The following is a 144,179-nucleotide window of genomic DNA, read 5'->3' on the forward strand; positions in this document are numbered from 1 at the left end:
CCAATAATAAGGTCCAGAGAAAAGATTTCCCATCAGAGGAGTCCCAGACCCTAGGACTCAGACCATGCTCAGTCATGGCTGCAGGGTGCCTGCCCAGGAAGTTTCTCTGTTCAGAGGCCAAAGGCAGGTCCTGAAAGTGCTAACGACTGGAAGCTGTCAGTTAACTGTTCTCCTTGCAGCTGAATGGTAAATTCTTTCCTGAAAGAAGATCTAAGCAGCACGCTGCCATGGCTGTCACAGTTTAAAAAAATATAAGCACCAATATGAAAACTACATGATAAATTACCTAAGATGAACTGCAGCCTATGAATGGAATGTAAAGGGAGATGATCTAACCACAGAAACCCTTGCAGCCCATGTACAACCTTTTAAAACTTCAGATTTATTAATAACATAGTATGGTTTCAATAAAAACCTAAGTAATATTACATTTTAATTTTGTGGAATGTGAATAAAATACCATCCCTGCCTTTCTCTGTCCATTAGATTCTGGCAAACCCTCAACTTTACGTACCCTACTCTTCTGCTAGCCATTGGAGGAATAACTGTAACACAAAATGTAGCTGATCCACGAGTGTTCAGGGGACATACCGAGGACCAGATTTCTCATCAACTTTCACGGCGTCAATGACTATGTATACCCAGATGACTTACCAATCATATCACCAGCCCAGACCTCTACTTGGAGCTTCAAATTCATGTATCAACAGCCTACGTCTCTCGGTTTTCTCAAGGGCACTTCAAGTTCACCTTATGTACAACTGAACTCATACTGTTTTCCTCAATCCTGGTTCTTATCCAGTATCTCTTATAACAATGGACAGCACTACCATTTGACACGGCCCCATCAGAATTAGCCCCTTTCTTTTCCTTAACACCATTTCCAAAGTATCCAATGTACCAACAACTGCTGTTTTTCACCTCCTAAATAGCTCTTTTGTTCGTTTGCTTTTATTTCCATTTCTCTAGGACGTGGGTCAAAAAGGATCTTGCTGTGACTTACGTCATGGAGTGTTCTGCCTATGTTTCTACATAGCTCTTGAATATCTCCATTTCTCTCCATCTCTTCTACCACCAAAGTTATTTCTCCAGTTATATCTACAATAGCCTCCTAGCTGGTCTATCCACTCACACTCTGCCCACCTCCTCTATCTCTTCTCTATATTACAGCTGGATTGATTGTACAAAAATGCAAAGTATGACCACATCACCGTCCTTCGTTCCTAAAATGCTTTTGCCTTTCAAGTCATGCATGGTTTGGTCCTACCCGTTATCTTGGGTCTCACTTTCCCAACACCTCCTCCCTATACTCCATACTCTGGCTGCACTGAACTTTCCGGTAAACTCCTACACTCATCAGCAACTCTTCTCCCCAAAGGACTTAGCAATGCTCTTCTCTCTGCCTCAAATACTCTTTTTTACTCCACTTCATCTTATCAATTTCTACTCATCCTTTTGCTAGCAGAGCAAACTTCCTTAGGAAATCTTTTGTGACCCTGATGACCAGGTCACATCCCCCTGTGATAAGCTTTTATAGCACCAATGACTTTCCCTCATAGTATTTATCACAGTTGCAATTTGACATTTATTTGTATGACAACTCGATGAATGTCTGTCTTTCCTACTAGAATGTAAACTGCATGAAGGCAGAGCCTGTGTTTCGTTTGGTCCACCACAGTGTCCTGACTCAGAACATGACTTGACTCATATTAACATATTGGGTGTACAACAGACAAGCAGCTAGAAGAGTGTTCCATAAGAAATTCTAAAATGCAAATTTGTGAGGCTGCTCCATCTTAGAATGGTTTGCTTAAAAGTTTTGATCCATCCCCTCAACTGGGTATAGTCAGGACATGGGAAGCAAGAGCTCAAATCTTGGACCACTGAACCCAGAGGTCACACACCCCACCTACATGCTATATCTATACTCGGAGGCTCCAGCCTTGATGTTGTTTTCTACTTAATTATTCTGTAAGTACTCTCTTAGCCTCAAATTTAGCCTTAACATTTTTACCTAATGCTCTCTTCTATCATCGGTGTAGACATATAGACGTGAACTTCCCCAAAGAGAAGGTCATCATTTATTGAGTGGCCATGGAAAAAAGAAAAGTCACAAACTTTTAGGGGATATTTGGCATCTAGAGCTGAGTTTTCATGAGTTCCTGAAAGTGCAGACAACCATTGCAACTGGTTTTTTAGGGCAACAGCTTACTGAAAAAAGGTGTTCTAATTTAAGTTCACCATTGGGACCCCAAACTCACCATGTACTCATTTGCCCTCTATGAGGGTGCTTAGTTGGGACAGAAATCCTCAGCATGGGGCAGAATCCCCACATTTTTTTACCCATAAAGTAAGGGCTATTAAGGTAGCAACAACCACTGGGAAAGCTATGTGGATCTTCTTCCCTATCGAAATACTAAGTCAGAGGCAAAATCACTGGTTTATAGGGAATTGCAGAGATTAAGGCAATTATCAAAGATTTGTGAGATGCTGGCCAATGATTCTTATCCCCATTCAATTCCTCCATATGGTCAGTGTGAAAACCGATGCTAACTCCAACTGCATTTTCCAATCCCCACAGTAGTCTCTTTCCTAGAACAGATGAATAAAGTTCCTGACTCCTGATCTGCAGTTCCTGATTTGTGGATCCTGTATTACTTTGTTCCTGCTCATTTGGACTACCAGGAGTAGTTTGATTTCACCTGGCAGGAGCAACAGTTTGTTAACTCTCCACCCTGGGCCACAGTCTAGTTGCCGGGAGTTGTGGCAACATTTCCTTTCTTCTAGCACATGGCCCTGACCCAATACTTTTACAACCTCAAGCTGATCAATCCAGGAGAATAGCGAGTGGCAATACCCTAGATGTCTTGGAAAGGAATATGAGGTAAATCTTTAAAAAACCAAAGATTCCACATCCTCTGTTAAGTCCCAGGAAGGTGTGGCTGGGAGGGGGAGTTTCAATGTCAACGACACGGTAGACTATTTCCCCTAAGTGGAAGACAAGTTGTACACAACACTAACAGGGAACCTTCTTGGATTCTGGAATCAGATCTAGATAGCATTTGTGTATCCTCTGACCAATTAATAGGTAACACAGAAATCTGCCCAGATCAGATTAAGAGAAGGTTTTCTGGTCTGCAACAAAAGCGGCCTGCTAGTTGGCCTGATGACCACATTGATCCAGTAGTGTCCAAGATGCATGAAGCATGTATATACCAACATGGTATAAGGAAACTCTGCTAAGCCTTGAAAGTAGTGTTACCACAGGGAAGCCTGGGGTTTTGGAGCTAATTCATGTCACCATCAGCAGGTAACTATTCTCTTTTTGAGTAACAACTCCTGGCGTGCTTCTAAAACCAAATATCTGATTATAGAGTCAGGTTAAGTATGCAGTCTGGGCTGCCCTTCATGAACTGGGGATCATCAGATCCACAATCCAAAGGGCCACGTGTACCCTAAAACAGCTCCAACGAGTGGTATATAAAAGAACAAGCTTTACAGGCCACAAGGATAAAAGTATTAAGTAAATGGGTAGCTCACTTGGAACACAGAAGCGTAGACATTTTATACATTATAGGAAGTGCTTAATAAAAATCTCATTAAATAAAGAATCAACACGCGAACCTGTTCCTAGCAATGAAAGATTCCTACTACACAGGAGGCAATCAAATACTTTCTGAAGTAAATTTTGCCAGACTTCAGGCTTCATTAATAATATTTATTTTAAAGATCACTTTTCATTGTAACAAATATAAAGTCATCAATGTTTTACAAATTGTCAAAAATGCTTTAAGTACCAAAAAAAATACATTAGTAAAATGAATGTTATTTTGTATTATTTGATATATACTTGATACTGTCAACATGCATACCATATGTCAGAAAAGCTCATGCATTATTGGAAGAGAGCAAAAATAAGATATAAGTGCTATATTGTCTGATTACAAATTCATTGCTTCGGTTAGTTTTCTTTCTTCAGGGATACCATTTACCTGCAATGTGTAAGAATGAATATGGGCATGAGTTAAGCATGGACACTTTTAGATTTGGAGCAAAACGAATTACTGCAAGGCGTAATGTTCTATCTTCTTAACATAATTTAAAATAATTATGTTGCATTATTTCTCTGCATTTGGTTTTCAAAAAAAAGGAAATTCTAAATTAGTCATCTGCTTCTTGGGTCAAAGCTACAATGTTCTGTATTTCTCAAAAGGCACGGCCTGAAAATTCCTCCCACAATAAACAAAAAGAATGAGTCTGACTGCAGGACGTATGACTGTACCTTTTAATCGTGGCTCTTTAGAAAATATCATGTGGTTTGGAAGGGCAGAGAAAATGAGAAAACCTGAAGGGGCATCAAAACTAATGGCTTGGGCCTGGTCCAAACGGTAGTGCTATTGTCAGCTCTTAACTGCTCTATTATCTCAGCTAGTGCTTAAGTCCAGGATTACAACCCCAGCAGCTAGTTCATTTCTTAAACTTCTGATGATCTTTTAAAAGAAAACAACTAACTAAAGAAAACAAACTTCAAAATATACCCTCCCTTGACAAATTCCATACAGCAAGCTGCAAACAAAATGACTTGATATCCATGGGACAAACCCTGTGCTTAAATTACCTTCATAAAGAAAACTGTGACATTAGCATAGTGCTTTGAGGTAGTTGGAAAAAACAAATTATGAAAATCCTGCACTGATGTTGTTGCCTCTTTGCGATACCAGGATAACCAGGATAGAGGGACAGCAAAGCTGTTGTGCACATGAAAATACATACACAGCACTGAATCCATGCATGTGCAGACAGAATGGAATAACTTCTAAATTGAGAAACAAACTTCATGTTTTCATTCACATGAACAGAATGGGAATAAGGAATGTAACTTGCCCATTTAGCTCTTCTCTTCAGGAGGTACGACTATTTGGTGTTACATTTATCAGAGGCAGAAACACAAAAATCTAATATCATAATTATAAAAGATGCCAGGCTGGTCTCTCTCCCTTTAGCACTTAGGTACTTTGGGGACTCATCAAAAACAAGAACAAGAAGAAAACAACCAAGAAGATATGGTGTACTTTAGGCAATAATACAGAAAATTACAGAAAAATATAAGAAAACAAGAAGGCAATAGGCTATAAGTGTTAACTAAAAAGGAGATGAAAGCTTTCCTGACTTAAGCAAAATGCTTGTTCCCCAAAACCTGTCTTAGAAAAATAACTTAGAAAATTATGTTGAACAACCTAAAATCCCCCTAGGGAAATTCTTTGGCTCTTATAACATTTGCTCAGGCATAAATTATCTTTGTATTTGGAAACGGTGCCTATTACTAAAACGTAGCAAGCTAACAAGTCTACTTGCTAAAAATTTATACAACTATTAGGTAAATCTCCCTAACATCATCTACTTAGGTTTCCTTATTTCTCCCAATGGGAGGGGGGGAGAAGTCAAATCTAGATTTTTTAAGTATTCGAAAGAACTATTCACTATTTTTCTAGATATTGTCTTCCTTCACTCCTTGTCTGAAATAATTAAGAATCAGAGGTATGACATCTTAGGAGAGACGGAAGTCTAGGAGGTTAATGAGGAAGAAGTTCTAGCATTTCCATTGAAGAAATATTCTTTTAAAATTATACGTCTTTAAAAAAAAGTCATGAAATTAGTGGTAGTAGGGATTCATTTATTTCTTTGCTCTTTAGACAACACACAATTACAGCAGTTTGTTCCTTCATTAGTCTCCTGAATGCTCACACAGTAGCACCACTGCATTAATATACTGAACAGTCTTGTTGAAACATGTTAGCATTTAATTAAAACAAGCAATCAGAATTGTGGGGGAAATTCTTATAAACGTTATTTCATAATTAAAATCTGATGAACAACTTCATTATACTTGCCTCAAATCTTTGAAAAGTTGTCAAACGAAAATCTCCTTAAATTCCCGAAAGCAGTAATAGAGAAGATAATTTTTTGAATGAAAACAAGCAATAATTTTCTATATGTGCCTAAAGTTTTTATGAGACTTACTTAATAGCTTCCCTACCACAATACCACTATTCATACTCAGAACTCCACATCCAACTTACATTTTTAAAACTTCTCTGGCTTTTCCAAAAGAGCTACAAAGGCATTACTGGTTGCTCAGCAATTAGAACTAGGAATCAACCACTAATTAGAAAACAATCATGAATAAGTTATCTACTTGGTACAGAGATGAATGAAATAATTGGCTGTGGAAATTTTTTAGGGACACTGGAAAGAAATAAACTTAAAGAAAGCAAGTCTTAGGGAAATAGAATAGTCCAGGGAGAATTGCCCGCCATCTTGTTGTCACTGGTCATGTTATAAGAGCTTTTTAAACGGCATTAAAACCAGACCAACCATTTCTCATTTATCCCCCTGAAGCCTCAGTGATTAGTCACAATGGTTTCCTTTTGTAAGAGTCAGTTTCAAGCTGCTCACTTACTGAGACAAATCCTGGAAGCATCCAAGCTAAGAATTTTTCATACCAAGGGGAAGAATAGGGAGCTTCACTGAAGGAAGGGGATTTTATTCAGTCTTCCTTAATTAGACAGGACCTCCATGGATGCTTCTGCTGTAAGATCATTTACCCTGTGTTTATCACTCGTATGCCAATCTACGCAATGATCTAAGCTATTATTCAGAGGTTCTAACTCTGATTAAGGAATGACACAACTGTTTGGCCTCACTTGGTGAAGCTAAAGCTTCATAAATTATCTAGTCGTATAGTTATCTTTTGATCTATCAGCTTCGTTCATAAACATGAACTTATTACTTTTCATACTCACCTGTAGTCTGCTGTTGGGGAATCTGAGTCTGATGTGGCAAGTTCCTAGAAATGATTAACATCTTTTAGTAAAACTGTATTTGTCCACACACATGTTAACAGAGAGCAGACACATTAGCATGAAAAGCTTTATAGCTGGAAAGACCCCAGAAATCATCTAATCCAGCACAAACACAGCCCCCCACCTCTCATAAGTTTATGGATGAGGAAACTGAGGTCTGAGGAAGATGAATAATAACAATATGTGATAATGTTCATGGAGTTTCTACTACATCTTATACTCTACCTCACAACAACATAGGAGGTATTATTTTTCTCAATTTACAGATGAGGAAATAGGCTTGGAAGTCCAAGGCTACGTAGCCAGGAAGTGGTGGATAAAGATGAGAACATAGGACTCCAGGGCTTGTGTCTGTAACCTGTACACTTTCAGATCCAGGTCTAGAACACATATACACACTCACAGAACAACATATATTACCATCTTCATTCACTGTGCCAAACCTGTGCTCCTCCATCCAAATCCCAGGGAATGACACTGGCTATCCACCCAACTGCACCAGTCAAAATATGGAAGTCATCATTGACTCTTCCCTCTCGTTCAGTTTCTACAATGAATCCCTTGGGAACCCTTCATGATTCTCCTCAATCTCCTTTGACTCTGTTTGCGTCTTCCCCATCTCCACTGCTACCTTGGTTGAAGCCATCATCATTTCTCATTTGGATCTCGGCAACTGATCTGAATTATCTCCTCATTCCCATTCTTGCTCCCTTACAATCCACTGTGCACATTGCTGTCAGATGATCTTCTGAGACACAAATCTGATTATGTCATTCAAATGAACACATTTCATTATTTCCTTATACCTACTGCAAATTAAGTTTCAAGTTTCTTAGTGTGATCTGGAATGCCATCAATGTATCTGGTTCCTACGTGGAGCCCTCCCTGAACTTCCTGAAACAGAATCACCGCCACCATGGCCACTATCATCTCTTGCCCCCAGCCAGCTCCCATTTATCCTTCCAAACTCAACCCAAAATTTGTTACAGTGGACTCATATTACTCCTATAATTTAAAAATATCCCACAGGAACGTTAATTAAAATATTTAACTTATTATTTTTAATTTAAAAAGTAACATCTCAAGTACTACCTCATCTATGCCCCCTCACTCTCTAAGCACCCCTTCCCCCAACTAGGTTACCACTGAGCAGGCTTCCATACACAAGCGGTCATTGTATTTCTCCTCACATAATGTTTAACTGCCCCAAAGTGCCTTAACAGTAAGAACGTTCCTATTTTGTTTAGTATCCCTAGCAGTAAGCATGCAATAAATTATGTTTGGATGAATACATGCAAAAATGAAGATACTTACAAAGATTCACATAATACACATGTTTATCAACACTCATATTCACCCATGCATTTTCAGATTTTGATATGAAAATTAGTTTACAAAAATGTACAATTTAGATTCTGTGTGGAAGAAGTTCTAGGAGTCAGCCCCTTGCAACAGAGTAGGGCTTGATCCAAGCCAGGGATTTTCAAGGTTTTTTGTTTCTCTTCAGCAATGGAATTCCTTTTAATTGAAATCCTAAGCAGAACTCTTGATGTACAAAAGAGATAAATGTGAGGTTGCCCGGGTTGAAACAAGGGAGCCAGGAATCCCGCCTGCTTTGTTTCCTTTGCCTCACATGCTGGACCCTAAGGCATTGGTAAGAAACCTCCAAGAAACAAAGTTTGAAAAGCGTTGATCTGAATCATTTCAGCCAGGCAAATATTATGCTCCAAATACAGTGATCTAAACTCGAAAACAGTACATACTAAATACTGTTCAAACTTAAACTAATCCATAGGAATGTTAATGACTTCAAGTGAATTTTTTTAAAGTTTCAGTTCCTTTTAAAATATATGGTTAAGGAAATAAAGTCAATTCTAATTCAATTTGAGGAAGTTACTTAATAATTCATCTCAATAATTACATTCTTTTTTTGCTATTCCCTATCAGCCCTACTTATCCTTGTGTGGTCTCCGAGAGTATTTTCCTTGGTTTGTTTATTCTTTCAGTATTTCACACAATGTATTTATAGTGCTTTTGATCACGAAAGTAAAAAGATTAATTTACAAGCCACAGAAAGGAAATTAAGTTACAGATTTAAAGACGGGTAAACAAACATCTTTACTACCAAAGTCAAAATGCAATTTCATGGACATTTGGGAGGGGGATATGAGTTTTCTTTTAACTTCTCAGGTACAACTACTTTTAGAAATGAATACGGCACACCTTGCGTGCACACGCATGCACACACACACACACACACACACACACACGTCCTCATTTCCTATCATCTCTAGCTCTACCTGGCCTATTAACGGATTAAATCAATACATTTTGACAAAATAAAGATACCAAAGAGGACAAAGAAAGCCTTTCAAAAGCCCTAGATCAGGATAACCAAATTCAAAATCAATCTGTGAATGAAGCAGCTGGCCCCACTCTCTCACTGGCCAACCCACCTGACCCTTCTGCGGAACACAGTTTTAAAACCACGGATCAAAGTCAATCTACACCCTGTCATTTCTTCTCTAGCCTTCGGGGTTTTTTTTTCCTCTTTTGCTACAACTTTCTAAACAGCAATGGCCTTGGTTAGGTTTGAAGAGAAATGGTTAGTTCAGAAAGTGCTACACAAATGAGTAAGAAATCTGGAGGAGAAGTATGAGCAACTGTGTGTATTACACTGGTTTAGGGATTTAAAAGTATCTGCAGTGAGAGTCCCAATTAAGTTTGTTAAGTTTGAACAATGTACATGTGCTCTTCACAACTTCAACTGAAACTCAGATGAGTTACATACAAGGACAGTGTGTGCAACAAGGTGCTCAACAAAAAAATACGTGGAGATTCCACATCCCCAGAGTCTCCAAGGTGCGCACACATGACTGATTTTGCGGTTGACCAAACTTGTGGCTACAAGTAAGCCTGTGAGTGTTAATATACCTATGATGGGCATATTTGAAGTATGTACTCCATTTAAAGATTGAAGGGAGGTAACTCATAAGAGCGCTGCTTCAGGCATATTAGAAAAATGCCCACAACTGACTTTGCTATAGTTGAGCAGAGAATGCAGTAAGAAAATGGAAACGCTTCTATCTTTGGTGAAAGCAGACTGCTAAAGGCAATTAGACAGGAAAAGTCGGGGTTGACTTCAAACAGAAGTCCTATAATCCTTCGAAGAAAGGACCTTTATAAAGTCATCAAACTATTTAGAATAATTAAGCTATTAGTGGACTGGTGGAAAGATTATTTTGCGTAAACTGAATTATGTAGAAAAAAGATTTACAAAAACTGTAATTCTCTAAATTATTAGCATTAATTTTTTTCTATTTTTACTACCATTAACGACAGGCATTTAAATAGAAAATTATGTAAACTGGCTATTGCACAAACTCTATCCTTTAAGAAAGCAAAGGTAATAACTTGCAAATTAATAAATAAGTGATTTGGGGGAGTACACAATTATTTATTATTTGTGCAACCATTTTAAAGTAATTTGACATTCTTCGATATCCTGTAGAGTAATTCTATGAGTAAGGTTGATGATTATCAACTCATTATGTTCCTACTTGCTTGAAGACTCAAAAGCAAAGAAAGGCTGAGGGATTTGTATATAGCCACAGAATCCATGCCAGAGTTGAAAACAAATGACATTAGTTTAGTTACGTGGAACACAAAACACTTCTTTTGAATTAGTATGTATTCATTTAAAAATAAGAAATAGTAATATCTTTTTGGAACTTCTCAATTATCAGCAAAATTGACATTATCCAAACCTTGAATTTTCTACAAAATTTTTTCTACAAAAATGCTGATGTGGACACAGTCTACTTTTACTAAGGAACCAGGCCATTATTTTGCTCAAAGAAGGAAGGAAGGACACAAAGAAGTTGGAAACATCACCACAATTTTAAATTTCAAGATCTAATTTTAATTAAAATCAATGTGGAATATACGTGGAATATAAAGAAGAAAGAAGAAATTCATTTATTTTAGGTTCTTTTCCCTATTTTTATAAAGCTGAAAGCAAGCCTACCACAGCTTTAAACTGAAGAAGTCCAAATCTCTAGAACCAAAGTCCGTCAGAGAGATACTATATCTGTCACTTTTAGCATATACTCGCTGAATTTTTTTAAAAAGTCAATGGCTCTGAAACATCCTTGGCTGCTCGACACTTCTTGTCAACAGGAAATCATTATCTTGATCCCCCGAAACAGTCTCTTCAACTGATATTAACTTTCATTGAAACCTAATTTTTTATTTATGGAATTTTACCATGAAGCTGGTTCTCACTATTACCCAAGGGAAGACAAATGGAAAAATACTTTAGATAAAAGCTAAAATGATTAGTTACTAAATATCTATAATTAGAAGACTTAACTCTACTTTTATACTTGTTAATTTGCAAAAGATTAAACACAACCTACTTCCTGTCTTGAGGGAGACCCAATCACCCTGGATTAAGTGTTATGTTTAGTATAATGAACAAGGAAAATTTTTGTATAGCCAATTAAAATCTTCCTAGAAAATGTTTGGGTACTTGCCCCTATTATTCCTTATATAAATTCCTCATTGACGAGGCCTCCCACTCAGGAAAAATCGATTGATACTGATGTTGGGATTAAAAAAAGAATAATGAAGAGGCAGATCTACCCCCTAAAAGACCACATAATACACTACAAATTAAAGAATAAATTATTTTTTAGAAAATTGAATATTTGGGATCCTCCAGTCAATACTTCACATGAAATCGCAAAATGAGCAGTTTCCAGGTGGTTTTTATCTTTTCAAGGTTTACCGTTTCTCTGTGCCATTCGGATATCATTTTCTAATCAGCACTAATCTCTCACTTCTCCACACCATCCTCCTCGGCAGTTTAAGGAAGTGTGAAAATCTAGAGGCACAAAGCCCAACACTCTGGACTGTCCCCTTTCACATTTTCTTTTGCACAGACCCCTCAGGGGGAATTAGGAGAAACTGTTCCCCCTTTAAAACTTCCCCCCACTCCCTCCACAACAGAAATACTAGAAATAATGAATCCTAAAACGTAGGTTCTTTAAGTATTTAAAGCTGGGATTCCCAATGTTTTTTTCCTGCTCCACCATAATGCATACGTCCACCAGCTTCCAAACTCCCAGAAGTAGGGCCCTGGGATCCGTATTGCAAAAGCCTCACAGGGGAGTGTAACGTGCACCTTGGTTTGGGAATAACCAGGCTAGACTACTATCTCTCAACATTCCTTTTAGGACCTAAAATTCTATGCCTTGGAATTTGACTTTCTTAATTTAAATCATTACAAAAGCTTATCTTTGAAGTACATCAGTCAAATCTGTATTATATTTTTGATGTTACATCTTTGGTCAAAAACGTAACCTCTAATCACAACAATGATTCTTCGGGCAAGGCAAATTTACTTTTAAGAATTACTTTAGAATGTGATTTCTAGCAATGAATTGTAATAAGTCAGGGGACTGCCTATAGAGGCAAAAATTCTTCTTCCTATTAATGGTAACACGTATTCACTGAGCTACAAAGATAACAGATTAAGTACAGATGCAGGCAGCCTGACTATACTGTGGGATGGGGGACACTCTACAGAAGACACGGCTAGTGCTCCTCAAGACTGTCAAGGTCGTGGGAAGCAAGGACGGTCTAAGAAACTGCCTAGAGCAGAAGAGACTAAAGAGTTATGCCAATTATTGTGTCCTAGACAGAATCTTGGAGCAGAAGAAGCACATTGGGGGGAAAACTAGTGAAATCTGAAAAAAAAAAATCTGAAGTCTGGTTGATAGTAAAGCACCAATGTTGGTTTCTTAGTTGTGACAAACTGAGGGACTGTACGATGTTAACGATGGGAGAAATGGGGTGGGGGAATCTCTGGGAACCCTGTATTATCTTTGTAACTTTTCTGTAGCTTGAAAATCATTCCAAAATTAAAAAGTTTATGAGGGCTTCCCTGGTGGCGCAGTGGTTAAGAATCCTCCTGCCAATGCAGGGGACACGGGTTCGAGCCCTGGTCCGGGAAGATCCTACATGCCGCGGAGCAACTAAGCCCGTGCGCCACAACTACTGAGCCTGCGCTCTAGAGCCCACAGCCACAACTACTGAGCCCATGTTCCACAACTACTGAAGCCCACGTGCCTAGAGCCCATGCTCCACAACGAGAAGCCATTGCAATGAGAAGCCCGTGCACCACAACGAAGAGCAGTCCCCGCTTGCTGCAACTAGAGAAAGCCCACACACAGCAACAAAGACCCAACACAGCCAAAATTAAAAATAAATAAATTTATTAAAAAAAGTTTATGAAACAATAAATATGTTAGCAAAGATCAAAATTAATTTGCCTTATATTTTTATATTATGTGATAATTTTAAAAGTCTGTCTATATTGTCTCTCTGATCTGAAAAGTAGAAGGAACACTGTACAAAATGAAATCCCCCCTCTCTAGCAGGTGTCCCGTCTCCTGGGCCTGCTCCAGTTTCCCTTTCCACTATCTGTTCAATCACCTTGCCCATAACCTGAATCAGAAATCCTTCGAGGTCAATGACCACATTATCTATCCCTGACTTGATATCAAGATTGGTAAATAACCTAATCTCAGTTTTGACCTAATTTAGGTCTCTTATCCATATCTCGATTTTATCATCTGCAAATGATTAAACATTTTTTTACTGTCTAATTTAAGGTGCCAGTCTGGAGTCCTATGAAGCATTCTACCAAAAAGAAAAGATTACTGTGTAATTGATAAATAACTGTGGCAGCCTCCCGTTACACAACTGCTACGAGTTCTATAGACCTCGCTGTTACGAGGTTCGCTATACCTCGTGGACTGACTTGTTTAAAAGACCCAAACAAGTTTCTATGCAGCTCTGAAGGAAAGCTTTGAATGTTCTTGAGTCTTACTTAGAAGCCTACATAAACTTTCAGCCCTATTATGCCTGAATATTTCTGCTGTCAAGTCTGAAGAATAAACACAAAATAATGTAGCTAGCCACATTATTTATGAATGATAAATTCAGTACAGTTAGTATGAATATGTGAAGATGCATGCCCTTTTAGAGAGGGTTAATTAATAAATAACAGGCAGCATTATCCAAGGATATACCTGGTTATCAAGTATTGTGATACCTCATCGAATATCTCATTTTAACATTGAGAATTCAGTTCGATCCAAATGACCAAAATATTTATGTATGTGTGTACTTGGGCTAAAATAAACCTTCGAAAACAGGGAAGGAGTAAAAGCTGAATTTGCGTAAAGGACAGTTGTGATGAATCTGAAACAATAAATTCTCTATTATCTGGCATGGTTGGAAAATGAGGTTAATCACATATTCTGGCTTATAGGGAGTTACCATAGAGACCGTGCACATATTATCCATTTCCAAGAATAAAAGAAAGATAATATAAACTCAACACTGAAACTATATTGAATGTAATTTAATTTTCCTCTGATGAGTCAGACACACTTGATGATCTTGCAGTGCCTCAGAATAATCATTGTGAACATCATCAATTATCTATGTACTGGACTTTTTCCATTAGCAGAAATCTGAATAATATAAAGGTTTTCTGGACTTAAAAATACATGTATGGTCAAATTGTTGCAAGTTCAATAAAATAACCTATGGCATTTGCAAACAGAGAGATGTGATCAACATAAGGACAGTCTTGATGGGGTTATGGAAGGACCAGGAAGATGCATTTAGTTATAAACTAGGTAGGAAGTTTTCTTTTGCTTGTATATTAGTAGCAAAATTGCAAAGTCCTAGGAACATAGAATCAAAATAAAATTTAAAGAGTTATCCTTATTTCCAACAAATATGGTCAGAAAGCGTATCTAAAAAGTGACCCAGGCTTTTTTTCCTCCCTTAAATTTTTACTGACTTAAAAACATATTCAAGTTCCCCTATTCATTATAATGAATATTTCTCTCCTCTAAAATTTGATAGCATTGTTATTTTGTCAATAGAAGATTTCCCAAACTGTGTTCTTTAAATAGAGTTACCTCTTCCGATCTTTTCCGTGCTTTTCACAAAGCATATCAACACACTAAAGGCTCTGAGAACTCTTGTAGTTTAAACACAAAAAACAAAATACCCTGTTTCTCAAATGTATTTGACCATTTCATGTTTGAAAATATATATCAACCTTTGAAGAATAAATATCGACATTTCACTAGCATTCTTGGGTAAAGAACATAAGAAATGGAAGCCTTAAAGAATTCTTTAATTATTTTCATTTTGAAAATGAATGATAAGGCTGCTCATAATTTTCATCTAAAAAAAGACAGGAGAGATTGCTAAATTGTGAACTATTACAATATTCTTGAAATTTTCCTAATTTTTCTCATCAGTGTCTAATAATCCTGGTAAAGTAGGTTTCATGATGACCCTCTAACCATCAGAGGACATAGAAATCCATCAGTTCCATTCAGTACAACTCAATTTTGTGAGACTTTAATATCTACATCCCTGATAGAATATTGTTTCCAAAACTCAAAATTTTAAATGTATGCAATTTTCCCTACTGCTAATGGAACTTGAATCAATTACACACAAACACACACACACATACATGCACACAAACACATACCTTGGTCTGTCCAACAGTAAGTACGTGTTGTCAGAGGACTTCAGGGAAATATTCATAATACTTTTAAGAGTCTCATTCTCTACCAAGCTAGCTAGCTGGGCGCGCTTTCACAATATTTTTAGATTGCCAAACTATTTTGGACAAACTTATAGTCTGACTGTCTATAATACTCATATTAATTACTGTTTAATCTTCAAATTACCACATGCTCTTTACACGGTTGCAAAATAAGCATTTGCAATGGAAAAATACACCCAATATGGTTCCCAAATAAATCTTTAATCAGTAAGAGGTTACTTTTATATCATATCCTAACGTTTGTGTGTGTGTGTGTGTGTTGGGGTGAGAGGGCCAGATTCTTTTGTATATCCATTGTATTTACAAAAGTAAACTGAAAAGGAGGATCTCAAAAGCAAACCGTGACTTCCTTGGGGAAACTGAATTTAACGCATTTTAACATATGGTTAAAAAAGAAAAGAACAGCCATGTTCTTAGAAATAAATGACACTTTTACCTACAATTCCCTTATACCAAAACCGAGCTTCTAGACATATAACATGGGTTCTCAAGAGCAACTGGCCAGTCTCCTCAACCAATCTCCTCCACACCTATCCCTTACAAAAGCCTCTTCCCAGGCTTCCTAACCATAGTCCTTCTAGCACTACAGAGAAGGTCTGTACTAATAAATTGTGTTTTGAGCCAAAATTGGAACTACTCATTTTGATATATAAGCAAATGACAAAAAACAAACAAAAAAAACGCTGAAAACCCTGAGGCAAAAAATTTAGATTAAATAGATCTGTGGTAATAACATTAAAAACAATAGGTTAACAGAACCAAACAATTCTAATAGTTCTAAAAAGTAATCCATTTGCTATGCTTTAGGACATGCCTCTCTTTTCACAATTAACTCATCTTTGAGCAAGCATATGTTAGTTTATTAGCAGTGCCAGTTTCTTAAATATTAAGAGGAATGTCATCTTGTTTGGATTAGTGAAGGAAAAAAAGCATTTCCTGAAGGTAATTCTATTTATTTGGGTTAGCACCATGGGGTTGGGATCTACACTATCAGTATTTTGCTATTTTCTCCTCCAGTTATAAACAAATAAATGCAACAACAATGAAGACGTCTGGTCTTGAAAGACATTAAGTAGATATATTCATGCATTAATAATTACGGTTCCAGGGGCTTCCCTGGTGGTACAGTGGTCAAGAATCCGCGTGCCAATGCAGGGGACACGGGTTCGAGCCCTGGTCCGGGAAGATCCCACATGCCGCGGAGCAACTAAGCCCATGCACCACAACTAGTGAGCCTGTGTTCTAGAGCCTGCGAGCCACAACTACTGAGCCCACGTGCCACAACTACTGAAGCCCGCATGCCTAGAGCCCATGCTCCGCAACAAGAGAAGCCACCGCAATAAGCCTGCACACCATAATGAAGAGTAGCCCCAGCTTGCCACAACTAGAGAAATGCCACGCGCAGCAACGAAGACCCAACGCAGCCAAAAATAAATAAATAAAAAAAATTTTTAAATAACAATAATTACGGTTCCAAGTGGATACTTACTGCTGTGTTTGCATCAATGGCATATTAGTGCTCTCATAATTGTCTGCGTGTAGAGGAGGTACGATTTCCCCAGTCACAGGGTGAAACACAGGAAGTGTTGACAGGGGCCATGCTATCTCTCTATTCTTGGACATGTCACGAAGTTCTTTGGTAGATTTCTGAATAGCACTATGATGGACCAGTTGGATGCTAGGTCAAAAAGAAACAAAACCACATATATTTAAAATCACATAGTAGCCCCACAGGTCATCAGTTTGAAAAAGTTACAAAATCATTTTTTCTTTTTAAAATAAGAAGACATCATTTAACTCTGGGCATTCTACAAGTTATTTCAGAAAAAGATACATTTCATATACTTTTAACATAACAAAACTGAAAATTAGAAACTAATTTTTAAATAAATGCATCTCTCATTAAAGTAAGCTATAAAGCACTGCGTTACTATTACAGCCCTAGGTAGCACACTACTATTCTATTTAATTTCTACGATTAAGATAAAACTACCATAGCTTTTATATTGTTGCTTCTGATGGGGCATTTATAAATACTCACAGAAGTTTCATTTTATGGTAGGTTATTACTGTAGATTCAGGAAAACGTGTATGAAAGGTCTTTTCATCTGTTCTCTGGTTTATAGAAATGCAGATTGGGAAATCACATAATATAAATGGCAAGTTAATATGCTGAATCTGAAATATTTTAGTTTTAATTTTTATCTATATAATCTTAGTTTTCACACACTTTTTATTTTTAGTCTCACCCCTCCTAAATATCTCTATTTAGAAAGCAGCTTTCACATTTATGAAATAAACTATGAAAGATGATGAATGGGGAAAAAAAAAGCATGACACACATGTATGGAGCATGAGAAGCAACTGAGAAATGAAAAAGAAAATAACAGGAAGAAGACACTTACTCTGGTGTTTGCATGTTTCTCTTTTCCCTAGAAACAAAACAAAATTTATGAATTAAATAATAGCATTGATATTTGGAACATTAAGACTATATGCTCATGGATCTTGCACGAGGTGGAAATGCTGACACTGTTACTATTAAACGCAACCAGGCAGCATTTGCCACCAGGTTTATGACGTTACTTGGATGAGTACACATACAGAGATGGAATACTGGTGAGAAACGCACAGGAAAAAATGAAAAAAAAAATGGAGATTAAGAATCAAGCTCTTGGAAATAAGTTCCATGACATGATGAAATCAGGCTACATGTAAAAATGGAAGAACTTGTTACTTGCTGCTTTATTAATTTTTTATCCTTTGTTTTGTTACCCTGACTTCCAGATAATCTCGGGAGATTATTTTAATTGACATAGATGTCCAGAAAGTACTACCTATTCATGAAGTGAAGACTCATTACTCAAATTATCATCTTATTTTCATTAATTTACTCCTAAGTTTTTATATATCTATATATATACCTTTAAATATTTAGGTGGTATCGCCCTGTTTGATAGCAGAACAATTTCAAGAAAAATTCTGACCATCATTTCTGATCAAACTGACTGAGACAATTTATTTATTTAAAGTGCAATTACCATGTCAATAGATTCCGCAGTCTCTGCTTACACAGGATGGCTTGTATAACCAAAATATCTAGCCTCAGTTATTCTTGGGACTGTTTTGCCTGCAAGAATTTACATCTAGCCTTAATAATTTTTGAATAAAGTAATTATAACCTCTAATTTAATTTACTAGACTCAAAACTATTTTACTTCATTTTAAAGGAATAAAGTACTGTAGTTTGACTTGAACACAATTTCAATTCATTTATAAAGTGTTTTATGCACTAAATGAAACTTGGCTTTTAATGGAATCTTATATGTTATCTTAGTAGCTCTATAATTTTTTATTAGTGATTTAAAGTACTCACACTCCTTCCCGTCGGCAGCACATGATATAAGCAAGTATTAGAAAAAGGACCAATGCTACTGCCGAGGGCACAGCCAGTGTAATTAGGAAATCCGTGTAATAGTCTCTGCTTTTCAAAGAATCGGAAGGGGGTTTGTATTCTCCACCATCAGGTAAAATCCCTTCTCCACGAATCACTTCGTGATAGGTGGACACTTGCTTTGTTTTATCAACCTGACACAAAAGAAGACAATTACACATCAAATTAATAGTTGCAAACATTATGAGAGTTTAAGATCTAGACATATCAAGACAGTCTTTGACTAATTTCTAAAAAGCAATCTTTTCCAATTACTTTATCACCTTGAACTTGTAATTATTTATGGAAACTAGGAAGAAGTAATGCATAAAAGTAATAAATTAAAGGGTGTATATTGGCCTACTTTCTAGGTCCTTCCCACAACATATATACATACATAAACGTATACAAATATAACAAATACGTGTGCATGTGTAGGTGTGTGTGTGTACAGTTGTTCTTTTTCAGTTTACTTCCTCCAAAGCAGAAGTCCTTCACACCACTCTGTATATTTCTTGTTTCCTAGTGACAAATCTCTAGTGCAGATGTTACAAACTGTGAACTGGCTGACTTCACAGCCAGTTCATACTCACAGTATGTGAGTATGGTTTCTAAGGTTAGTAATAGAGAAAAAAAAAGAGAGAGAGAGACAATTTCTACGTGACTACAACCTTGATCTTTCTGCCATCCAGCTGACAGAAGTAGTTTTTAGGAAAGATAGTTTAAGGAACAGGTAACCCATCCAATGCTACAGTTTCAATAAATTCTATTCCAGGCTCAAAAAATGTACAACAGTTGGACTATATTAATTTACCTCCACAGTAATTGAACTGCTTTCACTATGTTGCATTTAATTATGCTAAGGTTTTTACTGAAGGGCACTACAAAAATAGCCATGTGAAACTTGTTACTACATTTGCTCGCGGCCTGAAAGAATGTTGGGGAGAATTATCTGTGGCATTTCTCAGTTTCCTCTCCCATAAAACTCCACTGGAAGAATTTTGTTAATGATACAGTGCTAGTAAAAACTTTATCTTCTGCCAAGGAATTGATGCTCTGCCTCCTTTAAGAATGAGAACCAAATAACAGATGAATTTCCTCATTTAATCTGGGACATTAGGAGGCTTATTGTCAAACTTGACCTTAGGCTTATGTTTTGGTCAAGTTTAGGTTCTGATTTTCCAGTTCTTTTATATTTTATGTATTATGTTTATTGTCTGACCCTTTAATTTAAACCTCCTGAAATCTTCTGTGGTAAGATGTGACCTATAAATAAATACAAGTAAAAGAAAAAACCGAAAATTCCCAAGCTTTCTCTTATGAAGTCTTACCACAGAAATTTAAATCTTCAAAGAAGTCATTTTTAAACCTTTAGAAATCAGATAATTTTCCTAAACATGAACACTGTACAGCACAAGCACAAATAAAATGGTGTTGTCAGGGCCCGCTGTCTACTGGCTCTGGTGAGAGGCATCTATTTAAGTTATGATTGCAGCCACTCAGTCTTTAGCACCCTTGTATGGTTAGCATGATGACTGAAATATTGAGCTTTGTAAATAATACACATAAACCACAGCATCTGAATAATTTTACTTGATTTGAGAAGACAGGGAAAGAGCATTATTTTCCTAAGACACAGCGACATGGAAAGAGGAGCCTGGGGCCAAGGGCCACAGGTGCTAAGTGCCACAGTGTGAGCAGTATGTTCTCCCACCCTGGATCTGGGAAAAGTGCCTGCCGCTGGTTCTCTAAGACATGAAGTGACAGTTGTGTTTATGTGTTGATATTTGTTCAAATGTCAACTTTAAACTTAGACCTAATTCACTCACCACCAATCATCAAGAGTTGACAGAAGTTAAATCTAAAGGTCGCTAAAGAAGTGAAACAACTTTCCTATCTTCCAGAAAGGAGGATCAAAAAATTTAATATAACTTATATATAAAATATCATATATACCTTTCACATACAGGAAATCTTACCCATATGTTCCTAAGTCTTTGAACATGCTAATAAAAAAGTGATTTAGAAAGAAATATTTAATATTTACAGGGCTGGGGTAAAAGTCTAACTTTCCTCTGCTTTTCCTTTTATTGCTTGGTCTCTCCCTACAATCTGCGTTTCTAGGACATTGAGTCATAGCACAATATTGCTTTATTTCAGATTTGTGATTGTATTCTGGTCTCCCCTTCCCAAGTGGGACAGTGGCAGCATGTCTGAGGCTTCCTGCACATGTCACACTGACTCCAAAATCTATCTGGACTTAGCAGCCACCTGGATGTCCAGCGGGAACACTTGGACCACCTGCCAAGCTAATCTGGCCCCCACAACTAATCAAGAGTAGACTGAGTACAAAAGTGGAGGTACTAGTTCTTAAATGGATGCGCTTTCAACGGACTTGCCAAATCCTTAAAGTCAAGGGAAGTCAACGGCAGTTAACAAAGTAAACCCAGGATTTGTTCCTAAAAGCAGTTCAGGTTTTAGTCAAATGCTATCTCCAGCCACATCACTTCTAATTACATTTGCAAAAACAAAATAAAAACTCACCAACGAAATTTTGCACCAGTCGATATAAAACTGAGTACGAAATTTTTTATCACACGTTATTACAGGCTCCATTTCTTGACTGCATCTCAATTGATTCTGAGGATTTTCAACTTCTCGTAAACAAGAAGAAAATGGAACGTCGGCACCAACCATGACATAAACGCTGCAAAAATGTGAAACACTCAGGTTATCCTTTAAGAAAATTGGAAACACTGAAAAACAATCTACCCTGAAAGCAGGATTTATCCTTTTGAATTGAGGGATTATCTACAATCATCCCTAAGGTAGGGGCCTGGGCTTTAAAAGCAGTGATTCATGTAGGGGCTTCTTTTCATTCTTTCCTTTATTCAACCAACATTTACTGGGTGCTTTGGTGTACGAGACACTCTCTTGATTCCCTGTTAATTTCTAAAAATTTTTTCACCCTATTTAATTCAAAATAATCATGTATCATATTTCAATTACAATATTTGGTAGACTACATTCAAAAATATTCTTAAAGTAAATTGTTTAGAAAATAATATTATCACTAAAATAATTATCAGTAATAAATCTTCATCTGATTTCATTTTTAATAAGATTGTGATATTACATCCTGGAGGTGTGGAGCTGTAGGCAGACTTCTCCATTCTACCTAAGAGTTTTATCCATCAGCTTTCCTACTGCAGAGACCCCTACTGTTAGGTTCCTCATTATAAGGTCCTTCAATCTTTAAGAAGCTAATATAAAAGAACAACTATTGTTTGGTAAATACAAATTAGGCAAACAAAATGTATTTTCTTGATGTGTATCTTGGCAACTAGGGGAAAAGAACTCTATATTTGCCAGTAAGAGTTTCACAATAAAAGTGAAGATAGTGATAATAGCATTTAAATAATCTTGGAGCAGCTTAAGAGGGTAGGAATTTCATAGGTTTTTTCCAAAAGAAAAGGGAAAACCAGGAAATTACTCTAAATAAATATTATTTCTTTTCCTATTGACAATGCTATAACTACTTACAAAATGGAATAAATCCATCAAAATTCCAGCTGTCTTCTTTGCAGAAATTGACAAAATGATCTTAAAACTCATATGGAAATTCAAGGGACCCACCCACACACAAAATTCTTGAAAAAGAAAAACAAAGTTGGAAGACTCACAATTACCAACTTCAAAACTTACTATAAAGCAATAGTAATGAAGATAGTGGTACTATCGTTAAGGCTTGGCATGTAGATCAGTGGAATAGAATTCAGAGTCCAAAAATAAAATCTTTAGTAAATTGATTTTGTCACAGGTGCCAAGACAATTCAATGGGGGAAAGAATAGTCTTTACAACAAATGGTACCAGAACAACTGGATATCCACATGCAAAAAAAAGAAGGTGGACCCCCAACTCACACCATATAAAAATTTACTCAAAAAAAAAAATCAAAGACTAAATGTAAGAGCTAGAACTATTAAACTCTGAGAAGAAAGCAGACACAAATTTTAATGACCTTGAATTAAGCAACAGTTTCTTAGATATGACACCAAAAGTTCCAGCAATAACAGGAAAAAATAGATAAATTGGATTCTATCAAATTTTAAAACTTTGTGCTTCAAAGGACATCATCAAGAAAGTGAAAAGGCAACCCACAGAACAAAAGAAAATCTTTACAAGTCATATGTCTAATAAGGGACTTATACCTATAACATATAAAAGCCTCTAACAATTCCATAACAAAGAGACAAATAATCCAATTTCAGAATGACAAAGGATCTGAACTGATATTTCTCCAAAGAAGGTATACAAATGTCCAATAAGTGCGTGAAAAGATGCTCAACATCATTAGCCATCAGCAAAATAGAAATCAAAACCACAATGAGATACCACTTCACACCCATTAGAATGGCTACAATGAAAAAGACAGACAGTAGGAAGTGCTAGCAAGGATGGGGAGAAACTGGAACTCTCCTACTCTGCTGGTGGGAATGGAAAATGATGCAAGTGCTTGGAAGACAGCCTCACAGTTCAAGAGGTTAAATACAGAGTTACCATATATCTCAGCAATTCCACTCCTAAGTATATACCCTAAGAGAAACTTAAATATATGCCTACCAAAAAGCTTGTACATAAATGTTCACAGCAACATTCTTCTTAATAGTCAAAGAGTGGAAACAATCCAAATGCTCATCAACTAATGAATGGATACAAAGTAAAATATCCATACTTTACCCAGCCATAAAATGGAATGAAGTACTGTACATGAAACAACATGGATGAACCTTGAAAACAATATGCTAAGTGACAGAAGTTGGTCACAAAAGACCACATATTGTACGACTCCATTGATATAAAATGTCCAGAATATGCAAATTTATAGACAGCAAGTAAATAAATTGTGGTTGCCTAGAGCTGGGGATTGTGGTGGTGGTGACTGTTAACAGGTGTGAGAGGGGAGTGTTGGGAGGATAAAAATGCTCTAAAATTGACTGTGGTAATGACTGTACAACTTTGTCAATAAACTAAATCCACTGAGTTATATATACTTTAAATAGGTGAATTGCATAGTATGTAAAGTATATCTCAATAAAAAAGCTGTCTTTTTTTAAAAAAATGAAATAAAAGTATGGCACAAAAATTCAAATGTATGTAAGTATGAAGTCACACCCGTAATTGACAACTGTGCCCCAGAGTACCATTACACAGATTCATTTGGTTGCTCTTTATGTGAATTTTATATTTGGACTTAATTTGAAAGACTTTTTAAAAACTATGGTGTCTTTGGGAGACAAATAGTATATAATGGATTGAAATTTAAAATCAAGTTAAACATTTGTAAGTTCAGAAAAAGTAGATATAAGAAACCACTGGTGGGGCTTCCCTGGTGGCGCAGGAGTTGAAAGTCTGCCTGCTGATGTAGGGGACACAGGTTCGTGCCCTGGTCCGGGAGGATCCCACATGCCGCGGAGCGGCTAGGCCCGTGAGCCATGGCCGCTGAGCCTGCGCATCCGGAGCCTGTGCTCCGCAATGGGAGAGGCCACAACAGTGATAGGCCTGCGTACTGCAAAAAAAAAAAACAAAACAAAAAACCACTGGTAAAGAATTTTGATGATTAGTGAATAGAAACACATTCCATTTACAGGAATATTACTCAGCCATAAAAAAGAACAAAATAGGGCTTCCGTGGTGGCGCAAGTGGTTGAGAGTCCGCCTGCCGATGCAGGGGACAAGGATTCGTGCCCTGGTCCGGGAAGATTCCACATGCCGCGGAGCGGTTAGGCCCGTGAGCCATGGCCACTGAGCCTGCGCGTCCGGAGCCTGTGCTCCGCAACGGGAGAGGCCACAACAGTGAGACGCCTGCGTACCACAAAAGAAAAAAAAAAAAAAAAAAAGAACAAAATAATGCTATTTGCAGCAACATGGATGGACCTAGAGATTGTCATACTGAGTGAAGTAAGTCATACAGAGAAAGACAAATATCATATGCTATCATTTATATGTGGAATCTAAAAAAATGGTACAAATGAATTTATTTACAAAACAGAAAAAGAGTCACAGATGTAGAATACAAGCTTATGATTACCAAGGGGGAAAGGGGATGGGGTGGGGGGAAGGGATAAACTGGGAGATTGGTATTGACATATATACACTAGTATATAAAAAATAGATAACTAATAAGGGCCTACTGTATAGCGCAGGGAACTCTTCTCAATACTCTGTAATGACCTATGTGGGAAACAAATCTAAAAAAGAGTGGATATATGTCAATGTATAACTGATTCACTTTGCTGTACAGCAGAAACTAACACAACACTGTAAATCAACTACACTACAATAAAAATTTAAAAAAAAGAAATATATTCCATTTATAACAATTTGTTAACTTTTAAACTTCATATAAAGCCAATTTCTATCCCCTTATTAACTGCTTAGCAAAGACCATATTTTTCCTTGATAACTGTGAAATATATTTGTAAATACAGAAATAAAATAAATATTTTAAAAACTGTTAGTTCTCTTGCTTTTACATAACATTGATTTGCATTTATAATTAGTAAGATTTTAAATTAATTCACTTCAAGATAACATAAATAGGCATAAGCATACGTTTTGGGCGCTTCGAAATGTTTTATTTTTTTCCTCAAATTATAAAAGCAATATAAAAACATTACATAAAACGTGGGATATAAAAACAATTAACTTCTATTACCAAGATCACGATTTTCATTTTCCAATGTACCTTGCAGAATACTTTTCAAGTGCATATATTTTAGCCTAATTGCAATCAATCTCTAAAATATAATTTTGTATCCTGCTTTTTCACTTAATGCGTCATAAGCATTTACCATATTGTACAGTCTTTGTAATTATATTTTTATAGAAGTATAATTTTTAAGTGTACACGATTTATTCAGTAATTATTTCAGAGTTGGACACGTAAGTTGCTTCTCATTTTTTGATGTTATAAATAATATTGTAAAGACTATCTCTGTGCATATTCTTTAATGTTACTATCTTAAAAGAGATGCCCAGAAGTGGAAACATTTTTATGACAGTTGACACATACTGCCAAACTACTTTCTTCTCTACTTGGATGATCCAGAAGCTTCACAAACTTAATATGTTCCGAACTGAGCTCATCATCACCCCACCCCACCTCCACCTGTTGCTCCTTCCATCATCTTCTCTCTTGGTGATTGGCATGGCCAGATGCTCAAGCACCATCATCTTTGACGCCTGTCCTTTTCCCTACATATTCAATCTATCATCAGTCTCTGACATTTACCCTGAAAGAACTCTCATACACACCTGTCCACTTTGTTCCATCCCACTGCTACCACCCCAGTTCTAGTCACTGTCACTTTCCACAGGGAGTGAAGCCAACAGCCCCTTGATTGTCCTCCTTGAACCCAGTCTCTCTCACTGTTCTCAGGGAGCCTATCTGCAGAATGAATGATACCAGTTTACAAACAGAAGCAACTGTATATTTGAAAGTTGCTAAGACAGTAGTTCTTAAAAGTTCTCATCACAAGAAAAAAAATTGTATCTATGTGAGGTGATGGATGTTAACTAAAGTTATTGTGGGGATCATTTTGCTATATATACTTATATCAAATCTTGATGCTGTACACCTTAAACTTATCCAATGTTATATCGTCAATTATATCACTATAACACTAGAAAAATAAATAAGTTAATAAATAAAATGCAAACACACTACTCAAGAGAAGCAGATACTGGATTTGCCTTGTATGTCAAAAAAACATGTATTTATTGCTTCTTTTATAGAGCCAGTAAGTTTCAACATGTTGGCTTTTTAAAAAAATAATTTTGTACGAGACCATGTATTATAACAATTACAATTCTATGCTATACGTGCTAAAATACATCTTTCCTAATCTGCTGTTTGCCCAGATCTTTGACATGCAGCTTTTTTTGATTTGCAGCTATTTTGATAGGCTAGCCTTTTGATAGGCAGAAATTTAAAATTTTTATGAAGTGAAAGGAGGATGATCTTTACCTTCATGACCATAGCCATATGTTTTCAAACTTTCAAATATATGTAAACAGATGGGATGGGAGCATATTATCAAGTTCAAGGCTCTCAAGCAATGTTAACAAAACATGGTGACTCACAATCTTAGGCACTGGGTACTCTGAATAAAATTTGTTCCTTACGAAGGATTTTTTCTTCCAATTTGAACAACTCAATTTCCCTTGAGGTAAAAAGTATTTACTGAGTCCTTCACACATACAATGTGGAGAACCACCTTACAGGTAAAAAATTTAAGTCAGGGGCTTCCCTGGTGGCGCAGTGGTTATGCATCTGCCTGCCAGTGCAGGGGACACGGGTTTGAGCCCTGGTCCGGGAAGATCCCATCCCACATGCTACGGAGCAACTAAGCCCGTGCGCCACAACTACTGAGCCCGCGCTCCAGAGCCCGCAAGCCACAACTACTGAAGCCTGCGTGCCTAGAGCACGTGCTCCCAAGAGAAGCCACAGCAATGAGAAGCCCACGCACCGCAACGAAGAGGAGCCCCCGCTCGCCGCAACTAGAGAAAGCTGCGCACAGCAAAGAAGACCCAACGCAGCCAAAAGTAAAAATAAATAAAATAAATTTATAAAAAAAAAAATTAAGTCAAAACTCTGGTTTTTGTCAGCAACAGCCAGATAAACAGATCCAGTGATTGTATTTTTTTACCTAATTGTCCAAGTAATGAATGTATTTTATTCCTTATTTTATGTATATAGGAGACAAGGGACAGTTTAGAGAAGAAAGTGTCCACATATGCTATGTTGCCTGGGAACTCTTGAGCTCTTGAAAGAAAATGCATCATGATTCCTGCCTCTCTGCTCCACCTCACTTCTTTGTTCTGTGCATATCAGTCAATCAAAAAATAAGATGAAAAATAAAGAAGAAATAAAACTAAATAAAGAATCTAATTCAGAATAAGAAATAAAACAAAGAACAAGGTCACTTCTGGACTTTAGTTCTACTGCTTGTTACTCATCTTTACTGGAGAAGGGATGAATTATCTTAACAAAAGAGGGAACTGGCACACAAGGCTCAGACCTTTCTGGAGTTTTTTGTGGGAGGATTTTCCTGCTTGCAGAAAGGAGGCATTTAGGTTTGGTCTATTCTTTCAGGCATGTGGTTAGGGCTTAGCAGGCCTACTTGCTAAAATGAGAATTTTAATATAAACCATTTTCTTCAAAGGTCCCTAGTGCTTCAAGATAAAAACCCAAACAATTCTTCCAGGTGTACAAGGCCTTACATGGTCTGGTCTTTGCCTCTTTGGTCATTATCATTTCTGGATCCCTGTCCCCCATTTCCACACAAAGTAGGTTTCCAAATTGACCAGGCTTCCTCCTACCTAATGGATTTTGCCCAAGCTGTTCCTCTGCCTAGACTCTCGCTTTCTCATTTTTTGAGCTGGCTAATTTGTACTCATATTTTAAACTCAGATCAGGTTTCATCTCCTCTATGAACACTTTGACATGGACCAGAAGTGGGAGAGGAGCCGTCTCTGTGAATACCTCAAATGTGATAGGTACAACACTGCTTTCTAATTATCTGATTACTTGCCTGGTCCCTAATAGATGTGAGCATAGACTGCATTCTTTAAAATCACTGTACCCTAGAGACTAATACATTATTCCCCCATAAAAAATACTTAATAAATGCTAAACTATGAAAGAAAAAAAGTGAATCTATGCCTAGAACTTAGAAGAACAGATATTAAAGAAATATAGTTATAGACATATAGTTTAGACATATAGTTGCATTGACTTTTAAAATTTATTTATTTTTATACTTATAAAAATCGACTAATAATGGCTTCCAATTTTTACTTTATTAAGCCTTTTTTAAAAAAATTCCAATCTCATATCACCATCATTCCCTAAAAGAAAGAATAGTTGCATCAAAAACACAGGAGGCACGTTATTTAAGAATTAAAGACTGGGCTTCCCTGGTGGTGCAGTGGTTGAGAGTCCGTCCACCAATGCAGGGGACACGGGTTCGTGCTCCGGTCCGGGAAGACCCCACATGCCGCGGAGCGGCTGGGCCCGTGAGCCATGGCCGCTGAGCCTGCACGTCCGGAGCCTGTGCTCCGCAACAGGAGAGGCCACGACAGCGACAGGCTCGCGTACCGCAAAAAAAAAAAAAAAAAAAAAAATTAAAGACTATCTTGTAAATCACCAAACATGGGGACAGATTCAGCAGAGCACTACAGACTGGCCTAGGACCATGACCTCACATCAGAGCAGTCTTTGGCAGCCTTTGACTTACATTCTCTTCTTCAAGTGTAACTTCTCCCTGAGCCCTTTACAGGGCAAAACACAGACAATTAATTAGAGGGAGTACTTTGTGAGATTGTCTAGAGAATAAACTAGGATCCTCTGTTGTTGATTGAGGATAGATCCACAGGCTTTGGTAACCAAAGGAAACAGTGGTAGGTTTGACAATCTCTTATGAAAAGTGAGTATATTCTTTAATCCTCACACCCCGTCATTCCCTTCCTAACCACCATTTACACCGCATCACTCACCCTGAGTTGGCAGCTCTGCCATGCCCAGAATGAAACATGAACCTGCTCCTCTTTCCACCAGCTTTATCCCAGGCTAAATGCATCCATGAGTCCTTAGCCTCTGGCTCAGTGTCAAGAGCAAAGCAGCCCTGAGACCACACCCAGAGAGAGCACAGTTGCCCTGAGGTTATGGGTCTGGAAAGTGAAAGGGAATCTTTTCAGGAGGTTTAGGGTTCCTTTGCAGGAGCTTACTCATTTTGAAGGAAATCTTTATAACTGTTTTCTGTTAGATTTAGAAGAAGTTTAAAGGCTGTCAGTGAGGTCGGCAGAGATGAAAAAAATGCACATCAAGAAGGATGAGGAGCTGGGATGCTGTAGAGGGGGTTCTTGACGACTGACACTTAAGGGCACTCTGGGCCGTGGAAGGGCTGTTGGTTTACTCTGAGGGTCTACTACTGAGAGCTCCTCTTTGTCTTCTGCTGTTGGTTTGAGTAACATGGAAAAGTTTGCAGTTAGTAAATTGTGGCTGCCTTGCGTAACAGGAAATACTTTCGAGGAGTTTTTTCTTTTTTTAATCAGACTGAGACTTATGCAAAATATTAAGCAGAACACGGTTATTAGGTGTTTAATTAACACTTCTAAATATATTTTTAAATAAAATTTTAGAAAATAAAGGGATGCAATTCCTTTGCATCTCTGATCCCACCTTCAATCTTTTCAATTTTTTTTTTTTTTTTTTTTTTTTCAGTACGCGGGCCTCTCACTGTTGTGGCTTTTCCCGTTGCGGAGCACAGGCTCCGGATGCGCAGGCTCAGCGGCCATGGCTCACGGGCCCAGCCGCTCTGCGGCATGTGGGATCTTCCCGGACCGGGGCACGAACCCGTGTCCCCTGCATCAGCAGGCAGACTCTCAACCACTGCGCCACCAGGGAAGCCCTCAATATTTCATTTTTAAAGAGATTTATAGTCCATGTTATTTTCAAAACAAAGTACAGAGGCAAAAAGTTTTGTAAGTGAATCAAGAATCATGATATACATCATTAAAAAGAAAGGAAAGCACAAGAGATGAGTTAAGCACTGGATTTATTTCTAAATTGAAGGCAACAGCGTAAAAAAAAAAACCCTATTTTTGTTACCTTGACATTATGTAACAACCAAAGAAAATATGCAAAATCATTCCCAGGGACAAATTTTTCTCCTGCAATTATACTCCAGTAGGATCTTATTTCACTGGTGCACATATAGGGACACTGGAGTAACAGAGTTGGCACTGGGTATAATTTATAGAAAATCTATTTTAAAAGACTTATTATATGAATACTCTGTAAAGGTTGCAGCTTAACATTAAATTAAAACTCATGGAAAGCATTTCAAGTTGGGAAAGGATCTGAGACAACAGGGTCCAAATAAATGCCACGGGACTGACAGCACATGCCTCCCGCTAGCAGGTGTTGGGGGGTCAGTCAGCTAATGACTGAATTCTCCAACAAGTACTTGTAGGACAAAAAATTCTGTTCTTAATTTAGAGTCACATGCTCAGGCCCAGCCCTAGACTCAAAGATCCGGAATCTCTAGGGGGAATCAGAGGCCAGGAACCTAGGTATATTCTTCATAAAGCTCTACTGGCAATTGTCAGGCTAGACATAGTTGCGCAGCCCTGTTTTAGGTCAGAGTTTGGTTTAGAGAGCTGTTAGTTCAATTTAGCCTAGTTGTTTCTTAAAGTGCCTCTACGGGTGGGGTCTACACTACTGGTTAGAGAAGCGGTGAGCCCAGAAGAAAGCACAACTATGGAAAACTCTACCAATACCTGGTTTTCATGTTGTTTCCTCCAACATCTTTGGTCATTGTTTTAACAATCACTGTGGAACACATTACCTTAAAAACCTGTTGAAAAGATTCCACATTTGGAGAATGTCTTCAGGGGAGATACCCCTGTTCATCTCCTTCTATGGTCCTCCTTCAATTACTCAATTGGGAAAGAGATCCATGTTGTACCTCTCAAGTAAAATTTTAAGCTCCAGAATTATGTTTTCATAGAGAAAGCCAACCAGCAGATGATAGGCAAGCGATAAAGCAACTATTTTCCTCCAAGCACTTCTATGTGTGCTTGACTGACTTCAAAATCCATTATTGTACCATACAAGGTACAATTTAATTCTGAAATTTGTAACTTGGACTTTGCAGCTCATTGCTTATCCTTTATCCCCCTTCGGACTACTCGCTCATACCTCACCTATGTCTATTTGTGATCTTTTCCCTTATCTCCAACAAAGTTCTCCTTTAAAGTTTCCCTTAAATTTGATTCTTATTAACCCAGATATTCCAGTTAATTCCAGATATCATCTGTATAAATGTTACCAAGAATATGGATAAAGGAGGAGTTGGAAAAGGACATGCTACATAAAATGTGATTTATTCCATATCTCGCATATTTATAGGATTGGTTTTTAAAAAGGCAGATCTGCCTCAACTTACGGAACAGAAATTAAACAGCAAAATTTCATCTGACATTGAGATTCGATCTGTCAATGTACCCAGGCATAAGGAGTGTTTCATAACCTCTACAAGAATGTAAGTCATACTCTGAATCTGTAAGGCTTGAGAATAGACAAGTCCCTTTCAAATGCATTGTCTCGTTTAATCATTACAACAACCCTGAGGGAGAGAGTATAGTCCCCATTGGAGCAGATGAGGAAGTTGAAGCCCAGAGGAGTGCAGCAGTTTGCCCAGTGTCACCCAGCTTGTGAGTGACAAGGCCAGGCTTTAGGAATGGGTTTCAAATCCACCCCAGCCATCAATCACCACCACATGGTGGAAAGAATGTTAAAGGCGAAGAAATAGTTTCCTAGAATAAAGTTACAGCAGTCTGTACATCCTTCTGCAGCTGATAACTGGGGCATCAACTTCCTTTGAAATTCAGGACCCTAAATAAACAGCTTCTCTATGGAAGGTACAAAAGACTTAGTGCTGTAATTTATGATGTGGATCCTGATCTATGATTAGATTTCACAGGACCTGGAACATCAGATATAAAATCTCTTTGTCAATACAGAAAATTGCTAGTTTTTTCATATCTTTACAATAACTATTTCTTATTAAAAAGAAAAATGCAATAGGCCATCTTCCACCTATAATAAGTTTGATAAGATCACCATATTTAAAAATCCATACTTAAGGTAAGTCTGCTTACCCCTCCTTCATGTCATTGATGGGAAGCGGAACCCTGCCGCCCCTGTCTAGAGCTGACGTGATGTTTATGGCGTTCAGACGCTCTGGCTGCCACACATTTTTCACGGCCCCAAGAAAGTCTCCGAGAACCTCGCTGGCCAACATTTCTTCTACGTTCATATTTTTAATGAAGAATTCTGCTTGATACGGTAACGGGAAGTCTAATTTTGGTGAAAAAGGGTATGCATATCTTTAATGAAGTAGTCTTTTGAAAGGGAAACAAAAGAACCATTTGAGATTTGTTGATTTCTGTCACAATCCTGGATTCCGGGAACGATATTATTACTGACTTTAAAGGCTTTCTATATAACAGAGGATATATCTAAAAACACGACGTACATTAGACCCAGAACTTTATCTACAATGCAGTCAAATCTAAGGGACAGCAGGGCAATTCACAATTAGAGAAAAAAAATAAGAAGGACAAGAAAAAAATGTCAAATCTCAAATCTGTCGCTAACTTGCCAGCGACCTGCCGGCCTCCTTGTCCTGTCAATGTACTCAGGTAGAAGGAGCATTTCCAGAACTTAGAAAAGTATTTTGTACTTGTAGTGTTCTCAAGCTGACAGATCTTCAAATACATTGTTTAATTTAATCGTTACAATCCTAGGTAGTGCTATTTCCCATTTGAACAAAGGAGGAGGCTGAATACAGCACCATCCTTTCTAAATAGAGAAGACATGGCAAAATATCTATACTTGCTTGTGGGTTGCTTATATATGATATGGAAAACCATATTTTTAATTTGCAGTGTTATTGATCTTTTTAGAGCATGCTAAAACATCACATTTTACTAAAATAAATATTGACTGTATTTTCAACAAGAACTTTGAAATCATAGCTATTTCATTTTTTGGATCACTCCATAATTAAATATTCTAGAGAAATAATATTTTAAATTTCTCATGAAATTCCATACCTCACATTGTTAGAGATTGAGTTCGCTTTTTCCCTCCCCAATGTCTCATCAGTAATTTCCCTCTAAAGATGCCAAAATGAATATTTTAAACCAACCCAATGTCCCATTCAGACTCTGAATATAAGAAACTTTAAATAAATATAATTTATTTCAGCTTCTCAAATGTTACTCTTCAATTACAAACTATCATTTCCTGTGTTCTGGTTGTTCTGTTAAGACAAAGGATAGCTTTCTTTTTGTTTAGTAATATTTCTGTAAGAATAAAGGCTACTTTTTTTTTAATACTTACTACGAGGCAGGCCAAGCTAAGGGAAAGAGGTGAATTACCGTATTTAACACTCACAAGCAGAAGGTAAGCAGGTACTTGTATTTTTCTCCATAGGTTCAGAAAGGGAAGCTGATCTTGCGATCATTTGAATTTACCTCATATGATTTTCATCTAAGCTAAAAGAGACTGTATATATAAAGTGCTCAATGGAGCTCCCAATATAGAGTAAGAACTGAGAAAATGGTAAACTTTAGCAATTCTTACAATAATATGCACAAGTTAATTACTTGGACTCTGCACTTTACTTAAAAGGAAAAAAAATACGTCTGGACTATACACGGATTTAAAGTCCCCAACAATAATTATATTATGTATATCCTCTGACTTATTTCATTAAAACTCATGTACTATATGTTCTTATTTCTTACACTATTTTTATCTCATGTACTGTTCCATTCTTATTTAATAAACAAAAAACTAAAATTATACGACAAATAACTGAAACCTTGATGACTTCATTTATTATCAAGCCTCTTTAATATTAAAGGACATTCGATGCCAGAGATGAAATCAAGGAGATATTCTGGCTTTCGAGTTTTCAGGAGAGTTTTCTGGAGTGTGGTGTCTCTCCCTAAAGACTAAGTCTTTCAAAGCCCTAATCACAGAAGGCTCTTCACTCATCCCCTACCCTGTAATTTATTCTGCTTATGATTTTGTTAGATTTGTTTGATGTATAGCCCATCTGCAATCTTCTAAAATATGCTATGTTTATTCTCTTTTATGTAGATAAGTTTCCTGTTTTATACTGATACGTTTCCTGTTTTATACAGATAAACAGGAGCTTAATCATGCTACATTTTTCCCCATACTGAGAAACAGTCATGCAGAAAAATGTCATGAAGAACAGTTTCTTGGCAATAAATAATATTTATAAATAATACCAAGGGGTATGCTAGAAGTCTATCATCTATTAATTTCATTCAGTGAAATTTTTCTAAAAAAGCGTGCAAAACTTTTTCCTCATTATCAGTGCTACTCCTTGGAGAACTGTTACTTGGCTTTCCCTAATCCATGTGACCCTCCATGGCTCCTTTCTGAGACTTGCGGCCGCCACGCCCTCCGAGGCTCCAGGCTGTGCAGCTGCCTGCCGTCTACCCGGCCAAGTGCTGCTGCCAGGCCTCCCAGAGATGAGTCACAGTAGCTTTCTAACTTTGGGGAAATCCCGTGCCTGCTATATTTGGATATCACGGAGGCCAAGGGAACAGTAGCCAACAGATTGGTGGCAGGCCTCTGAGGCACTAAACCCAATTTAGAGAATCACTCTATGTACTCTCCTTGAGTTCCATGCTGTACGATTCTACATGACTAATTTCCCATTAGGTCTCCCAGAGCAGGAGACTGCTGGGCAGGGAGTTGCACCGAGCATGGTTATCTGGATATTCAACCCTTGTTACTTCTTTCCTAACCTTATCCGGGAGAAACGGCATGTGTACAGGCCATGCTCAAAGATGTACGTCCTAGTGTCCACATGCATTCCATCGAGACAAGCAAGGAAAAATGCCTGCCGTTTGGTGCACTGATTTTCAGAGTTTGGGCCACTGACCCTTACGTAAAAGGAGGCTTTCAAAACCCACGTACTCGTGCTCCCTCAACCCTGATTTAAATAAGTAGCCCCTAATGCCAACTTTCAATCCTTCAGTCATCTAACAGTCTTACATTAGTATCTGCTTGAACATGGGTCCCCACATGTGTACTATGTATTGAGTACATGTGTGTGGACCCATGTACTCTGTATTGACAGATGCCTGTGTACTCTGTATTGACAGGACTGAGACCAGACTTGAGAAGGAGGAGATTCAAAACTGTAGACCAGGCTATCTTTCAGTTTGTAGGGGCTCCCATACCTGACAAAGGGTTTTGAGTCCCTCTGAGAGCATAATAGTGAGGTTAGTGGTCCAAGCCCACTGCAATGGAAGTATAACTAAACTGCTGGATTCCCAAGGAGAAAGGGAACTTCGCAACCATTCTGCTCATTAAAGGTATTCCAAATTCTACAAGGACAGCTTGGACTGGATGCAAGTATCCAATTACAATTGGAGTCAAGAATAAAAATCTCCTTGATCCAAACATGAATACCTTCCAAAAGCCCTTGGGAAGTAGAAAAGTGGGTAAAGAGTCTTCTGTCCAGGCCAAAGGAACTGGTACTTGGACTTTCTTTTCATATATGAAGGTCATTTTAAATTTTAAACTAGCACATTTGTTGCCTGCAATTATTACAGCTAAAATGCCTGGGAAAAAAACTCATGCTAAGGGTTTCAAAAACTTCCAGCAATCTTCTCCCCAATTATGTACTGCATTATCAATTCTATCGAAATTGCTTTCTTTCATATACTGTAAAGGTAATTTTTAACTCAGCCTTTACTGAATTATTATGAATTCCAAATTAGTAGGCTCTGATAAAATGTGTTGTGTTTGCTTATTTGTTTTCAATCATACTAGTAAATAGAAGTAAGAATTTTCCTATCCAGGATGCACAACTGTTTTACTGTTTTGGGAGGAAAAATGCTATATCAGTTCTTCTCCTGTCACCCTCATAAATGATATCTGGTATAGTATCCCATGATTTATAAACTTTAACCACAAAATGTTTAGTGGTATGTATTTTTCCCATTGAATGCCAAAACAGGATCAGAATATTTGAGAGTGTAATTCTTGGAATCTCTCCTGTGTCCCTAACCTTCTAAATCCTTAGGCATCACTTACAATTCAAGCATGTGTAACAATAAATTGTTGTTGGACTCCAGCAATTACAGATGCATGATTAGCTATTTAGAAAGGAGACTGTGACCCAAATTATGGTTTATTTCTGTCCATCAACAACTCTTTATCATCATATACAACCAAACTACCACCGATGATAGGTTTGAAAGTAAAATAATACCAATCATGCATTCTATGATCAGCCCTATGTCAAGCACATTTTGAGACTTAAATGATGGCATCCTTACCTCAGACTTATGAGAGAAATAGTATTCTTAGTCTCACTTTACAGATGATTTTACCAAGGCCTGGAGAAAATAAGTGGCCTCTACATTTGGTTCCCTACCCTGAGGTTTTCAGCACCAAAACACATCATGATATTTTATAATGAATTAAATATTGCTTAGTTTTCTACATTTTACTATTTCATTAGTTATAGTAGGTATGTGGTCCTTTAAAATCCTTAACTATGTTTTACATACATATAAAATATAAATGAAATACTTCTTGCAAATAAGGAAACAATCAGCAACATATTTTTCCATACCTACCTTCTGCTGACATTATATTAATTATCAAATTATGCCTTGCAGTCTCAAAGGTACGCCTATTGTAGGCAGTTATCTATTAGAAAAAGAAAGTCTCATTAAAGAAGTAAAATGTTATTCGGAAAACGAAATTCATTAAGGACAAAATGAAAACAAATTGTCGTTCTTTCCATTTTCATTATTTGTTTATATACTTACAAAATATTCCTTCTCTGGACAAGAATCCAGAGCTTTTAGCAATATTGTGGGAAAATAGATAATTAGGTATATTTAACATGCTAAAACAAGTTAAAATCAGAAAAACCCTTTTATAGAAGACTGTTAAGTGCCAGTAGCAATGCAGATGCATCATTAGTAAATGGATTAACCATTACGAATTACTTACCAGAGCTGTTCTAAAATTTCAAAAAAGCCAAAACAATATATTGGAGCTTAAAGCTTTAAATGGAGCTTAAGGATCACACCAGAAAGTACACTTTAAAACAAGCACATCTCTGTGTTGTTTGCATTCAGTACTAAACTGCACACCAACCAGTCAAGAAATGTCACGAACCCTTTGGAAATCACATCTCACAATGGGAGTAGAGCAGTAAGGATCACAGTCTAAGAAGATGATGGCAAATGCTCAAAACTACAAATCAATCCCTTCACAGAGTCAAATATTAGTAAATGTTTGCAGAGCCAATGAACTTACATCAAAGTCAATTCAGAAACAGCCACTGCAAACAACAAACAAAGCAAAGGCCAACAACAGGATACGGCTTCAAAAATCAAGGAATAATTAACTTTATAACAGATATTAAATCACTCAGACAGGCCTGCAGTACCTCAAAAAAACCCCAAATGATTGTGTAAAAGTCTTAGCATCCCAGCACTAGCCTTCTGGCAGTAACTGCAGCTGTAGTTGACACTGAGACAAAAAAGACAAAACTGACGCAAACTGAAAAGAAATATCGTGCATATTTAAAAACAAGTATCAAAGATTTTAATAGCACCAGATATGAGCTTTAAATAAAATACATTACACTCATCAGAAATATTATTTGAGAGAACAGTGAAAATCAGAAGTTTGGAATAAAAAATTCCAAACCTTTAACAATATTTCAAAATACTCTGAAACGTGTCTTATTCCACAAAGATAAAAGCACTTATCTCTCCACAATTTGTCAAATTTCTTTTGGATTTAATGATTTCTTTGCTGCTCTCTATTGGGACACATGGTCAATTAGGTTCACACTGAACACTAAAATTAAGACTAGTCATTAAAATTAACGAGGCATTATTGTTCACAAGCAAATGAAGAAATGCAAAAACATTTGGGAATCCTCATGATTTTAAAAGTTTACCCTGCAAAAAATTTAATAATATTCTCAGTGGAAAAAAAATACTAGATACTATTTGTTATAATATCTCAAAGCTAATGCTAGAAAAAAAGATTAAACATTTTCAGATTAATGGCAATATTTTTCTGGCTAGCCTACCCATAATTATCACAAATTTCATTATTGTAAATTTCATAAATTCTAATAAGTGTTTTTAAATCAGAGGCTACACAAGAGAGTGAAGAACCTTTCATGAATCCGGAGGAAGAATTTTATTACCTGAATTTATATTTAATGCTTAATTTTAACAGCTGTAACAGAATGCAATTCTTCTATGACTTCTAATGAGATATTTAAATACTGTAATATTCTCAGTCGAATTCTACTTATCATGATGATGTGAAGCCCTTCATAGCAAAGAGGTATGCGTATTTGTGAACTTTCTGATCCCCTATTTCTAAAATAGTGGCTGATCTATTTTAGATGCTTAATAAGTAGCTACTGAATAAATTAATTAGTGGATGTATATGATTAAATATTAGTTTAAGATACGCAAAATCTTTTGACTATATTATTAATAGAATATTTTTAAACACTGAAAATATGTTATTACATATGGATGTAGAAATGAGTTATTTACAGATAAATCAATACTGTGTTAGATGAAAGATATGCTAAGTTTTCATAATCTTCTTAAAAAATTTATTTATTTATTGGCTGCATTGGGTCTTTGTTGCTGTGCTTAGGCTTTCTCTAGTTGTGGCGAGCGGGGGCTACTCTTCGTTGCGGTGCGTGGGCTTCTCATTGCGGTGGCTTCTGTTGTTGTGGAGCACAGGCTCTAGGTGCACGGGCTTCAGTAGTTGTGGCCGTGGGCTCTAGAGCTCGGGCTCAGTAGTTGTGGTGCACGGGCTTAGTTCCTCCGCGGCATGTGGGATCTTCCTGGACCAGGGCTCGGACCCGTGTCCCCTGCACTGGCAGGCAGATTCTCAACCACTGCGCCATCAGGGAAGCCCTCATCATCTTTTTGGATATTATTTGATACATATTCATAACATTGTATGTTGGTAGTAAGGTGTAATGCACCCCTGTGAATCCTGGTTCAACACGTGTTTCTCTCCTACCCTAGCCTCTTGCCTCTCTCCAACCAGAGTAAACATTTTGGATTTTGTGTTTATCATCCCATCCATTTTAAATATAGTTTTATTATCCATGCATGTATGCTGAAAACATATTGTCCATTTTTCTGGGTTTTGAGCGCCTATAAAAATAGTAAACTGTATGCAGTCTTCTGGGGTTTGTTCGGGTTTTTTTCAACATTACGTTAAAAACATTCATTCATGTTGCCAGGCAAGCTTAAGTTCATTGCTGCTATAAATGTTCACTGTGCGAATACCCCACAATTTATCTATTCTCTTGCTGCTGGACTTCTGGATCTCAACTGGTTTGTGGGTTTCCAGTGTTTTCCTATACACACATTGCTCAGTGATCATGACTGTGCATGCCTTTGGGTGGACATTTGCAAGTGTTTCTTTTTCTTCTTTTTCTTTTTTTTTGGCCATGCTGCGTGGCTTGCAGGATGCTAGTTCCCTGACCAGGGACTGAACCCAGGCCACAGCAGTGAAAGCACCAAGTCTTAACCACTGGACCGTAAGGGAATTCCCTGCAATTGTTTAAGTGCATATCTGGAAGTGGGACTGCTAGATCATAGGGTACAGTGATACTCAGCTACGTGAAATATTCCGTTTTCCAGCCCATATCCACTGCAATGACCTTAACTGAGGATAAAATTCTCACTGAGGTTCTAAATTGAATATTCCTCCTTACTGAGGAGAGTAAGTTTCTTTACTTAAATGGCATTGATGTCTCCTCTTTGGTGAAATGTCTGTTCATGTCTTTTTCTTATTGAAATTGTAGGAGTCCTTTTTTATATTTGACACACTTATCATTAGTCGGCTAGATATATTTAAAATATCATCTTCCAGCTTGTGGGTTGTCTTTTCTTTAATGTTTTCTTTTGATGAACAGAAGTTCACAAGTTTAATATGGTAAAATTTATCAATCTTTTCTCTTAAATAAAAAAATTTAGGTGTTATTTAAGATATCTTTCCCTCCCCCAAACTCAGAAAGATACTCCTCTACACTTTTATATAATAGTTTAAATTTTTGCTAAATCCTTAATCTACCTAGACATGAGTTTTGTATTTCCTGTGAAGTAAGAATCTAATTTTATGTTTGCCATATGCTGAGCACCAGTCAATAAACTGACCTCCTTTTCCCTAATCTGTGATCTCTGGCACCATCTCTTTAGACATAGATCATTGTTCTTTATGTAGATGGATCTGTCTCTGGGCTCCCTATTTTATTCATTGGTTAATTTGTCTATCCCTGTATCAATACAAACTTATGATTGATTACTACATATTTACAATAAATCTTGCTATCTGGAAAGGAAAGAAATCTTTCCCCTTTTTATTCTTCTTTAAGCATGTCTTGATTTTGCTTTATTATCTTCTTTATAAATTTTAGAATTAGTTGCCAACTTCCATGAAATAACCTACTGAGATTTTTTTATTGGAACTGCATTGAATCTATAGATCAATTAGGGGGAAAGTGATGCTTTCATGATTTTCAGTCCTCCTATCCCTGAATGAACTATCTTTTCATTTATATAGGCATTCTTTAATATCAACAAAGTTTTATAATTTTTCCCATACAGAACTTGCATACCTTCTGTTAGATTTATTCCAAGTACATTATAATTTTGTTGCTACTAAAAAAATGGTATCTTTTAAAAACATGTATTTTTCTCAGTACTTGTATTTAATGAATAAATATAACTAAATTTTTAATATTGATCCCATGGCTTACTGCTAGGCTTTCTGAAGATTTTAATAGCCTATAGACTCTTTATATCATTGACTATTCCATTTCTTCCTTTCAAACAGTTATAAATTTCTTTTTCTTTCTTTACTGCACTGGATAGGACTTCTAATATATTCTGTAATAGATGTGATACAGGGGGTCATTCTTGTTTTGTTCCTGAATTTAAATGGCATTCCTCTAGTGTTTTCCCATTAAAAAATGATGTTTGCTATTATTTTTGATAAATAACCTATTAGGTTAAGGAAGTTCACTTATATTCCTAGTTTGCTAAGAGTTATTTTTTTCTTATCAAGAATAGGTGTTGAATTTTATTACATGCTTTCTCTGAATCTTCAAGGTGATTGTGTTTTTCTTTTTTAATCGAGCAAGGTGGTGACTTACATTTATATATTTCTATTATAACTTTACTGAATATTTTAAAAATTATTTTGACAATAACTCCAAATAACTTTCTTTCTTATATCTACATATATTTCTATCTTATATCAACATTGCCTTAAGAAAGCAGATTTATAGATAGAAATCACTGAAATGTCATGTTAATACAAACTTCAGTTCAAATGAAGAAACACCTTCTCTCAGCCAGCATGGAAGTTCATATGCAGAGTTCACGGCTGATTAAAACTTTGGAGAACAACTCAAAGCATGTAATCTCCTGAGAATCTACAGAAATTCTACAAATTTTTGGTGGTAGAAAACATGCCACGCAGGACTTATGCAAACTCCTGGCAATTCCACTAGCAGTTCCTATGCTGGTGCCCTGGTCACTACCAGTAAGCTTTCATGGAATTGAAGAGTTAAATTCCAGTTTAAGATCCTAGAGGCATCTAGGCATAAAACTATAGTAGGCCTCTCCTGCCGTTAATGGCCATTATAATTCTGATTTTGTTAGGTATAGTAAAGAGTGAAACACCTTTAGCTTTTACATCCATTCATTAAAAAAAAATTAATTCCCATTAAAGGTTTGATGTCATCACTGTTTTTGTTTCAATTTCTAATATCTTCCAGGTATGATATTAGGTACTGGTAAAAATCTGATTAATTATAGCACCATCATCACTCCCAAAGTAAAGGTCAAACATATCCGCATGGCTTACAGAGCCCTCAAAGATCTGCTCCTACCAACATGAACACTTCCATTCCCATCATTTGCCCTCTGGAGTGCATCCTGTCCTCTAGCCACACTTGTAGTTCTCTAAGACTATGTGGTTATGTTTATGCCTCCAAGATTTTGATGTGCTGCATCTTCTGCCTAAAATAGCCTTCCTTCTACTTAGTGAATTTCTATTTACCCTCTTATAACTCTGCATCAAACAGCCCCTTCTTATTATAACAGTTATGTCAGTGCTGGCTAAGTTTGGGTTTCCATTCAGTGCTTCAACCCCTGAACTGTAAGACATGGCAGAGCACAGCTACTATTCATCTTTCTACCACCGACACCTATCATAATGTTCAGCACATGGTAGGGGCTCAAAAGACGTCTCCTTAATGACTGAATGAACATGAAATCTGAAATTAAAATTTGGAGAAAATAAGTGTTTTAAGTTTTTGTTCATTTTATTAAATAGAATTCACAGTAATTTATTTCTTTTAAATACCTTTTAATTTTTTTCACTAATTTAGATGACGCTTTTTTACATAAAAGCTGAAACAAAAAACTCTGTAGATGAACAGAAAGGAATGGTACATTTGCAAATGTTATCTAGTGTGTTTTCATGCATAAAATACTGAAAACCACTGCCATGTAATTTTAATCACAACATTTGAAACTCAAATTACAAAAAAATCAAGAATATAATTTTGCTCTTTCTAAGTAAATTACCTCAATGACTGTTGGTTTCCCCACATTTTCAGCCGTTGGAGACCCATATAGGACTCCATCACTATATGGTGTCCTTTGGATATACCGAAGCCATCCAGGCCGGTCTGGGTAACCCATTAAATTTGTGTTAAATGTTATGGGATCATTACTAATCTCGCCTAGGTAAGAAACACAGAAGTAAGATATAAGACAGTTATTTTCACATGTTGCTTTGATTGGTTCAATAAAAATATGTCTGTCTAAAATTTTTTTCTTAACATTTGTAGCAAATTAAATACACACCAAAAAAAATCCATTGGGGAATTCAGATTAGGGCCTCATGTAAGAAAAATATCCTTTTGGTTGTTTAGTTAGTCTAGAAATCTGATTCAACAAAGAAAGCATATTCACACAATTTGGGGGTAAATTTCCTTTTCTTTTTTGGGGGGAGGAGGTCACATAGCAGTGGAAAAGTTCTACCAATGAGACAACTATCTTTCAGGAAAATCCCCTAATCATGTTGATGTATTCATTCTTCTGAGAAACCTTCCTTTCATGAAACTCTGAGCACTATCAAACTCATCTTACGGGATATCTCAAAATTATAAAAGTATCATCAAAACAAAAATAATGTAATTTAAAAACAATGGAGGATGAGTTGAAAAAATCCAAATCCAAGTCCAAAAGAACTGCAATAACATGACATTTATTAATAATAAATAATAATGGTGTCATTTTATTAGCATGTGCCTGGCCTCTACAGGCACTATTTCATCCGATTTTCAAACATACCAATGAAAGTAGTACTCTTATTAGCCCTAATTTTATTGATGTAATACGTAATTTTCCATGTTAATTCTTCATGGTCATATTAAGTGGTGAAACTAGAATTTTTTTTTGTTTGTTTCAGTACGCGGGCCTCTCACTGTTGTGGCCTCTCCCGTTGCGGAGCACAGGCTCCGGACACGCAGGCTCAGCGGCCATGGCTCACGGGCCCAGCCGCTCCGCGGCATGTGGGATCTTCCCGGACCGGGGCACGAACCCGTGTCCCCTGCATCGGCAGGCGGACTCTCAACCACTGCGCCACCAGGGAAGCCCCTGAAACTAGAATTTAATCTTGGCTGACTCCAGAAATATGCTCTTAACTACATTTTCTTCTCCAGTGTTGAAGCTGCTGCTCACAAGGTTTAGCTATATAGTTTTGCAAAAAGAGAATGCCCCTCACGAGAACACACTTTTTAAGTAATTGATGAAAAGACTGCCTTGTTTCTTGAATGCTGGTGAGAACATGCTTAACTATATTTTACGAGTGTTTTCAGGTATGCTATTCATCATATAATCCACAAAAATAATATTTATATTAATTCTAATGCTGGAATATTCAGAAATTCATTTTTATTTGTTACTTAAGTAAAAGTCATAATAACAATGTATTTTCTCTTGCTATTCTTTCTGTATCTTCGTTAATTTGATGGCATTTGTGACAATCCAACATAACATAATTTAAACCGATAGTAAATTAAATAGGACTTCGTAACTGGTATTACTTTGAAGAAAAATTAATCTCCATTATATGATTATGAAGTTATATAAAATTATCTCATATTGTAAAAGTTTTTTTGAGAACTCTTTCTTAATACCGTATTTCAATCTCTTCTACAACATATGTATAGATTTCCAAAAATCAATGTACTCTGTAAGATTCTTAAGTCTTAATGTGTAAAATTGTAATTGTACATCTATAATTATTTCTCTGAGAATACAGGTAGATCATTTGTCAGAAGCACAAAACTCAAGACTAGGAAATCAGAAATACGCTTTCTTTAAATTTCAAAAATGAGTTATTTCCTTCGGTAATTAAATTTCTAATCTTAAAATGGGAAATATTCTATAACAATCAATTTATCACATATCCAGACCATGTCAAGTAATGTCAGTAATATTTGATCATATATCATCTAGATTATGCACATTGAACAAAAAGAAAAATTTAGTAAACTAACCACTTTTTTTCCCGCCAGAACATACCAGGTTTTGGGTAAGGTGGAAATTCCCCCTTAAAATACTCTCTTTCCAAAACATGTACAAAGAGGACACCTGCAGATGGGTAGACATTCCGATCAGAGTGCACCTTGGAGAAAATAGTGTACACTGAAAACAAAGAGGGAAGATAAGAGACAGAAAGACAAATAATGAGCTCTGCTTTTGAAAATTCACTTACACTGTAAAGAAGGGTTTCACTATGTAGAAATTTCTGAGAAAACTGAAGCAACATGCAAGATTGTTAAGAAGTTTGTTTTAAAGGGGAGTGGTTTTAGGACAAAGCATGGAACAACTCTCAACTTGCTGTGTTTATAGACTTTTCAAATATTATGTAAGCAGAATTAGGCATATTTAATATTTTAAATTATTATTAAATAATAAAGACATCCATGAAATCTCTTTTGTAATTTTTATGGAGATTATTACCAACAAAATACATCATGAGAACTGATCAGCTATATAATTGCTACAGTATATTTTTTCTTTTTCCTTTTTTCAAAGCAAAGTATAAAGAGTCATTTTTTTTAAATGGTAACAATCTCCACCATATTAACTGTCTGCCAGACAGAGCATATCGGACTACATAATACCATTGATATATGTAAGATGACTTTCATATATATTGATACTTATAAAAATGCATTGGATACTCTTTCTTTGAGTATTATTCCCCCATCTTTCCTGGAAATGATTTATTCCACTTTACCTGATCTCGACATTTAATAATTCACACATACAATCTAGTCTATTATGCTACCTCCTAAATAAGCAATAACAATTACATCACAAAATTCAGCGCAAATCATTTCTTTAAGTGAAATGGGGCAGATTTCATGATTTACTGGTTACTTAAGATACATGATGTGAGTACATTAAAATGACCAAATTGGTTTGATTAGTTTCAACTTATCGTTTTTTTCCTCTGATATCATCGTCTCCACCAACACAATACTGCCATTACCCTTGTCACCTCTACAATCTCTTTTGATTTTCTATCTTCCTGTTTGGCTACTGGCTGCAATTTTTAAACAGATAAACCCTATCAGGCAAGTTCTTTCTCTTAGTCACTGATGGATTTGTAAATGTAGTAATTAACCTTAAGAACTCAAGGCTGCTCACTCCCGGGCTCACAACTAACTAAAAGCCCTTGGATGGCAAAATCACTGACAGTGAATTTTTCAGCATAAAAATAGGAACTCCCACAAAAATGTTTCTTTATCTGTGAAAACTTGCCCCTACAGTTCTGTGGATGGCTGCCAAAAATGGGGAACTGAACTAAAATATTTGGCTTGTAGCTTCATGTATCCATAGCTTTACTACTAAAAACACAACTTCAAAGCCTGTGGTAACAGAAGGAAGGAAGCGGCAAGTTAGGTTTAAATTAGGTAATAGGGAGGCTCGTTCTTTCCTGACTTGTTTTGTACTAGCACTGGTAAGCATTCCCATGGCATTTAGAATACCCATTCTCTACCCAAGAGCAATTTACTCACCTGTAAAAATGGTCCCGTTCCAAAAAAACAAGAATAAGTGAATCACAGAAAAATAGTAAGGATGAGAATTAGAGATTTTTCACCAGCTGGATTCCATGGCATCCGCTGAATGCTTGGTGCTGTGGAGAATGTGAAGATGAAGGAGACCCAGTCCCTGCCTTTCATGAGCTCACCATCTGGTTTGGGAGACCAACACTCCCCTAACTAGGTATGACCCCAGAGAGACAAACTGCTCTGGCAAGACCTGGAAAGATGGTGAAGAGCAATGGAAGCTGGAAAGACCTGGGAAAGGTTTATATAAGAAGTAGAATTCAATATGGCTTTTAAAGTGCTAGCAAGATTCTGAAACTCAGAGATGGGCAATTTCAGCGTTGAAATGTGCAAGATACAGAAGTGGGATACTGCAGGGCCCTTTCAAGAAATGGAATTAAGCCAGTAACGCTAGATCCTGGTAGGGGGGAGGAAAACTGGGAAGGTGAGTCAAATTATGGAGAGCTGTGAACTCCTGGTGAGAAGTTATTTCATTCTATACAGAAAGGTGTTTAAATTCTAGATCACAATCCTACATCCAAGGCACAGGAATGTTTTGCATAATTCAAAGGAATCTCTCTGGAGCTTATCCAATTTATTCTTTTTAGAGATTAAAAACACCTTGAAGTCCAGCACTGAACTTTATTTACCTTTGTTATTTTCTCGGCACCTAGAAGGTGTCTGGCATATGTGAATAATTTTATAAATGGATGAATACATTCTAATACAAAGCACTGTAGAGGGAAACACAGTTCTTATGTTTATGTTCTAAATATATATAATTCTTAACTTCATTTTCAGTTTTGTAACCTAAATTAATTCTCATATGTGTGTAGCAGTTTATGGGTTACCATCCTCCATTTACATTATAAACTACTAACAGTCTCCCGTAGTTTTTGCTGACATAAGGTGGTAAAAGCTAGCTTATAAATCAAAAAGAAAAGTTGTTCATATTAATAATATTGAAATGGTCCTATTTTCTATATGGCCCATGGCAGGGCCTAAAATAGAACCATAAAAGGGTACTTGTCACTATTTATTACCTCACTTCAAGGACTAGTGTAGAACATCTCACTTTCTGCTTTCATAAAACAAAACAGACGAACAAAAAAAAACAACAAACAACATTTCTACAATCTACAGAGCCAAACCACAATCTACCATGGCCCTCCTGGGTTTTAAGATTACATGCGCATTTCTTTATTCATGTGTAAAACTGCCTTTCTGCAATCTGCTGAACTGCATACTTGCTGGTCAGTTACCTTGGCAACTCTGCAGTAAAGCCCGCTTCACTGTAAGTATAGTATGACATTCACTTTGAGAAAAACATGATACAGATGTATGACACACTCATCATCTAGAAATGGAAAATGACTATGCCACTATGTTTTGTTTGTGAAAATAATACTTCCTTTCTGTAGCATCAGTTTAAATTATGGGCACCCACAGCACATTTTAGAGAAGTGCCCTTTACCTTACCCTTCCCATTTGTTACTTGCAAAAACAAACAGCTCTTCAACAGAGGCTATTTGGGCAGTATTTACACCTAGCTTCCTTTCAAAAGCAACAAAGTGACACACAGAATTCAGACTTATGGGCTCTTGTTCTAAACATGAGCGATATAAATACTGATAGGGTTTGCACTAACACCAAAAAAGTCTGTTACTTAACAGTGAACACATGTTGCACTCACCTATGTCTAGGTAGTACTCACAAACAGCAAGCTTGAGGCATATTGTTTTCCCTAAAAGAAAGTCTTGAAAGTGAAATTGAAACACTTTAAGAATCTCTGAAATACACATCTCTGAAAAAAAATCTCTGAAGAGTCTCTGAAATATACAAGCATACAGTGCCTTGCTAATCAAGCTGAGGTCACAGGGTCTGGCTGCTCTGTGGATTGCATGGCTCTCCAATCGTAGGGCTGCAAATCCATTACCTCTGCAAACACATGCCACTGGATACAAATGAAACTAGAAACCAGTCTGTGGCTAAATCCGTGCAAATCCATCACCATTAATGGGCAAAACAATTAAACCAAAAGTCCAACCCGCGGGGGGTCAAAAACATCATCTTCAAACCGCAAGGGTAGCTAGATTTGCAAAGATTAAAAACTGAAGACGGGTAGTCATAAATAACGGCATTTTTTACAGGAAAAAGTACATATCTGAGTTGAAAAGAGCAAAAGGATATGTGGGCAAGTGGCAGGGTTATATTTCACCCTCCCTAAATGCAGGTCCAATATTCCTTGTTAACATGCTACCAAAATCTTTCTATAAAACTGTTTCCTGTATGTTTTAATCATAAGGCATAGAAACTACAAACCATTTTCGAAAATGTATCTTATGGGACAGCAGAGAGCCAAGAACCAAGTAACAGACGGTGATGGCGGTAGCAATAAAGTGGGACCTCATGCTAGCTAAATAGCATCCTGTCTTCCTTTATTAATAGTCCATTTGGAATTCTCTCCCTATGGGAGCAACACTGAGATGAAAATATGAGGGTGCACATTTGTGTGCTTATTTACAATTACTTAAAAACAAAAGCAAATCTGTATGTGTTTAGTAAACATCAAATTTTGAAAGGGTTTGGTGGTGCATTGCTAACGAATCTAGAGCATAACACTTCACAATTATCACAATGATTTTTTTAATGGCATATGCACGTGCACAGGCACATACAAAGTCCACTCTCTACAAAAGAGTCCGGAGAACCCTTATCAGCCCTTTTTCTGCATCAAGAACAAGGACATGACTATAAACTGGCTGCTGAGTGTGACACCCTACAAGTCTCAGGTAGATTTAAGTCTTAAAGTCTCTCCTCTGAAGTCATAAAGGATTGTCAGTATTCACGTCAAGGTGATCTCTCTCTCATAGATGCTTTATCAACAAATTAATCACTTTAAAAGGTCCACTTACATCATCATTTTCTAATTTTTGCAGTTTGAGAGAATACAGTAAAATCTCAGTTTAGCAGGAACCCCAACGAAGGAAACATTTTAGAGACCTGAGTTTTCTAAAGTACTCAGCGGTCGATCCTTCTTCATTATGGCATAAGATCATCATTTGGCACATCAATTATTGCACTTCCCTCTATAATACAGTCATGCCCTTATGGACTGTTTGGTTGCCTTGTCATTTACCGATCCCAGTAGCACTAGCGGGTCACCGTTTGCTAATGCTTTTTATGGTTGTGTGTTTTATAGATTTTCTGTTTTCTCATCTGTAGACACGTTGTCAGCCGTCACTTCTCATTGCTATCCATATGTTTCCTGTAACAGCTCCTCTATCCCTTCTAATTTGCTGCTATTAATCCGCCGCAGGTTTAGAAACGAGGCTACCAAGTGAGGTGGGACTGCATGTTAAAGTAAGAACCAATTTGTACTGTCTTAACGCACGCAGGGCTCTGCCAGGTGTGAAAAACAGGAGCCTGCGTTTGCTGCATCTATTCTTGCTACCCAGAGACCCTTTTGTGGCGTATTTCCTGATTCTTAGTTGACACAGTATACTTCTGAAAGTCTTACTATAATTGGGAGACAGCCATTACTTGAGGAGGTGGCAACATAAACTCTATGTATTAAATGCATTCAGAAATAAATAAGTGTACCACAGAAAGTCTTAATTCAACCCATATGTTACGTAAACAAACTGCCAAATCAAAAGGAGGGGATTTAATGTGCTGTATAAAATAATTTCTTACATATTTGATGTGTGGGAAATATACTGTATAATTTAAACGAAGAGATCTATTGATTAACTGATCTATTAACCTTAGCAATAGCTAAATCAGCCTAAGAACATAACACACTAAAATAAGTAATTTATTAATAAGAAACTGGAGGGAGGGAGACGCAAGAGGGAAGAGATATGGGAACATATGTATATGTATAACTGATTCACTTTGTTATAGGGCAGAAACTAACACACCATTGTAAAGTAATTATACCCCAATAAAGATGTTAAAAAAAAAAAAAAAAGAAACTGAAGCCCATTTCCAAAAGCATTTCAATTTTGTTAATTTGCCTCTCGTGTTCAGAGAGTTTTAAGACATAAGCTACTCATTGGGAAACATGACAAGGGTGCTTTAACTGAGTGCAAATTAGTTAAATAAGACAGTGCATATTTTCCAACTGTTCATAGTATTGCCTTAATAGTAAGTATTATTTGAAAAAAATTTGGATAAGAATGATGAAGAAGACTTTTAAATATGTTTAAAATACAAAGATAATACTGAATAGCCACTTATCCGGTACAGTTTTTAAAATAAACTTTTGCCTAAGCAACTAGGTATCCCAATTCCTTAAAATCCTATTTACAGAAGAGACACCACGTCTCTGCTAAAGAATTGGAGTATTATTAAAAAGAAAGTTACACAAAAAATACAATTGCTGAAAACTTATTTTACTATATGATCATCTCTGATAATTAGAAACTGTAAGTACGGACAGAAAAAAAATAAGACTTGACTTCTCTTTTATAGTTTTAATAGCTAAAAGCTCTTTATGACACTCAGAGCCCCTGTATACACAGCACTCCAAGAAGCTGCTACCAATTAGTGAGAATTGATTATAAGAGATGAATTCCATTTGATATCTCTGCACCAAGAGAACTCATTTCAGGGTTTTCAGAGCTTGATATATTTATGGTTTCCTTCCTAATTTATTTTTCAATGTGTTATTTCTATAGTCTAATTGAAATTTAATTACTAGACCAGATAATGTCTGTAGAAAAATAGTTTGAAAGGCATCAATATGCAGCCAGGTACACAACCTGTTTTGGTTTTGTTTTTTTCTTTCCTCTTTAAAATTTACCCTGTGTTTTATCAATCCAGCTTTATAAATCTTGGCTTAGAGTCAAAAGCTTTTCTCCGCAGTCTGCCCTTCACCCCTTAAGTTTACTCAACATCAAAGTACTGAAGGCCATTCATTGGGCAGTGGTCAGCTATTGTTTTATTTCAGTCACAGATAGTCCACACCTGGGCTGTAGAGCTCATCATGGGGAAGGCATTAAATTGCCTTTTAAAACTTCACTCCTCTAAGAGATACGACCACTTTTCTCTACATGAGGTAGAAAAGAAACCACTTCTTGGATCTTTTTCTACAAGAAGCAGAAAGGTTACTTTGAGAGATTCCCCTCCCCCCAACCAAAGCCACTTACTAAAACCATTTTTCTACACTAGAGTTAAATATCCTGATTTTTCCATAGAATGATCATGTGTTTGTTTTGTTTTGTTGTTTTTTTCTTAAATGTTGGCTGGAAAGTGGTTGCAAACCATTTTTAATTGGTAATCAATAAACTTGGTCTCATAGAACACTGCAATTGAAAGGGGCTTTAGATGTCATCCTGTCAGGGCATGCCAAATAACTTTCTCTACTAAGAGACAAATCATTGCATTACTTCCTGCTTGGATATGGCCTCAGCATTCTACTCAATCCAGGATTCCTGACAGATAACATCAATCGGAGTTTGCATGCAAAAAATCAAGTTCAGTCCTTCATTTTATAGTTAACAAAACTGAACCCAGAGAGGCTGAATGACAGGTTCAAGCTTACAGGACTAGGAAGAGGAAGAGCCAGGACTTGAACCCAGGGTAGTTACGTATTTTGTTGATTTGCTAACATGAGGTAATACATTTGGTGGCTGTCCATTACATTATTACAACCCACTAAAGTAAACTCATTACTCTCTCTGTAAGATATTTTAATAATGCAGAACTATAATGATAGGATTTAAATTAGAGGAGGAGACCAGGAAGGTAGAAGCTAAAGAATGAGTTCAAGAGAAACTGAGGAAATAAGAGAATGCGATAATCTGAACTGGTTACCTCAAGATGTATTGATCATTTCAATTTTGAGAACTACAGTTATGGCTCAGGTTCCAAGGAGAAAATCAGTTTGAGGTCCAGAGGGAGCATGAAATTTGAAAAAGGAAGAGATGGAGATTCTAGAGAATGCTATGGTAAAGGCCTTGGAATACATTTCACTAAGAAGAGCACCATAGCTGAGCCTGACAGCCGGTTAGAGAGCACCTTTATGCAAAATCAAATAGGAATGGAGGGACATGCTTAAAGAGGACAGAAATTCTAGGGATCAACGTTAAAAAGAAGAAACTGAAGAAAAGGGAAAGACTGCAATTTAGTGCAAAATAGTGTGAAGTCCAGAGGAAGCGTCTTTAGTGATCTCGTGTGAGGCAGCAGGAATCACGGCAGGTCCCAAATCCCTGGGAGATGACAGAAGTAAATTGCAGATGGCAATACTGAGGGCCATCTGGGGCCATAATTGGTAAGATTAGAAAACGGGAAGGGGCTTCCCTGGTGGTGCAGTGGTTAAGAATCTGCCTGCCAATGCAGGGGACACGGGTTCGAGCCCTGGTCCGGGAAGATACCACATGCCAGGGAGCAACTAAGCCCGTGGCCACAACTACTGAGCCTGCGCTCTAGAGCCCGCGAGCCACAACTACTGAGGCCGCGTGCCACAGCTACTGAAGCCCATGCGACAAGAGCCCGGGCTCATCAACACAATGAGAAGCCCTTGCGCTGCAATGAAGAGTAGCCCCGCTCGCCGCAACTAGAGAGAGCCTGTGCGCAGCAACGAAGACCCAACGCAACCAAAAATAAATAAAATAAAATAAAAAGAAAACAGGAATAGTGGATGTGCCGAAGAAGCCGAAGGCCCTCAGCCTGATTAAGGAGCAGCCCAGATAAGGTAGCCGGGGGTGATTCCCTTGAAGGAAACAGAGAAAATCCCTTGAGAATATCTAAGGAGGGTGTGGGGAAAGGACTGTGGGATGATGCGCTTAGATCCTAGAACAGGTGAGTCTAGTGCTTTTGAAAACAACTTTTTGTGAACTTTTCATGAGAGTTTACTGTTATAAAACTCTTTTCTTTTATATTAGAGATGAAAATTCCTTAAAAATGCAGAGGTGTTTGTGGGTTTGTTTCAAAGACAGCAGAGTAGAAGAGATGCTGGGAGCCTTGGTCCTACTGTGAAACAGATCTGGGAGTAGAAGATTCTAGCTGAGGAATAATTTGATGCTAGCTGGAAAAAAGTCAGTGACCCCCCAACTCAGAAATGTAAGAAGAAAATGAGGTAAGCCAGGAATCACTCCTACAAGATACCTAGAAAGTTTTATATGGCAGTAAGGCCATTTTATCACATAAAATTACTGCTCTTTTCAAAATATTTTAAAACTGTTGTTTTTTTTAATAGATATTCTGGTTACCCCAAAGTTATGGAGACTAGGCTACTGTTCTGCTAATGTTCTGTTCATGACCACATATAGCCCAAATTGTATGTGGGGTTGGGGGGGGAGGGTACGGTTAAGAGGGATTATAAAGACAAGTAATCCAGAAATATTAAGTGAAAGCTCATATTGATAACTGATATTTTTAAAACAACTAATCTTTTGGTTATTAAGTAAGTCTTTTTCTCCCTGATGAAATGCATTATTTCAAAGGTGCTGACATATTGCTAATGAACACATTTAAGATAGGGAAGAAAAATTCAGAAGGACAATCAATCATTCAAGGGTCAGGCTATCTTTTCCATAGAAAACAAATGCCATCTAATTAGTTAACAGCAAACATACCAATTTGGTTTTGCAACAAAAATCATTCAAAAAATCATCCACAACTAGCCAAAATATTTTATGACCATTTTTCTAAGGTTATGTAAATACTGTTTTTAAACGATTTATGTTAAATGTACTTCTTAATGTTTTTCAATGTTATAAGTAAATTGTTATAATAACCACACTGGGACAATTTTCATAAGTGGCAAGCTAGTGACTGGATAAGGGGCAACAATAGGTTAAAAACAAGAATTATTTTTGGTTAAAAAAAAGGGAAAACTACAGCAAAGGAAAAAAACTGGGAGAATAATGGATTAAGAACACAGAGGATCAGAAGCTTTAGAAGATTAGGAAAACAAAATTTGATTTTTTTCAGACTGACTTATCAAAAAAAAAAAAAAAGTCCACACATGACTAAAAAAGCAAAAGGACTATTGGAAGCGGACATTTAATTGACTCCCCAAAAGGATTTAGATTTACAACCTAAACTCACCATCTTTCTTCCCAGCAGTCATTTTTCTGCTGATAATAAAATTGTTGGCCTGTTTCGTCTTCCAGTTAACTGTTCCACTTATGCCATCAGCACAGCTTAATAAAAAAGCTTTTCAGAATAAAACAAATGCACAAAAAATGAAATTAATGTCAAATTAAAATGACTATCACAAATCACCTACTACGTATTAACTGGTATCAGATTCCTTCCAGCCCCAGTGAGCTGTTTAATTCCATTCAATAAATATCTGTTGCATGTCAATACAAGGAATATATGGGGATACAAAGTAAAGACACAGTTCCTGCCCTCCAAGGAGCTTACAATCTATAGGGATTGATAATTCATGTACCAAAATATATATGTAATGTATAATATAGTGTATACACATAGCAATTACACATATACACACAGTGGTAGAAAGCATAGCTGCTACAATAGCACTGAGAGGGGAAGCAATTTTCCCTGGCTTGGAATGTTGTGGTAAGTTTAAAACGTCTTTGAAATTTACAGTTGAGTTTTGGAAACATTACACTGGCAGCAATGAACAGAATCAGGGTCAGTGGATACTAAATAGGGGGTTATCTCTGGAGTGTAGAGTAGCAGTCAGCCCATAATCAGGGGTTGAAGAAAGGAAGAGTAAAGGTGGGGCCAGTTACAAGACATCATGGGAGAGAATACTGACAGTACTTCTCAAATTGCTGGATGTGGGCTAAAAAAAGAATAATGGCTTTGAAGTTTTGACCCAGGATGACGCAGAACAGTGATGTATTAGGAATGCCAAAAAAGAGTCCATTTCAGTAGAAAGATGACAAATGTATTTGGGGATATGTTAAATGTGGGGTACCAGTTGGATATCCAGGTGAAACCACCTAAGAAGAAGATGGAAATAGAGCTCTGGTTCACAGGAGAATCTAAGGCAAGCTTTGGATGCAGATTTGAAGTTCATCACCAGAGAAATGATTATTGAAGCCAAAGCCCCAGTGCAATTCCTTAAAGAGATCATGCTCTCAGGTAACACGCATTAGACTGTCAGGAACAAAATGATCTGGAGAAGATACACATTCACGTTCTTGACCTATTTGCCTATACTATTTCCAATCATCCAAACTACCAATCTTACTGCTTACTCTCCCATTTTTCATCCTTATCTTCCAGACTTGATATTTGGGTACCATTTTCCTAACTACAACATTGGGTCACCATCTCATTCTCCCTTCCTCTAGCCATCTCAGATATGTTCCCTTTGAGTTCAGCTCAGTTCCCAAATCCCCCAGGGTGTACCCCGTAGTTTTGTCCTAGCTTCCGGGATTGAAATATATAGCAAGAAGGAATGCACGAAAAGTGGGAGGGACAACAAAGGCAGAAGAACATGTTAATAAATACATTTACATAGCAAAAACCAGAGGATAATTCAGCAAAGAAATAAGAGACAAGGCGGTCAGAGAGGTTGGACCACTGAGCCTGAAGTGTCATATACACATGTCAACGGAAGAGTTGTCAAAAAGGAGAGTGTGATCAACATCCTCACTTACTGCAAAAAGGTCAAAGCGGATGAGAGCTCAGAAAAGATTGCTAGATGTGAAAGGGGAGAAGTTATTGGTGACTCCTTGAAAGTGGAGTTCCAATAAAGTGGTAAGAGTAGAAGCCAGACAGCAAAAGGCCAAGACGTAGATGCAACAAACAGAGTTAATCTTTTAAGAACACTGGCCAGAATAGGGAAGCAAAGAGATAAGATGATATGGCAGACTGAGGAGCAGCAAGGTAGAGAAAAAGATTGCTTATTTTCGCGTAGGGAAACAAATTTTGTTTATAAGCTGAGGAAAAGACATAAGGAGAGAGAAAGAGACTAGGTGTAATGAAAAGGAACATAAATGATGAGACACAATCCCAGAAAAACTAGAATGGGTGGGACCAAGCAGAAACATACAATATACATGTATTTGTATATTGTACAGCATATACAAAACATATATGCTTTATACAAGCATATAAAGAAAATACTTCATGAATCAGAGAGTAAGGACAAGTGAAGAGAGAAACACTTGTTGGGGTACAGGACACCTAATGTTGAAAGAGCTCCTCACCCTAGTAAATCAGAGGTGAAATGGTTATTTCCTTCTCAAACTGAATTCTGAGTAAAATTCTAAACTTAAACTAAATTATGAGAAATACCAAGTCCCCTTCCAAAATGAAAAAAAGAATACAACTCAAAACCCAAGTTATTAAAAATAAACCATCAAACAAAACCTCAGGTGATCATTTCAGTGATACCTGGGAGTGGAAATCAAAGGCCTTAGCACCCTAAGTGAATAAATGAGTTGGTTGGTATTGAATTTTTAAATTATGTAAACCTAAGTATACTAATTTTATATCTACTAAAAGACCAATCTTATGGCTGATTCACCTAATAAATGGTTGATTCACCTAAGAACTGAAGTTATGTCCTTTTAAATCTAGATGAAGAATACAGTAGTCATTTCCTAAATAATTTAAGCTGAAATGGATCAGAAATGTTCATGGCCTCTTGTGGCAAAATATCCCACCTCCAAGGGTTTTCCTAATTGCTGGGTTCCAAAGGCAACATGCTAGTTACATAAGAATCCCCTGGGCAGCTCTCTAAAAATACATATTCTCACACACCCCAAAAACTACAAAATAAAAAAATTTAAAACACATATTCATGACTCCACCATGGAGAATCTAGGTAGGCGGGTTACACAGTTTCATCAGGTGATTCTCACACACAGATACGAACTCTAGAAGACCAACAGAAGACCTACAGAACCCAAGGGTATATAGGATATTCAACCAAGTCACATCAAATGTGACAAACGTAGGGCTAACCTTATAACTGAAAACTTTACTCTCTCTTAGCCCCAACTGGCCCACAGATGCAGCCAATTTGCAAGAACATGAAAGTCACTGCTGTACAGTGGGAAATCTCAACCTAGAAAGACAGGAAGCAAGTGGCCAAATTCTTCTCTACAACTCTTCAAAAAACAATGTATATATGTGGACCTGACAAGCAACATTTACATTTAAATCCATCACATCACCTGGTCCTGAGCAAGGTGCTTTCATGCAGACTGTCTAGTTCAATCCATACAAAACCAAGAGATCTGTTAACATGTCTGAAGGTTATAGAGGCTTCATCGAACAGCAGAATGGAGTAAACCCTGCAGGCAAGCAGGCAAGCAGGCACGCTTCAGAATCCTCCACTTTTCCATGGATTGGGGAGTTACCATAAAGAAAGAAGGGCTTGGGTGTCCAGACAGCACCCCTTTTGTTCCTTCCTTTATTCTAGCCCAGTGGTTCTCAGACCATGCTGTGCAGAAGAATTATTGTTCAGTTATACACACAAAACTACACATAATGTACTTCATAGGTAATTTAAAGGATTTACTAGGGTAACTTAAGTCTACGGAATTTTTTGCCTTATACTCTGGCTTTTAGAACCTCACTAACCCATAAGATTTAATGTCACTGCACATCCTTGCCGGGTGAACCAACGTATCATTGCTCATGCTTTCCAGGTCCTGTGTAAGTGCAGCCTACTTGGCTTTTACAGACAAGAATTTCAAAATTCAAAAGACAAATGTGATTGGTGCCTCAGTTGTTAAAAAATAGAGGCAGGGTAAAATAGTTTAAACACATCTCACAGATATAGCTCTGTTTTAAGGCTGGCATTGCTTTGAGCATATTCAATTTTTTTTAAGTTTATATTGATCCTTCTAAAGTCCTACTTCGACCACAGGAGACCACAGTCCAATAAATCTAAATAAAAAGACACCTTTTTACTGCTCTACTCACCAGACAATGTCAATAAAGGCAAGACACAACACCACGGATAATGTGTCTGCTTAAACATTCAAGTCCCACACCTTGAGGGAGAAATCTCAGTAACACTGAAATATCTATTTTTCACTGCGTGTCCAAGATCATGGATCCACTTAGCTAACTTCTTGTAAAGAAAATTATTGTAATCTGTACATTGACAAATGCAGAATACTCATTGGGGAAAAAAAGGTAGTATTTTAATAAGTTTAATTTTCATTAGAAAAGGAGCACAGCATTTTTTTCCTGTGAGAACAAATTTCCTTAGGATGGGAAAACATGACTCAATTTTTGAAACTATTTACTCTATACATTACTTTTCAAGATTAAATCTAGTGTGTAAAAAAATAAAGTCAGCCTGTATAGACTGATTCTTGGACTCCTTCCAAAGATAACGGGCCATCCTCAGAAATCCTGAAAGAACTCCACTGTGCTCATTGGGTTCATGATAATCTATGCTACATTGGTACCTGGATATGAGTTTTGCTCTAATTCATAAACACAAAAGCAAAGAATAATATGAATCTTGTGTTTACAGAGCCCAGACTAAGAAGACAGTCACACAATTAGCTAGCATAGCATGGTATACAATTTAACCAATTCCTCAATGCTCCCTCTCAAAACTCATCAAAGCCTGAATTAATCCAATGGTGACTGGCATGCCCTTAAATTCCCTAGAAATCATTCAATCCTTAAAGTTTGTCTTAAGGTTCCATGATTCATGCGGAGTCTTGTAGCAGCATGACTGCATCTCATCTGGCCTGGGGCAAACACTCTCTGAAGAGACATGACTCTCCCAAACCTGAATAATTTGCTGACTTAGTGAGGAAGGGTTTGTTATTTAATAAAAGCAATTGAAGAGCTGTGAATAGTGACTGATTGCTGATGAGCTAATCAAAATGTCAAGGGATAGAAATAATAAATAATAATTTAGTCTGACATCACTGTCCAAGTAAATAGCAGAATATGCCAGATGAAATATAATCTGATTAACACACTCACCTTAGAACCAAACTGTCAAGTCTTTCTCTTGTTCTCTGTTTCATCTGTCTCTTTTCCTATTTCACTCAAAGGGGACAAAGACTTCGTTTTCATAAATAGGATAGACAGCTCATGTCGCCTACATCTCTTCCCTTCTCTTATCATTCCCCATGTCATTACGTCTCTCCCTTGCCCTCTACATTTTCTCTTCCCTTTTCTATGCAACTATCCTTAATACTTTTAAAATTGTCTCTTATGCTGAAATCTTGTTTTTATATTTTTCTCTCTAAAAATGTTAGCTGACATTATCATTAGCTACCAAGTTTTGAGTGCTAAAAGTACAAGGCACTAAAGGTTTTATACATAACTATTCTAATCCTTACATCATCACTATGTGAAACAGGTATTATTACTTCCATTTTACAATGAGGATAAGAAGTCTTAGGAAATTATGTAGCTTATCCCAGGTCACTATGTTTAGTAAGTAGCAGAGTTGGATTTTGAACCCATTTCTTGATTGACTTCAAAGTCCCCGTTATCTACTCATCAATACGATCCCCAAATGGTTAAATGGGAAAGCACTCTGTGAACTGTATATTTCTTAAGTAATTTGAGATATTATTATTATTACTAGTAGGTCCTCTTCAACTTACTTTTCTTTCTAGAAAAAAATAAGTTTTCCCTGACTGCTGGATAAGAAACAGCTAGCAAGGAGGCAATACCCATGAGAATTAATCCTATGTGTTATGTACGTATGTACACACACACACACACAATTCATTAAAAGAGGAAAGCTAAAAGGTTAGTTGGAACCTATGGAGAAAAAAATGGCTTTGCTGAGAACTGTCCACCCCAACCTCAAAGGGAGTCAGAAAAAAATATTCCTAAGAAAAGTGTAATAGCAAGACTTCAAACTGAAAATGCCAGAATGAGAAGCCTCTACACTTTGTTAAAACAGAAGAGCCTGGCGGGGCAGAACGTAAGTAATTAATATAATTTAAAGTTATTAGAATTTTATAATTTTAGCACAAGCTAGGTAAGATTTTAGACTTTAGAGTGAAATAAAAATTGGGAGCACAGAAAGGTAGGGTTTAAATCAGCATCTCTGGAGACAGAGTCCCTGGGTTCAAAACCCCAGTTTTTCTCCACTGGGCGAGTTATTCAATGTCTCTGTACCTCAGTTTACTCATCTGGTAGGGCCAGAACAGTGCCCACTTCATAGAGGCATTGTGAATATTAAATGAGATAATACACTTAAAACCCTTAGAAGAGTGCTTAGCACACAATGATGTTCTCAAAAAAATAAGCTATTATTACATTTACTCTTCACTTGATATGAAGGAAATTTTAGATTTCTTTAAATGTGTTTTTTTTAAAAAAAATAGATGTTCAAATGGAAAAACTATTGTCACTACAGTTGGCATTATAGAATATAGCACTCTTTTTTTTTTTTTTCTTCACGGTCATGAGACACATGAAAAATGATATTTGTATGGCAGAGTGGAGTAAATGCTAGAGGCTGCTCACCAGCGGAAGGAGAAGCCCAGGGGCTCCAACCACCCCAAACTTCACAGGGCTAAGAAGATGGCAGCTTAGCAAGTCTTCATTCCCAGTACCGGCCAAGGCAGACTGGTTGAGAGCTGCAAAAGCCAGGTGTGATAAGAAGCAAGTTATAATTGAGGGTACGGGGGCCGGGGGGAAGGGTAAGCTGGGACGAAGTGAGAGAGTGGCATGGACATATATACACTACCAAACGTAAAATAGTTAGCTAGTGGGAAGCAGCCGCATAGCACAGGGAGATGAGCTCGGTGCTTTGTGACCACCTAGAGGGGTGGGATAGGAAGGGTGGGAGGGAGGGAGACGCAAGAGGGAGGAGATCTGGGAACATATGTATATGTATAGCTGATTCACTTTGTTATAAAGCAGAAACTAACACACCATTGTAAAGCAGGTATACTCCAATAAAGATGTTAAAAAATTAAAATAAAAAGAAGCAAGTTATATTGATATCTGTACTCTCTGACTCTCACAAACTCTTAGGTATTTATTCTGAGGAAATAATGCAACAAAAGCAAAAACTGCATGGACACAAGATTCGACTTTGCATTACATATATCAAAACTGGATGAAACATTAAATGTCTGATAAAAAAAAGTATTGGTTTGATAGAATAGTTCATGGAGAAGGGAGGGTTATCCACTTCTCTTTGGAGTTTTACACCTTTGCTCAAATAGCCCAACCAAGGCACGTACTGGGTTTTCACTGCCCGGAAATGGTACTATCTATATTCTATCTGAGAAACACTAGATGCATAAGGAGCACCAGTGGGACCCTTGAAAATGGGATACATAATATATGCAGTAGTTACATGCACCATTACAATTTAATGTACTCATCTGCAAAATGTTGGACTTTTTTGAAATTAATAAAATTAGCGAAAGTTAGAATACAAAATACTATGCAGACGGGGAAATCTAGCCTAATAGTGCAATCTAGTGGGAAAGGATTAAAAGGCAAAGTGGTTAAGAGCTACTGGGTTAGGGAAGCAAAACTGTAGGAAAAAATTCTGCTCAAAATAAAAAATATAACAATAATATACTAATGGGTCTTTACTTGAAACAGTCATTATTTTTCTTTATTATAGAAGCCACACATTTTCATTGTAATACATTCAAATAGTATAACCAGGAGGGTATAAAATATAAAAGTCCCCTCCAATGCCATCCTCCTAATGCCACTGCAGAGGGTACCCACTCTTAATAATCCCTGCATCTTTCCATATTCTATGCATATGCAAACGTACATTTATACACATACACATATAAACACACACATACACCATGCTTTTCTTTACATAATGTGATCACACTTTCTCCCTTAGCATATATCTTGAACGTGTTTACATGATATCACATTTTAAGACTGCAAAGCTTCATGCTGTGTGGCTCAATCATAATTTATTTATCCACCTCAAACTCAGCCTGTCCAAACTAGGACTCCTGATCTTTCCCTTAAAGTTTGGTCCTCTTCCGGCATTCTTCATCAGAAGCATGGTATCACCATTAATTCTCATGAATACAACAGAAATCTAGAAATCATGCTTGGTATTTCCTGTCACTCTCCACCCCAATGTCAATCCACAACCCACTCCGATTGCTGTTTACCCCTCAAGATATCCCTCCTATCTTCATTTCCCCATCACCACCCTAGCCTGGAGGTCATCATCTCTATTCTGGGTTAGTAAAGTAGCCTTCGAACTACCGCTTCTATTCTGACCCCTCCAATCCTTTCATCACAATGCCGCCAAAGTGCTCTTTTTGAAATGCAAATTTGATCAAGTCCTGCTTAAACCCCTCCAAAGACTTCCCGTTGGTTTTAGGATGAAGATTACACTCTTTAAGGCAGTCTAACAGACCCGGTAAAATTTGCTCCCTGACCCCCTATCTAGCCTCCTTTCATATTGTAGTTCCCCTTCCCTCCCGGCTCCAACATCACTGGACTTTTTCCAACACCTTCTATTTGCCAGGGCAACCTGCCCCAGGGCCTCTACAGAGCTCTTCCTTTGACCTCAAATATACCTTTCCTCTTCACCTCTCTTAACGTTTACTCATCCTTCAGATCTGAGTACCTACTCAGAGAAGCCTTCCTTAATCCCCCTGTCTGGCCAAATCCCCTGCTTAGAAATTCTACTAGTGTTTGTAGCACTTACCATAGTTCTGAGGGCACATTTATATGTGTGATTAATTGATTAATCTTTGTCAACCCCGCTAATGTAAAACTTCCCTAACGGCTGGGAAAGTGTATTCCCCAGCATCTAACACAGTCTCAAAACCAGTCAATACTCAAAAAATAAATGAATGAAAAAAGTATTAGTTAGTAAGATGACCCAATTTTTTTTCTAGTTTTTCATTATTACTATCAATCCTACAACAAACGTCCTTATATTTTTATTTTTCATCACTTAAAGGAGTATATTTGTAAACTAAACTAGAATTTAAACGGCTAGACAAAAAATAACATACATTTCAAATTTTGATAAGCACATGTAGCAACCTGTTCTGTTTCCACTTCTGCAGTACTGGCCTTTGATTAGAATCAATTCTATAACTACAAAAAAACGAAAGATGTTAAAGGTGCTACACTGATTTAACTCTTTCATAGGACAGAAGAGCCACAGACATTTTACCGCACAGTGAGAAAACACCAATTTGCTAAGGAGAAAAAAAAAACAAAAAACATGGGGCTAATTTTTTCTTCTTCTGCATTCCAAAGTAAAAAAATCAACTTTACTTCTATGTCTATTGCTGAAGAAATCAGGAACTAAAATATTTCACTTTAACTGCTATAGGAAAATTAACTGCGATCTCTTCTTTCAAATTCACAGTGAACCCCAAATCTCCATGATAATCAAAGTGGTGACCAGATGAATGAGTGAAAAGCTAAAGAATGGGAAAGAATTTACACTGGAGCTGCCTAACTCCTAAACATTTTTGAAACGAGCGGCTTCATTTGTCAGAAGAGAAAAAGTCTGCCTTCCGTGTCACAACAGATGCCGTGGCGATTCCCGTGGTACAGAATGCCAAAGAGCTGGTCTAAAAAATCTGATTAGTCCAAGGCAATTAAGTAGAAAATGAGACGTGCTAAAGACGAGCGCTTTTTAAGTGATAAGACACATTTAAACCGCGATCGCATAAAGAGGGCATAGAAATTCTTAGATGAAGACACGAAAAATAAGAATTTTACCAAAGTGACCCAAGAAGAAAACAGCACTTCAGCTTTACTAATATGTTGATTTTTGCAAGAATAGAACATTAATAAGCACAGCAACTCATGTTTCAAGGCTACCTGTTTATTTCCTAAGATAACTTCTCGAAGTTTTAAATTTTAAACGTTGGAGATCATTTGCTTCCCAAACCCAGGAGCAGAGGAGCGAGTATTGCATTCAAGGAATTGCAAGTAGCCGCCCGCAGATCAGGTGCGTGAGCGCTGACAAGCCAGCGCTCATCGCTGAGCATTTCTCTCTCGGAAACATGAGCTTAGCTCAGAAAAGCCTGTGGCATCTTCAACAACTGGGAACCCAGCCATCACAAGTTGCCCGGTGTATTACTACTATCCCACTAAAGTGCACGACACTTTTATAAAAGATAGAGAAAATAAGAAGAGGAGAAACTTGTTCAACATTAAAAATACACTTCACATAGTCAAGGTTAGCTTGCCCATATATCTGACCTAACAATTTGAGTGGAGGAGAAAGTTCTGGGTGTGGGGAGAATAGGCAGGAGTAAAAGAGGCAGGAAAAAGTTGGTTTAAAAAGATGACTGAAGAATGTTCTCTTCTTTCTTCACATTTCTCATCGGAGTCTTAGTTTCCAAGGGTCAGGGGCATAAAAATCGTTGCTATGGAGTCAGATGTGTTACAGGTTATCAGTTCTTAGAAGTGGGGTCCTGTGTGCATACTTCACAAGTTAATTTTGAGCAATCACATTTTCAAAGTTAGAGATGATAATCAAAATAAACAATCAATAGGCAGATGAAGAGGAAAGAAAAATCTGTCCCAAGACGTGTTTGAAACACTAAGACTGGCAGTCAGAAACGAGGCTAACTTGAAAGGAAGAGAAGTTAAAAGAGCACAGGGGCAGCAGCTACTTTTGATTGAAAGGTTTTATTTTCTATTGAAAAGCTAAAAATTGTAACTGTTAAGTATTGCAAGGACATATAAGCGGGGGGGGGGGGGGGGGGGGCGGGGACTGCAGAAGGGAGAATGGCTCCACATTTCCCCTGAGTAAGAGGCTCCAGCAGCTGAGGTCTCAGCTGCCCAGCAGCGGTCCACTCCCCCTTAACCCAGGGCGCCCCCCAAGGCATCTGCAGCCACTCTGCCTGAGAAGCCCGTTCTCAGCAAGCAAGAAACACTAGGAAAGGAACAACTCTAGGAAGCAAGTTAAAGCCAGGATAATTTGCAGGGGGGGAAACAGCTTTACTTCTACAGATTTTCATGTTTGAAATGAAATGAGAAGGGAGGAAAGAATGTGTTAAAATGTCCTGTTGCAGCTATTTTCAAGTTGTAAGAAATCAACCTGCAACACATAGGACTATTCTTTTTAGATAGTTGATCAGAAAAAATAAAATGTTTCCATCACAAGTATCTTTGCTATCCTACACTAAAATGTTATTATGGCCTTCAAATTAAATATTCATTACAAGAAAGGTAAATATTTCTGATACTTTAAAATAAGAGACCAAGTAAAGGTGTTAAGTTGATTCCCTTCCTGAGCTGCACTGTTAGAAAGGTCTCAAGTTGAAATCCATCTCTACCTTTCACCCACTGCAGCTAGACGTGCTTTCTGAAGCAGACAGAAGAGAGTTTACGTCTACTTTTAGTCTTCAAGCTAATAAACATTTCCAGACCCTTGGAGGATACCTCCTATGACAGGATTGCCAGACCCCTCACCATCCCCACAGACTGTTCTGGAAGTTGTCTACTTTGTCAATGTCTCTCTTTAAACGTGACAGCCAGAAATGGACACAATACTACAGATGTGGTTAATTAGAGCAGGGTACTGTTAATTTTTGTGACATATGGACACTACACTATTATCGGAATCTAAATTTGATATTTTTGTAGCCATGTTATGCCACCAGTTCATACTAACTGTCCTTTTCCTCAAAAACTGCCACCATGTAAAGTCACCTCCTTCCTTACACACCAATGAATTATGATGCATTTACTGCTATAAAATATATTTTTGAATAGCACTACAGCCTACTTAAACCTTGTTAACTCTAAATTCTGTTATCTATTTGTAACAGTTAACCTTTTTTCAAGTCAACCATGGATTTTAAAGCAAGCCTCTTAGATCTTCATTACAGTTATCCATAAAAATGCTGAAAAAGAGAAGACCTAGGGCAAAGACTTGTGATCCTTCACGAGGGACCACTCCCAGACCCAAACCCAGTAAACCCCACACCTGGTGGGTACTGGCTCAGCCTGCCTCATGCTCACAAAGCAATCCTGCTAGTCTAACACAGCATCTCACACACAAGAGCATCCTAAAGCCTTGACAAATGCTTAGCTGAAAGCAAGATTCACTTATCTTTCAAAGCAAAGTGTAAAAAATCTACACATATTAAAATTATAGTCATGTAAAAATATATATGCACATGGAACAAAGACTAGAAGGGAAGGAACATCAGTGGAAATGTTTCTTCTAGTGTCAGATGGTGGAGATTGTTTTTTATTCAATACTGTCTTTACTATAGTTACATTGTTTAAAAAAACTGAATTTTGCTTAGACAGAATTTTGCTTGGAAGCAGTTCGGAAGCAGTTCATGTGGAACAACTTTAAGAGCATTGAGACTCTATCTGATTCTACCAACCTGAAAAATACTTGTTGATCTTTAAAAACACCAGCTTCCTTTTCTGAATTATGCACTGATGCTTTTGGCTTAATATTTTTAGAAATCAGGGAGAAAGCAAACTGGAGAACTGGATCCTAAAGTTTAGAAAAAGCCGGGATGTCAATGCATGTGTGTGTGCCCAAGTGTCTATCTGTCCATGTTTGTCCGTCTGTCTATCTGCCTACCCATGTGTATCTGTCTTTCTATCATGCCTGTCTCTCTGTCTCTGATGGAGGGATTGGAAAGGATAGAAAGAAAAAAATCACAATGTTAATACTTCTGTGAAGCTCTGGACTTAAACAGAGCTCCAGACCAAGAATCTCTAACGGACACATAAACCCATGTCATCTATTCACTTACAGTCCTTTTTTACACTAAGAGTAGGAAATAAGACCAACAATAGAATTTACACTTCGGTGTTTAGAACTGACTTAACGGTAAGTTTTAAGAAAAGGGATCAGATAGAGTAAGTGTGGAGGGTTAGTAAAAAAGAAAAAGAAACAAAGTAGCTGGTTATTTTGGAGAAAATGTGATCCATAAATACTGCACTTATTACAATCCCAACCAATCTGTATATCTGATTGAGAATTTTTTAACATGTCAGGGTTTCTTCAATGCTTCAACACTTTGTTTGGAGCATGGTTTTTATCAGTGAAAACCAGTGCTAGAAACTGGATACGTGTTACTTTTCTCTCTCATCAGTTTTCTCACTGTCCCTTGCTAATTTTCAACGTCTGAGAGACAAGTGAAAATTCCGCTTTGCTTAGAAAAACAATTTGTCCACCATACTAGAATTTAAACTAAATATATGAGGTAAAGCAACAGTTTTTGGATTTATGGCAAACTCTTATAATAAATGGATAAAATGATCAAGTACTAAGTCCAGTTAATATTTGACAGCTGAAAATTTTACTTTGCTTAGAAATGAATTTTTCCTAATATACTAAAAGGTAAGTCAAATGCATGTGGTAAATCAGCAGATTCATAGAGCCACAGCAAACTGTCATCTAAAATAGATAAAATGTCCGACTAGAAAGTCCAGTTATTATTTGACAAGTGAAAATTCAACCTTATTGTTTTGGAATACAATTTTCCCACCACCCAAGAAATTAAGCTGAACATATAAGGCAAATCAACAGCTTCACAGATACTTGGCAAATTGTCTTAAATAAATAAAACGTCCAATTAGAAACTCTAGCTATTATTTGACAAGTGAAAATCCCACTTTGTTTTTAAATACAATTTTCCCACTACACTAGAAGTTAAAATACAGGTGGTAAATCAACAGCTTCATAGATCCACAGGAAATTCTCATAAAAATGGATTAAAATGTTCAGATGCAATGCCCAGTTATTATTTGATAAAGTATATAATGCACATTAGCACCTCTTTTTGCTTTGCGTGTAATCTTGTGCAAAACGGGTAAGAAACCAACAACATTGGCAACAAATATCTGAGAAACTCCAAAATTCACTCATGATATCAAATGTCAAGAAAGTGTTTTAAATTCCTGTCTATTAAGTTGGGGGGTGTAGTTTTGTTGTTTTAGGTAACATGTTATCTCAAGTATTTATCTATTAACATTGTATTTTTGTTTTTATGTTTAACATTGTTTTGCTGCTTTCGATTAAAAAGTTTTATCAAAACTACTTATCTACTGATGTTTTTTCCTTAGAAAAATCTATTTCTGAGCAAAAATTATTTCATATGTAGAAGAATAAAAAACACAAGGAAATATAACAAATGATTACTATGTGTATGTTAGAATAGTGAGATCAGAGGAAACTCTTCTTTGGTTTTAAATATTTCTGTACCAATGTTCATTTAAAATTTTAATTAGAAAAAGTAATTAATACTATTTCCTTTAAAAAAAAACTCTGCAAATTTAATGTCATTAGATAGTTAAGGCTCCTTGAAGAGAAAAAATGGAGGAAATTAATTTGATCCCATTTTCAATTTTTAGAAATTATACATGTGCAACTCTGTGAAAAATGTATATTATTTACGCACATGTATATGCATAGATAAAGTAGAGCCCATAATGTTTACTGGGGTTATCGCAGGATGAAGAGATTACAGGTGATCTTGATTTTCTTCTTGATTTTTTTTTCCCCAGTTTCTGGAGTTTTTCTTCCCTAAATTTTGTACAATGAATAGGAATTACTTTTATTATGATAAGGATAATACTAAAGCTGTTTTTTTCCCACAAACACACCCCCCACCAAAAAAAATCCTGGCTAACATTTTGAAATAAAAATTCAAATAGGTTCAAACTTGTTCAAACTTTAAAAGTCTTGGGATAGATTTTTAAACCTGAATTTTCTCTATCACCTATACTATTTTTTAATTTCATTTTTTAGAAAAAAGAATGTCTATCAGTTAACAAACAAGTAGATGAAGTAACTTTCCTGGATTAAAAATGCTAAGAATTTGACAGTCCGGTGGTCACCAGAACAGTACTCTAGCATACATAAGAAATCCTGAAATTCTACATTGCAGAAAAGAGTGAACATCCTAAACATTAAAAGGCACTAGGCACTTCTAAACAGTATAATTATGTTCACCCAACTTCCTAGAAAAATATCTTTCAGTGTTGGAAATCTGCACTTCATTCATTCACATATCTGACAGTCAACATTTTATTTCTGATTAAAAAGTAGAATCTCAATAAATGTGCTACAGTTCTGTTTACTCCTAGAAAGGCTCGCTTTAAGTGAGATCTCTGCCATCGTATCATCTACAATGGGTCAAATTCTTATGTATCCTCCTACAATGGGTCAAATTCTTATCTATCCTCTATGTATAAAATAATCTGTAGCAATGTTACTGAAATATGCTCAGTTTTAGCCTTTATATACAAATGTGTCTCATCTGTGTTTCAGGAACCTCACTCAGTCGTAGGCAATTGGTTTTTCATTTTAAACTTCTTTTACTAAGATTATCAACAGATTGTCCCTTTCCTCAGTGCGTAACACTCTGAGGCACTTAAATGGAAACCCACGTTAAGGCTTTTTTTCCAGCATCCTTCCTCATTAGTATTTTAAAGTCTTGTAACTCACTGCAATTTTCTCTAACGTAAAATATATATGTTTATACGTATAAATATACACAAATATTTGCGGCCGAATCTCGGCAACACGCTTCAAAGGATTAAACGTGCGGTAACCGTGACTAAATGTATTCATTCACCCTACAAGATTTAGAAAAATGTAATGTTGCAGAGAGATCTAGGTCTCTGCGTAAACCTCGTAATCACCACCACAAGGCCGTAGCTGGGAGCCTCCGAAGCCCGCCAACTACACTGGAGGCATCCACAGCTGTTTCTAATTGTTTTTGCTTTCTCGAAATAGTGCACTTGGTGGGGCAAACCGTTCTGTTTGCAGCATCTCTGGCCCCCAGCCGAGGTTAACCTGACCTCAACACGCTGTTTGGCTCCTAGCGTTTCATGATTCCTTTTCCCTGCTCTGCAAAACCTAAGAAAAACGAGATTTCCGTCGCCGAGAAATTCTCTTAGAAAGAGGGGAGAATTAGGCGTTTCAAATGCACATTTTTGTGTTCTCTCCAGATCGGATTCAAGAAAAGGAAAAAAGATGCGTTTGTGTAGAGGGGGGTGCAGCTTGACACCCATTTCCTACGGCGCGCCTCTGGGCCGCAGAGCCCCGTTCGCGGGGTAAGCCACAACCCCCCCCAAATGGTCAACGACCCCCAGCTCTTTCAGGCAGGGATCGGGAGAGGTTCACCACCAGGACTGCTGGGGGTGGGGTGGGGGAGCAATGGGAATGGAAATTGGAGATGGAATTTCGGCGCCTCCGGGCAGGGAGGGGCCCGCAGGGGGCGCGGAGAAAAAAGGCCAGGGGTCAAGCCTGGTAGGGGACGTACAGGGCACGGGAAGTGAGGTGCGGGGCGTCCTGGAGGAGGGGTGCACTGGGGATTCCGTAGCAAGAGGGGCTGATGCCCAGAAAATGCACCCGGGTACCCAAAACCCGGGCGGGGGATGGGGAAGCGGCGGCCTGTTGGCCCCAGGACCTCCCGTCGCGCGCGGGCCACTAACCTGTCAGCAAGAAGGTGCCAGTGGTTGCGGGGCTCATCCTGCGTGTCCCCCGACACTGTCCCGTCCAAGCACAAGGGTCTCCCAGCTCCCACCACCAGGGCAATTGCATTCTTGGCCTGCCTAGGCCGGGCCGTCCTCGATTCTCCACTCCCCTCCCTTTCTTCTTTCCTCCCAGCTTGGCCAGTTCAGCATCAGCATCCTGCACCCCCTCCTTAATCCCGTGCTCCCTCTAGCGGCGGGCCAGTGTAGCGTGGCCATCGCCCCCACCCCCATCTCCCCCACCCCCCATCCCCCATCCCCTCCGCCCCCGCTCCCCCCTCCGCCCCCCTAACCCGCGGAGCACGCTGGGATTTGGCGCCCCCCTCCTCGGTTCAGCCTATATAAGGCTCCCAGTCGGCGCTCTCGGTACACGCGCTTCAACTTCGGTTGGTGTGTGTCGAAGAAACCTGACTACGACCTGAGGAGACCAGCGAAGAGGGACCACCGAGCCTCGCGAAAGGTCCGCTGAGCGGGCTCGCGTCCGGAGCCACTCCGGGCTGCCGAGCACCCAGCGGAGCCCACGCCTGGCACAGGTGTGGGACCCCGTCCTTAGTGTCTTCGCAGAGGAGTCCTCGCGTGGTGAGTATGCGGTGAGGATGTTTCTTTTTTTTTTTTAAGATCACATTCATTCCCCCCTTCTTATCGGAAGCTGCGGGAGATGGAGTAGCGCCCGGAATGTCTCCACGCACACCTTGTCACGTCTTCACTGGCTGTGCCCCAAAACTGCATGGAGAAACCTAGCCTTCAGGGCTTTGATTTCCAGAACCTAAGTCCAGATACGGACTGTAGACACATATGAGCTGCGGACAAACATGAGCTGTAGACGGACATGAGCTACAGACCAATTTGCAAATGCGCTGCAAAGTGATATGCACTACAAACTAATTGGCGCTTCAAATGCGCTACAAACTGATGAGCGCTTCAAATGCGCTACGGACGGATGGGCGCTTCAATGCGCTACAGACTTGATGGATGCTTCTTTGCGCTAGAACCAGGATGAACTGCAACGATATGTGAGCCGCAGACTGATGACTGATTTGCGCTCTAAATGCGCTACAAAATCTGAGCTGTAGAAGATCAGCTCTACAAAAATGATAACGATTAGCACGACAACAGCGCTTCATTGCGCTCCAAGACACAGGAACCGCAGAGGTACATGAGCTGCGGAACAATTTACACCTAAAATGCGCTACAAAGTAATAACAGCTGCAGAGGTACACAAGCTGCACTGTTTTGCGCTACAAAGAAACCAGCTGAAGTGCACATGAACTGAAGAGTAAGATTACTCTGTCTTCTTGGAGGAACCCCACCCTTTGTCTCTTACACACCTTTTGGAATGGCTCCCACTATGTTTTTCTACAGGACGGTTCTCTGCATGATGGTGCTGTTAGACAAAATGGAGCCCTGGGCAAAAATTAGTGTTTAACATTCTGCCCACACCACTCCTGCTATGGCAGTGGAGTGGAAGGGCGCTGACTTGAGCGTAAAAAATCTTTTGGTGGTGGCAGAGCGGGCTGCCTTGCCTAGTTGCGCTTGATTGAAGTGGCGGTATAGTTGTAGTGGTGGCGCGAGTTGGCGTCCAGCAACAGTTTGTGGAAACTGGTTTGCTTAGTCTTGGAAGGCGCGGGGTGGTGGTGGGGGGATTGGATCTGGGGGTGATTGCTCTTGTTGCATGAAATGAATCTGCCTGTTGGAGGCTGGTGGGAGGTGCTTGGGGAGGGGGGGAATCCTGGGAGAGGCATGCAGCCAGTCTCAGACCTGCCCCGCCCATCCTAGCGCGCCTTCTCTGCAGTATCTCCTAGGAACAGGCTTAGCACCTCCCAGCACCTACTCAGAGCGCGCCTCCTCTGCGGCGCGCCTTCCCAGAGCGCGCCTTCTAGACCCTGCCTCCCCAGACCCCGCGCCTCCCCGAGCCCGCCTCCTCTGAGGCGGTTCCTCTAGACCCCTCCTCCCTCTGAGCCCCCCTTCTCTGGAGTGGCTCCTCCAGACCACACCTCTCAAAACTTGGCCCCGCCCTGAACCAGCCTCTTCTGGGCTGGCCTATGGCCCCACCTCCCCAGGGCCCACCTGCGCCTGCGCAGTGTGGGCCCCCGCCCCTCCCATCAGGTACCCCTCCCATCAGGTACCCCTCCTTTGCGCCTGCGTCTTCGCTGCCTGCGCCTGGCTGCACAGCCCAGCTCTCCTGCGGTTTCGCTGCTGCGGTTTCTCTTCTGCGCCGGTTTTGCTTTTTATCCACCAGTGTCTAATAAATATAAGAAAAATAAATAAGGACAATTAACAACAATAATAATTATACATGGCATTAATAAGCACTTTGCATATGTTAAACAACATAATCCCACAATTTAAACTCCTGATAGTGGCTTATGAAGGGTGCTTCCAAGCTGACGTGGCTGGCGCCTCTAAAGGCAATCTAGCTAAACGTTTTTACTGCAAATGAAAAAATATTTTAAATGCTTTTAACATCATTAAATTTTAAGATTTTTTAAACCTTAAAAAATTAAAACTAAAAATTTAATTTTTTAAAACTAAAAAACTCAAGTTCTTTTGACACACTTGTGGACCTTTGTGGTGGGACCTACTGGAATCAGATGCTTTGGTGGCTACAAAATAAAGAACAACTTGAACTTTGTTTCACAGGAGTTTTAAGTGAGTTTGTTGGTGCTACTGGCTTGGCCTCTGAGGAAGGATGAGGTGTTTATCTGGATTTTTTTCTTGGAATTTTAGGGGATTAGCCCTGGCTAACTTGCCTACATAATTGTGCCTGACACATTGTAGGCACAAATAAGTGTTAAATGACCAGAGTAAACTGGTTTATTCAGTGTCTTCCTTGGTGTCTGCTGTTGTGTTCTGGTTTTTTGCTCCTGGCTATTTCCTATGGTGTTTTGCTGTCCTGGGTTGTCCAAGACATTGCTTGCCTTATCTCTCTCTCATTCAACAGGATCTTTAAAAAAAAAAAAAAAAAAGCATTTTTAGCTCCAATAATGTAAGCGGTAATTATAATTCAAAGCAACTAAATTCAAAACACTCAAAATAATTATCTTTTTTATAAACTAAAAAGCAAAAGCTAATTATTTAAATTTGGGGCAAGTGGATTATTTAATGGTACATAATTGTCATTTAAAATTTGTGTAACGTAACAAAGTGGTTACATGAGAAAATATAGATTGAAGGTTTTAGCTGGCATTTAAAAATATCTATATAAAACAAATTTATAGCTAACTGCCAATCCGCTATTTATGTTTCTAACTAAATGAAGAAATTTTAAAACCTGGTTCCATATATTAGAAACCATGAGCCAGGAGTGTTACAGGGGCATTTGGAAGCACTGGCTCCCAAAAACCTGTCACACCCCACCAATCACCCCTCCCCCCAAGCCCCCAACAAGTATACAATCTATGAATAACGTGTGCTAATCATAATTACACCTTTCAGTAAGTCCCCAGGCCCCTTTTACCCACCTTGCCACCCTGACCCCTCTTCTCTTCGGAATTTGTATCTGCATTTTAAAGAGGTTCAAAACAATGGTTTGAAAAATGTGCATATTATTAGAATTTGCATTTCGCAAATAGTACTCATAGCTCTCAAAAAGAAATGTGGACGTTTGCAAATAAAACAATTAAGCACTGTTTAATGAAGTGTCATTTACTAGTGCGATGTTTAATGTATGGCGGGTTTTGGCTACTTTTGCACCTTGGTGTGTTTGTAGGGGGGGTGCGGGGGATAGAAAGTTTCAAAAGTCATTGTGAAGAGTCAAAGATGAAGCAAATGTCTTTACTTCTTAAATAGAGTAATACTGAACTCTTTTTCATGTCACCTTTATGGTGGCATCTGTCCCAGGGAGCTTAGCTTTATGCTGTGTGTCCTTCCAGGTTTTAGGCACAGGGCCCCTTGACCCACCTTCCCAGTCCAGCCCCTACTAAGGGGGTGTTTAAGGAGCCATAGTCCTATATTCAAGTCAAGTTACCGTTCTCCTGTTCCCATGTTAACTGGTGCTCCAATTGCTGTTTAAACATTTGTAAACTTTACTTATACTGTTGACTTGCCTGCCCACTGCCCTATCACTTTTAATGGTTAAACGACTCTGTTCTGGGCAGTTAACTCTTTTAGGACTTAGAGTCCCACCCCAAAATTACAAACCCCGGGAGTGTAGGCCTTAGGCCTGATATTGGTAAAAGTTAAGGGCCTCAAACCGGTGATCTCGAAGGTAAAAAAAGGCCCTGAATTTGTTTGACCAGCACTGTATTTAAAAATTTTACAAGAATTAAAAGATGGGGGGGTGGGGTATGCATCCCCAAGTTAAATAGTTGCAGCCCCTTCCTGTTTTCCTATCTCCAGTCTCTTCTCACCTTTATATTACCTTCCTGTCACCAAAAGCATTTGAATTTTAAACTCTTATTAATCTTCCGTTTCCAAAAACAATACAGTGATTGTTTGCTGATTTCCTAATGTGTTGTTATTTCTCTCCTATCGTGTTTTGCAGATGTGAAAACCATCAGACCTGGGCCTCATTAAAGCCCACCCCAGTGACTGTGATTGACATATAGGTTGTTAACCTTCCTGACCTGGGTCGCGATGCTCCAGGCCATGCTGTGAATGCCTTTTCAGAAGTCTTGTCTCTAAGTTTTTAAGTATTAGTGTCTTGATGACAGAAGTGACACCTGAGTCACCTGACCTGCGCTTATTAGTTGCTTTTTAATGGGACATTAAAACTCTTAAGTTTAATTAATAAAAATTGCATTATTTTGTGACCTCATTTTCTGAATGTCACCAATATAATTGTCTTTAAGCAGCTGGAAATGAAACAATGTCACAGGCTATGATGTGTTAATTACATCTTCTGATATTTTTTTTCTAAACTTGAAGATTTTATCTTGCATGTCAACTATTAGCTGTTTCCATAGCCTAAGCTACTAAAGTAATTAAGTAGCATTTAAAACTATTAAAATGCACAGTAATTCTGTCCCTTAAGGACTCTACTTGCTGTGTAGCCACTCCTTGAAGAGGCCATACCCACAGTCCAGGGCATAGGGAAAATGGTTGTGGATGGCAGGGCTGGGGCAGGGGAGGGGCCTAAAGAATGAGGAGGGGTCTTAGGAAGGAAGGAGGAAGGGGTATTTCTCTACAGCCAGGCATCATGTTTGATTACCATCACCTTTTTTTTTTCCCTTGTACACTATTGGTTGAAATATTAGCTATTTTTCACCTAACTTCTCTGAATAACACGTTTATCTTTGTGGCTTTATTTTACATAATTAATTTGGTGTCCATTTTTTACCTTGATGGGTCAGAGAGGAACAGGTGACCAGGACTGCCAAGTTAAAATGTAGTGAATAGGCAGTCTGCCTGCTTTACATATTATATTTTTAAACTTTTGAGCACTTTCCTAGAGTTTTCCAAATATGAGAATTTGAGGCCTGTTAAAAAAATCATCAAAGTGTTAAAATAATTCCTCGAAATGAATTTAACCCTATTTCCAGGAAGTACACAGGCCCTGTGTGCTGATTTATTATATGTATGATTTATTGTCACCCTACCCATAATTAGGACATTTAACCCCCCTGTCCCCTCCCCCCACACACACACACAGTCACTCACCCCGCTAGGAGTGACCCATCCCACTCTCAGTTACAAACTTTTAGGTGGGGCTGTATTGACAAACTTTGTTTAAAAACCTGGGATTGCACACTGCTGACCTGCAAGCTTAATGAGGCCCTGGATTTGTCTGACCAACACAGTATTTTAAAAAAAAAAAAAATTAGTATCTTTAGTGGGATGTGCATCCCCAGGTTGCCATAGTTGCAGCCCCTCCCTGTTTTAATCGCGGCCTCATTACACAGAAATTTAAAGTTTCTGTTCTTTATTAATAACTTCATTAATATCAGCTAACAGTTATTGAATACTCACTATGTGCTTTACCTGCATTATTAAATCCTTATTATAAGTTTGAGGTATACTATTATTGGGCTTCTTTGAATGTCCCATTTTATAGCCCAGCTACTCCTAGGAGACGTCAATTAATATTTGTTGATTGACTGCATAATAAGGAGGGAAACTGATATACACAGGTTGCTACTCATTGCCATTTCTGTCCCAAAGGGAATTCTCTTTGGGAAATCAAATTATGGCCCGAAAAGTAATTCAGACAATCCAAACTGGTCTGGTGGCAGTTGTTGTTTGTTTCGATGACTAGTTGCCTTCTCTGTAGAGGTGGATCAGGGTCGAGACAGTGGGCCGGAGTGCCCCTCTCCCCCCAGGTTGATGAATACAGGCACTGTGATTTTTAACTCACCCCTCCCCTTTCTTTTTCTTGGTTTTCTATTGGCTGGAATAGTAGCAACTTTTTGGGTAACTTCTCTAATAATAAAGTTATAATTTTGACTTTACTTTGTGTAACTTTTCCACTATCAATCTTTGCTTGAAAGTTTCTTGCTCTGCTCTCTCCTTATAAAACTTCTTGTTTGGAGTGTCTCCTCATTCTTTATTAGTCAGTAAAGGTCATAGTGCTGTTGATACAGTTGTGTATTGTTGAATCATGATGAACAGGTGATTGTTGAGGAGGAAAAAGTCATTTGGACATCAAAAAGTAGGATGCTTTTCATTATCTACTGTCCTACTGATTAATAGCTTTTTTGCAGGGCTTTTGTCTGTTTATGAACTATTGATGTGAGCAAGCAGAACAAAGAGATGCTTTAAATACTCATGTGTTTAGAGTACTTTAGTAGATACTGTAAATGATAAAATCTTCTTTGTATTGTGGTGCTTTAAATGCATATGTTGAATGTATGCTTTTATCTTCACTTACAGAAACAAAAAGCTTCTGAAAACCAAAAGGCGAAAGGGTGGAAGAGGAGGCCAGGATCCAGGCCTCTCTCCCCACCGGAGTGAAGCTGCACTTGGGAGGTCTCCTCCCACCCCACCTCTCACCCTGGGGCCCGACTGCCCACCTCCTCCTCCTCCGCCTCCCCCCAACGATCCTGCCTCCCCCTCCAGCTCCCCCTGCAGCGGCCAAAGGGGCCAGTACAACCCCAACCTGGCCGAACGAAGGCGGGAGGATCTCTCTGAAGAGATCAACAACCTCAGAGAGAAGGTCATGAAGCAGTCCGAGGAGAACAACAACCTGCAGAACCAGGTACAGAAACTCACAGAGGAGAACACCTCCCTCCGCGAGCAGGTGGAGCCCGCCCCTGAGGAGGAGGAAGATGACATTGAGCTCTGCGGAGCTGCAGCCGCTGCTGCCCCAGCCACTCCGATCGAGGAAGAGAGCCCAGAAGACCTTCCCGAGAAGTTTGACGGCAACCCAGACATGCTGGTGCCTTTCATGGCCCAGTGCCAGCTCTTCATGGAAAAGAGCACCAGAGATTTCTCCATTGATCGCGTGCGTGTCTGCTTCGTGACAAGCATGATGACCGGCCGTGCTGCCCGCTGGGCCTCCGCCAAGCTAGAGCGATCCCACTACCTGATGCACAACTACCCAGCCTTCATGACCGAAATGAAGCATGTGTTTGAAGACCCTCAGCGGCGCGAGGCTGCCAAACGCAAGATCAGACGTCTGCGGCAAGGCATGGGGTCAGTCATCGACTATTCCAACACTTTTCAGATGATCGCCCAGGACCTGGATTGGAACGAGCCTGCCTTGATTGACCAGTACCACGAGGGCCTCAGCGACCACATTCAGGCGGAGCTGTCGCGCCTCGAAGTCGCCAAGTCGCTGTCCGCACTGATCGGCCAGTGCATCCACATCGAGAGAAGGCTGGCCCGGGCAGCCGCCGCCCGCAAGCCGCGCTCCCCGCCCCGTGCGCTGGTGATGCCTCACGTCAACAGCCACCACCAGGTAGATCCGACCGAGCCCGTGGGAGGTGCCCGCATGCGCCTGACCCAGGAAGAAAAAGAAAGACGCCGAAAGCTGAACCTGTGCCTCTACTGTGGGAATGGAGGTCACTACGCCGACAACTGTCCTGCCAAGGCCTCGAAGGCTTCGCCGGCGGGAAACTCCCCGGCCCCGCTGTAGAGGGACCTTCAGCGACCGGGCCGGAATTAATAAGGTCCCCACAAGATGATGCTGCTTCATCGCCACACTTGCAAGTGATGCTCCAGATTCATCTTCCGGGCAGACACACCCTGTTTGTCCGAGCCATGATTGATTCTGGTGCTTCCGGCAACTTCATTGACCACGAATACGTTGCCCAGAATGGCATTCCTCTGAGAGTCAAGGACTGGCCAATACTTGTAGAAGCGATTGATGGACGTCCCATAGCATCGGGCCCAGTTGTCCATGAAACGCACGACCTGATCGTCGACTTGGGAGATCACCGTGAGGTGCTGTCATTCGATGTGACTCAGTCTCCGTTCTTCCCCATCGTCCTAGGGGTGCGCTGGCTGAGCACACACGATCCCAACATCACGTGGAGCACCCGATCGATCGTCTTCGATTCCGAATATTGCCGATACCATTGCCGGATGTACTCTCCGATACCACCCGCGCTCCCACCACCAGCACAACCGTCATTGTATTACCCGGTGGAAGGATACAGAGTTTACCAACCCGTGAGGTATTACTACGTCCAGAATGTGTACACTCCAGTAGATGAAAACGTCTACCCAGACAACCGTCTGGTTGACCCTAACATAGAAATGATCCCTGGAGCACACAGTATTCCCAGCGGACACGTGTACTCACTGTCGGAACCCGAAATGGCAGCTCTGCGAGATTTTGTGGCCCGAAACGTGAAAGATGGGCTCATTACTCCCACCGTCGCACCCAACGGAGCCCAAGTTCTCCAAGTGAAAAGGGGGTGGAAACTGCAAGTTTCTTACGACTGCCGAGCTCCCAACAATTTCACCATCCAGAATCAGTATCCTCGACTCTCTATTCCAAATTTAGAAGACCAAGCTCACCTGGCGACGTACACTGAATACGTACCTCAAATACCAGGATATCCGACCTACCCTGCATATGCCACGTACCCGACCTACCCGGTAGGATTCGCCTGGTACCCCGTGGGGCGAGATGGACAGGGGCGATCGCTCTATGTCCCCGTGATGATCACCTGGAATCCGCACTGGTACCGCCAGCCACCGGTGCCCCAGTACCCACCGCCACAGCCGCCGCCGCCGCCGCCGCCCCCACCCCCGCCGCCGTCTTACAGCACCATGTAAATACGCATCATGTCCTTCAGGATCTCTGCCCTCGAAGTGAACTCCTGTTCAGCTTCTCAATCAGTGACTGCGTGCTAAATTGGGCTATTGCACCTTCAGACCAACCTGAGGCACAGGTTTTCTCTGTAACGGCTACAGAAGGTCAGGGCCACCCTGGACTGGGGCACATCCTAAAGTACCAACAGACCTCCACTGTTTGGTGGAAGTGACAAAATATTTACCAACGAATCATCTCTGTTTTCCACCTTAACTGCCAATCTAATTAAAATTCGTAATAAGTTTACTTCCCAGCAAACCCTGGAAGCCTGGGTTTTACCTGCTGAAACCTCTGTCACCATATGAATTATTGGCTGCCAGGTTCCTCATTTAATAGTTACTGAGAAGCTGATGCAAACACAGGAAATGCTGTTTTCTTTATGGAGGGGGAGACAAGGAGGAGGAGGACATGACTTTTCTTGCAGTTTCGGTACTCTCTTTACATCTTTGGAGGACCGAGGCCTTATTAAGGAATCCACAATTATTGGTGCAGTGTGAAACGGCTTCCATGATCTTTTTGCTGCACCCTTTGAAACTTCACCATCTTCAAACTCCACTTTCATGATGCAAGGAGCGGCAACTCAACTGGTTCCCCCAGGAGCAGGCAAAACCCCTGCAACAGAAACACCTCAGGCCTCGGAAGGAAGTACGCTTAGATGGACGTTGGCATGTGTGAGTGTGCCTTCACATCCTGGTGCAAATCACATGTACCCAATAACTCTGGCTTTGTCACAACACCTTACCATCACCATGCCAGCAATGGCTTCCACAAAACCTTAAACCTGGTAACCAGAGACTATTGGTGGCTCCAGGTGTGTTAGATGTTTGTGAAATGTGATCACCTCTCAGTCATGTATGAGGGCTAACGAGTAGCAAATCAAAAGGACTCCTAAATCCCCATACCCAACTCTTAAAGGGGAGACTCAGAGTTAATGTTACCACCTTGACCTGGAACTTCAGAAAGAATTTTCAAGAGCGTTGTTCATTGGCTGGAAGAGCATCACCTGAAGTCTTGGGAGCATCTATCCATGTCTCTGCCTCCATATGCATCTGGGCATTTCATCATCAGTCCCCTCACTAGACTGTAGCACTAGGATGCTTAGGGAGGGGGAATGATTTTAGCACCCTCTAGGGGTTGGAGCCGATAAGCTGCCAGGAATGAAAGGCCTGCGAAAGCCACTCAAAGCGACAGACAACACAAGAGTTGTCTTCAATCCAGTACCATCAGCTGGTGTCTCCTGGACGCTTTGTGCTAACCTGGCACTGCCTGACTTCCTTTAGCCTGGTCCCTTGCTACTACTTTGAACTGTTTGTCTAACCTCTCTCTTTCTATTTACTACTGCCACTAACCCTGCTGCAGGATTTGTGTCATCCTTCCTGCCTGGCTGCTGAGACTCTATTTTGCTGCCATGCATGGAGAAGAAAGAGGCAGGCTTCTCAGAGCATGTGTTTCAACACACAGTCTCCAACAGTTTGAGTAGGAAAACAACATGGTGTATATTTCAAATTGCCTGTCATGAAGAGGAGTCTAATGGTGAAGTTTCACTTTTCATCAACATCATCTTTCACATATTATCACCCACCCTTATCCTTGCATGTTTAAATACTTAAAAGTTTTAGCTGTAGGTTGATAGTGTCCTTTTAACAGTGTTTTAAAGTGGTGACTCTGCTTTCAAAAGTGATTTCCATTGAATTACAAAGTACTATCCAAGTCTTATTGTTAAATTAATTAAAATGGATAAGTAAGGTAGTGTAAAATATTTCTTTACTGTGAACTCTTACAACACTGTGAATGAGAGCCTCCTCAGAACTGGAGTACCTGTATAATAGTTCATCCTGTTCATCTTTAAACTTCTGTTTTAACATCATCCATAATTTCAATTTTTTTTTTATTGGGCCTTTAAAAACTCACACAAAATGATATACAAATTCAAGGAAGATACCTAATTGGCTATTTAATTCAAAACAACTTTTCCTTTTTTTTTCCCCCCCAATGGAAGCAGAAAGCTTGTCAGTCACTCGTATTTTAGAGTAATTACTTTTTAAATGGTGCATTTGTGCTTCTGGACTTTTTGAAGCGTCACTTCAGTTTACCTCAGATACCAATCCATCCTCCATACGTTTGAATTTAAGTTGTTCTGTGTCACATTTACAGTCGTCACTTGATCTTCAAGCTGCACAGGGCCTAGAAATGGGCTATTGTCTGCAGCCCCGGCATGTGCACATGGACATTTGCCATCACTACAAGCAGAAGTCTGGAAATGTGGCAACAACAGCTGTCAGGGAGAGCATGGTGGTGTGGGTGAACGACTCACGGATGAAGTCCCTGACACGCTTTTGGCTGTTCGTAAAGCTTCTGAAAACCTGTTTGGCAGTGTGTACTATGCTCTATAGCTGTATATGCCATCTAGAAGTGTAGGTGTTAAGGATAAGTAATCTCAAATTTATTCTGTAGAATCAGAATTAAGTTTCCTTTCGCTCATGTGATTTATTTCATTGCTGTTGATCAACTATTTTAACTGAATACAATCTTTTTGGCATTTCCCAACAAAATGCCTTATTCAACAGAAAGGGGAAAGCAAAGAATTAAATCTCTAAAGAAGGTGGAAAGGGAGCAATATAGAAACAAAGGAGATAAATAAATTAAAACATCAAAATTATTAAGAAAAGCCAACAGTCTACCCTTTGAAACAAATTGGCAAAATTGATTGACTTTTGGCCCAAATTTTCAGTGTTAATTAAAAAAATCAAGGAAGAAGGTATAAGCTCCCATTGTTAGGCGGACGTGGAGAGAACTAGCTAAGGTCACCATGTTAGGTTGTTGAAACGGAGGAAGTTTACATACATTTCTGAAGGGTCAATTTAGTTTGAGCAATGAGGTATTTGTATTAGATACTGGAAAATGGAGAATTAGTTGGAATAAATCCTGTGAGCTAGCACAGTGAACTTGCAGGTGCACAAAATAAGAGGGGCACATCTACGTAGTGCAGTCTGGATTTCTGTTTAAGTTTGCAGATACCTCTTGGACTCCTGAATTGATCCAGTCATCCACCACAGATGTCTAACATCAGATAGAATTCCAAGATTGGCAACAGAGAACACTCTGCTAGAAAGACCTGGGCAGAGATAAAGGACCACCTGCAGAGATGAAGAGCCTGATGGGAACCATGCTGTGTTTTCATCTTAAAGAAAGAATGCACATCGGTTGGGACTGAAAGTTCTTTGTTGTTTCAGATTGTAGAATGCTATCAAATTGGTCTGTGGAAAATTGCATTGTTTCTATATCTTTGTGTAATCAGTATAAGTAATTGGGGATATATATATAATCATAAGTATTTTAGAGTGGGAGGGACTATTAAGTAATCTTAAGTGGGTGGGATTAGTTAAAAAGCATGATATAATGTATTAGATATCTCTGTAAGTGGACATGTGTACTTACTTGTGATCCCTTACCCTATGATTGCTACCCCTAAAGGTTTCATATAAATTCAGAGGGAACTGCAGGGAGATCAATCTTTTTAGGGCTATTGAACATGGATAAAAACCTAGTGGGAGAAAGTTCAAAGATGACTGGATAAATAATTTAATAGAGCCACTCGGCCCTGCGTATTCACTCCAGGGATTGAGATTGTAAGCAAAGCCTTTAGAGAGTTAGGATAGATAGATGCCCTTTGAGAAGTTGTTGCTGGAGTGAAATTGATAATGATGGATAGTAAAGATTCATGGAAGTTACAGGAAAGTGATGAATAAGAACCATTGCTTATGCCCCTGTCAGTAGCCCTCCTCCTCACCCCTGCCCCTTTTCCCTAACTCTACACCTCCTACCTATCCCTGCCCCACCTCCCTGCCCTTCCCCATTTTATTGCTGTTTTCTCTTTACTCTGTATTTCTATTTACTAATATTGTATTGATGTTAGAGTAAAAATTCAATAAAGATTTAGTGGTTAAGTGCAAACTGTGTCTCAATCATTTCAGCATACACTGGCACAAAGTGAACAGGGTGGGGGGAGGACAGGAAAGGGGGAGAGGGGGAAGGAGGGAAGAAGCGGGAAGGGGGGAAAGAGGAAAGGAAGGAGGGGTGAGGAAGGGGGGAGAGGGGGAAGGAGGAAGGAGGGGTGGAGAGAGGACAAGGGAGGGTGAAGGAAGAAGGAAGAGTTAGGAGGGTAGGGGGTCTAGAGGATGGGGTTGGGGGTGGGAAGAGGGGGGGGAAGTGGTGGGGGTAATATAATGAATACATCAATCAAGCAACCCAGTATCCATTATTTACCCAGAATACTCCAGGAAATCAACGAAATCATTCCTGCTGCAAACGTTAATGTATAAAATAAAGTCACACAATTAATAGTGACTCTATGGACATAATAAAAAAACTTTTTAAGCTGCAAAACTTTAACATATAAATTAAAGCCACACAATTAATAGAGATTCTACTGACATATAAAACTTTTTATATAAATTTTACTTGGAATATTTGAGGTTTATTAATAGAAAATTATTAAAACTTTAGTGAGGATAAAAAAATACCAAAAAAAAAAAAGACCAAATATAATCAGGTATGACGTGCAGAGAAATTAGGATACAGATGTTTTTAATGCCAAGTAACACTAAAACAATATCAGAGTGATCATGAACGTTATCTAAGGAAAAGTGACAAATGAGGCTCATGAGGCACTCAACCTATCAAATTTCAAAACATAATAACATTAGAGTTGTAGAATAATTGGCGGCATATATAAAACCTGAACTAAATGTATAATGGTAATCATTTCACAATGTAAGTCAAACCATTATACTGCATACCTTAAACTTATGTATGTCAGTTATATCTCAATAAAACTGGAAGAAAAACACCAACAGATTGCTAGCTTCCCCCCTCCTTAGAAAAAGAGAACCTGAAAAAGGGACTCTTGATGATGTGCCAGTTTTGAAGAGTTACTGGGTTCATGTGACATGGTGATGACATAAACACAGTCGTTTATTGGGAATTACACATGGGAGAGGATGACTAAATGGAATGATCTGGGGTAATGATGGACACACAACCTAAAAACTCTCACTTTGGAAACACACTATCCTGAATAGTTACACATCCAGCCCCGAGTTCACAAGGTCTCCAAGGTGCGCTGGGTGGTGGGTGGAACTGGCACAATTGGTAGTGGGACACAAATGCTTGCTTTGGGGGGTGGGGGTTACTTATAACGTAGACAATATGGTGTTAGAGCTATTAACCAAACCATTTTGAAAGGAAACTGAAGTACCCTATACATCCCTGTTTTGTTACACCTACACTCCTCCCCCTTCTGACCCCCACCTCTCTTCCTAAACCACATGATTAAACAGAACTTAAGGGAAAACACACAGATTATAAAAACATATAAAAGCAATTAAACATATGTGGAGAACTGCTTTTGATCCATACCTCAAAAAATACACTAATGGATTCCAGATAAATCAAGAACTACAAAAAGGAAGAAGTTAATGGCAGAAGAGGGTAAACAAAATTACTCATGGAATCATAATCGCAATCAAAACTAAGACCAGCGGTTTTGAATTCGTAAAGAACTGCATAACATAATGAAAAAATATATGGTACACACCTATAAAATATGTGATAACTAACATATTACCCAAGCATCTAATATTTTCCTGGAGAAATTAAATACCCAACCCCCACTCTTTACTCATTTTCTGGCTTTTTATAAAATATATAAAGAATCTAGATGGATAAATAAATAAATAATAAATAAAGCTGTGTGTGTGTGTTCTGGCTTCCTTGAATATATGTAGAGAACAATCTACATGGATAAATAATTAATAAGTAAATAAATAAATGTGTGTGTCTCCTGGCTTTCTTCAATATACGTAGAGAAGAATCTAGATGGATAAATAGTAAATAATAAGTGTGGAGAGGAGCTTCAAGATAGCGGAGGAGTAAGACGTGAAGATCACCTTCCTCCCCACAAATACATCAGAAATACGTCTACATGTGGAACAACTCCTACAGAACACCTACTGAACGCTGACAGAAGACCTCACACCTCCCAAAAGGCAAGAAACTCCCCACATACCTGGGTAGGGCAAAAGAAAAAAGAATAAACAGAGACAAAAGGATAGGGACGGGACATGCACCAGTGGGAGGGAGCTGTGAAGGAGGAAAGGTTTCCACACACTAGGAAGCCCCTTTGCAGGCGGAGACTTTGGGTGGCAGAGGGGGAAAGCTTCGGAGCCGCAGAGGAGAGCGCAGCCACAGGGGTGCGAAGAGCAAAGCGGAGAGATCCCCACACAGAGGGCCGGTGCCGACCAGCACTCACCAGCCCGAGAGGCTTGTCTGCTCACCCGCCGGGATGAGCAGGGGCTGGGAACTGAGGCTCGGGCTTCAGAGCTTAGATCCCAGGGAGAGGACTGGGGTTGGCGGCGTGAACACAGCCTGAAGGGGCTAGTGCACCACGGCTAGCCGGGAGGGAGTCCGGGAGAAGTCTGGAGCTGCCGAAGAGGCAACAGATTTTTTTTCTTGCCTCTTTGTTTCATGGTGCACGAGGAGAGGGGATTAAGAGCGCTGCTTAAAGGAGCTCCAGAGACCGGTGCGAGCCGCGGCTAAAAGCGCGGACCCCAGAAACGGGAATGAGACGCTAAGGCTGCTGCTGCTGTCACCGAGAAGCAAGCACACCAAGGCTCCTCCAAGCCACCAAGGAGCCACCAAGGCTCCTCCCGGGAGCCTGTGCAGCCCACTACTGCCAGGGTCCCGTGATCCAGGGACAACTTCCCCGGGAGAACGCACGGCGCGCCTCAGGCTGGTGCAACGTCTCGCGGGCCTCGGCCGCCGCAGGCTCATCCCGCATCCGTAACCCTCCCTCCCCCCAGCCTGAGTGAGACAGAGCCGCCAAAGCAGCTGCTCCTTTAGCCCCGTCCTGTCTGAGCGAAGAACAGGCGAGCTACACGAAGAGGCGGGTCCAAATCCAAAGCTGAACCCCGGGAGCTGTGCGAACGAAGAAGAGAAAGGGAAATCTCTCCCAGCAGCCTCATGAGCAAGCGGATTAAATCTCCAGTCAACTTAATGCACCCCGCATCTGTGGAATACCTGAAGAGACAATGAATCATCCCAAATTGAGGAAGCGGACTTTGGGAGCAACGACATATATTATTTTTCCCTTTTTCTCTTTTTGTGAGTGTGTATGTGTATGCTTCTGTGTGTGATTTTCTATGTATAGCTTTGCTTTTACCATTTGTCCTAGGGTTCTCTCTGCCCTTTTTTTTTGTTTTGTTTTTGTGGTACGCGGGCCTCTCACTGTTGTGCCCTCTCCTGTTGCGAAGCGCAGGCTCAGCGGCCATGGCTCACAGGCCTACCTGCTCCACGGCATTTGGGATCTTCCCAGACCGGGGCATGAACCCGTGTCCCCTGCATCGGCAGGTGGACTCTCAACCACTGCGCCACCAGCGAAGCCCATTTGTTTTGTTTTTAAGTATAGATTTCAGGGCTTGTTATCATTGGTGGATTTGTTTTCTGGTTTGGTTGTTCTCTTCTTTCTTTCCTTTTTTATAATAACTTAAAAAATTTTTTGAAATAGTTATTTATTGTTTTTCATTTTAATAACTTCTATTTTATTTTACCTTTTTCTTTCTTTCTATCTTTTGTTCTCCCTTTTATTCTGAGCCATGTGGATGACAGGCTCTCGGTGCTCCAGCCAGGAATCAGGGCTGTGCCTCTGAGGTGGGAGAGCCAAGTTCAGGACACTGGTCCACCAGAGACCTTCCAGCTCCACGTAATATCAAACAGTGAAAATCTCCCAGAGATCTCCACCTCCACACCAAGACCCAGCTCCACTCAATGACCAGCAAGCTACAGTGCTAGACACCCTATGCCAAACAACTAGCAAGACAGGAACACAACCCCACCTGTTAGCAGAGAGGCTACATAAAATCATAATAAGGTCACAGACACCCCAAAACACACCACCAGTGAAAGGCAAGATCCAGCCTCATCCACCAGAACACAGGCACTAGTCCCCTCCATCAGGAAGCCTACACAACCCACTGAACCAACCTTGGCCACTGGGGACAGACACCAAAAACAACAGGAACTACGAACCTGCAGCCTGCGAAAAGGAGACCCAAAACATAGTAAGTTAAGCAAAATGAGAAGACAAACACACAGCAGATGAAGGAGCAAGGCAAAAACCCACCAGGCCTAACAAATGAAGAGGAAACAGGCAGTCTACCTGAAAAAGAATTCAGGATAATGATAGTAAAGATGATCCAAAATCTTGGAAATAGAATAGACAAAATGCAAGAAACATTTAACAAGGACCTAGAAGAACTAAAGATGAAACAAACAATCATGAACAACACAATAAATGAAATTAAAAATTCTCTGGAAGGGATCAATAGCAGAATAACTGAGGCAGAAGAACGGATAAGTGACCTGGATAATAAAATAGTGGAAGTAACTACTGCAGAGCAGAATAAAGAAAAAAGAATGAAAAAAATTCAGGACATTCTCAGACACCTCTGGGACAATATTCAATGCACCAATATTCGAATAATAGGGGTCCCAGAAGAAGAAGAGAAAAAGAAAGGGACTGAGAAACTATTTGAAGAGATTACAGTTGAAAACTTCCCTAATATGGGAAAGGAAATAGTTAATCAAGTCCAGGAAGCACAGAGAGTCCCATACAAGATAAATCCAAGGAGAAACATGCCAAGACACATATTAATCAAACTATTAAAAATTAAGTACAAAGAAAAAATATTAAAAGCAGCAAGGGAAAAACAACAAATAACATATAAGGGAATCCCCATAAGGTTAACAGATAATCTTTCAGCAGAAACTCTGCAAACCAGAAGAGAGTGGCAGGATATATTTAAAGTGATGAAAGGGAAACCCTACAACAAAGATTACTCTACCCAGCAAGGATCTCATTCAGATTTGACGGAGAAATTAAAACCTTTACAGACAAGCAAAAGCTAAGAGAATTCAGCACAACCAAAACAACTTTACAACAAATGCTAAAGGAACTTATCTAGGCAGGAAACATAAGAGAAGGAAAAGACCTACAATAACAAACCCAAAACAATTAAGAAAATGGTAATAGGAACATACATATCTATAATTACCTTAAATGTAAATGGATTAAAACCTCCAACCAAAAGACATAGACTGACTGAATGGATAAAAAAACAAGACCCGTATATATGCTGTCTACAAGAGACCCACTGCAGACCTAGGGACACATACAGACTGAAAGTAAGGGGACGGAAAAAGATATTCCATACAAATGGAAATCAAAAGAAAGCTGGAGTAGCAATTCTGATATCAGAAAAAATACACTTTAAAGCAAAGTCTATTACAAGAGACAAAGAAGGACAGTACATAATGATCAAGGGATCAATCCAAGAAGAAGATGTAACAATTGTAAATATTTATGAACCCAATGTAGCAGCACCTCAATACGTAAGGCAAGTACTAACAGCCATAAAAGGGGAAATCGACAGTAACACAATCATAGTAGGGGACTTTAACACCCCACTTTCACAAATGGACTGATCATCCAAAATGAAAATAAATAAGGAAATACAAGCTTTAAATGATACATTAAACAAGATGGACTTAATTGATATTTATAGGCCATCCCATCCCAAAACAACAGAAAACACTTTCTTCTCAAGTGCTCATGGAACATTCTCCAGGATAGATCATATCTTGAGTCACAAATCAAGCCTTGGTAAATTTAAGAAAATTGAAATCATATCAAGTATCTTTTCTGACCACAACACTATGAGACTAGATATCAATTACAGAAAAAATCTGTAAAAAATACAAACATATGGAAGCTAAACAACACACTACTTAATAATCAAGAGATCACTGAAGAAATCAAAAAATACCTAGAAACAAATGACAAAGGAGACACGACAACCTAAAACCTATGGGATGCAGCAAAAGCAGTTCTAAGAGGGAAGTTTATAGCAATACAATCCTACCTTAAGAAACAAGAAACATCTCAAATAAACAACCTAAACTTACACCTAAAGCAATTAGAGAAAGAATAAAAAACGCGAAAGTTAGCAGAAGGAAAGAAATCATAAAGATCAGATCAGAAATAAATGAAAAAGAAATGAAGGAAATGATAGCAAAGATCAATAAAACTAAAAGCTGGTTCTTTGAGAAGAAAATCAAAATTGATAAACCATTGGCCAGACTCATCAAGAAAAAAAGGAAGAAGACTCAAAACAATAGAATTAGAAATGAAAAAGCTGAAGTAACAAATGACACAATGGAAATACAAAGGATCATGAGAGATTACTACAAGCAACTGTATGCCAAATAAATGGACAACCTGGAAGAAATCAACAAATTCTTAGATATGTACAATCTTCCAAGACTAAACCAGGATACAGACCAAACACAAGCACTGATATTGAAACTGTGATTAAAAATCTTCCAACAAACAAAAGCCCAGGACCAGATGGCTTCACAGGTGAACTCTATCAAACATTTAGAGAAGACCTAACACCTATCCTTCTCAAAGTTTTCCAAAATATAGCAGAGGGAGGAACACTCCCAAACTCATTCTATGAGGCCACCATCACCCATATACCAAAACTAGACAAAGATGTCACAAAACAAGAAAACTACAGAACAATATTACTGATGAACATAGATGCAAAAATCCTCAACAAAATACTAGCAAACAGAATCCAACAGCACATTAAAAGGATCATACACCATGATCAAGTGGGGTTTATCCCAGGAATGCAAGGATTCTTCAATATATGCAAATCAATCAATGTGATACACCATATTAACAAATTGAAGGAGAAAAACCATATGACCATCTCAATAGATGCAGAGAAAGCTTTCGACAAAATTCAACACCCATTCATGATAAAAACCCTCCAGAAAGTAGGCATAGAGGGAAATTACCTCAACATAATAAAGGCCATATATGACAAACCCACAGCCAACATTGTCCTCAATGGTGAAAAACTGAAATCACTTCCACTAAGATCAGGAACAAGACAAGGTTGCCCACTCTCACCACTATTGTTCAACATAGTTTTGGAAGTTTTAGCCACAGCAATCAGAGAAGAAAAAGAAATAAAGGAATCCAAATTGGAAAAGAAGAAGTAAAGCTGTCACTGTTTGCAGATGACATGATACTACACATAGAGAATCCTAAAGATGCCACCAGAAAACTACTAGAGCTAATCAATGAATTTGGTAAAGTAGAAGGATACAAAATTAATGCACAGAAATCTCTGGCATTCCTATACACTAATGATGAAAAATCTTAAAGTGAAATTAAGAAAACACTCTCATTTACCATTGCAACAAAAAGAATAAAATACCTAGGAATAAACCTACCTAAGGAGACAAAAGACCTGTATGCAAAACACTATAAGACACTGAGGAAAGAAGTTAAAGATGATACAAACAGATGGAGAGATATACCATATTCTTGGGTTGGAAGAATCAACATTGTGAAAATGACTATACTACCCAAAGCAATCTACAGATTCACTGCAATCCCTATCAAACTAACACTGGCATTTTCACAGAACTAGAACAAAAAACTTAACAATTTGTATGGAAAAAACAAAAGACCCTGAATAGCCAAAGGAATCTTAAGAAAGAAAAACGGAGCTGGAGGAATCAGGCTCCCTGACTTCAGACTATACTACAAGGCTACAGTAATCAAGAAAGTATGGTACTGGCACGAAAACAGAAATATAGATCAATGGAACAGGAGAGAAAGGCCAGAGATAAACCCACGCACATATAGTCACCTTACCTTTGATAAAGGAGGCAAGAATATACAATGGAGGGCTTCCCTGGTGGTGCAGTGGTTGAGAGTCCACCTGCTGATGCAGGGGACACGGGTTCGTGCCCCGGTCCGGGAAGATCCCACATGCCATGGAGCGGCTAGGCCCGTGAGCCATGGCCACTGAGCCTGCGCATCCGGAGCCTGTGCTCCGCAATGGGAGAGGCCACAAAAGTGAGAGGCCTGCGTACCTCAAAAAAAAAAAAAAGAATATACAATGGAGAAAAGACAGCCTCTTCAATAAGTGGTGCTGGGAAAACTGGACAGCTACATGTAAAAGAATGAAATTAGAACACTCCCTAACACCATACACAAAAACAAACTCCAAATGGATTAAACACCTAAATGTAAGGCAAGACACTATCAAACTCTTAGAGGAAAACATAGGCAGAACACCCTATGACATAAATCACAGCAAGATCCTTTTTGATCCAGCTCCTAGAGAATTGGAAATAAAAACAAAAATAAACAAATGGGACCTAATGAAACTTAAAAGCTTTTGTACAGCAAAGGAAACCATAAGCAAGATGAAAAGACAACTCTCAGAATGGGAGAAAGTATTTGCAAATGAAGCAAATGACAAAGGATTAATCTCCAAAATTTATAAGCAGCTCATGCAGCTCAATATCAAAAAAAACAAACAACCCAATCCAAAAACGGGCAGAAGACTTAAATAGACATTTCTCCAAAGAAGACATACAGACTGCCAACAAACACATGAAAGAATGCTCAACATCATTAATCATTAGAGAAATGCAAATCAAAACTACAATGAGATATCATCTCACACCAGTCAGAATGGCCATCATCAAAAAATCTAGAAACAATAAATGCTGGAGAGGCTGTGGAGAAAAGGGAACCCTTATACACTGTTGGTGGGAACGTAAATTCATACAGCCACTATGGAGAACAGCATGGAGGTGCCTTGAAAAACTAAAAATAGAACTACCATACGACCCAGCAATCCCACTACTGGGCATATACCCGGAGAAAACCATAATTCAAAAAGAGTCATGTACCACAATGTTCATCGAAGCTCTATTTACAATAGCCAGCACATGGAAGCAACCTAAGTGTCCAATGACAGATGAATGGATAAAGAAGACATGGCACATATATACAATTGAATATTACTCAGCCATAAAAAGAAAGGAAAACTGAGTTATTTGTAGTGAAGTGGATGGACCTAGAGTGTGTCACACAAAGTGAAGTAAGTCAGAAAGAGAAAAACAAATACCGTATGCTCACACATATATATGGAATCTTAAAAAAAAAAAAAGGTCATGAAGAACCTAGGGGCAAAACGGAAATAAAGATGCAGACCTACTAGAGAATGGACTTGAGGACACCGGGAGGGGGAAGCGTAAGCTGGGACAAAGTGAGAGAGTGGTAGTGTATATATGGACATATATACATTACCAAATGTAAAATAGATAGCTAGTGGGAAGCAGTCGCATAACACAGGGAGATTAGCTTGGTGCTTTGCGTCCAGCTAGAAGGGTGGGATAGGGAGGGTGGGAAGAGGGGAGACGCAAGAGGGAAGAGATATGGGGATATATATATGTATAACTGATTCACTTTATTATAAAGCTGAAACTAATACACCATTGTAAAGCAATTATACTCCAATAAAAATGTTTTTTAAAAAAAGTATGTATGTGTGTGTGCGTGTGTGTGTTCTGGCTTCTTTGAATATATATAGAGAAGAATCTAGGGGGATAAATAATAAATATTTAAATAAATATATGTGTGTGTTCAATAATTATTGATTTCTTTTAATGTGCCAGACACTAGACCAGGTTTGGGGGACACAATGCACAGACCATGCACTGAGATACCAAATGCAATTAAAGGATGAGTACCCAAGGATTCTCCTGCCAGGGTACCCCAACTTTCTTAGGCACCATTGTTACCCAAGTTATTTGTGACCAGGCACAATTTAATCATCATTTAGTGCAGACAAAGAATCTTTCTTAATGTTTGGTATTTGAGAATTTTTCTAGAATACACTAAATTTCTCAAGTGTTTGTTTTTATTAGTGTTTAAATTAGAATTAGAAAGGATCAACAAGAGAAAGGGAGGCTAGATGACCCTCTCTTCCCAAATTAACCTTCCAAGAAACCCTTTTAGGTCTTCCCTGGTGGCGCAGTGGTTAATAATCCACCTGCCCATGCAGGGAACATGGGTTCGAGCCTTGGGCAGGGAAGATCTCACATGCCGCAGAGCAAATAAGCTCATGTGCCACAACTACTGAGCCTGAGGTCTAGAGCCCGCGAGCCACAGCTACTGAAGCCCACATGCCACAACTACTGAAGCCCGTGCGCCTAGAGCCCATGCTCCACAACAAGAGAAGCCTGCACACCACAATGAAGAGTAGCCACTGCTCGCCGCAACTAAAGAAAGCCTACGTGCAGCAACAAACACCCAACGCAGCCAAATAATAAATAAAAGAAACGCTTTTAGTGTACAATAAACCTCCCTAATTCTATTTTCAGATAATCACTAGAGATAGATGACACATGTACATCAGAAATCTTGCTTCCTGGAAACTCAGGTTAATTTACAGAATAACATTTTGATCCAGGACAATAATGATTATTAATTACTCTGAAAGATCATTAATTACTGTTTTATATCAGGCCTTATAGTCCTAACGTAAGAAAGTAGCTACATTAAAATGATCAGTTATATAACTTTGTATCACTGGCTACTTTTTTTCTGCAGTCCATGTCATAAACCAAGGAAGGAATAGGTGAAAGTTATAGCCAGAGACAGCCAATCATGAAAATTCATTATAGATTAAATTCTTTTAAAAAATAACAAAAAACATTTAATCTATTCTAAAAGGTTTCAACATTATTGAAAGAACCTGATGTTAGAATAAGCCTAATAAAAAACACAGCATCCTACCTTCTAAACCTAAATTGACTTCAAGACTATATACTGTTCATTTCTGTAACTTTGAAATGAACACCTGAGTACCACCCCAAGTTTCATCACTGCCTGCAATTCTTAAGATTAATCGCAAGTAAGGTAATGGCGTTTTATTAGCTTTAGGGCCACAAACTCTGTATATCAAATTGCCTATTTTGTGTCAGTACAACACTGAAATAATGCCCAATTCTAAGAACTAGGTTTAAGCCTTGTTACTAGGTGCTAAAACTCACCAAAATCAAAGCTGGGGTTGGGGAGAGTGTTCACTGATTACCACTCTCCTCTTTTGAACCTGCTTGAGAATGAACACAGGAAGTTAGATGTGGATTAAAGTGCTTCTTTTTTTTTTTTTTTTTTTTTTGCGGTATGTGGGCCTCTCACTGCTGTGGCCTCTCCCGTTGCGGAGCACAGGCTCCGGACGCGCAGGCTCAGCGGCCATGGCTCACGGGCCTTAGCCGCTCCGCGGCATGTGAGATCCTCCCGGACCGGGGCACGAACCCGTGTCCCCTGCATCGGCAGGCGGACTCTCAACCACTGCGCCACCAGGGAAGCCCTAAAGTGCTTCTTTTAAAAATTTTTTGGATTAATTTTTATGGAGATTTAATTGACACATTATGTTAATTGCAGGTGTACAACATAACCATTCAGTACATGTATAGATTGTGAAATGACCAGCACAATAAGTTCAGTTAACGTCCATTGCCACACATTTTTTCTTTCTTGTGGTGAAGAATTTTTTAAATTACTCCCTTAGCGACTTTCAAATATGTAATGCACTATTATTAACGATAGACACCATGTTATCATTATATCCACAGGACTATTTTTTAATAACTGGAAGTTAGTCTCTTTTGACAACCCTCACCCATTCACACACCCTCCATCCCCCACCTCTAGTAACCACCAATCTGTATATATGATTTTCTTTAGATTCCACAAGTTAGCGAGATTATATGGTATTTGTCTTTCTTTATCTGACTTATTTCGCTTAGCATAATACCTTCAAGGTCCATCCGTGTTGTCATAACTGGCAAGATTTCATACTTTTATGACTGAATAATATTCCATTGTGTGTGTGTGTGTGTGTGTGTGTGTGTGTGTGTGTATATGTATTATCCATTCATCTATCAATGGACACTAGGGTGTTTCTTTCTTGGCTATTGTAAATAATGCTGCAATAAACCTGGGGGTGCAGATATCTTTTCGAGTTAATGCTGTCATTTACTTTGCATAAATGTCCAGAAGTAGATCATGTGGTAGTTCTGTTTTAACTTTCTGAAGAACCTCCATACTGTTGCCACAGTGGTTGCACCAATTTATATTCCCACCAACAGTGCACAAGGATTCCCTTTTAGCCACATCTTTCCAATTCTTATTATTTCTTGCCCTTTTTTTTAATTGAGAGGCCATATTTTTTTAAAAAATAAATTTATTTATTTCATTTATTTATTTTTGGCTGTGTTGGGTCTTCGTTGCCGTGCGCAGGCTTTCTCTAGTTGCGGCGAGCAGGGGTTACTGTTCTTTGCAGTGTGTGGACTTCTCACTGCGGTGGCTTCTCTTGTTGCATAGCACAGGCTCTAGGCGCACAGGCTTCAGTAGTTGTGGCACACGGGCTCTGTAGTTGTGGCTCACAGGCTCTAGAGTGCAGGCTCAGTAGTTGTGGCGCATGGGCTTACTTGCTCAGCTGCATATGGGATCTTCCCGGACCAGGGATTGAACCCATGTCCCCTGCATTGTCAGGCGGACTCTTAACCACTGCGCTACCAGGGAAGCCCCTCTTGCCTTTTTTTTTTCCTCTGTACGCGGGCCTCTCACTGCTGTGGCCTCTCCCGTTGCGGAGCACAGGCTGCGGACGCGCAGGCTCAGCGGCCATGGCTCACAGCCCCAGCCACTCCGCGGCACGTGGGATCCTCCCGGACCGGGGCACGAACCCGTGTCCCCTGCATCGGCAGGCGGACTCTCAACCACTGCACCACCAGGGAAGCCCCCCTTTTGCCTTTTTGATGATAGCCATTTCAATAGGTGTGAGGTGATACCTCATTGTGGTTTTGATTTGTATTTCCCCGATGATTACTGATTTTAAGTATCTTTTCTTGTACCTGATGGCTACCTGTATGTTTTCTGTGAAAAAATGTCTATTCAGATCTTCTGCACGTTTTTATATCAGATTGTTTTTCTGTTGTTGAGTTGTATGAGTTCTTTATATATTTTGGATATTAACCCCTTATCAGGTAGATGATTTGCAAATATTTTCTCACATTTGGTGGGCCTATTCATTTTCTTCACAGTTTCCTTTGCTGTGCAGAAGTATTTTAGTTTGATTTAGTCCCACTTATTTATTTTTGCCTTTGTTGCCTTTGCTTTTGGTGTCAAATGCAAAAAATCATTGTCAAGACTGAGATCAAGGAGCTTACCACCTATTTTCTTCTAGGAGTTTTATGGTTTCAGGTCTGACGTTCAAGTCTTTAATCCATTTAAGTTGATTTTTGGGTACAGTGTAAGATAGCGGTCCTGTTTTCTCAGTACCATTTATTGAAGAAACCATCCTTTCCTCATTGTATATTCTTGGCTCCTTTGACATATATTAATTGACCATACATATGTGGGTTTATTTCTTTGCTCTCTATTCTGTTTCATTGATCTGTGTGTCTGTTTTCATGTCAATACCATACTGTTTTGATTGCTATAGCTGAGTAATATAGTTTGAAATCAGGAAGCAGGATGCCTCTAGCTTTGTTCTTCTTTCTCAAGGTTGCTTTGGCTATTCATGATCTTTTGTGGTTCCATACTAATTTTAGGATTGTTTAATCTATTTCTGTGAAAAGTGCCATTGAAATTTTGATAGAGATTGTATTGAATCTATAGATTGCTTTGGGCAGTATGGACATTTTAACAACAGTAATTCTTCCAATTCATGAGTATGGAATACCCTTTCATTTATTTGTATGATCTATTACTTTCATCTGTATCTTAGCTTTCAGTTGACAGGCCTTTGGCCTCCTTGGTTAAAATATTCCTAGGTATATCATTCTTTTTGATGCAATTGTAAATGGGACTGTTTTCTTAATTTCTCTTTCTGATAGTTTGTTATTGGTTTATAGAAATGCAACTGATATTTGTTTATTGATTATGTACCATACAGCTTTGCTGAATTCATTTATTAGTATAACAGCTTTTGTGTGGAATATTTAGGGTTTTCTACATATAATATCATGTCACCTTCAAATAGACAGATTTACTTCTTCTTTTGCTATTTGGAGGACTTTTATTTCTTTTCCTTGCCTAACTGCTCAAGCTAAAACTTCCAATACTATGTTGAATAAAAGTGGTGAGAGTGGGCAGCCTTGTCTTGTTCCCAATTTTGAAGAAAAAGCTTTCAGCTTTGAGTATGATGTAAGCTGTGGGCTTGTCGCATATGGCCTTTATTATGTTGAGGTACATTCCACAAATAACATATATTGGCAAGCATGTGGAGAAAAGGGAACCCTTGTACACTATTGTGCAAATGTAAATTGGTAAAGCCACTGTGGAAAACAGTACGGAGGTTTCTCAAAAAACTCAAAATAGAGCTGCCATAGACTCAGCAATTCCACTCCTGGGTATATATCTTAAAAAAACAAAAACACTTATTTGAAAAGATACATGCACCCCAATGTTCATAGAAGCATTATTTACAATTGCCAAGATATGGAAGTAGCCAAAGTGTCCATCAACAGATGAACAGATAAAGGAGATATGGCATACACACACACACACACACACACAATGGAATATTACTCAGCTATTAAATAGAATGAAATTTTGCCATTTGTAATAACACAGATGGACTTGCAGGGTATAATGCTAAGTGAAATAAGTCAGACAGAGAAAGACAAATACTGTATAATGTCACTTATATGTGGAATGTAAAAAGTAAAACAAACTAGTGACTATAACAAAAAAGAAAAAGACTCACAGATATAAAGAACAAACTCGTGGTTACCAGTGGGAAGAGGGAAGGGGGAAGGGTCAAGGCAGGAGTAGGGGATTAAGAGATACAAACTACTATGTATAAAATAAATAAACTACAAGGATATATTGAACAACACAGGGAATATAGCCAATATTTTATAATAAATATAAATGGAATATAACCTTTAAAAGCATGAATCATTCTGTTGTACACCTGAAATTTACATATCATATATAATTACAATAAAAAAACCACTCAGTCATGTAAACTACCATTAAGACAGTTTTTTCCCTATCCTAAAACTCTGTAGAAAGTTTTTGTTTTAAATCAAATTGCAAGCCTTTATATGTATACCTGTTAAATATCACTTTCTTAAGTTTAACCCATTGTTTACAGACTACTACCAAAATGTTAACACCTGAATTTCACTTACTTCAACAATATTTTTTACTGAGCACAGATTTTCCCAAACTGTAAGCCCTAATAGGGCAGTGATCTTATTCTACAAAGATATATCTAAAGCACAAAGAACAGAGCTTGACAGTATGCACTCAATAAATATTTGTTTAATTGATAAAGTACAGGCAAGGTACTATGACTGTAGATATGCAGACAGCTCTTGCCATTAAGATCAATACTTTGTATAAGAAAAAATCAAATATTATATAATGCAATAATTATATAACATTATAACATATGCTAGGAAAATATGTATGGGATGTTATGGCCAGGATGCTCAGTGAAAGTCCTACAGAAGAGATGACTTTGAGGTAAGACTTGAAGGATGAGTTAGCCTTTACCAAGAAACATATTTGCTCTATGGTCTTTATAAACATTCAGAATTTCTTATTAGTCATGGAAGAGTTGTATAAATCTTCACTCTTCAGCATGGTAGCCACTAGCCACATGTGGTGAATGAGCATTTGAAATGTGGCTATCCCTATTTGAAATGTAAATTGAGATGTGCTCTAAGTCTAAAATGTACATGTGATGTTGAAGACTTGACTTTTTTAAGTAAAATATATTAATAATCTTTATGACTACATGTTAAAATTACAATAGTTTTTTATACTGCATGAAATAAAATATATTATTAGCATTAAAAAAAATTTCAGGACCATATGGCTTCACAGATGAATTCTACCAAATATTTAAAGAAGAATTAATACCAAAAATCTCAAAATCTTCTAAAAAACATAAGAGGTGGGAACATTTCTGAATTCATTTTATGAGAACAGCATTACACATACCAAAACTAGGTAAGGACACTACAAGGAAAGAAAACTACAGGACAACATCCCTGACAATCATAGATGCAAAATTCTCAACAAAATATTAGTACACTGGCTTCAACAATACATTAAAAGGATCATACACTATGATCAAGTGGGCTTTATTTCAGGGATGCAAGCATTTTTCAACATCTGCAAATCAATCAATGTGATACACCACATTAACAAAATGAAGGATAAAAAATCTTATGATATCTCAATAGATGCACTAAAAGCTTTTGACAAAATTCAATATCCATTTATGATAAACTCTCCCAAAAAGCGAGCATAGAGGGAACATACCTCATCATAATAAAGGCCATATATGACAAGCCCATAGCTAACATCATACTCAAAGGTAAAAAGCTGAAAACATTTCCTCTAGATCAGGAACAAGAAAAGGATGTCCACTCTCAACCACTTTTATTCAACACAGTATTGAAAGTCCTACCCACAGCCATCAGGCAAGAAAAAGAAATCCAAATTGGAAAGGAAAAAGTAAAACTGTCACTGTTTGCAGATGATATGACACTATACATAGAAAATCCTAAAGACACCACCAGAAAACTACTAGAGTTCATCAATGAATCTGGTAAAGTTGCAGGATACAAATTAATATACAAAAATCTATTGCAGGGACTTCCCTGGTGGTCCAGTGGTAAATAATCCACCTTACAATGCAGGGGACACGGGTTCGATCACTGGTCAGGGAACTAGGATACCATACGCCGCGGGGCAACCAATCCCGCACGCCACAACTATTGAGCTCACACACCTCAACTAGAGCCTGTATGCCACAAACTACAAAGCCCATGCACTTTGGACCCCATACGCCACAACTAGAGAGAAGCCCGCGTGCTGTGACAAAAGATACTGCGTGCCACAACTAAGACCCGATGCAGCCAATAAATAAATAAATAAATAATCTTTAAAAACAAAATTGATTGCATTTCTATATGATAACAACAAACTATCAGAAAGAGAAGTTAAGGAAACAATCTCATTTACAGTCACCTCAAAAGGAATAAAATACCTAGGAATAAACTTACCTAAGGAGGTAAAATACCTATACTCAGAAAACTGTAAGACACTGATGAAGGAAATTGGAGATGACACAAACAGATGGAAAGGTATAACATATTCATGGATTGGAAGAATTCATATTGTTAAAATGACCATACTACAAGGCAATCTACAGATTCAGTGCAATCCCTATCAAAATACCAATGGTATTTTTCACAGAATTAGAACAAATCATTTAAAAATTTGTATGGAAACACAAAAGACCCTGAATAGCCAAAACATTCTTGAGAAAGAAAGAAAGAAAAAGGAAGGAAGGAAGGAAGGGAGGAAGGGAGGGAGGGAGGGAGGGAGGGAGGGAAAAAGAAAGGAAGAAATAAAGAATGAATCACACTCCCTGACTTAAGAGTATACTACAAAGCTACAACAATCAAAACAGTATGGTATGGGCACAAAAACAGACCGACTGATGGAACAGAATAGAGAGCCCAGAAATAAACCCATGCATATATGGTCAATTCATCTATGACAAAGGACGCAAGAATACACAATGGAGAAAAGACTTTCTCTTCAATAAGTCGTCCTGGGAAAACTGAACAGCTACCTGTAAAAGAATGAAGTTAGAACATTCTCTAACACCATGTACCAAAATAAACTAAAAATGGATTAAAGTCCTAAATTTAAGACTGGAAAACATAAAACTCCTAGAAGAAAACAGAGCCAGAACACTCTTTGACATAAATCATAGCAGTATTTTTTTGGGTCTGTCTCCTAAATCAAAGGAAATAAAAGCAAATATTAGTGTGCAAATATTAGTGCAAATGCAAATATTAGTGTGCTTGATGTTGTCCCAGAGGTCTCTTAAACTATCTTCATTTCTTTTCATTCTTTTTTCTCTTCAGCATCAGTGATTTCAATTACTCTGTCTTTCAGCTCGCTGATCTGTTTCTCTGTATCGTTTAGCCTACTGTTAATTCCATCTACTGTATTTTTCATTTCAGTATTGTATTCTTCACGTCTGTTTGGTTGTTCTTTACATTTTCTCTTTGTTAAAAACTTCTAACTTCTCACTCTGTGCATCCATTTTTCTCTCTAGTTATTTGATCATCTTTACAAACACTACCCTGAACTCCTTCTCAAGATTGCCTATCATGATATTGCTCCATGCCCTCTTTTCAGCATATTTCCCCATATCTATATCAAGATATTATTTAAATAAAGTTAATCCCATTGCTTTCCCCACTCTCCAAATCTCTTACTCTCTATCTGTAATTCTTCATTTCCTGCCAATTTCCCAAGGCATTTTTGGTTCTTCTCCCATTATCCTGAAAATCTTTAGACCTTTGAATTTGGTTCTGGGATAGTTTCTTCCTTGCCTCACATGCAGCCAACTGGAGAATGAAACTCAGCAGAGCTCTGAACTTCAGCTGCTGTTGATACCTCCAAAGCCTATCTTCAGGGGTTCAGTAAGGAGCATTCTAATCTGCCCTCTGCTATTCATTATTCTAACTCTAGTCTTTCTGGGCCTGGAATCACTGTTCTTACTTTGATGGCATCAGAGATAACTTATTATAACATCCCTTTGAACCAGCAGGTGAGATACACTTGTAGCGGTCCTTTTCTTTCTTTATTTTTCCCCCCTGTTGTTATGTGTTCTTTTTTGACTGTCCCAGTTGAGTTTTTACATTTTTTTTACCTGCTTCTGAGGTTGACCCCCTTTCTTTTCTACCAAGAGGACAGACAGCACTGATGGGAGGAGCCTTGACATTTCTCTTCTAACATATTCATCCATATTTTTCTTGGGGGTGTCCATAATGGGAGATAGAATTCAAAGATTCTGGATCTTTCAGATGCATTTATTGTTCTAATAAATTTTATCTACCTTCATTAATTCAAGATGAATTATTTCACAAAGGAAATGTCTTTCCACCACATATCTCAGGACTAAACTCAACCTTTATTTTCACACCAGCTTGCTTATGATGTTCCTTATCTTCCTTGTGTTCTCCCTTAAGAGTCCTAACCCTATTATGTGTCATTCATGCCTTGCACCTACAATAATTGTGTCACCTAAAAGCTCACATGATCTCTGGCACTTTAAAGTGTATTTTTGTGCTTAGTCTTATCTCAAATAAGTTCAAATCTTATATAACCACTTGGTATAATTGGCTCAGTTTTCAAAGTATGAATAGTAAAATTCCACTTGTTTATTGCTGGTATATTGGAAAGCTATAACCTTTTAAATTAACCTTGTGTCTTAAAACTTTTCTATAATTGCTTATTAGTGCCAGGAGTCTTTTTGTCAATTCTTTCTAATCTTCTACATAGACAATCATGCCATCTACAAACAAAGACAGTTTTAATTCTTCCTTCCCAATCTGTATACATTTTATTTCCTTTTCATGTCTTACTGCATTAGCTAGGATACCCAGTAGAATGTTGAAAAAGAGTGGTGAGAGGGGATATCCTTGCAGTGTTTCTGATCTTTGTGGGAAAACTTCAAGCTTCCCACCATTAAGTACAACGTTAACTGTAAAGTTGTTGTAGATATTCTTTATCAAGTTGAAGAAGTTCCCTTCTACCCTAGTTTGCTGGGGGCTTTTTGCAATGAATCTGTGTTGTATTTTATCATATGCTTTTTCTATGTTTATTGGTATGATCATGTGATTTTTCTTTTCTAGCCTGTTGATATGATAGATTAATTGATTTTCAAATGCTGAAGCAGCCTTGCATACCTGGGATAAATCCCTCTTGGTTGTGCTGTATAATTCTTTTTATAAATTTTGTTAAAACTTTTTGCTCCTATGTTCATGAGAGAGATTCGTCTATAATTTTCATTTTTGTAATGTCTTTGTTTGGATTTGGTATTAAGGTAATGCTGGCCTCATAAAATGACTTAGAAATTATTCCCTTTGCTTCTGTCCTCTGAAAGAGGTTGTAGAGTATTGGTATAATTTCTTTTTTAAATGTTTGGTAGAATTCACCAGCAAACACACTGGGGCCTGGCACTTTCTGTTTTGGAAGTTATTAATGATTGATTCAATTTCTTTAATAGATATAAAGATTGCCTATTTCTTCCTGTGTGAGATTTGGCAAATTGAATGTTTCAAGGAATTGGTCCATTTAATCTAGATTATCAAATTTGTGTGTAGAGTTGTTCATATTTTTTTTTTTTTTGCAGTTTTCTTTAATTGAAGTATAGTTGATTTACAATGTTGTATTGGTGTCAGGTGTACAGAAAAGTGATTCGGATATATATAGATATAGATATGGGTAGATAGATATATAGATATATATAGAGAGATAGATATCTGTGCTATACAGTAGGTCCTTGTTGGTTATCTATTTTATATATATTAGTGTATATATGTTAATCCCAAATATCTAATTTTTCCCTCCCCCCTTTAATGTCCATAGGATCTGTAGTGATGACACCTCTTTTATTTCTGATGTTGATAATTTGGGTCTTTTCTCTTTTTGCTTAGTTAGCCTGACCATAGGTTTATCAATTTTACTGATTATTTTTTTAAGCCAGCTTTTGGTTTTGCTAATTTTCCCTACTGTTTTGTTCTTTTCAATATTATTAACCTCTGCTTTCATTTTTATTATTTCTTTTCTTCTGCTTCCTTTAGGTATAAATTGCTTTTATTTAGTTTCCTGAACTAGACTCTTTTTTTGGCTGTGCCAGGTGGCATGTAGGATCTTAGTTCCCTGACCAGGGATTGAACCCACACCCCCTGCATTGAAAGTGCAGAGTCTTAACCACTGGACCACCAGGGAAGGCCCTAGATTATTGATTTCAGACTTTCTTCATGTCTAATATGGACATTTAATGCTATAAATTTCCTACTAAGCACTGTTTTTCCTGCATTCCACGCATTCTGATAAGTTGTATTTTCATTTTTATTTAATTCAAAATTTTTATAATTTTTGAGGCTTCTTTGTTGACCCATGTGTTATTTAGATGTATGCTCTTTAATTTCCAAATATTTGGGAATTCTTTCAGATCTAGAATTTTATTGATCTAGTTTAATTCCATTGTGGTCTTAGAGCATACTTTGTACGATTTCTACTCTTTAACATTTTTAAAGGTGTATTTTATGTCCCAGATTGTAATCTACTTTCATGAATGTTCCATGTAGGCTTGAGAATATGTATTCAGCTGTTATTGTATATTCTATAAATGTCAATTACATCAAGTTGATTGATAGTGCTATTTCCATCAATTATACTTATTGATTTTCTGCCTGTTTGATCTATGCATTACCTACAGAGGAGTGCTGAAGTATTTCTCCTTACAGTTTTATCTGTTTTGCCTCATGTACTTTGAAGGTCTATTGTTAGGTATACATACATTGATTGTTGGGTATTCTTGGAGAACTGACACTTTTACCTTAATGTGATGCATGTCTTTATCCTTAATAATTTTTTCTGAAGTCTGATTTTTCTGAAATTAATATAGTTTTGCTTTCATTTTTTATTAATGTTGGCATAGTATATCTTTCTTTATCCCTTTATTTTTAATCTATCTGTGTCTTTATATTTAAAGTGTTTTTTTATAAACAACATATAGTTGGGTTTGATTTTTTATTCACTTTGATGATCTCTGTCTTCTAATTGGCATATTTAGACTATTCATATTTAAAATGATTATCAATTAATTAATTTCTTCATGGTTTATAACTGTTTCTATTCATTATGCTTGGGTTTTTTCTTTTGTTCATTTTCCTTCCCCTTTTTCTGCTTTATGTGGTTCAGTTGAGCATTTTGTGATTCCATCTATCTCAACTTTTAGCAAATTATATTTCTTTCTAAAAAATAATTTAGTAGAGATTATTCCAAACCTTGCAATAGTTACTTTTAACTAATCAAATTTTGCCTTCAACTAACAAGGGAGGCTGGGAAAGAAAGGGTCTGGCTTCCATCTTAGTGATGTTCATAGGTGGGAAATTCCTCAAATATTGGAAAGATGTTCTAAACTGCTGAGCAGGTAGAATGACAAATGTCTACTACATATTTTCTTAACAATATTTTCTCATATATCCCACCCCTTTGCTTAGTGCCTAAAACAGTAAATTTCTTTCTATTTTATCTTCAAGTCATTAGGTCATCTACATATATTTTGTTGCTGTTTAGTCTTATAATTGAGTTCTTTTTCAAAAATATCATAGTATCATGTTTTTAATTCCCAAGAATTCTCTTATTCTAATAATTTCATGTTTTGGATGCAGTAATCATTCAAATATATTTGAAGGTATGAATTGTAAATTTGTAGGTTAACTTTTTTCTCTATTTTTGTGTGTTCATTATGGGGTCTCTCTTTCTAGCTATTTGTTTTCCTCAAAATGCCTGGCAAATTATTTTTTCATATCCATATTTATAAATGAAGGACTTGGTTCACCAGTTTAGGTGTCATGGAGTTCCTTGGTCATTTTCAAGTTTTCTTTCCTATTGAGAACTTGCTCTCCCCCTACACCAGCAAAAAAGAAGCATTAACTTCCATAAATGTGATGGGGAAAAGCTTAAAAGCTTAAAAATGCTTCTTGTCAGGGACTAAAGAGCATCTTTTCTAAAGGGCCCATAGGTAAAAGGTAGAGAGACAACTTACTAACCTTCCTGAAATGGTGAAATAAGGAAAGGATCACTATGGTTTAATTAATTTCAACCTGAAGATACATATCCTTCGCTGTTTTCTTCATGTCCACTCATGTCCATTTGAGGGTCAGATTTTACATTTTTACCTTACTCCAGCCCAGGAGGTCATGGTGGATTTTCATTTTCCATGAGTCAGAACTTTCACGTTATTTAACTCTTCTAACTGGATTTAGCTGTAGGCTAGAGAACTTTCAAGTTGGGATTGTCCCAACTATTGCACTAAATTACTGTTATACCATGCCCATAGCTACATAAAAAAGTAATTACATTTTTGAGCAGTAAATTTAAGTTATGGAAAATCTAAAAGCATAAACAGCCTTATATATTCTGACTGCAGAGAGTTTTTTGTGTGTACTATGAAGTTTAAAACTTCATGCATTATTTCTTCTCTACTTTTTCCTGCCAGCTGCTGACCTTCAAAACAACATATTATTGAAATGACTCATGAGAATCAGTGTGAAATAGAATGTGTTACTGCTGGAAGTTTTTTCCTCCTTAGACTGCTTAGTACTGTTTGGCAGTATTGTATAAAGGAATAACAAAGTTATAAAAACTGAGATTAGAAATTAATTCTGTCAGCACACCTTAAAAGAACTACAATTTTGTTAGGAATGTGTAACAGAAGAGTCAATGTTAACTATTCATTTAACAATATAACATTTATCATGCAGAAGAAATAATGCTTACTAGCAATAGAAGATGAAATGTCTTCTAAGGTCTAACCTGGCAAATATAGAGCTTTGTAGGCTCCATTATAATTTGGCTAACCCACATCTCTCAAATTTCTCTACAGAGTACATAAAATTATATGCCCATAGATTATTTAAGTATTATAACATTAGCATTTCTCTTTATTTAATATTTGGGACTCATCCTATAAAAGTGCCAGAGGAGTAAGGGACAGAAGTTGGCTCTAAATGTGGCAGTGACCTTGGGAGGCATTTTCAAAATCTGGGAAAAATTAAGAGTATTTGTATTTGTTATGAAAAAATAAGCAAAAGTTGAAAGTGAGGTGAAAAGTTGGGTACCATGCACCATGTCATACTGTGCTGACAGTTACACAAGGATTATCTAGGGAACTGGTTCCCAAACTTCAGGGTACATCAGAATCATTCAAAGGACTTATTAAATTACAGATTGTTGTGCCCCACCCAGAGTTTCTGATTCTCTAGATCTGGCATGGGGGCCTGAGAATTTTCATTTCTAATAAGTTCCCACGTGATGCAGATGGTCCTGATCCAGGGACTACAATTACAGAATTGCTAACATAGAAGAAGGTGCTTACTTAGACCTGCTGTACACTATCAATTAAAGTTTTCAGTCATTAATTTATAGACTGTTAATTAAACAAGGAGACCATCAGACTGAGGTGGCTCTAATGCATTGATAGTCTGTGTAAGAAACCAAAACCTAAGCCTGTAAATGCTTTGTACTTACAAAATTGAATCCTAAGGACAACCAATCATGAACAGCCAACTAGGCTTTAAGATACAGTCAGTCAAATAATTTCCTTTCTTGGCTCCTGTCAGCTGAGCACTTCTAACCACTTCCTGTTTCACACTGCCCAATTTGAATTGATCTTTGCTCAAATAAACTTAAAAAAAATTTAATATGCCTCAGTTTATCTTTTAACAAGACTTTAGTTGAATAAAGATGGAAATAATTTCTATACAGTGAAAAAGATAACATGAAATATTATTGTAAAATTATATACATTAATAGATATGAATAAATGAATTTTGGTGCTCTTCTGGACTTTATTATATAATTTTAATCAAGTTTTGTACACAAACCATCAAGATAACATCTTTTAAATTAAAAATTACATATTTTGTGAAACATTAAACTACTTTTTAATATCTTATGTTATTTCAACAGGCTTCCTTTCCTTGCCTCAGATTTATGGGCTTTTACATTTTCTTAAGCTTTATCAAGTTTTGCTACAACAGCTTTCTTTTGATTTCCCTTTGCATTGAATACCTTTTTCCATCCCCTCACTTTCAGTCTGTGTGTGTCTTTAGATCTGAAATGAATCTCTTGTAGGCAGTATATATACTGGTCTTATTTTTGTATCCATTCAGCCACTCTGTGTCTTTTGGTTGGAGCATTTAGTCCATTTAAATCAATATGTATAGTCTTATTGCCATTTTGTAAATTATTTTGAGTTTGTTTTTTGTAGGTTCTTTTTTTTCCTTTCTTCTTCTTTTGTTCTCTTGTGATTTGATGACTATCTTTAGTGTTATGTTTGAATTCCTTTTTCTTTTTTGTGTGTATACCTATTATACATTTTTGGTTTGTGGTTACTATGAGGTTTTTTTTTTTATAGCAGTCTATATATATATATGATTGTTTTAAGTTGCTGATCTCTTAATTTCAAATGCATTTTTAAAATCCTGCATTTGTAGTCTCCTTCCCTCATGATTACTGTTTTTGATATAATTAGTTTACATCTAATTGTTTTGTGCATCCCTGAACTGTTTACTGACTTGTTTTATATGATGATTATCATTAATCAGAATTAATTTCCTCCTTGTTATCACTTAAGTAGCTTGTAAAGAGTCCTTTTTATGTTAACATGGAAATATACAACATGGTTCTTCATAAAAATTTGGTGGCATCTATATTAGGTAATAGGGGCTTCCCTGGTGGCGCAGTGGTTAAGAATCCGCCTGCCAATGCAGGGGACTCAGGTTCAAGCTCTGGTTCGGAAAGATCCCACATGCCGTGGAACCACTAACTGAGTGCACCACAACTGCTGAGCCTGTGCTCCGGAGCCCGCGTACCACAACTATTGAGCCCAAAGTGCTGCAACTACTGAAGCCTTGCTCCTAGAGCCCGTGTTCCGCCACGGCAGAGGCCACTGCAATGAAAGGCCTGAGCACCGCAATGGAGAGTAGCCCCCACTCGCCACAACTAGAGAAAGCCCACGCGCAGCAACGAGGACCCAGTGCAGCCAAAAATAAATAAATAAATATATTAGGTAATAAAAAATACATATTTTTGCACATAGAAATAGTAACAAAACATGGAAGTTTAGGTGTGCTTCCAAGAATTAAGTAAATAGCTGGGGGATCCATAGCTACCAATTCAACTCCCAATTTATCACTAATTTCCTCTGAGAACTCCCAATTTATCACTAATTTCCTGTGAGTCCTGGGAAATCCCTAACCTTTTTAGTTCTTTTGTATCACTGTTGGCAATACAATGCCAAGTACTGTAATATTTGCAGCTATATGATATATTAATTTAGAGAAGCTATAGGCTAACATTTATAAATTGGATGGTCTAATGCAAAAAACAAAGTAGTATCAAAAAATGTCTTCAAGGGGCTTCCCTGGTGGCGCAGTGGTTGAGAGTCCGCCTGCCGATGCAGGGGACATGGGTTCGTGGCCTGCTCTGGGAAGATCCCACATGCCGCGGAGCGGCTGGGCCCGTGAGCCATGGCCGCTGAGCCTGCATGTCCGGAGCCTGTGCTCCGCAACGGGACAGGCCACAACAGTGAGAGGCCCGCGTACCGCAAAAAAAAAAAAGTCTTCAAAACCACCATGAGATATTATTTCACACTTGTTAAAATGACCAGCAAAAAAAAAAAAAAAAAAAAGCCAAAAACAGAAAATAACAAGCATTGGCAAGGATGTGCAGAAATTGGAAATCTGGTACCCTGTTGGTGAAATGCAAAATGGTGTATATGCTATGGAAAACAGTACTTTAATCCTTAAAATATTAAAAATACAATTAGCAAACCCACTTCTGGGTATATATACAAAAGAACTGAAAGCAGAATTTTGAAGAAATATTTGCACACCCATGTTTATAGTAGCATTATTGACAGTAACCAAGAGTTAGAATCAGTCCAAGAGTTAGATTCAGCCTTAAAAAGGAAGGAAATCATGTCACATGCTACAACATAGATGAATCTTGAGGACATTATGCTAAGTGAAACAAGCCTGTCACAAAAAGTCAGACACTGTATTATAACACTTATATGAGTTACCTAAAGTAGCCAAATTTTTATTGAACAGTAGAATAGTTGTTGCCAGGGGCTGGGGTGGAGGGAGAAATAGGGAACTGTTATTTAATGGGTATAGAGTTCCAGTTTTGCAGCATGAAAAAGTTGTGAAGATATGTTGAACAACAATATAAGTATACACATTGTTGTACAACTAAAAAAGAGTTAATATGGTAATTTTTATGTTATTTACCACAATTAAAAATAGAAAAAAATATATAAATCTTTCTGAATAGGACTAACTTTATGGCCTTATAAGAAGGCAGCTACAGGAGTAGTATTGTATTGCCAACAGTGATACAAAAGAACTAAAAAGGTTAGGGATTTCCCAGGACTCACAGTAGTAGTAAAGGATTGTCTTTTCTCTAACCTCTCTTTATGCTTTAAATGCCACCCTTAGAGCATAATTCCTTGTGGTTATGAGCATATTCCTTATCGTGAGTAAATATCTAATATAATGATCTATAATATATAACATAATGACCTTATTCGATAGAAGAAGGGAAGAAAAGGAAGAAGGGGTCCTTGGCGAAGGGAGAGTCAAAGCCTGGCGAAGACTAATTGTTTACCAAAAAGTTCACCTATTTAACTCCACAGCAGACCTGCAGAAAAACTTTCCCTTCCTATTTCCTGTTGCCCTGGGGAAAGTTGCTGTTACCATAGTAAAGGGATTCTATGTGTGTAACCTATGCATTCCTTTCTAGGGGCAGACAAAAGAAACATTGTGAGGGAATTACTTTCACAGCTCTTCAGCTCTAGTCAATTAGCATGCTCAGTTTTAAGCAGTATTTCTCCTGTTTTTGAAATTAAATCTGATATCGATTGTTTCTTCTCATTTCCACATCTTCCTTTAGTTTGGTTGAACAACAATACATTATGGTCATTACAAAGGGACCAGAAGTGTCAATTCATTTTAAGGTCCATCAACACAGACCACACACCTCTCAGCCTTGTGCTGTGGAACTTACTTCTGGAAAAAACTCTACTCTTCATTTTGTGATTTCTACATATATTAATCCCCCCCTAAAAAAAGTGGTTACCATGGAAACCGGGGAGTATGTAACTTGGTAACTTTAACAGAAGTGCTTAGTTGCTATTGCCAAAGCTGGAATAACAAACATGCATTTACCAGGGGAATACAGAACTTTCTATCATAAAGTTGGCTACTTTTTTTGCCAGGTGCTCCATAACTCTTCTACAAGTGTATTCCCAATATAGGAACAATATTTTCTGTATTAATGACATAGGAAAATGTTTGTTATTTTGACATAGCAGTATGGTGGTTAGTGAAAAAAATTAAATTAAAACTTGATTTATATTACCTTATGTGTCTACATCTTTCCCTTCTCTTCAGCCTAAAGTTTCAAAAGGGCATCCTGGAGGGTTTTGTAGGTTTCAGTTTCTTTTATTTTTAGTTAAGCCCTGAACTGATTTATTACACAAAATTTGGAGAGCAGAGTAAAATGTTATGAAGGTGAAAAAACCCATAAACTCATTCTCCTGACTCAATTTTAAGTAAGTAATTGATTTATGTTCTTCCAGTATTTTTTTCTTAAGTATTTTTAACATAGCTGAGGTTACTGAAGGCTTTAATTGCAATATATTTTATCACCTAGAGCTTGCACTGTTGGATATTCAAATTGACAGTAATCCATTCAGCTGTTTCCTATTTTTTTAGGCTTGATAATAGAAAAGCATTTGACTGTTGGTCACAGGGGATGGAGAAGGGGAAATAATCAACCTGTAAAATTTCCTTTTCTATTCAGAATATTAAATGCTTTAAGCTCTTCTTCCTCTAAAAAATACTCCACAAAAATATCCTTCTTCCAAAATTGTTCTGTTGTTGTTCTTATTTTTCCCCAAGTATTTCTTCTGATTGATGCCAACTTCAATATGAAAATGTCTTTCATATTCTTGTAACAACATAAACAGCATAAACTGTAGCCCAGAATTCACACACGTAATCTGAATATATTAATTTAAGGCTGAAAAAATACTCTCTGTAAATCCTTGACCCTCAGGATGACACCTCAAAACACGGTCGGGAATCTAGAAGTCACACGTAGGGGCAGGTAGATAAAGAGGTTTCCACAAATAAGTTCTGAAGCTGGAGGGATGCTCAACAATTACCTTAGATGATACTGAAAGTATCCTCAAACAACCCTGTTTCCTGTAGTTTCTTTACACACACAAAACGATAAAAATAATACTCTTTGAAAGGCTCAGAAGCCATCCCAGTACTTTCCTATGTGTCATGAAGAATAGGAGGCTTTTAACAGTCTTGAAAGTCCCAGGCATAGTGAAATTTGCCATTAGCAAAATATTTGAACTTATGAGGACCAGAGGCTGCAGAAAAAAAGAAAGGGGATTTATCTGTAAGTTGAAACTACAAAGGCTATATATATTTCTATTCTCAGCTACCAAACTCTTACTATGTAAACATTGCTAAGAAGCCCTCTTTAATCTAGATGCCTTATAAAATGGATAAGATGTCAAAATACTCTTCTAAAACAAAGAATTCTAAAGTTCAGTAAAACTTAAAAATTCAGCAGTTTTGGCCTGCACCCTGCAGGCCAAGGCCTGTACTTGCCCAGCTTCAAGTCCAAAGAAAGAGCCCAGAGTCAGCGACAGAGACATCACTGGCTTAATGGACAGGGAGATCTTATATGTCTGCAGCAAGGTCCTGGAGTGACACCCCACAGTGTGTGGCCAGTGGCAGGCAGGACATGGGGTAGAGGTAGGTTATTAGTTATAGGTTCATCAGTTATGAAAATCAGCACAGGGAAACAAGCAAAGGGGCACACCCTTTACCTCCCATTTGATAAGCATAGTGGAGAGTTCTGATCTAAAGCTAGATACCATGGGACTTCCCTGGCAGTCCAGTGGTTAAGCCTCTGTGCTTCCACTACAGGGGACACAGGTTCAATCCCTGGTTGGGGAATCCCGCATGCCGCGCAGTGAGGCCATAAATAAAATAAAATAGAATAAAATAAAATAAAATAAAGCTAGAAATCAGTAGCTGGGGCCCGGGGCAGGTATGTAGGTATGGTATAGGTGAGGCAGGCACTGGTCAAGCAGGGGATGTACAGAGAGCAAGAAAACAGCCATCTTGAGTGGCCTGACCATATACTCCACCCCTACATACCCTGCCCAATCCTTATAATCTTGGTCTGCCGCTCTTCTATGACATCCCTGGGGTCAGGCACGTAGGGGGCACTGAAACAAGACACCACACATGCAATACAGACACCAGCAGCCAAAGTATCAAGAGTAAGATACCGGGCTTCCCTGGTGGCGCAGTGGTTGGGGGTCTGCCTGCCGATGCGGGGGGCATAGGTTTGTGCTCCGGTCTGGGAGGATCCCGCATGCCGCGGAGCGGCTGGGCCCGTGAGCTGTGGCCACTGGGCCTGCGCATCCGGGGCCTGTGCTCCGCGGTGGGAGAGGCCGCAGCAGTGAGAGGCCCGCGTACCGCAAAAAAAAAAAAAAAAAAAAAAGAGTAAGATACTTAGTATGCTAAAACCAGTCATTCGCCAGGATGTGGGCAAATTTTGGAGCCAAGCGCTTACGGATCAATAGAGAGGGAGTTAATGGCAGCAGTGTTATAAGGAAGGTAAGGTCATCCCTGGTTTTCACAAACCCACAGCCAATATAATACTCAACAGTGAAAAGGAGAGGCCACAACAGTGAGAGGCCTGCATATCGCAAAAAAAATAAAAAATAAAAAAATAATAATAATAAAATAAAATATTTAGGAATAAACCTGACCAAGGAGGTGAAAGACATATGTTGAGAACTATAAGACTTTAATAAAGAAAATTGAAGATGATTTAAAGAAATGTAAAGATATCCCATGCTTTTTGATTAAAAGAATTAATATTGCTAAAATGGCCATACTACCCAAAGCAATCTACAGATTTAATGCTATTCCTTTAAACTACTCATGACACTTTTCACAGAACTGGAACAAATAATCCTAAAATTTATATGGAACCATAAAAGACCCAGAATTGCCAAAGAAATCTTGAGGAAAAAGAACAAAGCTGGAGGCATAACCCTCCCAGACTTCAGACAATAGCACAAAGCTACAGTAAACAAAACAGCATGGTATTGACACAAAAACAGACATATGGATCAATGGAACAGCATAGAGAGCACAGAAATAAACCCACACACCTATGGTCAATTAATCTTTGACAAAGCATGCAAGAATAAACAATGGGGAAAAGACAGTCTCTTCAGCAAGTGATATTGGGAAATTTGAACAGCCACATGAAAATCAATGAAGTTAGAACACACCCTCATATCATATACAAACATAAACTGAAAATAGCTTAAAGACTTAAAAATAAGACATGACACCATAAAACTCCTAGAAGAGAACATAGGCAAAACATCCTCTGACATAAATTGTACCAATGTCTTCTTAGGTCAGGTCAGTCTCCCAAGGCAACAGAAATAAAAGCAAAAATAAACAAATGGAACCTAATCAAACTTATAAGCTTTTGCACAGCAAAGGAAACCATAAACAAAATGAAAAGACAACCTATGTACTGGGAGAAAATATTTGCAAATAACGTGACAGACAAGGGATTAATTTCCAAAATATACAAACAGCTGATATAACTCAATAACAAGAAAACAAACAACCCGATCAAAAAATGGGCAGAATAACTAAATTCTTCTCCAAAGAAGACATACAGATGGCCAAAAGGCACATGAAAATAAGCTCAACATCACTAATTATTAGAGAAATGCAAATCAAAACTACAATGAGGTAACACCTCACACTGGTCAGAATGGCCATCACTGAGAAGTCTACAAATAACAAACAATGGAGAGGGTGTGGAGAAAAAGGAACCCCCCTACACTGTTGGTAGGAATGTAAATTGGTGCAGCCACTAAGGAGAACAGTATGAAGGTTCCTCACAAAACTAAAAGGAGTTGCCATATGAACCAGCAATCCCACTCCTGGGCACATATCCGGACAAAATTATAATTTGAAATTATACATGCACCCCTATGTTCATAGCAGCACTATTTACAATAGCCAGGACACAGAAACAACTAAATGTCCATCAACAGTTGAATGGATAAAGATGTGGTGTATATATATACACACACACACACACACACACAATGGAATACTACTCAGCCATAAAAAAGAATGAAATAATTCCATTTGCAGCAACACAGATGGACCTAGAGATTATCATACTAAGTGAAGTAAATCAGAAAGAGAAAGACAAATACTGTATGATATCACTTCTATGTGAAATCTAAAATATGACACAGATGAACCTGTCCATGAAACAGAAACAGACTCACAGATATAGAGAACAGACTTGTGGTTGCCAAAGGGGAGGGGATCCGGGGAGGGAAGTATTGGGAGTTTGGGATTAGCAGATGCAAACTGTTATAGCTAGAATGGATAAACAACAAGGTCCTATTGTATAGCATAATGAACTATATTCAATATCCTGTAAAAAACTATAATGGAAAAGACTATGAAAAAGAATGTACATATCTATAATTGAATCACTTTGCTCTGCAGCAGAAATTAGCACAACATTGTAAGTTAACTATACTTCAAAACAATAAATTTTTAAAAATATATAGCCACTAAAAGTTACAAACTTTCGGTTCTAAGACTAGTAAGTTCTGGTATCCAGTGTACAGCACAGTGATTATAGTTAATAATACCGTATTATATAAAGTTGCTAAGAGAGTAGATCTTAAATGTACACACCACAAAAAGAAATTGGTAATTATGTGACATGATGCGGGTGTTAGCTATGGTGGTAATCATTTTCAACATATAAATGTATCAAATAAACACGTTCACCTGAAATGTATACAATATTATATATCAATTATATCTCAGTAAAGCTGGAAAAACAACAGCAACAACAACAAAACCCTTAATCTCTGGCAAAAAGCAACAAGCAAGTAACTGTGAATTGTTTGTCATACCAGCAGGAAAACTTAGGCTTTATTCTTCCTCTCCTAAGAAGGCAAAAGTAGGTAAACTTAGACCCGCCCAGCAATTAATGTTACAGTATTTTACCCTATTTGAAATGACTATCCACATAATCAATGAATTCTCTTCATTTAACTTAGTCGAGCTGCAAGTTACCAAACTCTGGAGAGACTGTTTTACATAGACATTCCCAAAACATAATTGGTTCTAAACAGGTTTTTTTTTTGTTTCTTTTTTTTGTGGCCTCTCCCATTGCGGAGCACAGGCTCCGGACGCGCAGGCTTAGCGGCCATGGCTCACGGGCCCAGCCGCTCCGCGGCATGTGGGATCTTCCCGGACCGGGGCACAAACCCGTGTTCCCTGCATCGGCAGGCGGACTCTCAACCACTGCGCCACCAGGAAGCCCTAAACAGTTTTAAAAGGCCTCCTTTTTTTTCCTTCACTCTTAAGGATCACATATGGTTAAAGTTCCTGAGAGCCCAAGTAGATCATTTACATCTCAAAAGCACAAGAACAGAAATACCAATTCCTTCTAGAAAGCTAACTTCCTCTAATGGCGTATGCAAAATCCAGTTTTAGAATGTCAAAAGATTCCCATCTTGGCCAGTTTCAGGGATGTTTTTTCCAGTTTCTAAATAAGCCAATTCAGTTGAAAGACATAACGGTAATAAACAATAATACATATCAATATCATTCACTCACATTCACATGCCTCACTTTCAGAGGAACAGGAATCAGCTTTCAAGTTAACCTTCACCTCACTTGGTAGCTCAGCCTCTGTGGCCTTTCTTAATACAAAAAGCAACTGCCGGCCCACAGCTGCGGCCACCGCCTTATTGTCTCTAACTTCTTTTTTCCCCACCAGAATGGAAGCTAATATCTCCGCAACAGCCTTTGGGGTGCCTGTGAGTTCTCAGTACTCTCTCGGTGGTCCCCATTCATCAAGGACAGTCACCAGAGGGCCCCACATACGAGTGGGCGGCCACCCCGGGATCACACCTGCAACTTTCGGGCACCACGTGCTAGTGGACAGCCCCTGAAACCTCCCATCCCCCATCCTTATTTCCGGACATCTCAGTGTTCACGGGGAGTTTCCTGGGTCACCTGACTGCTCTGCCAATTCTTGGGCTGCACCGCGCAGGCCTACAACGCCTTGCCCAGCCTCAGGACCAAAGAATAAGCCCAGAGGCAGGGACAGAAACAGAGTGACAGAGACATCAATGATTTACCGGACAAGCGGATCTCACATGTCTGAAGCAAGGTCCTGGAGCAACACCCCACCGTGTGAGGCAGGAGAACGTGGTGCCAGTCTTCGCTCCCAGAGACAGGGGGAGGTTACCCATCACAGGGGTAATTGACATCAGGTGGGCTCATAGGTTACCAGGGAAACAAGCAGAGGGGTACACCCCTCACCTTCCCTCTGAGAAGCACAGTGGAGAGTTCTAATTAAAGCTAGAAGTCAGTAGCTGGGGCGGGGGGCAAGTTCGTAGGAAGGTGAGTCATGTGAATAGGGTGTAGGTGAAGCAGGCACTTGGTCGAGCAGGGGAAGTACAGAGAGCCAGAGAACAGCTATCTTGGGAGTTCCCTGGAGGTCCAGTGTAATGGTTACACTGTGTGGCCCCGGGTTCAATCCCTGGTCTGGGAACTGAGATCCTGCAAGCCCCCAGGCGTGGCCAAAAAACAAACAGCCATCTTGAGTGGCTTCACTATACAAGCAGCTACAACATTTTTTTTTTTTTTTTTTTTTTTTGCGGTACGCGGGCCTTTCCCTGCTATAGCCTCTCCCGTTGCGGAGCACAGGCTCCGGACGCGCAGGCTCAGTGGCCATGGCTCACGAGCCCAGCCGCTCCGCGGCATGTGGGATATTCCCGGACCGGGGCACGAACCCGTGTCCCCTGCATCAGCAGGCGGACTCTCAACCACTGCGCCACCAGGGAAGCCCAACATTTTTTAAATGGTACTTTACCGCTGATATAAATCTTATGAATGCCTAGACACAATTAGGATTTATGTATATTATCGATTAGAAACATTTCCCTCTTCATTGAGAATTATTTTTTAATAAAATTGTGGGTTACTTTTTTCACTAACATAGATGTATTATTAGTTTTTATTAAGAAAATTTTCTATAAAGTAGATAGCCTAAAATTTTCTAATGTTTTACTTATGAACTCCCCAAGTTTTAAAAAAAACATTTTATCCATTTTTGTATGGTATACAATAAAAAAGTAAATTTAATAATTTAGATATATATTTTATTTTGCACATCAACAAAGAACACAATACAATATTCATTTAAAGTAATAATTTTAATATTTAAAAATATTTAATATTTTAATATTTGGTCATTTTTAAAATATATAAGCATAAATTTAGACTCTTTCCTATTGGAAAGAGTAAAACACAAAGGTGCTTAATTTCCTTTAATTAATTAAAGACAAAGCCTGCTATGCCAAAAATTATATTTAAAATGAAATAGGCTTTATTTGGGACTGAATATATGTTTTGAAATATATTAATGTATAATTAAACATTATACATCAAAAAAAGCAAAAATGACTGCAGTTTTAACATAGTCTTCAAAAACAAAATTGATTTGTTAATTTTTTTTTTTTAATTGAAAAAACCAAAGCAGTGTTTTCAGGCTATCTCTGAAGATCTTTCCAAAATAAAATAATTGCCTTGGGGGTATAGTAGTTTATAGTAATTTTACAACACATGGCTTACACATTATGTTTTCTCATTTTAACATAGGTTTTTGAAGTCCTTCTCTTGAAGAACTATTTGAGTGCTACAGCTCCTGGATTTGGTTAAGAATAGTTTTGTATTATAACCACTGAGGAAGCAGAACTGCCTGCTTCATAGTATAACTAAATTGATGAGATTGACTTATGACAGTGACTAACAGTATCAAAATTGAAAAGAGTAAACTTTTCCATTATGGTATAATAGATAAGAATTTTATTAATATATTTCCTTGGATTAGATTACATCATGGACAACGAAGGCATCAACAAATCTCTTGACTCTGTCAATTTATTGTGCACAATCTCATAATATTTTATATGGATAACATTTACTCTGTACAAAATTATCTTTTCATTTGATAATTCTCATGAATTCCTTATATAGTAATGAGCTAGTTCAGGAGTATAAAATATATCAAAGTAACCTAAAATATTTCTGGCATCTCTCTTTTTATAAGATAAATGTGTAAATCACTGTGATTTTCCAGGGGCTCTTTGAGAAATCCCAAATATAATTTTAATTTTGAAAGACATCTAATGCTCATTTTGGCAACTCATAAACTAAAATTGGAATGATATAGAGAAGATTAGCATGGCCCCTGCACAAGTATGACATGGAAATTTGTAAAGTGTTCCATATTTTTTCAGCAAATGGTGCCAGGAAAACTGAATATTCACATGCAAAAGAATGAAGCTGAACACTTACCTTACACCATACACAAAAGATTAACTTAAAGTGAATCAAAGACCTAAACATAAGAGCTAATACTGGACTTCCCTGGTGGCGCAGTGGTTGAGAATCCACCTGCCAGTGCAGGTGGGGACACAGGTTCAATCCCTGGTCCAGGAAGATCCCTGGATCCAGGATGCCGTAGAGCAACTAAGCCCGTGCGCCACAACTACGGAAGCCCACGCACCACAACTACTGAAGCCTGTGCGCCTAGAGCCTGTGCTCCGCAACAAAAGAAGCCACCACAATGAGAAGCCCACACACCGCAACGAACAGTAGCCCCCGCTCGCCGCAACTAGAGAAAGCCCACGTGCAGCAACGAAGGCCCTACGCAGCCAAAAAAAAAAAAAAAAATTTGGGAGAAAACATATGGGAAAAGCTTCATGAGTTTGAATTTGGCAATGATTTCTTGGATATAACACCAAAAGCACAGGCAAAAGAAGAAAAAAATGGATAAATTGGACTACATCAAAATTTAAAACATTTGTGTATTCAAATAACACTATCAAGAGAGTGAAAGGGAAACCCATGGAATGGGAGAAAATATTTGCAAATCATGTATCTAATTAGGAGGTAACATCTAGAATACATAAAGAACTACTACTATTTAACAACAAAAGAAATAAAAAACTAGATTTAAACATGGACAAAGGAATTGAATAGACAATTCTCCAAAGAAGATATACAAATAGCCAATAAGCAAATGAAAAAAATATTCAAATCACTAATTATTAGAGAAATGCAAATCAAAACCACAATGACATATCATTTCATAACCATTGGGATAGCTATTATCAAAAACCAGAATATAAGTGTTGACAAGCATGTGGAGAAACTATAACCCTTGGCATTGCTGGTGTGAATATAAAATGGTGTGGCCACTATGGAAATTGGTATAACAGTTCCTAGAAAAAAATTAAACATAAAATTACCATTTAATCCAGCAATTCCATTTCTGGGTATATACCCCACAGACTTAAAAGCAGGATCTCAGAGAGATATTTGTACACCCATGTTCATAGCAGTATTATTCACAATAGCCAAAAGGTGAAAGCAATCCAAGTGTCCAATGAAGGATGAGTGAATAAACAAAATGTATTATATACATACATTGGAATATTACTGAACCTTAAAAAGGAAGAAAATTCTGACACATGACACAACACAGTGAAACTTGAAGATATTCTAAGTGAGATAAACCAGTCACAGTAGGACAACTACTATATGATTCCATTAACTACTTATGGCAGTCAAATTCATAGAGACAGAAAGTAGAATGGTGGTTGCCAGGGGCTGGAGGGAAGGAGGAATGGGGAGATATTGTTTAATGGGTATAGAGTTTCAGTTGGGGAAGATGAAAAAGTCCTGGCAATGGATGGTGGTGATGGGTGCACAATATTGTGAAGTAACTTTTTGTACTTGATGCCATAGAACTGTACAGTTAAAAATGGTTAAGATGGTAAACTTTATATTACGTATATTTTACCACAATAAAAAAAAAATGAAAAAGACATCCTAAAAATTTTATTTTGGTTTTCCCTGGTGGCGCAGTGGCTGAGAGTCCGCCTGCCAATGCAGGGGACACGGGTTTGTGCCGCGGTCTGGGAAGATCCCACATGCCGCGGACCGGCTGGGCCCGTGAGCCATGGCCGCTGAGCCTGCGCGTCTGGAGCCTGTGCTCCACAACGGGAGAGGCCGCAGCAGTGAGAGGCCCGCGTACCGCAAAAAAAAAAAAAAAAAAAAAAAAATTTCTAAAGAAGCTTACTTCAGAAGCAAATCTACATTATCAAGGTGAAATCTTGGACAATTCCGACTGGATTCATAATTTTGGTTTAAAACAAAGTTTCTTCACTTTGGCGCTGTTGACATTTTAGGCCACATAACAAGAATTTAAAAGAGTAAACTCTTTGAAAAGACATCTCTCATTACATTTTCATTTAAACACACTTCATTATTTTTTTAATCCTAAAAAAACTTGTGGAAACAAAGATAATTTACTGGATCCATGGAAATGATGTAGGAAATCTTAAACATTTAAATCATGAAAAATTAAACTCATACTAACTAAAATATTTTGCTAAACATTTTTACATGTTGATAAAATTAGTAAGACATTATGTTGATTTAAAAGCTACAGTTAAATTACTCTAATTTGTCCAAAGAATTGTCTATCTAAGAAGAATATCTTCCTGATTTTTCATATATAAATAAGTCTCTGTAATAATATCAAGAATTTTACCGAGGTATGCAGGTTTACACCAAGGTCATATAGCCCATGGGTGGCAGAGCCAGAGTCTGAACTCAGGGATTCTGGAACCATAGACTGTGCTCTTAACTAGTATGCTATTTTGTTGTATTTGAAATAAAGATATTTTTTTAAAAAATTCCGGAAAAAAAAAAAAAAGAATTTAAAGACTGTGAAATTTGGCCAAAAATTCTCAGTGTTGAGTTTTTCTTTCTAGCTGGGAGCCACATCCATTACTTAAAATCACAGCTAACTTTTCTGCTGAGTTTCACTCTTGGCGAGGAAAATCATACAAAGCAGCACAAACAATCTAATATTTCCCCTTTTTTTTATTTTGGAAACTTTAAACTTTATATCTACAGTAGATATTCTAGAATTTACACATCATTACAGAGCAATGTTCATGAACAAATTAACTTCTAAAATTCCAAAGAGAAGGGAATAAGAAAGGGAAAGAAGAAACAAGAGGAAGCCAGCTTAAGATAGATATAAAATTATCAATAAAAGGCTAATTATCTAAGATCTGCAAGCAAGGGAAAGGGGTCAGATGAAAGAAACCCTATTTTTACAGATATACACACAAGAGAAAAAAGCATTACACTTTATTTAAACAATAACTAGGGCCTTTAACCATTCCATCAAAACTTATGATTAAAAAGCTGGTACTCAGTAATCACCACAGTAGGAAAACTTGAGGGGTGGATCTCTTAAGTTAAAAAGTAACCTCTTTCACATGTAGCTGTCCAGTTTTCCCCAAACCATGTAGAGACTGTCTTTTATCCATCATATATTCTTGCCTCCTTTGTCATAGACGAATTGACCATATGTGTGTGGGTTTATTTCTGGAATCTCTATTCCATTCCATTGATCTATGTGTCTGTTTTTGTGTCAATACCAGGCTGTTTTGATTAGTGTGGCTTTGTAGTGTATTCTGAAGTCAGGGAGATTGATACCTCTGGCTTTGTTCTTTTTCTTCAAGATTGCTTTGGTTATTTGAGGTCTTTTGTGGTTGCATTATTTGTTCTAGTATTTGTGGTAGTATTATTTGTTCTAGTTCTGTGAAAAATATCATGGGTATTGATATTTCACTTACATGTGGAATCTAAAAAATAAAACAAACAAATGAATATAATAAAACAGAAACAGACTCAGAGATACTGAGAACAAACTAGTGGATACCAGTGGGGAAAGGGGTTGGGGGGAGAGGCAAGATAGAGGAAGGTAATTAAGAGGTAGAAACTACTAGGTATAAAATAAATAAGATAAAACGATGTAATAAATAAGATACAAGAATGTACATGGGGAATATAGCCAATATTTTATAACTGTAAATGGAGTATAAACTATAAAATTATCAAATCACTATGTTGTACATTTGAAACTAATATAATATTGTAAAACAATTGTAATTCAATTTTTTAAAAAAGTAACCTCTTGTTTGGACACACAAATCAGAGAATCTCCTCCCAAGGTTTTCTTCCCATTTGCATTTTGTTCAACTCAGAAATTCCCTGAAATGGCCACAGTAATTCTAAAACCACCTTGGTGAAATAGGCTGATGAGAGAAATATTCACATGAATGAAAGCATGAAGGCAGCACATGTGTGCCCCAGAGTGTCAAAGAAGACCTCATGAGAACTGCAACACTTGGTGAGAATCTGGCCAATCACCAAGTCTCACAGGCTTCAGACTTCCAGCTCCAAGCAAAAGAAACAAAATTAAGTGACTATCAAAGAAACACAGGCCAGACGAAGGTACAGTTTTATTAGCTTTGGATAGGTGGCCCAAGGCAAAATTGGTCCTATAAGGATGTGGGTCTGATGAGGCATTTTGAACTTGTCAGTACTCAGGGATGGATTCAGAAACAAACCATTAAACCTATGCTAATCCTTTCCCCTCTGACTTTTCTCTTATAGCCTCACAGCAAAAAGTGACAAGAACAGAAAAAGAACCCAAACATTGTGTTATAAATAACAAGCTAGGTTTCCCTCCAAATGTGAGTTTTCAAATCTGACCAGATAGACAAAGATTCCCAGGAGGAATCCTCTCATTCCCAGGACACAAAATAAACTCAGTTTTAGTGAGCTTCACATAAATCTATTGGGTCCGAGCACCAATGCAGGACCTATTTGACCACTGCAGTGGGAGAGGTCCCTGAACATGAGGTTCAAGAAGCCTCAAGCATCCATGTGGCTTCAGAGCTGAGGGCCTTGGGCTGTGTCAGCCAGCGGGTCTCAATCAGATCTTCTTGTATCTTCAGGGTTGTCAGTGTCAATTCCACAAAAGAACATCAGAGAAACCTACTGATCAAGCAAAGCTAAGTTTATTAGAGTTACTGTCACAAGGGGGAGCACCCCCATGATAGTCTTCGTAGTATATCAGAAGGGAGATTTCAAGAAGTAGTATTTGTAGGGTTTAAGGAGCTGGACTTACAAGTTTTAGAGCAAGTCTTTCATGGCAGTTTATTATTGTGATAGTTTTGACACAATAATTTGGGATTGGTGGAGACAGCAAGGTGTTTTGATGAGTAAACTGCTGAAGGATTAGGAAGCTGTTTGCCCAAGCCAGCTAGCAAGTATTGTCTCAATAGGAGAACTGTTTATCCAAATAAGCAAAGTATTTACCTGGACAAAATTGGCTTGTAGAAATTCCCTGAACAAATAGTTAAATTTACTGATTTATAGTCTTATCTCCTTGGGCCAGAGTTCTCTAGAACAAACAGTTGTGTTGTGATGGAACAGGTGGTCTGAGGTCTCAGAACCTTTCTGTTCTGTGACCTCTACTATGGCTTGCCCAGTGGTATACCTGGAAAGTATCATTGCTTTCAGATGATTTCCCATAAAAATTAGTAAATATCTTTCAGAGGAATAATTTTCTTCTGTTTCCTCAGAATATACCCTTTCTTTAGAATGGTATTATCCTTTCATTGGTCTGGAAATGTTTCTTTTTCGCATTTTCTTGCAAATGGGGTACTAGCTGTTAACAGATTAGAGTTAAAAGAGGTTTTGCCAGGGTTTGGATCTCAGATTCTTTCCAGCTTCTGTGGATACACTGGTCTATCCTTCCTTAATCTGCTCCCATTCATAGACAGCAAAAATTCATCAAACTTCTAAAGCTAGTAACAATTTCTTCTGACTTTAATATTTTGCAGGTATTGCCATAAAAATCTAAGTTGAGAAAAATTAACAGTTTGCTCTTATGACCCTTTTGTAAAGCAAACAAGTTGGACATTTTCATTCTAACACGACCGGTAAAATAAAAAATAAGATTACAGATGACAAAATCACTCTGGTCACTTTGTAATGTGACTGTTTCATTATTTGGATTAGAGCAAAAATGTTTTTTGTCCATGAAGTGAAGCAGCTTGAATGGGAGCCAGAAATACATATTTACTGCTTTCATTTATTAAAACAGAGAATTAAAACCTAAATTGGACTCGCTAAATATTAGAAACATTTCTGTAACCCATCCAAAAGAGCTTTTTAATTTGACAAGGCAGATTAAGAGGCAGACACCGACAGGCAATACAGATACATAAAGAACATGGTCACATTGTGTGTCCAAGTGCTGAAAGATTTTAAAAGTCAAGAGTGCAAAAGAAAACAAAGCTATGGGGATGTCTGGAAGTTAATTAGATATCGTCTAATATGTATAATAATTAGAATCCTAGAAGATAGAAAGATGAAAAGAATGCAAGATATGGTCAAGTCCAGAGGTTTTTCAAGATAGGAAGCTGTTTAAGTATTTTAGGACACGAAGTGGAAAGCCAAATGAGATGATGAAGCAAGTGGCAACAATCTTAGTGGGGCCACACAGTCCTTTTAGAAGACAAATGCAGGCATTTCCTGATTAATGTCAGTAAACTATTCCTGACAATCTGCAGTTATGCACAAAATTGTTAACAGAAGCCTATGTCCAATTATTTTAAACAGGAACACTTTTAATACGTTAACCATCAACTCAATGCCTCCAACCAATTTCTTAAAATACAGAAAACAACTGCATGTGAGTAACAGACTCTAACATTAGGATGTGAAATTACTGTAATTAAATATTGTATTGTGTGCAGCAGTGCTTCCATACTTCTCTTTACCCTACGGACATCATAAGAGTCACAATAAAAAGAGTTTTTATTCACGTTATGGTATGCTTGTCAAGGCTTCTACGCTGATTCTGTCATTCTGTCAGTTGTATTTGGATCACAACTCAAAGCTTTTCCCTCTCATCATCTTGATAAAAAAAAAAATTGCATTGAGCTTTGGGGATATAAATATACATTTGTTCCCATATAAGCCCCAGCCTAAAATATTGTTTTGAGAGATAAATGTTTTATGAAGTTAGGAGTATTAAGATCCAAGAGGCATCCTAGTGGGAAAACCATAACTGTGGAGAGAATCAGCAGTTTATGCCTATATTAGAAAAACTGTGACTTATTTGAGGCTTAAATTCGTGGACATGAACTATGTGAAACACTTCTCCATCCCCTTTTGAAAGGTATAGTGATTATAACTAAGACTTAGTTTGAGCTCCCTCACTGTTGTCATTAAGAATCATTCTAGAATTTTGCCTTAAATAGGAAGGAAACTCTGACACACTACAACAAGGATAAACCCTGAGAGCATTAGGCTAAGTGAGACAAGTAAGGCACAAAAAGACAAACACTGTATGATGCTCTTTATATGAGGTATCTTGAGTGGCCAAATTCATGGAAAGAAAAAGTAGAAGGGTGGTTGCCAGGGTCTGTGGGGAAGGGAGAAATGGGGAGTTGTTTTTTTAATGGATATAGAGTTTCAACTTTTTCCAGGTAAAAAAGTTCTGGAGATTGGTTGCCCAACAATGTTAATATACTCAACATTACTGAAGTGTACACTTGTGGTAAAGATGGTAAATTTTATGTTATGCATTTTTTACACCAGTAAAAAAGAAAAAAAGAGGGGGGTAAAAAGAATCATTCTAGAAGCTCACCTTATGCAGAAGGCACTTCTAAACATTTTTGGTATGACATAAATGTCTCTCTAGTGATTAAGTATCTTTTCGCCCAGGGAGAATTAGGAGTATGTATAAAAATCTTCAGATAATAAAATCCATAGTGTCAATATTTTGCATTAAGGAATCTTGCATATTTGCCACTATATTTTCTTATTTACTTGTCTTAATACCCTTGTAATTCCATTTTCTAAAGTGTACTTGTGTAATTGATTTAGGTGTGTGGTATTAAATTCAATTCTTACTAAATTTATGTACATTCTTTAAAAATTCAAGATACCTTGAGGTATTTATAAGTTTAATTTATGAGATTAAGAAGAGTTAAGTAGCCAGGAAGACTGTATTTAAGTTAGACAATGGTTTTGCTGAAAAGAAAATTGAACATTTTAATGTAAAATGTTAAACGTAAAAGGAAATTTAATAAACTAAGATGTTTAAGGGAATTTAATAAGGTTCTGAAATCTCCCTTAAAAGCAACTGTAAAAATTTGCTACACTTTTAAAAAGAATTCAAAGACTATAAAGGTACATTAAAAGCTTAAGACAAAATCAAGTAAATAAAATATTCATTTAAAAAGAAACCTAAGTAAACCTCTAAATGGTCTTTTCTACACATAAAAGCTGTCCTTGAGGGCATCAAAAGAAAAACCCCTCACTTTCACACAGGCAATAATACCGAACATAAAGAAGAGAATGAGAGCTGGGTTGCAGCAGCTATTGAGTAGTTGTTAACTGCCACTGACAGTGTGAGCAACTTAGGTATTCTGTAGAACAGAAACAGAACTAAACTCAACGACTGCAGAAAACCACGGCTAAAAATGGAGATGCAGAGTATTCGTTTTCCTATTTAAATTATATCGAACCCTTCTTGATAATTTTTAACCTCAGAGCCTTTCCTCAGTTCTTTATTCGTTAATTGCCTCACCAGCAGGCAGTTTGCGAGTTCTCGGGTCATCCTGAGCCTGTGGGGCGCCAAGGCTACCAGGAGCCTTGATAATGAGCAGCTTAATTCTCTCTTCCTCTCCGGAACTGAGTAACTTATAATTCTGCTCAGGTGCAAAGGCAGTTTGTCTCCAGTTCTCAAAGATTTTTTCACAATCAAAAATAGATTTTCTTTTCTTTTTAAGTAGTCTGCAAAGCACCCTGCTCAGTAACATGTACATTTAATAATTTGGGGGGAAGGTAATAAGGATGACCTGGTGTGATACCATTTTAATGAGCCAGTTTCTCTCTAAGGAAGCTTTGGGCTTTGGTGAATCTGAGGCACATTTTTAAATGAGTCAGAATCACTTATTGATCACCCTCTGTGGGTAGATGACTGTGTTAGTATTATTGACAATCTAAAAGATAACAAAAGAAAAAGCCTTGGACTTCAAAGAGTTTCTAACAGCCTTTTTGGAATATGGAACACTTCTGGGCAGGCAAGCCCAGGGCGACATGCTGCAGCCATATGTCGCTTCAGGGCTCTGAGTCACACAGTAGGATGAGAGGAAAGGAAATGAGGACAAGTAGGCTATAAAAATGAAATTGTCTCCAAAGAAATCCTCAGACCAGTGGTCTAATGGAACATGTCAAGCAGGGACTGGAGAAACCCATCCAAAATTATACCTCTTACTAACCACAGGACTTGGTCCAACTATCAGTTCAACAAAGACTTTTTAGATTAAAAAAAAAAACAAACACAGCTTCCCTGGTGGCGCAGTCGTTAAGAATCCACCTGCCAATGGAGGGGACACGGGTTCAAGCCCTGGTCCAGGAAGATCCCACAGGCCGCGGAGCAACTAAGCCCGTGCGCCACAACTACTGAGCCCATGTGCCACAACTACTGAAGCCCGTGCACTTAGAGCCCGTGCTCCGAAACAAGAGAAGCCACCGCCATGAGAAGCCCGCGCACCACAACGAAGAGCAGCCCCCGCTCGCCGCAACTAGAGAAAGCCCGCGTGCAGCAACGAAGACCCAACATAGCCAAAAATAAATAAATAAAATAAATTAACAACAACAACAACAAAAACCACTGACTTCATGGAGAGGCTGAAAATACAGACAGATAATGCCAGAACATGTATCGCGTAGAGCTTGGCCCCATGCCTCTGCAGCAATCAGCCCGAACGATCAGGACACAGTCAACGACTGCTAGCTTCCTCTCATTTTTGGGCCCTTGTTTGTTGCTTAGGACCAACCAGAGAAAGCCATATAAGATTCCCAAATCAGTCATGTAGGACGACCCACTTCGCATTAGCTCACTCTGGCTTCCCCATGCTGACAGCCTCCAATCAGCACACTGGAGGCCTATCCATTTTTTTTTTCTTCGCTATCAAGCGTCCTTGCCTATCTTGGAGTCTCTGCTAAAAGCAAGCGATTGGGGCTGACTGCAATTCAGAGCTGTAGCAAGCTCTGAATACATCGCCTTCTAAAATTCTAATTTGGGTAGTCCTCATTTATTTCCAAAGTTCTGCCGGAGATGCAACATAGATACTGTCTGCTCTGCCTGTGGCCCCAGACCCCAGCCTTTGACCAGACGCAGGACCCAAGGAGGGAGGCCCAGGTGTCTTGCTACTCATGGCCTGTGGAGGGCACGCTGGTGTGGTGAGTCAGCACCAGGTCTGAACTCTGCTATCTTTGCAGAGTTCCTCTGCTATTTATCCTCAGTTTATTAGGCAGGCTTTGTTACTGGTTCCCATTTGTTTGGCATCCTTGGTGGAATCAGGTCATTCCTTTTCATCTTTTTTGCAAGGTTGTGTGCTTTCTGTTTTGTGTTGTGCTGTCTACAAGTGTTGTTTGTTATAAGAGAATTGCAGGTTAAAACACAGGTCTGGGCCCAAAAAGCCTGTTCCAGCTTACCTCACAGACCCGTGGATTTGCTCTTCTTACTCAGGTGTCCATTTGGACGAATTCTGCTGAGGGTCACCAAAAACCTGATGAGTTTTTCCTTCCCTCTTGACTTTTTATCTTGAGAGCTTGGCTTTGATCCAGATAGACTGTTCACTCTGGTTTTCTGCCTGTAGGGTGAAGAGTTGGCGGGGGGGGGGGGAATGAAGATTATTGGGTCTGCATTTGGAGGTAGCCAGCCAACCTTCACGTTAGGGGCCCAAAACGTGAGGCGCACACGCATCACATTACTACTGACCATTGCCAGCTCTCATGGCATCACTGAAGCCTAAATCCTCTCCTCGGGAAAGAATCTTTCCTCTGTGTACTCTCATTACAATCCTTTTTCTTGAGCCTCTCCCTCTAAATGGCACAACTTCACCAGGGATGATCTGGGCCTTCAGTGGCACTCTGGGGAATATTTAACTTGAATGAAATTGTTCACTTGAGAGGTGCCTTAGAAAAGAAAAGGTATATGATTTCTCGGGCCTCATGGGCAGCAGTTCTCGACTGGCACGCAGAGACCTCTCAATGAAATCCTGAATCAAAAATTGCTTCACTAAGAGTCTTTAGCCAAAAACAATGAGAATTTAAAGAACTCAAACAAGAGCAAACTAGTCTCATTTCCCTAGTAGGTTCTCCAGTTGCCTCCTTATATCCCTTCCCAGCCCCCAGCCCCCATCCTCTGATCTCCTTCTTCGTCTTCCCTGGTCCAGATCCTCTTCCTCCTAACAATGACTCTCCAAAGACCCTGAAATACCACTTGCTTCTAAAATCCATGCCTCTCATGAGCCAGGTAAGCAGACAACTATAGAATTTAAACCTTTGAACAGAGGTGAATTAAAAGCTGTAATTAAGGATTTCCCTAAACCCAGATGAGACCAACAACTATTCATAGATGAATTTAGAATTCTTTTGAATGCATATGACCCAGGGTTACCTGGCCTCAATCAACTTGTACACATGGTGTTTAGAACTTCCGATGATAAATCTTAGATGGCAAAAGTTGATTGAACCAACTCAGAAAGGAACCTACAAGATCTCTCTCCTGACAGTAAACCCAAGGGTCAGAAAGAAGCTCAAAAAGGGGACCAAGGTATCCTAAAAGCCATATCTGAAACATTTCCAATAAAAATTGTTTGGACCGTAATTGAATTATACCAACAGAAAAAAAGATGAAACTATAGGAACAGTTCCTCAATCAAGATTTAAAAGAGCTAAATTTCTCCTGTGATTCAGTTCTGACACAATACATAGATGATGTCATACTTTGTTCAGAGAACAAGGAAGCCTGTAAAAAAGATGCCATTTACAGTCAGAGCAGAAAAAAAGACATCATGTTTCCAAAGATATTACAATTTTTCCAAAACACCACTCATTATTTAGGGCATGACCTAATAAAAAGAGAAAAACACTCTCTCTTAATTAGACTGAAGACATCCAAACTTATCCTACACTCCTTATAAAATGACAATTGAGAGTTCCTAATTTAATTGTGTATTGCAGATATCGGGTGCCAAATCTTTTGGAGTTTGTAACACTTCTCTATGAATTGAAGATCTTGAAGTACAGTTGACTATGGAGATAACTGAACAATCCCCAATTGGTGAAGATCTGTATCTCTAGCCTTCCCTAAATAGGTCAACCTCTCACAAGTGACAGAATGACCAAAGTGTGGGGAGGAAGGGACTGAGAGACCAAATATACAAGTGGACATTGGCCAGATCATATATTCAATCCCACTCTGAGCCACAATTTCTGCTGCCATCGGCCCAGAAGGATCAAAAATTGGCCAATGACTGCGAGCTTTCCTAATTTTTGCCCTAGCCAACTCAGGAGGAAACAGAGGAAGCTAAGTAATCTCTACCAAACTATTTGCATAGGATGCCCCATTTCTAGTTAGCCCCTTGTTTCCTCTATAAACCTTTTGCATTCCCCTGTGTGCCTTTGAGTCCCTACCAAATGCAAGGGATGGAGACTGACTGCCTTGCTATAGCAAACTCTGAATAAATAACCTCTGTTTATTCTCACTTGGGTTGTCTTTGTTTATCTCCACATCTGCACTCAGAATGTTCCCATTTGAAAAATTTCGGTTTCCAGCTATCAAAGTTCCTGAGTACCACCAATCACACCTGGAGCCAAGGTAAAGATCATGCTACTGGATCCCCAATTGCAAGGTCAACACATGTGAGTGAAAATGCCATTTTGTCTCACTCTACCAAAGACACAGTCAGTGAAATACTATCCAGCCCTGCAGGAAAGATAACATATTATCACCATCAATGTGATAGAAAAATTATCCCCAAACCAGAAATCGGCAAAAGCAAGTACTGGGTATTCGTTCAGCACAGTGCTGTGCTTGCAGCTTTAACTTCCTACTGCCTGCGCTACTTTATAACTCTGAAGGGACAGGGGTTAACGTGCAGAATTTCTGGTCAGTAGAGATGTAGATAACTTCTATGCTGTATCATTTATTGTCCTGTAAGATATGAAACAGCTTAGTATATACGTCAGAAATCTAATACTGATATTCTTTTGTTAGATTAAAATTTAGATTCCTGGCTCCTCAAATGCTCTCTGGACTAGCTGTAACATCTTATCGGTTCCCTCATTGATTGATAAGTTGAATAAAATCTCTGACATGTGTTCATTTGATATTTTCCTGAGACACATGATTTTACTTTTTGAAAATTATACTTTAACCATTAAAAATTTGAGCTCTTAAGCATCATATACTTTTTTCCCTTAAATATTGTAATATGATAATATGCACCAATAGCTCTGCTAATATTGAATCAACCTTGCATTCCTGGGAAGGGATATGATATTGTGGTGCTAAATTCTAATTGCATATATTTCTATAGAGAATAAAAGCATTTATAATTACTAACAAATAATTTTCAGCAAAAGGGACAATTATTTATACAAATATAAAAGTAAACACATATTAAATAATTTGTTTTATTCCTATCATATGAGGAAACCAAACAGATGTTATCACTAGTTCACAGGAAAAGTTAAAACACAAAGTTAGAAAAAAAGGAGCTCCAGAGATGGGCGCGAGCCACAGCTAAAAGCACGGACCCCAGAGACGGGCATGAGACGTTAAGGCTGCTGCTGCCACCACCAAGAAGCCTGTGTGCGAGCGCAGGTCACTATCCACACCTCCATTCTGGGGAGACTGTGCAGCCCGCCACTGCCAGGGTCCCAGGATCCAGGGACAACTTCCCCGGGAGAACGCATGACGAGCCTCAGGCTGCTCCAACGTCACGGCGGCCTCTGCCGCCGCAGGCCCGCCCCGCACTCTGTATCCCTACCCCGGGCCTGAGTGAGCCGGAGACCGCTAATCAGCGGCTCCTTTAACCCTGTCCTGTCTGAGTGAAGAACAGACCCCCTCCGGTGACCTACACGCAGAGGTGGGGCCAAATCCAAAGCTGAACCCCGGGAGCTGTGAGAACAAAGAAGAGAAAGGGAAATCTCTCACAGCAGCCTCAGAAGCAGCGGATTAAATCTCCACAATCAACTTGATGTACCCAGCATCTGTGGAATACCTGAATAGACAACGAGTCATCCCAAATTGAGGAGGTGGACTTTGAGAGCAAGATTTATTATTTTTTCCCCTTTTCCTATTTTTGTGAATGTGTATGTGTATGCTTCTGTGTGAGATTTTATCAGTATAGTTTTGCTTTCACCATTTGTCCTAGGGTTCTATCCATCCGTTGTTTTTTTTTTTTTACTTTAAAAAAATTTTTTTCCTTAATAACTGTTTTTTTAATTTTAATAACTTTATTTTATTTTACTTTCTTTTCTTTTCTTTTACCCTCTTTCTTTCTACTTTTTCTCCCTTTTATTCTGAGCCGTGTGGATGAAAGGCTCTTGGTGCTGCAGCCAGGAGTCAGTGCTGTGCCTCTGAGGTGGGAGAGCCAACTTTAGGACACTGGTCCACCAGAGACCTCCCAGCTCCACGTAATATCAAACAGCAAAAAATCTCCCAGAGATCTCCATCTCAACACCAGCACCCAGCTTCACACATCGACCAGCAAGCTACAGTGCTGGACACCCTATGCCAAACAACTAGCAAGACAGGAATACAACGCCACCCATTAGCAGAGAGGCTGCCTAAAATCATAATAGGTCCACAGACACCCCAAAACACACCACCAGACATGGACCTGCCCACCAGAAAGACAAGGTCCAGCCTCATCCACCAGAACACAGGCACTAGTTCCCTCCACCAGGAAGCCTACACAACCCACTGAACCAACCTTAGCCACTGGGGTCAGACACCAAGAACAGCGGGAACTACGAACATGCAGCCTGCAAAAAGGAGACCCCAAACACAGTAAGAAAGCAAAATGAGAAGACAGAAAAACACACAGCAGATGAAGGAGCAAGATAAAAACCCACCAGACCTAACAAATGAAGAGGAAATAGGCAGTCTACCTGAAAAAGAATTCAGAATGATAGTAAAGATGATCCAAAATCTTGGAAATAGAATAGAGAAAATGCAAGAAACATTTAACAAGGATCTAGAAGAACTGAAGATTAAACAAGCAATGATAAACAACACAATAAATGAAATTAAAAATACTCTAGAAGGGATCAGTAGCAGAATAACTGAGGTAGAAGGACGGATAAGTGACCTGGAAGATAAAATAGTGGAAATAACTACTGCAGAGCAGAATAAAGAAAAAAGAATGAAAAGAACTGAGGACAGTCTCAGAGACCTCTGGGACAACATTGAACGAACCAACATTCGAATTATATGGGTTCCAGAAGAAGAAGAGAAAAAGAAAGGGACTGAGAAAATATGTGAAGAGATTATAGTAGAAAACTTCCCTAATATGGGAAAGGAAATAGTTAATTAAGTCCAGGAAGCACAGAGAGTCCCATACAAGATAAATCCAAGGAGAAACACAACAAGACACATATTAATCAAACTGTCAAAAATTAAATAAAAAGAAAACATATTAAAAGCAGCAAGGGAAAAACAACAAATACCACACAAGGGAATCCCCATAAGGTTAACAGCTGATCTCTCAGCAGAAACTCTGCAAGCCAGAAGGGACTTGCAGGACATAATTAAACTGATGAAGGAGAAAAACCTACAACCAAGATTACTCTACCCAGCAAGGATCTCATTCACATTTGATGGAGAAATTAAAACATTTACAGACAAAAAAAGCTGAGAGAGTTCAGCACCACCAAATCAGCTTTAAAATAAGTGCTAAAGGATCTTCTCTAGGCAAGAAACACAAGAGAAAGAAAAGACCTATAATAACAAACCCAAAATAATTAAGAAAATGGGAATAGAAACATACACATCAATAATTACCTTAAATGTAAATGGATTAAATGCTCCCACCAAAAGACACAGACTGGCTGAATGGATACAAAAACAAGACCCATATATATGCTGTCTACAAGAGACCTACTTCAGACCTAGAGACACATAAAGACTGAAAGTGAGGGTATGGAAAAAGATATTCCATGCAAATGGAAACCAAAAGAAAGCTGGAGTAGCAGTTCTCATATCAGACAAAATAGACTTTAAAATAAAGACTATTACAAGAGACAAGGAAGTACACTACATAATGATCAAGGGATCGATCCAAGAAGAAGATATAACAATTGTAAATACTTATGCACCCAACATAGGACACCTCAATACATAAGGCAAATACTAACAGCCATAAAAGGGGAAATCGACAGTAACACATTCATAGTAGGGGACTTTAACACCCCACTTTCACCAATGGACAGATCATCCAAAATGAAAATAAATAAGGAAATACAAGCTTTAAATGATACATTAAACAAGATGGACTTAATTGATATTTATAGGACATTCCATCCAAAAACAACAGAGTACACATTTTTCTCAAGTGCTCATAGAACATTCTCCAGGATAGATCATATCTTGGGTCACAAATCAAGCCTTGGTAAATTTAAGAAAACTGAAATTGTATCAAGTATGTTTTCCGACCATAAGGCTATGAGACTAGATATCAATTACAGGAAAAGATCTGTAAAAAATACAAACACATGGAGGCTAAACAATACACTACTTAATAACAAAGTGATCACTGAAGAAATCAAAGAGAAAATTAAAAAATACCTAGAAACAAATGACAGTGGAGACACGACGACCCAAAACCTATGGGATACAGCAAAAGCAGTTCTATGAGGGAAGTTTATAGCAATAGAGTCCTACCTTAAGAAACAGGAAACATCTCGAATAAACAACCTAAACTTGCACCTAAAGCAATTAGAGAAAGAAGAACAAAAAAACCCCAAAGTTAGCAGAAGGAAAGAAATCATAAAAATCAGATACAAATAAATGAAAAAGAAATGAAGGAAACAATAGCAAAGATCAATAAACCTAAAAGCTGTTTCTTTAAGATAAACAAAATTGATAAACCATTAGCCAGACTCATCAAGAAAAAAGGGAGAAGACTCAAATCAACAGAATTAGAAATGAAAAAGGAGAAGTAAAAACTGACACTGCAGAAATACAAAAGATCATGAGAGATTACTACAAGCAACTCTATGCCAATAAACTGGACAACCTGAAGAAATGGACAAATTCTTAGAAATGCACTGTCTGCCAAGACTGAATCAGGAAGAAATACAAAATATGAACAGATCAATCACAAGCACTGAACTTGAAACTGTGATTAAAAATCTTCCAACAAAAAAAAGCCCAGGACCAGATGGCTTCACAGCCAAATTCTATCAAACATTTAGAGAAGAGCTAACACCTATCCTTCGCAAACTCTTCCAAAATATAGCAGAGGGAGGAACACTCCCAAACTCATTCTACGAGGCCACCATCACCCTCATATCAAAACCAGACAAGTATGTCACAAAGAAAGAAAACTACAGGCCAATATCACTGATGAACATAGATGCAAAAATCCTCAACAAAATACTAGCAAACAGAATCCAACAGCACATTAAAAGGATCATACACCATGATCAAGTGGGGTTTATTCCAGCAATGCAGAGATTCCTCAATATATGCAAATCAATCAATGTGATACACCATATTAACAAATTGATAGAAAAAAACCACATGATCACCTCAATAGATGCAGAGAAAGCTTTCGACAAAATTCAACAGCCATTTATGATAAAAACCCTGCAGAAAGTAGGCATAGAGGGAACTTACCTCAACATAATAAAGGCCATATATGACAAACCCACAGCCAACATCGTCCTCAATGGTGAAAAACAGAAAGCCTTTCCACTAAGATCACGAACAAGACAGGGTTGCCCACTCTCACCACTATTATTCAACATACTTTTGGAAGTTTCAGCCACAGCACTCAGAGAAGAAAAGGAAATAAAAGGAATCCAAGTCGGAAAAGAAGAAGTAAAGCTTCCACTGTTTGCAGACGACATGATACTATACACAGAGAATCCTAAAGATGCTACCAGAAAACTACTAGAGCTAATCAATGAACTTGGTAAAGTAGCAGGATACAAAATTAATGCACAGAAATCTCTGGCATTCCTATACCCTAAGGATGAAGAATCTGTAAGTGAAATCAAGAAAACACTCCCATTTACCATTGCAACCAAAAGAATAAAATATCTAGGAATAAACCTACCTAAGGAGACAAAAGACCTGTATGCAGAAAATTATAAGACACTGATGAAAGAAATTAAAGATGACACAAATAGATGAAGAGATATACCACGTTCTTGGATTGGAAGAATGCACATTGTGAAAATGACTCTACTACCCAAAGCAATCTACAGATTCAATGCAATCCCTATCAAACTACTACTGGCATTTTTCACATAATTCAAACAGAAAATTTCACATTTTGTATGGAAACACAAAAGACCCCAAATAGTCAAAGCAATCTTGAGAATGAAAAATGGACCTGGAGGAATCAGGCTCCCTGACTTCAGAGTATACTACAAAGCTACAGTAATCAACACAGTATGATACTGGCACAAAAACAAATATAGATCAATGGAACAGGATAGAAAGCCCAGAGATAAATCCACACACATATGGTCACCTTTTTTTTTTTTTTTTTTTTTTTTGCGGTACACGGGCCTCTCACTGCTGTGGCCTCTCCTGTTGCGGAGCACAGGCTCCGGACGCGCAGGCTCAGCGGCCATGGCTCACGGGCCCAGCTGCTCCGCGGCATGTGGGATCTTCCCAGACCGCGGCACAAACCCGTGTCCCCTGCATCGGCAGGCGGACTCTCAACCACTGCGCCACCAGGGAAGCCCCTCACCTTATCTTTGATAAAGGAGGCAGGAATGTACAGTGGAGAAAGGACAGCCTCTTCAATAAGTGGTGCTGGGAAAACTGGACAGCTACATGTAAAAGTATGAGATTAGATCACTCCCTAACACCATACACAGAAATAATCTGAAAATGGATTAAAGACCTAAATGTAAGTCCAGAAACTATCAAACTCTTAGAGGAAAACATAGGCAGAACACTCTATGACATAAATCACAGCAAGATCCTTTCTGACCCACCTCCTAGAGTAATGGAAATAAAAACAAAAATAAACAAATGGGACCTAAAGAAACTTCAAAGCTTTTGCACAGCAAAGGAAACCATAAACAAGACCAAAAGACAACCCTCAGAAAGGGAGAAAATATTTGCAAATGAAGCAACCGACAAAGGATTAATTTCCAAAATTTACAAGCAGCTCATGCAGCTCAATAACAAGAAAACAAACAACCCAATCCAAAAATGGGCAGAAGACCTAAATAGACATTTCTCCAAAGAAGATATACAGACTGCCAACAAACACATGAAGGAATGCTCAACATCATCAATCATTAGAGAAATGCAAATCAAAACTACAATGAGATGTCATCTCACACCAGTCAGAATGGCCATCATCAAAAAATCTAGAAACAATAAATGCTGGAGAGGGTGTGGAGAAAAGGGAACACTCTTGCACTGCTGGTGGGAATGTGAATTGGTTCAGCCACTATGGAGAACAGTATGGAGGTTCCTTAACAAACTACAAATAGAACTACCATATGACCCAGCAATCCCACTACTGGGCATATACCCTGAGAAGACCATAATTCAAAAACCTAAGTGTCCATCATCAGATGAATGGATAAAGAAGATGTGGCACATATATACAATGGAATATTACTCAGCCATAAAAAGAAACGAAATTGAGCTATTTGTAGTGAGGTGGATGGACCTAGAGTCTGTCATACAGAGTGAAGTAAGTCAGGAAGAGAAAGACAAATACCGTATGCTGACACACATATATGGAATTTAAGGAAAAAAAAGTATCGTGAAGAACCTAGGGGTAAGACAGGAATAAAGACACAGACCTACTAGAGAATGGACTTGAGGATATGAGGAGGGGGAAGGGTAAGCTGTGACAAAGTGAGAGAGTGGCACGGACATATATACACTACCAAACGTAAAATAGATAGCTAGTGGGAAACAGCGGCATAGCACAGGGAGATCAGCTCAGTGCTTTGTGACCACCTAGAGGGGTGGGATAGGGAGGGTGGGAGGGAGGGAGACAAAAGAGGGAAGAGATATGGGAACATATATATATGTATAACTGATTCACTTTGTTATAAAGCAGAAACACACCATTGTAAAGCAATTATATTCGAATAAATATGTAAAAAAACAACCTGAAAGTTATATGGAGTAAAGGAATGTTGAGAGGAATTGCAAATTGGGGGCAAAAATGTTTTTTCCAGACAGGAGAGGAAATCAAAATCATTACCAGACAAGGCATTATTTATATATTTATAAGCTACCCAAACATAAACAGAAATGCAGGGTAGTTCAAAGACAATGAACAATGCTAGAATCTGATAACCTGGAAGGGTATAATACAGATGATGCCCAGTCTCCATGGAAACACAAAATTTTTTGACATAATGATCGATAAAATTGGTCTGTTAGTTAACATTTTGTCTGCAATTTTATTGCCTTTTGGTGTTGTAAAGGGAAAAAAAAGTTTCTCCAACCCTCCCATTACAGAAGAATTTCAAGACACATGGACATCAGTGAAAATGGTGGACTAAAAACCTCCAGGTGCCTGGCTCTCCCAAGAAACATTAAAAAATCTGGGGAAATCTTTCAGAATTAGCCTTTTATGAAGACTGGAAGATAGAAGAAGATTTGCAGCAACCAGAGGAAAGGCCACAGAAAAGGTCAGAGAATTTTGTGACAGTTAACTTAGCCTTGCACTGCCCCTCTCCGCAGTACAATAGCAGTCTTGAAGATAGTAACCTGTGTTCCTGATGTGGAAACATGATTCCAGAGTGAGCCAAGCAGACTCTGTGCCTGGAAATGGTGTTATTTTTCTTTTGGCCTGTTCTTGGGTTCCCTGAGGACTGATGCCAGGGGCCTGCCTTTGTTTCACGTCACTTGGAACCCTCTCAAGGTGAGAAGCAGCTACATGGAGGATGTTTCTCTAAACACTGAAAGTCAGAAGAATGAACTTCTGCCAGGTGGAGCAATAAATGTATTTATCAGTTGGGACAAAGGATAGACACATAGAAAGCCAGGAATAAAAATTTGGAGAGTGAGACTCTTTGGGGAATATGGGCTCTGAATAGCTCTTGCCTGTAATGGGGAACCCAGGAAACCACATAAGTGCCCAGGGCAGGATGCCTGCTCAGAAAAGAACTGAGAAGACCATAACCTTTCACTTCTGGCTATTCTTTAGGTTCAGTGAAAGCCGGAAGTGAAGTCTAAGTGGGAGTTAAACAGACTGGCTAATTAATGAAGGAGTGCCTCAACATAGTGCTAGTCTTCAAAGACCTGGGGGGGATTCCTCCCTCCCTCCCTCCTTCCTTCCTTTCTTTCCTTCTCTTCCTTCCTCCCTCCCCTCTTTTCCTTTTTTTCTTTCTCTTCCTTCCTTCCTCTCCCCTCCCTCCCTCCCTCCCTCCTTCCTTCCCTCCCTCCCCCCTTCCTTCCTCCTCCAGGAGTTTCAGAAAATCTTTAACTAAAACTTACTAAAACAACTAAACTAATGGAACAGAGACTTCAAAGACACATGTGACAAAGAATACAGTCTTTACAAAAATACTGTAGACAAGTCACTAAAACAAACAACTACAACCCACAGCAAGCAAAAACAACAAATCCTGGAGAGGGGAATATTAATTTCCAAACTTACAACATCATTATATTCAAAATGTCTAGTTTTCAAGAACAAAAAAAAGAATTATGAGGTATACAAACAAAGAAAAAAATATGGCTCTTCCACAGAAAAAAACCAAAGAAATGAACACAGACTGCCCCTGAGGAAACACAAACATTGTACTTAGGTAGATGAAGATCTTAATAAATGGGGGTACATGTGCTCAAGGAGCTAAAGAAATCCATGGACAAAGAAATAAAGGAAATCAGGAAATACTGATTTTTTTTTCTCTTTCTGACTCACTTCACTCTGTATGACATACTGTAGGTCCATCCACCTCACTACAAATAACTCAATTTCATTTCTTTTTATGGCTGAGTAATATTCCATTGTATACATGTGCCACATCTTCTTAATCCATTCATCTGTTGATGGACACTTAGGTTGCTTCCATGTCCTGGCTATCGTAAATAGAGCTGCAATGAACGTTGTGGTACATGACTCTTTGGGAATTATGGTTTTCTCCGGGTATATGCCCAGTAGTGGAATTCCTGGGTCATATGGTAGTTCTATTTTTAATTTTTTAAGGAACCTGCATACTGTTCTCAATAGTGGCTGTAACAATTTACATTCCCACCAACAGAGCAAGAGGGGAATACTTTTCTCCACACACTCTCCAGTATTTACTGTTTGTAGATTTTTTGATGATGGCCATTCTGACTGGTGTGAGGTGATACTTCCTTGTAATTTTTTTTTAAATCTTTATTGCAGCATAATTGCTTTACAATGGTGTGTTAGTTTCTGCTTTATAACAAAGTAAATCAGCTATACATATACATATATCCCCATATCTCATCCCTCTTGTGTCTCCCTCCTGCCCTCCCTATCCGACCCCTCTAGGTGGACATAAAGCACCGAGCTGATCTCCCTGTGCTATGCGGCTGCTTCCAACTAGCTATGTATTTTATATTTGGTAGTATATATAAGTCCATGCCACTCTTTCACTTCATCCCAGCTTACCCTGCCCCCTCCCCGTGTCCTCAAGTCCATTCTCTATGTCTGCATCTTTATTCATGTCCTGCCCCTAGGTTCTTCATCATCATTTTTTCTTGCGATGGAGATCTCTGGGAGAGTTTTCGCCATTTGATATAATGTGGAGCCAGGAGGTCTCTGGTGGACCAGTGTCCTGAACTTGGCTCTCCCACCTCAGAGGAACAGGCCTGACACCCAGCCAGAGCACCAAAACCCTTTTGGGAAGTCTGAGGTCTTCTGCCAGCGTTGAGTAGGTGTTCTGTAGGAGTTGTTCCACATGTAGATGTATTTCTGATGTATTTGTGGGGAGGAAGGTGATCTCCACGTCTTACTCTTCTGCCAACTTGAAGGTCTCCAGTACTTAATAATTTTCTAAAGTTCTTTTCATGAAATCTTATTTTTCTTGTTAAATTCATTCCTACATATCATGTAATTTTTTTCATTATTATGGATGCAGGAATTTTTCCATTTTGATTTCTATCTGGTGATTTCTAATATAAAATTATTAATTTTTATACATTTATTATTAGGTGTTTATTAAATTTTGAACTAGCTGTCATAATTTTCAAAGTTGAGCCTCTTGGATTTTCTTGGTATAGATTAATAATAAGTAAAAATAATAATTTTTTCCATAATTGTACTTATTTCTTGTACTTTTTATATTAGCTAGATTCTTCAGAAAAAATATGAATAATAGTGGTGATAGGCAATATTCCTGTCTTTTTTTCTGGTTTTAATGTCAACGCCTTTAGTATTTTTCTTTTTTGTATTATTTTTGTTGTTGATGGTAGTTTCTAACAAAAGCTTTTTCTGCCTTTAAGGAATTTCTGTTCCTTTTGGCTTAGAGTTTTAATCAGGAAAGGCTAATGAATTTTACCAAGCTTTAAAAAATTATCGATTGATATCACATATTTTTGCTTTTCGTAATTGTAAATATTACCTTGACAGATCACCTAATTATAATTGCCTTTCTATGTAAATCCTATTGCTCTTTGAGTAAATCCCAGACTTCTTCCCATGCCCTGTAGGATCTGGTTCTTACCTATTTCCAAACCAATTTCACTCTTGGCCCTTGCTTTCTACTATACCACCACACTAGCCTACCTTTTATTCCCAAAGATCACTAAGCCTTTCTTGCATATTGTTATCTTTGCCAGGAGTGCTTTCTCCCTAGTTCTTTACAAGTCAACCAGTCTCACCCTATAGACCTCAGCATCTCCTCAGACTCACTTCCCCTGACTAATCTACGTAAAACTTACTCTTCTGGGTATTCTCTAATTGATTTAATTTTCTGTACATCAGTTTTTAAAAACTATAATCATTTTGCTATTTTTTTGTGGTCTATTTCAGGATCAGGAAATTTCTTCCATAAAGGGATAGGTAGTGGACTTTGTGGTCCTTGAGGTCTCTGTCACAGTTACTCAGTTCTGCCAGTGTTGTATGTAGGCAGCCATAGGCAATACATGAAGAAACAGATGTGGCT

The 144,179-nt window shown here is 38.4% G+C and overlaps 2 protein-coding genes and 1 non-coding gene across 8 annotated transcripts; 2 read left to right on the forward strand and 1 right to left on the reverse strand.

Moving 5' to 3' along the window:
• Positions 1–3,697: 3,697 nt before the first annotated feature.
• SGCE (sarcoglycan epsilon) lies at positions 3,698–71,333 on the reverse strand. 6 transcript variants are annotated; one of them, XM_060304602.1, is made up of 13 exons: positions 71,111–71,332; positions 54,851–54,958; positions 45,258–45,380; positions 43,251–43,408; positions 37,227–37,299; positions 32,691–32,889; positions 21,506–21,668; positions 18,905–19,116; positions 17,934–17,960; positions 17,018–17,206; positions 6,804–6,847; positions 5,892–5,926; positions 3,698–3,992 (listed from the first exon to the last, which is right to left on the reverse strand). In XM_060304602.1, the coding sequence occupies exons 1-13, from the start codon at positions 71,217–71,219 to the stop codon at positions 3,942–3,944; spliced, it is 1,491 nt and encodes a 496-aa protein (XP_060160585.1). In that variant the 5' UTR covers positions 71,220–71,332; the 3' UTR covers positions 3,698–3,941. The 6 variants fall into 6 exon arrangements, with proteins under 6 accessions (XP_060160585.1, XP_030713107.1, XP_060160587.1 ...); XM_030857247.2 differs by lacking the exon at positions 5,892–5,926; XM_060304604.1 differs by lacking the exon at positions 54,851–54,958 and having other exon boundaries at positions 71,111–71,331.
• A 139-nt stretch (positions 71,334–71,472) lies between these two features.
• PEG10 (paternally expressed 10) lies at positions 71,473–84,299 on the forward strand. Its single transcript, XM_030857692.2, is given in 3 exon segments — positions 71,473–71,739; positions 77,957–79,131; positions 79,134–84,299. Coding segments are annotated over 3 exon segments (2,355 nt in total). The 5' UTR covers positions 71,473–71,734; the 3' UTR covers positions 80,309–84,299.
• Positions 84,300–120,265: 35,966 nt separating this feature from the next.
• LOC115853959 (U6 spliceosomal RNA) lies at positions 120,266–120,372 on the forward strand. The gene has a single exon (XR_004039803.1). It is a non-coding gene; the product is annotated as a U6 spliceosomal RNA (small nuclear RNA).
• Positions 120,373–144,179: the final 23,807 nt, after the last annotated feature.

The sequence above is a fragment of the Globicephala melas genome, chromosome 9, assembly GCF_963455315.2.
Source record: "Globicephala melas chromosome 9, mGloMel1.2, whole genome shotgun sequence".
In the NCBI taxonomy this organism is placed as follows: domain Eukaryota; kingdom Metazoa; phylum Chordata; class Mammalia; order Artiodactyla; family Delphinidae; genus Globicephala; species Globicephala melas.

Coding starts and splice junctions, on each gene's coding strand:
- SGCE (XM_060304602.1), bottom strand. CDS start 71,219: ATGCAATTGCCCTGGTGGTGGGAGCTGGGAGACCCTTGTGCTTGGACG. Junction 37,300..43,250: donor GGAAACCAACAGTCATTGAG/GTAATTTACTTA, acceptor TTTTTCTAATAG/ATAACTGCCTACAATAGGCG. Junction 19,117..21,505: donor ACTGGTGCAAAATTTCGTTG/GTGAGTTTTTAT, acceptor CTTTTGTGTCAG/GTTGATAAAACAAAGCAAGT.